The sequence below is a fragment of the Cololabis saira genome, chromosome 4 (assembly GCF_033807715.1).
Source record: "Cololabis saira isolate AMF1-May2022 chromosome 4, fColSai1.1, whole genome shotgun sequence".
Taxonomy (NCBI): domain Eukaryota; kingdom Metazoa; phylum Chordata; class Actinopteri; order Beloniformes; family Belonidae; genus Cololabis; species Cololabis saira.
In genome coordinates this window covers 3,144,893-3,257,500 of record NC_084590.1, presented here as the reverse complement: position 1 = coordinate 3,257,500, position 112,608 = coordinate 3,144,893, and the positions used below count along the sequence as shown (strand labels likewise).

The 112,608-nt window shown below is 41.9% G+C and overlaps 2 protein-coding genes across 4 annotated transcripts; one reads left to right on the top strand and one right to left on the bottom strand.

The window, feature by feature from the left end:
- Window positions 1-19,704: 19,704 nt before the first annotated feature.
- Window positions 19,705-50,457, top strand: wsb1 (WD repeat and SOCS box containing 1). The gene is made up of 9 exons (XM_061718680.1): window positions 19,705-20,068; window positions 25,821-25,989; window positions 28,283-28,566; window positions 35,336-35,467; window positions 37,328-37,428; window positions 43,331-43,503; window positions 45,143-45,256; window positions 46,976-47,083; window positions 47,493-50,457. The coding sequence occupies exons 1-9, from the start codon at window positions 20,029-20,031 to the stop codon at window positions 47,653-47,655; spliced, it is 1,284 nt and encodes a 427-aa protein (XP_061574664.1). The 5' UTR covers window positions 19,705-20,028; the 3' UTR covers window positions 47,656-50,457.
- A 5,543-nt stretch (window positions 50,458-56,000) lies between these two features.
- Window positions 56,001-111,838, bottom strand: LOC133441410 (ubiquitin carboxyl-terminal hydrolase 2-like). 3 transcript variants are annotated; one of them, XM_061718677.1, is made up of 13 exons: window positions 111,767-111,838; window positions 102,118-102,880; window positions 81,949-81,999; window positions 77,249-77,366; window positions 76,310-76,421; window positions 75,406-75,516; window positions 73,450-73,514; window positions 69,897-70,000; window positions 68,879-68,959; window positions 64,504-64,582; window positions 62,209-62,310; window positions 59,825-59,945; window positions 56,001-56,157 (listed from the first exon to the last, which is right to left on the bottom strand). In XM_061718677.1, exons 2-13 carry the CDS (start codon window positions 102,823-102,825, stop codon window positions 56,073-56,075), a joined length of 1,737 nt encoding a protein of 578 aa, XP_061574661.1. In that variant the 5' UTR covers window positions 102,826-102,880; window positions 111,767-111,838; the 3' UTR covers window positions 56,001-56,072. The 3 variants fall into 3 exon arrangements, with proteins under 3 accessions (XP_061574661.1, XP_061574662.1, XP_061574663.1); XM_061718678.1 differs by having other exon boundaries at window positions 68,879-68,956; XM_061718679.1 differs by lacking the exons at window positions 102,118-102,880; window positions 111,767-111,838 and adding an exon at window positions 92,147-92,550.
- Window positions 111,839-112,608: the final 770 nt, after the last annotated feature.

The window sequence follows — 112,608 nt, the reverse complement described above, 5'->3', positions numbered from 1 at the left end:
TTTGCGTGGCTTTCATGCTGTCGCACAATAAAACTGAATAAGATTGAAAACACAGCAGATGAACAAAAGATTTCAACAAACTTCAACATTACATCTCTGACTTTTGTCAACACACTTTCTTACCTTGCCAGTCACGTCACAGCAGCTCCGGCTCCTAAACTCAGGTTTGCAGGTAAGAATCCCGCTGACATTCCTGTTTCTAGACTAACTTGAAATGGGTTAAAAGCTAGGGTCGCCACCCGTCCCTTGAAATACGGAATCTTTACGTAATTTGGAATTAAAAGTCGCGTTCCGTATTGAACCAATACGGACATATATTATGCTCTTATTTATTGATGTCATAATCTACAGGTGCCTTTAAATATGTTTAAAGCATGGTTTTACCTGGTTTTACCTGGATTTACCTGGATTTACCTGGATTTACCTGGATTTACCAGGATGACCTGGTTTTACCTGGATTTACCTGGATTTACCTGGTTTTACCTGGTTTTACCAGGATGACCTGGTTTTACCTGGTTGTACCTGGTTTTACCTGGTTTTACCTGGATGAGCTGGTTTTACCTGGTTTTACCTGGTTTTACCAGGATGAGCTGGTTTTACCTGGTTTGACCCGGTTTTACCTGGTTTTACCAGGATGAGCTGCTCTGAGCAGCAGGGCCTTTAGACCTTTATATTCAGACTAATGTAGGTGTAGGGACCGCAATGTTTCATCCTCTCCTCCTTTAATTTGCATCACTTTCACTTACTTTTAGAAATATGACGTCATATAGTCTTGTTTGACTTTGTTTCGATGATAGTGATTGATTTCATGTGGCCACATTTAAGCAACACTAGGTGACGTTTCTCAGCTCTGGAAGAGAAAGGCTCGGCGGCGCTGACGCGTGTCGCACTGAGCGGACAGTTGGAGCTGCATCAGCGAGGAGAAAACATCCCCTCCTCCCTTTACTAAACCGTCCCAGTGAGGAGAAAACATCCTCTCCTGTCTTTACTAAACCGTCCCAGTGAGGAGAAAACATCCCCTCCCTTTACTAAACCGTCCCAGTGAGGAGAAAACATCCCCTCCTGTCTTTACTAAACTGTCCCAGTGAGGAGAAAACATCCCTCCCTTTACTAAACCGTCCCAGTGAGGTTTGAAAAGAGTCCGTCGTCCGTAGCAACCGCGCGGATGAACTCGCGGCGCAAACAGGTTTGGGAAAGTTAGGTGAAAGTGACCGGCCGACCGGCCAGCAGCGCCGACACCAGCAGCTGGTCGTATGACGATGCACGCACGTGACTGACGTATCTAACTGGGTGCGCTCGTTTTATGTCTATGAGAAGGAGAGACGAGAGAGTGAGAAAAGCCTGTAATTTAATACCCGCGCCTAAAAGCAAATGCGTGACAATGTATACTCGAATATTCACGATATAGTAATTTTGGACATTGCACAGAGTAGAAGCCGAGATAGGGCTGGGCGATTATACGATCTCGATTTGTGATCGCGATCAAATTAAGTTCGATCACGGTGATCAGCTGTGGGTATACTTTCTCGATCACGTGCAAAACATGCTGCAGCAAAGTGCACGACAACCAATCACAACCCGCTTTCCTGGCACCGCGCTGTCTGCATTAATTGATCATGCGCATGAGATGCCGCGGCACTCGGTAAGGATCCAGACGGGAGACGTACGTAGCTCTGTGTTTTACGTTTATTCATCATTCCATGCATAATTCTAGTCCGTTCCTTAAAGCAGGGCTTTCCACAAGCGCCGGCCATATAGCCGACTACTCGATTAGGTCCAGCCGGCTACTTTAATGACGTTTATTTTTTTAGCCTATAAATATTATTTTTAGATTTTAATAAAATTAAATGTTTTTCTCATAGACTGACAATAATGTCAAACTGAACCGCACTCATTAAAGTTGTGATTCGCTCTGCTTGTACACAAATTACTGATCACCGGGAGAAACTCTGCTGTGTGCTCAGCAGATAATTTTTTTGTCACCATAAAAACGGTACGTCCTTATTACTCAGGCTACCCACTACAGAATTTAATCAGTTTAATCAGTTCGTATTAAAAAGAAAGCCTAACCGCGTTGCGACGCGCGCAGTACGGTGCGTACGGCCGCGTACGGCCGCGTACCCTACGCCGTAGGCTCTGCGTTGGTGTAACGCGGGACCATAAATCAGCCTTAGTCCCTTTAGGCTAATACTGTGAGAAATAACCTCTCATAATAGCGGTGTACAGTTAATAAATGTAATAAATGCTCCTACTGCCGTTTCTGCTGGCTACTGAGTCCCCTAAGTGGCGAGTGAGTTTTAACTCCTTAATTACCAACCAGCGTCAGAGTCACGCACAGTACACAAACTGTGATGTTAGAGAGGCACCTTTTGGTCAATTTAAGGAACAGCATCGCCAGCTGCTTGACAGTGGCTCAACTCATATTAGTTTACTGGTTTTGTTGTTAAAAATGTCATTGCAATTTTATCTATGCAATTGTGAAAAAAAAGGCAAAATAAATGAAAAACTGTGAACAACCGCATGTTTTGGTTGGTTTACATTTTAAATGATCATGAAAATTTTTTTTGTCTGCTAAAACTACTTGAAACTTTTTTAAACTGCTTAAAACTACCTGTTTGTTGTGCCATTTTCTATATGGCTCTTGTTAAAACATGCTATTTGCTTTATTTGTTAATAGAAAAAAAAACTAATCTCTGGTTTCTTTCTATTTTATTCCAGAAGGGAGGGGGGATCTTCTGATTTTAAAAATCGTGATTAAAAATCGAGATCGTTCAATATGGGGAAAAAAAATCGTGATCACTTTTTTTGCCATATCGCCCAGCCCTAAGCCGAGATACATTGACTATACTCGATATATCGCCCAGCCCTAAATATTAGCTAATAAAAGTTGTGCTAACTGTGTTCCGACTATCGCCGAAGTGAATTGCTGAGTTTTACCTTGTCTTTCTGCAGCTTTGCACCTACGGAGGAGTAGGGCCGTGCAGGTAGGGCTGGGCGATTAGGGGTGGGCAAAAATATCGATATGGCAATATATCGCGGTACTTTTCCAGCTGATTCAATATCGATATTCAAAATTTGAATATCGATTTTTTTTTTTTTTTTTTTTTTTTATTCCCGATTTTTTTCCAATTATATCACCCAGTGCTCCTACCTAAGTGACAGTCCTGGGCATTGCCACTCTCTACCAACCCTGGGAGGGCCCTGCACTAAGCTCAGGTTTTATTTCACGTTTTATTTCATTTTATAATTTATTTTTTATATAACACAATTGCCTGTCCTTAAAAAATGAAAAATAATGGACAGAGGTTTATTTATTTATGGATTTATATCTATACTGACTGATCAATGTGCCTGTCCTTGGTTTTAGTACCCATCTTTCTTGTGTTTATTATCATTTGCCACATAAATCTCATGCAGAGAAGGGAAAAAAGGTGGAGGCACAGCCTCAATATACAGAGAGGCACTGAAGGGCAGGGATGTGGATTTGGGCACTTTTAACACATTTGAATACAATGCAACTATTTTAAACTCTCAGCCTCGCTTCCTGGCAGTTACCATATACAGAGCTCCTAAGTTATCCATCCCTTCTTTTTTAACAGAATTTTCAGAACTATTGTCTGTCATTCACACGAGTTACAACTCTTGTATTTTAATTGGAGATTATAACATACATATTGATAATCTGGCAATACCAGAGCCAAAGATTTCTTAGAATTATTGGAATGCATGGATTTTAAACAGCATGTAAACGTACCTACTCACAAATATGGACATACATTAGATTTAGTCATATCATATGGTTTGAGCATCAACATATCATCTGTTACAGATCTGGCTCTTTCTGACTACAGCTGTGTATTTTTTAATAGTCTTTATCATGCTGTACAAAACACCACAGAACGCATTGTTAGAAAACGATACATTACCTGTGATGAGAAAGCCACAACTTTCTCATCACATGTTATAGCTTGCAAAAATACAGTCCTACCATCATCCTGTGAAATTTTAGTCCATGATTTTAATCTTAAAATGAAAACAGTACTTGATGCAGTCGCTCCTATTAAAATCAAGAAACTAACTACAAAAAGTGTTGTTCCATGGAAAAATAATCTTACTATGAAGTTAAAAAGAGAATGTAGAGCTGCAGAGCCCAGATGGCGAAAAACAAAACTAGAAATTCATCAAAACATACTTACTGAAAAACTTAAAAACTACAACAAAGAAATTCGAAAGTCTCGCCAGGATTATTTTTCAAATTTGATTAATACCAATATCCATAACCCCAGACTGCTTTTTAGTACAATAGATTATATTTTAAATCCAAAAACAAATAATAGCTGTAAGCTTCCAGCATCTAAATGTGAAGAGTTTGCTGGCTACTTCAGGGAGAAAATAATAAACATCAGGTCTGGTATCTGCCAGCAAAACAAGCACGCTGCACTTTTACCAATATCCTGTATGGAATGTGACGTGAGGTATGAATGTTTTGACCTGGTTGATGCTGACACCCTGAGGAAAGTAGTAACAGAACGGAAATCATCCACGTGTTCCCTTGATCCAATCCCAACCTCCCTTTTTAAAACAATTTTTAACTCACTATCTGAAGACATACTGGCCATTGTAAACCATTCCCTACAGCTAGGCGTCTTCCCCACTGATTTTAAAACTGCTTTAGTTAAACCTATTTTAAAGAAAGGGAACCTGGACATTTTATCACCCAGCAATTATAGACCAATTTCTAATCTACCATTTTTAAGTAAAATTTTAGAGAAATTAGTTTTTATTCAGTTAAGTGCCTATTTAAATTCAAACGCTACATTAGAAATGTTTCAATCTGGTTTTAGGACAAATCACAGTACAGAGACAGCCCTGCTAAAAGTAGTAAATGACATCAGAACAAACCTCGACAAGAATAAACCCTCGGTTCTGGTACTACTTGACCTGAGTGCTGCCTTTGATACTATTGATCATCAAATTCTTTTAGATAGATTAAGCAAGCGTGTTGGCCTAGCTGAAACTGTTTTAAAGTGGTTCACTTCATATCTTTGTGGAAGAAAATTCTTCATCTCAATAGATAATAATGTCTCCAAACACTATGAGGCTACCTATGGAGTACCACAAGGGTCGATTTTAGGACCATTACTTTTTAATTTATACATGTTACCCCTGGGCAGTGTCATCAGGAGACACGGCATCTCTTTCCACAGTTATGCTGATGACACACAGCTCTATGTGGCCGTGTTTCCTGATGACACTGGGCCGATTGACTCACTTTTTAACTGTATTTTAGATATTAAGGCCTGGATGTCGCAGAATTTTTTACAGCTAAACCAGGAAAAGACTGAAGTACTGATCGTCGGTTCAAAAGCCCAGAGAGAGAAACTGGCCTCTAAACTAAATACATATGGAGTAAACCCGAGCAAAGAGGCAAGAAACCTAGGAGTCATATTTGACTCAGATTTTAATTTCAAATCACACGTACGCTGTGTCACAAAAACAGCATTTTATCATTTAAAAAATATTTCTAAGGTGAGGCCGTTTCTCTCTCTGGGCAACACGGAGAGACTAATGCACGCCTTCATAACTAGCAGGATAGACTACTGTAATGCTCTTCTTACTGGTCTGCCCAAGAATACCATCAACAAGCTGCAACTGGTTCAAAACGCTGCAGCACGACTTCTGACTCAGACCAGAAGGAGAGCACACATTAGGCCCATTTTAAAAACCTTACACTGGCTACCTGTTAGTTTTCGTGTTGATTTTAAAGTTCTTTTATTAGTTTATAAAGCGCTACATTGGCTTGCGCCAGAGTATATTTCAGAAATGTTTTTATTCTATGAACCAGGAAGGCCCCTCAGATCCTCTGGCTCTTCTTTTCTAGCTGTTCCACAGAGTAGAACTAAAAGATTTGGATGCTGGTTTTAGCCACTATGCTCCAAAACTGTGGAACAGCCTGCCGGAGGATCTGAGAGGAGCTGGAAATGTGGACATTATTAAACGTAGATTAAAAACTCATCTCTTTGGTCTGGCTTTTATGTAGCATCACATTTTATAGTTTTAGTTTTATTCCGTTTAACATTTTTTAAAGGTATCTGTTTTATTTATTTATCTATCTCTTATAATGTTTTTACTATTTTTATTGTTGTGGACTGATTTTTTTTTTTTTTTTAGCCTAAATCCTTGAACCTTTATCTTTTTATAAATGTTATATATTTTATATTGTATGTCAGGGTGCATTGGTCTCCCAGTTTTTATCTTTTTGGTCTCCCAGTTTTTATTTGTTTATTATGCTTATTTTTCAATCAAAATGTCCAAGCACCTTGTATTTCATGTACTTGGACGAAAGGTGCTATATAAATAAAATTTGATTGATTGATTGATAATTAAATTAACCTCATACTAAATTTAATGTTAATTTCATATGATGTAAATAATATGAAAAATATATACAAATATGTTGTAACTTTAGCTTGTATAGTTATAATAAAAGATTGTTTTGACTCAGTTTGTCCCATGAATTGTCACTATAATCTGATGAACGTGCAACTCGGATTTTAAGATCCATCACTATCATCTGATGTACATATATACAACTTGGATTTTAAGATGTGTAATGCATTTTTAAATTTTTCGGTGAACTATGTAGAATATAATAATCGGGATATCGCATAATCGGGATATTGCAATGCGTATCGTATCGTGGCTCAAGTATCGTGATGCGTATCGTATCGTGAGGTCCTTCCAAATACCCACCCCTACAGGCGATGTATCTCGGCTTCTACTCTGTGCGATGTACAAAATGACTCTATCGTGAATATTCGAATATACATTTACTTTTAGCCGCGGGCGTTAAATTACAGGCTTTTCTCACTCTCTTGTCTCGTCTCTCCTTCTCTGAGACATAAAACAAGCGCACCCTGTTACACACGTCAGTCACGTGCTGTCGTGTGTGCATTATCATTGGCCCCCGACCAGCTGCTGGTGTCGGCGCTGCTGTCCGGGACCGCCGCTCACTTCCACCCCGCTTTAACTTTCCCAAACTCGCCTGTTTGCGCTGAGTTCATCTGCGCAGTTGCTACGCGCGACAGACTCTTTTCAAAACTAACTGGTTCAGTAAAGACGGGAGGGGATGTTTTCTCTTCGCAGGACGCGCACGGCTCTCCGGAGAGCCGCTCAGCGCGACACGCGCAGCCGAGCCTTTAGGCTGATTTATGGTTCCGCGTTATACCAACGCAGAGCCTACGGCATAAGTGCGCGTCGCCGCGTACCCTACGCCGTACCCTGCGGCGTAGGTTCTGCGTCGATTTAACGCGGAACCATAATTCCAGAATTGAGAAACATCACCTAGTGTTGCTTAAATGTGGCCACATGAAATCAATCACTATCATCGAAACAAAGTCAAACAAGACTATATGACGTCATATTTTTAAAAGTAAGTGAAAGTGATGCAAATTAAAGGAGGACAGGATTAAACATTGCAGTCCCTACACCTACAATTAGTCTTAATATAAAGCTGCTGTAAAGGCCCTCCTGCTCAGAGCAGCTCATCCTGGTAAAACCAGGTAGAACCGGGTCAAACCAGGTAAAACCAGGTAAAACCAGGTAGAACCGGGTCAAACCAGGTAAAACCACGTCATCCTGGTAAAACCAGGTAAATCCAGGTAAAACCAGGTAAAACCACGTCATCCTGGTAAAACCAGGTAAAACCAGGACCAGAACATGTTCTTAACTGTTTAATAAATACAGTTTTGGTAAATTTGACTTATTTGAAAGTTTAAAATGAGCATATATTAATGCAGTATGAACAAGAATGTTTTAATGTAGACATATAGAATCATCATACTGGTGTGATTGTAGCATCAAAGTGTTAATTCAAGGCTAAGGCAAAATATCGAGATATATATCGTGTATCGTGACATGGCCTAAAAATATCGAGATATTAAGAAAAGGCAATATCGCCCAGCCCTACGTGCAGGAGAAAAACATTTTGAGAGGTGAACATTTTTTTTTTTATTGTGCACTTCGAGAAAAAAGTCGAAATGTCGAGAAAAAAGTCGAAATGTCGAGATTTTAGTCTAGTGGTTACAGAGGTGTTACAGAGGTGGGACTGAAAATTCTATTCTACTGAAAATTCCATTCCATTCCAACATTAATCTCGACATTTCAACATTAATCTCGACATTTCAACTTTTTTCTCGACATTTTGACTTTTTTTTCTCGACCTTTTGGACTTTTTTTCGACCTTTTTGACTTTTTTTCGACCCTTTTGACTTTTTTGTCGACATTTCGACTATTTTCTCGACATTTTGACTTTTTTCTCGACCTTTCGACTTTTTTCTCGAAGTGCACAATAAAAAAAATCTTCCCTCTCAAATATTTTTTCTCCTGCATGGCCCCACTCTCCCGTACTGCGGCAGATATTGCTCTCGTCAAAAACCTCTGAAGTCAAAGATACTCACAGGTCCAGCTCCACGTCGTTTCCGCGGGTCCTCTCGGTTCTCCGGGTTTCCCTGGTCGTTCCTCCGGGTTTCCCTGGTCGTTTCTCCGGGTTTCCCTGGTCGTTTCTCCGGGTTTCCCTGGTCGTTTCTCCGGTTTTCCCTGGTCGTTCCTCCGGTTTCAACCTTGTTGTCCCGCGGCATCCGCTCGTCCACCTGCTGCGTTCTGACTGGCGCTCCAGGCGTTCACGTCGATATATAGACTCTGGATGTGACGTCACGGCATGTTCCTTACGACGTCAAAACCCACATTAGTCCAGTCAATCTGTGGTTCGACCCAGGGAAAATTGCAATAGTAATCATTCAAGGTTTTATGTGATCCTTAGGGACATCCAAATATTATATTAAAAGTATACCATTATATACTTAGTGGATCCAGGTAAATTCAGGGGTTGAAATTTGGGCCCTTCATGCCATAGCGTCATACAAAAAAGTGATGCATCTCTACTTCTGAATATGCTATTTTCAAATAATTTATGTCTACACATTGGTTTTTCTATGGTGTTTTTTCACATACAACCATCAAAAATGACCTGTTCTGAATGTATATGTGCACTTTGGGGGTACCCTTAAGCTAAAATTACCTTTTTTGAATCCAAATAAAGTCAATCAAATTAGGTCATAAACGATTTATTTTCATTGAATCTTCTGCACCATCCAAATTTGTCTCAGTAATATATTTTTCCATAAAAACTATGATACATATCAGCACAGACTGAAACCAAATGAGACCAAGCTTGACTGTAGGCCTACATGTAATATTTACTCCATGTCCTCATCCAAATGTTGTGCTGACATATTCGCGCACACACCTCTGCACTCTGAACAGGCTAGGGAGCAATCAAGTCCTTGACGACGGCATTTGCAATGCATAGTGCCACAACCTGACTTGCAATTACAGCGCACAAGCTCCAACAACGATTGAGGAGCAGGGTTCTGGTCTGAATGGACAGGAATGAGGAATGAATCTTGGATCTTCCAGCCCCATTCCTCCGGTGGTAGTGAGTTTCCCATCCATTCCTGGACTTGATGGTACACTCTGAAGCTGTGAAACCTGGCAGAGGAAGATGTTGGTGCCAAGTTGCGAGGGTGGACAGCTGTTTTGCTGTCAGTCACCTTAGCGTAGAAATGTTTCAGCCTGAGGTCATTAAGAGAATCTGTCTCTCACCTTTGTATATTAGCATCATTGTCCTTTCCCCTGCATCAGCAATTTCATCTATGGTAGCAAATTGTTTTTGAAAAATGCTGGCCTGTACTCTAAATGAGTCGTTTTCTTGACTCAGACGCAAAGATACCCCTTTCCCAACTCCAAACACTCTGGATGTTGTATCACAGCCAAGCATGGCATGTGCAAATAAGATGTTGTTGCTAACATCCTCACCCAACACAACTCTTGCATGCCCAATTGTTCAAAATCCTGCATCTTGGCGAAGGCAACTTCCTGGGTTCAGACATGAAGTACAGCTCTCCTTGCTGGGGATGAGTGTATTCTAGTTGGCGCATTTTCTTGAGATATATGCTCAGGGATTTGACATACAAGTTATGTCCGGAGGCAGCCATGAATGGCATCATGTCTGTCAGGGTATCAAGATGCTGATCCCAATTTCCAGTTCTCTCTGATCTGATGAATGCACGGACAATATTGATCATTTCCATGTACTGTAGCCAGAGTGCTGCTGTTCGGTCATCTACCATTGTTGCCTTCTCTGCCTCCAAACGCCGGGCTATGTTTTTAAGTAGTTCACTTGCATTTGTCATAGTTGTGGTGGCAGCCTTAACACTGTCATAGAGATCTGAGGCTTCTGCTAGTTCCCCTTCTAAATCTTTAGAATGGCCTGTGGATCCTACATCAGACTGATCAGAAACTGGTTCATCTGGAGTTGTCACATTTTGTGATTCTTCACTTTCATCAGCAATAGTACCATCTTCAGTCAACTCTGACACATCCTTCAAGCCAACAGCGTAGCTTGCCAGGGCGGGCAGGTTTACTTGAAAGGTTTGTAAAAAAAAATTAGGTGTTGGGCTAGTAATACCCAAAAGGGTATATGAGGTATATGATATTAGAACAGGGTCTGAAAATTATTATATTGGTATTAGTATTATTGGAGAGATACACCCCAAAAACTTAGGAAAATACACTACACATGTCAAATAGGTGTACAAAGACCCTTCTATGTTAACAGAATTTTACCCAGACCAGGTCACTTTAACATGTTGAAATGTTGCTTTTGACATTGAAAAAAAAGTATGTTCCACTAAATCTGTGAAGGTATACTTTTAATATATGACGCAGGAGGGTATTTGGACCAATAAAAACTATGAAACATTACTATTGCAATTTCTCCTGGGTTGGGCCCTTTTTTGAGTTAGATTGACTGGACTACATCGGGTGACGGACATGTAGAAGTTTCTAGAATCTAGACGGGGGCGGGGGCGGGTAGAGTACTAGAGAGAGACTCTCTCTAGTACTCTCTACTCTCTCTCTAGTACTCTAGGGGCGGGTTGTAACTCGCCAGGAGAGTAATGAAGCAATACATCTATTTTTATTATATTATATTATATTATATTATATTATATTATATTATATTATATTATATTATATTATATTATATTATATTATATTATATTATATTATTATATTATAAATCTATTTCTAACATGGTTGACAGCCGGTGTTCTGCCAATTTCTCTTTGCCAGAAAAGGCTACCTAATGGTTGTCTACCTTTGTAGAACTATAATTTTACTGTGTTTTACTGCCTAAACCACGTCCTTTTCCCCCAAGTGGTCCTTGTTTCTTGCCAGGCCGTCATTGTAAATAAGAATGTGTTATTAATGACCTGCCTGGCTAAATAAAGGCCAATGACTGAATGAATATCAAATAAAGCCGTAGAATTTTTTTTTTTTTTTTCCTCTTTATCGTATAATGTTCACAAAGTGTAAAGCAATTCATGTCATGGGTAGTCAGTACTGGAGTTGAGGGGGTATGAGGGGGGATGAGGGGGGATGAGGGGGGATGGCACCCCCCCCCCCCCCCCCCCCCTGAAATAAAAACGGTCCAAATCATCCCCCCTGAAATAAAAACGGTCCAAATCATCCCCCCTGAAATAAAAACGGTCCAAATCATCCCCCCTGTAAAACTGCCATCCCTCCTTCCCATATCTTATGTCATTTCATCAATGAATGTGGTTTTACTGCTATTTCAACATTTAGAGTCATCACCAGAAAAATAACACCAGAAAAATAACTTATTTGACAATTTTCACCTGTTTCAAGTAAATTTTCACTTGAAATAAGTAGAAAAATCTGCCAGTGGGACAAGATTTATCTTCTTATTACAAGCAAAAAAATCTTATTCCACTGGCAGATTTTTCTACTTATTTTAAGTGAAAATCTACTTGAAACTGGTGAAAATTGTTGTTTTTCCAGTGATGAGTCTTGTTTTAAGTGTAATGAGATTTTTTTTACTAAAATGAGACATTTTAACTAGAAATAAGACAAATATTCTTGTTAAGATTTAGAGTTTTTGCAGTGATCCATGTTACTTATCCTGTGAAGGACAGAGTCATATTGATAAGTTCAGAAAAGTGTTTTTTATTGTTGTGTTTTGATGTATTTGATGTAAGCCCAGTGGATATTTAAAGCTTACAGAAGGCTGCATTTAACTGCTGCTATGTCATTCCTGCAGTATTTCTGCAGGTGTTTTGGTCACTGCTATTATTTGTAATATATTATATTATTTGTAATCAGCACAAATTATCTGTCCCCATATGATCAAATCCACCATCCCCCCTGATATATCTTTTACAACTCCAGTACTGTGGGGTAGTGTATTTTGAAGGATCAAATACTCAACATCCCATATTATCAATTTTACATGGTGCAAGAAATGATGGACGTGCCAATCAAACTTTGAAAATCGACTGTGCGCGTGCGCAGAACCACAAAGTAGCATTTCTCGGCAGGTAGCAAGGATTGGCAGAACACCGGCTCAGCCAGTGGATTGACGTTATCACTTCCTGTGGTAACGTATATATATAATATATATATATATATATATATATATATATATATATATATATATATATATATATATATATATATATATATTTCATCATCTATATTTATTATCAATAGTGGGACTCAAATACCAACATGACACACAACCCTTAATTTGCACTTAATCCTTTTAACTTCCTCACATTTAATCCCCTTCATAAACCACTTCAACAACTTCAGCATTCAAATCAACATTTAATCATTTTCAGAAATGTAACCCCTTCAGTTTCAGTTTATTTGCATTATTCAGGGTTCATTACCAAAAGACAGACAGAAACAAACACACAATGTGAATTATGCCTAATTGATGTCAGTTATATTAATGAGCAGAGAAAGTGAAAGACCTGGGCATGTTTTGCAGTTTTTGCCAGCAACTAAGGCGTCCAGAGGGAATATCTGGTACAACATAAAAGATACTAATGCGATCAAATCAGTTTTCTTGCTAATCTTTGACATATCTAAGACTCTAACCACCACCAGAGAATCATCTTCCTACCATTTACCATTCATACATTTCCTTTTGTAAAAAAATAATGCAAATCCGCTTCACAATAGCTTGTACATCAAGTCTGGGATAAAAAATGTTATAAAAGATGTTAACATTTTATTCATCTTTCTAGATATACACACACAGAACAAGTGATATTTTCACTCAGCGGTTGAAGACGTTCAACTCGCTCATGCACAATGATCCCGTGTGCATGTAAGACAGACATATTTATGTTTTTTTTTTAAGGGGTTCTGCAAGTGAATAAACTGTGAAGGAAGAAAGCATCAGACGGGTAACAAACTTAAATCTGAAACTAATACAAAGTTACAGTTCAGCCACGGACCAGTGAGCCTCATTAGTGCTCTATTCACCCACATGTAAAACACCCAATAGATGTCAACGCAGGCCAAAGGCATATATTAGCATTTTTATAAGAAATGTTTCTACCAAATCTACAGACTAGATGGTTTCATAAATAAAAATATTTAAAATGAAAGAAAATAGAAAGCTGAGATGCTCAGGAATATTGGTGTGAGCTTTGTGTATGGCTGTTTATGACCAATTTATACGTGCTTTTGTTAAACAAATTGACAGGAGGAAACCCTGCCCAGTGCATATAATCTGATTTCTCTCCATGTCCTCATTTGTGACAACTCAAGAAAGGATTCAGGAGAGGGATATGTTTTTAGCCTACTTTTTACAGTGAAAAATGAAAACGTTGTACTCACCAAAATGAGTAATCCACAGCCCTTTTACAGTTACGGGTTGGTTTGTGACAAGGAACGTCTTTAAAGTGTTAAAACTTAGTGGCGATGTGACTTAGTCCTTGCAAGGCGCTAAGGGTTAGGGGAGGCCTCCGAGTAGCTGAGGGCCATTGCTCTGGCTTGGGTCATTTTGTCCTGAGCCCTAGTGCCTGTGACTTAAGCTCTGCCTTTAACACCATCATCCCATCTCTGCTCCAGGACAAGCTCTCCCAGCTGAACGTGCCTGACTCCACCTGCAGGTGGATCACTGACTTCCTGTCTGACAGGAAGCAGCAGGTGAAGCTGGGGAAACATGTCTCTGACCCTCGGACCATCAGCACCGGATCCCCTCAAGGCTGCGTCCTCTCTCCTCTACTCTTCTCCCTGTACACAAACAGCTGCACCTCCAGTCATCAGTCCGTCAAGCTCCTGAAGTTTGCGGACGACACCACCCTCATTGGACTCATCTCTGATGGTGATGAGTCCTCCTACAGGTGGGAGGTGGACCGGCTGGTGACCTGGTGCCTACAGGTGGGAGGTGGACCAGCTGGTGACCTGGTGCAGTCAGAACAATCTAGAGCTCAACGCTCTAAAGACAGTGGAGATGATAGTGGACTACAGGAGGAACGCAGCCCCACCTGCCCCCCTCGCCCTGTGTGACTCTCCAGCAGACACTGTGGAGTCCTACCGCTTCCTGGGGACCATCATCACCCAGGACCTCAAGTGGGAGCTGAACATCACCTCCCTCACCAAAAAAGCACAGCAGAGGATGTACTTCCTGCGGCAGCTGAAGAAATTCAACCTGCCAAAGACAATGATGGTGCAGTTTTACACGGCCATCATTGAGTCCATCCTCACCTCCTCCATCACCTCCTCCATCCTCACCTCCTCCATCACCGCCTGGTACGCTGCTGCCACTGTGAAGGACAGGAGCAGGCTGCAGCGTATCATCCGCTCTGCAGAGAAGGTGATTGGCTGCAATCTTCCATCTCTCCAGGTCCTGCACGCCTCCAGGACCCTGAAGGTGCAGGAAAGATTGCAGCAGACCCCTCCCACCCCGGACACAAACTGTTCCAGACTCTTCCCTCTGGCAGGAGCTGCGGTCCATCAGGACCAAAACCTCACGCCACAAGAACAGTTTTTTCCCCTCTGCAGTTGTCCTTGTCAACAAGCCCCGATCCCCCCTCTCCCCCGTCTACCAAGGACTGCCCCCCCATCCCACTCTACGTTACATTAACATAAATATTCCAACCCCGTAACATTTGTACAGACTCACATCCGGCACTTTAAAAACCCCATATTGTACATTTCTGTTTATATTGTACATTTCTGTTTATACATTTTATCTGTCATCTGTCATCCTACGTCACTTTTTGTAAAGACTCATATCCGGCACTTTAAAACCTCATATTGTACATTTCTGTTTATTTCTGTTTATACATTTATTTTATTCTATCTCTTATTTTATCTCTATATATTTGTTTGTTTTTATATTTTTATTTTTATTGTATTGCACCAATCACCACTACAAATTCCTTGTGTGTGTTAACAAACTTGGCAATAAACGGCCTTTCTGATTCTGATTCTGATTCTGATACTCACAAAAGTGTTTTGGTAGAGTTATTATTATTATTGTTATTATTATTGTTTTATCTCCGCTGAAGTCACTTTTTGGTTTATTGCTATCTTTGGTATTAGTATCTTTCTATTTTATTATTTTATCCTGCTAAAATGAGAACAAGAAAGAGAAACACACAAGGACTTGTAGTACCAGAAACGGACACAGGGTGGCAGCACCGACCCGCGCCACTGGGACTCTTCACAGCGACGAGGAAGGGAAGCTCATGGAGAATGAGCATTGGTGGTCCGGTGTCACTAATTGTATTTGTGTGTTTCCAGGTTGGCTATTAATGTTTTGCTGTGACCTCAGATGTGAGTTCGAGAACGACCTTTTCCCACCCTTGGACGGCTGTCAGGGGTCGGTCACTCACGAACGTCCCCATATCACCCTCAATGTAACCCCGCTGAGCGGTTCAACCGCACATTGTTACAAATGTTACGGACACTTACAGACAGGGAAAAGGAGAGATGGAAGGAGCATTTACCACATGATACATGCATATAATTGCACTCGTCACAGGTCCACCGGGTACTCACCTCATTACCTGGCTGCTGTATGGACAACATCCCCGTCTCCCTGTGGATCTCCTGTTTGGACTGCTGGAGAACAATGGATCAGTGACACACAGAGGTTATGTGGAGAAATGGTCAAAGAGGATGAAAGAAGCGTACAAGATCGCAAACAAAGCCAGCTTGTCGTCAAGTGCAAAGAACAAATCCTACTAAAAGGCAAAGGGAGTGGTCCTCAAACCAGGGGATCGAGTACTGGTTCGGAACATGGGTGAGCGCGGTGGACCCGGTAAACTTCGCTTGTACTGGGAGAAGAGGATTTACCTGGTGAAGGAGCAAATCTCCGACAACCCAGTATATGTCATCCATCCTGAGGGAGACCCAAGTGCGAGACACAGAACCATGCACAGAAATCTGCTACTGTTAGTCAATGACTGACCTGTCGAGAGCACTGTCAGCTGTTCCAGCTGTAACACCCCCTCAGAGACGAAAACAACCAGAACAGAGGGCAGGCCCTACTGAAAAGGACGTGATGTCAGACACAGATGATGAGGATGAGGAGACGGGAGGTTACTGGTTGAGAACACCTGCTGTCAGGATGGAAAGTGATCAATCTGGACGTGACAGACCAACAGCCGCAGGAGGGCAATGGTCAGTGTCAAAACATTCCCCCCTGCAGTTCCTGTTCAGACCCTGTGGAAATCAATGGATACATATGAAATATGTAACGGAGTGGAGAGATAGTCTCGATACGATAGAGAACGTTTGGTTACTTTGTAACCTTGGTTCTCTGAGTGAGAGACTATCTCTCCAGCTCTTCAGGCCGCTCGGAGACATGTTTCGATCAAACTATCACTGATTACACGCCAGCACAGGTGCTTTATAGGTAAACCTAGGGGCGTGGCCGGGCAAGCCGGTGTGTCTTAAAGAAATATCCACGTACCTTGACAGCAGGGGGATCAATCCCCGTACATATGAAATATGTAACGGAGTGGAGAGATAGTCTCTCACTCAGAGAACCAAGGTTACAAAGTAACCAAACCCACAATTTCACACCGCACAGCTCCACCTTGTGGAATAATAGAACCATCACTATTAACAGGAAGACCTTATTTAAACAAGAATGGGATGATAAAAAAGTCCTATATGTTACTGACTTGTTGGATGTTTAGTTTTAATTGCTCTTACAGAGAATTCAATCAAATCTGTAGAGCTATTCCACTTCCCTTGAATTACATGATAAAAAATATTCTTACATACTCAAATGTGCTCGTCAAACTGCCTGATTTAAAAGTCAGTGAATTGAAATTTGGTGAAAGAAAATGTAATAACAAAATACTTGGAAATGTGTTTAAAGAAAAGCTATTCAATGATATGAAAATATCAACAAAAATAAAGATAACAGATAATGAAGTAACGTTAATAAAGACATACAGCAGCTACCTTAAATGGCCAATTTCACCCAAAGCAGAAGAAATTCAGTTTAAAATAATAAACTATATTTATCCTGCTGCTGAAACCCTAAGGAGAAGGTTCAATTAGGAAGTAGATCCTTGTGTATTTTGTAAGACAGAACACGAAACAATTGAACACTTATTCTTTTCTTGTTCGGTCACAATGCTTTTTTGGCAAGATGTTTATCGGTGGTTAAAGATTGGGATCAACAACTGTATGTTTAGCAAGCGTCAGGTCATGATTTATATGGATGGTTTGCCAAAGAAGGAATCCAAGATGGTGAACATAATTCTCATTTTGGGAAAATATCATATACATAAAAATAAATGGAAAAACAGCAAACCCTCCATAGTCATTCATTAAAAATGAAATAAAACATGATATAACATCCATAAAGGTACTATCAAAAGAAAATCAGTCTATACATGATTTATGTGAAACCATGTCAAAGTCTCTTGCTCTATAAAGTACAATCTTGCTACACTTTTGTTGAAATGTCAACCCCTGTGATTATTTTCACTCACTCACTCATCTTCTTCCGCTTATCCGTTCCCGGGTCGCGGGGCAGCAGTCTCAGCAGAGATGCCCAGACTTCCTTCACCCCAGACACTTCCTCCAGCACTTCCTCCAGCTCTTCCTCCAGCTCTTCCGAGGGGAGTCCGAGGCGTTCCCAGGCCATCCGTGCGACATAGTCTCTCCAGCGTGTCCTGGGTCTTCCCCGGGGTCTCCTCCCTGTGGGACATGCCTGGAACACCTCCCTAGGGAGGAGGGACATGCCTGGAACACCTCCCTAGGGAGGAGGGACATGCCTGGAACACCTCCCTAGGGAGGAGGGACATGCCTGGAACACCTCCCTAGGGAGGAGGGACATGCCTGGAACACCTCCCTAGGGAGGCATCCAGGAGGCATCCGGTACAGATGCCCAAGCCACCTCAGCTGACTCCTCTCAATGTGAAGGAGCAGCGGCTCGACTCCGAGCTCCTCCCGGGTGACCGAACTCCTCACCCTATCTCTAAGGGAGCGTCCAGCCACCCTGCGGAGGAAACTCATCTCTAAGGGAGCGTCCAGCCACCCTGCAGAGGAAACTCATCTCTAAGGGAGCGTCCAGCCACCCTGCGGAGGAAACTCATCTCTAAGGGAGCGTCCAGCCACCCTGCGGAGGAAACTCATCTCGGCCGCTTGTATCCGCGATCTTGTCCTTTCGGTCACTACCCAAAGTTCATGACCATAGGTGAGGGTAGGGGCGTAGATTGACCGGTAAATCGAGAGCTTCGCCTTTCGACTCAGCTCCCTCTTCACCACGACGGTCCAGTACATCGACCGCATAACTGCGGACGCTGCACCGATCCGTCTGTCAATCTCACGCTCCATCGTTCCCTCACTCGTGAACAAGATCCCGAGATACTTGAACTCCTCCACCTGAGGCAGGACTTCTCCACCCACCCGGAGAAGGCACGTCACCCTTTCCCGGTGGAGAACCATGGCCTCGGATTGTCTCAAACTTCTTTTTCTTTTTAATTTGAATGAAGTACAAAAATGAGCAGTCTTGAAAAAGCAAATTAAAATGCAAATCGGATTATATATTATTAATTTGATTTTTGACTCAAATAATGCAGCCACATTCTTAAAATGAAAAAGCATTTCCGCGAATGCATTTTAATTTGAATATAGGCCCTCATATGCTTCCATACTTTTTTTTTCACAATTCTTTATTTCAAATTGTCAACAATACATTATAAAACAAACAAAACATATATAGAAACAGTTGGTGCCAGGGGATTAGTCACAGACAGAAATTATAGATCAGTTCAAAAAAATGTTATACATAGTAGTACATAACTTAGTGGTTTGGATGGCTTTTCTATTTTTAGAATATTGGATTGTTGCAATGTATTATTTGAATTCATTTTTAAAGGCCGGGAAAGATGGTATGTGATTAGAGAATTTAGATTTGTGAATATGAAATTTTGCAAGTAACAAAATTAAATTGATGATGTAAAATGGATTTGCTTTGCTAGAGGTGTAAGAAAACAAATCCAAACAATACATTTTCATATGAGAGGGAGAAATCAGATTCAATATGTTGTGAAATTACTGAACAGATACCTTGCCAAAAAATACATGGGATGGGACAAGACCAAAATAAATGACATAAGTCTTCTGCAGATAAGTTTACCGAATGAGCAGTTTGGTTTGTTGTCGCCGTGTCGAGTCTAAATGCCCCGCCCACCAGAAGTAAGGGCGGGAGCTGGTGGGCGGGGCTAACGGCGTCTCCATGGCAACGGTGTGACGTGCAGCCCTGCGTGCCGCGCCCCCCTCCCTCCCTCCGCCAGGCCTCCGCCCGACAGCAGTCTAGTCCCCGCACACGAAGGAAGGGAAGGAAACAACAAACTGTTGCATAACCCTTAAGTCAATTATTGGACAAAAACCGCCTTCTGAAAGCGGAGGGACGTCGGGAGAGCATTAAATTGTCTTTTTTTTCTGTAAATAGAACAACAGTTTCTTCTAGTTCGCGGAGGGATTCCACTAACTTTTTCCCCGGACGTGATACAGGACGCTGCTCAGTCCTGTATCACCATCTCTTTTTTCATTAAGATATCTACTTTTTTTTTACCATTCGTACTCTACTTTTTTTCTACAGTCCGTGGTCTCATTTAGATGGCAAGCTTCCCAGATTCTGTAAATAAAAATGATTTAGGTAAGTACAATTTTATGAGAACGCCGAACCCGCTCTTAACAGTGAAGCCTGTAATATTAAGCGCACCAGGCTGATTTATGGTTCCGCGTTACACCGACGCAGAGCCTACGGCGTCCGGTACGCGGCGACGCGCACGTACGTAGCGCGTCGCCGCGTAACCCACGCCGTAGGCTACGCAGCGATTTAACGCAGAACCGTAAATCAGGCTTTACATGGTTGTAAGCACTCACACGTGTTAACAAATACACCAGCAACGCGTTATTTGTCAGTTATTTGTCAGTTATTAGCTGCGTTTGACTAATATTCTCGATTGAAGAGACCGTGAAGGATCTTGCAGCCTTCCCTCCCCCACATGGCTCAGTGTTGATCTACGTGCGAGACTGCACGGATCTAGTTTTTAATGCATAAATTATACTTCACATTAAAATAGATGCAGCCCACTGTTTTTGGTCAGTTCAAGTTAAATGATAATATTTGCAACTCGGGAAAAAATGTAAGTAATGCACAGCCTTCCAGTTTGTTTCCTCGTAGGCCCTAAAGCCTCGTTTCAAAATACTTGTTATTTCCTGTCCTGCGTGAAAACGTTGATGTAACGGGAGGAAAAGGCTGAATTTGTCTGGTTTTGATCGGCCTGTTTTATGGAACAATATATAACACGCCTCTCCATTTCCGAGACCTTTCCAGATGTTATCACAAATGTGTTCAAAATCAATTGATCAATACTACAACCCTTTTCATATGGCTTGTGGCTCTGAAATATGGAGGACCAAAACTGCCATAAATAAATTCAGAAATGTGTGTGTGTATATATATATATATATATATATATATATATATATATATATATATATATATATATATATATATACGTGTGTGTTTTGTTTTTCGTATATGTGCATTCCTTGTTTTTACATTCCTCATCTCTGTGTACTTTACCGTAGGCAGTTCTGCCTTAATATGCAAACGAGGGGGCGGGGCTTCCTGGTCCACCTCCTCCCCTATTGGTCAATAAACAGGAAGTAGCTGTATCGGTCTAAAATTAAAACTATTGCGAAACATAACGTCTAAACAGAGGTGTCAAAAGTATTCACATTCATTACTCAGGTAGAAGTATAGATACTAGAGTTTAAAAATACTCCTGTAGAAGTTGAAGTATCAACTCAAGTTTTTTACTCAAGTAAAAGTATAAAAGTACTGGTTTCAAAACTACTTAATGTATAAAAGTAAAAGTAATGTAAGGGGGGAAAAAGCCATTAAGGACAAAAGCCATTGAAAATGAATGTATCTTAGTATAATGCAAATATATTAAAGAAGCATATATGTGTACTATTGAGCATTAACATGTGTTTCAGAGAGCAGCAGATATGATGACTAGTTGCCTATAAGTATTGTAATGGTGCAAAAAGTCAAACTTCAGAGGCATGTTATCATTTATCCTAACCTTTATTGGAATGTACATCCAAGTTTAGTTGCAGGAATCTGAGGGAACGGATGTAAGAACAAAACTGGACAAGAACATCTAATACAACCACAACCAAATTCACTCTATCCGGATGGAGCAATTTAACTGGATAGTTTTTATTTAAAGGCCGAAATGAAATAGAGTAACGAGGCTGTTTTTAAAATGTAAGGAGTAAAAAGTACAGATAATTGCGTGAAAATGTAAGGAGTAAAAGTAAAAAGTCGTCTGAAAAATAATTACTCCAGTGAAGTATAGATAACCAAAATTTCTACTAAAGTAAGGTAACAAAGTATTTGTACTTCGTTACTTGACACCTCTGCGTCTAAAACTAATAATAATCATGTCCAGACTTATAGGTAATGTAAACTAGCTTCTTTGTGTGTTTTATTATGCCCCTCTGACTGCTCCTACACCACATAACATTTCAATTCAATTTTATTTTATTTATATAGTGTCTAATACAATATAAGTTGTCTCTATGATCTTTCCAGAGACCCAGAACATGAACATAAACCCCTGAGCAGTTATAACATAAACAATGGCAGGTAAAAACTCCCCTAGTGGGAGAAAAACCGTAAACCAAACAGTGGCAAGAAAAACTCCCCTTTTATTTATTTTTAATTTTTTTATTCATATGCACAATGACAAAACAGTAATTATATTAACAATACAAGGACAAATAATTGTGCAGGAGAGGAAAAGAAGCCCGAAGGGCTTATAAAAAATCATCCCCCTCAATACAAAATCACAAAAACAAATCAATCAATAGAAAAAGAAAAAGAAAGGAAAAAAGAAAAGGTAAAAGAAACAAAGAAAAACACAATAAACACAAAAAAAAAAAATACCCATAAAATGGCAATTTCATTTCAATTAGAATAGCCTATTAATTTAGCCTAGATAAGAAATTCCCCACCAAGCTGGTCCTAAACATTTTTAAGGATGATGGAAACTTAAGAGACCTATCTAAAGAGTTCCAGAGTTGAGGGCCATGGAATTGGATAAAGGATTTGTGACTGGAGGTAAAAGACAAAGAGGTAAATGAAAGTTCTTCCCACCTCTAACTGAATAAGAGTGAATATCTGATGATAACAGAAACAAATGATGAAAAGTGCCTGGAATGTCTTGTTTGGGATGAATGAACTTAAACATAAACAGGCATGTTTGAAACATATTAATAGAAAAAAATTGATAATAATTTAAATTGGCTAAATAAGGGTGCAGAAGGTGCTTGATGAGTAGAATATGAAATAGTTTTCAAAAATCTTTTCTGAATTAATTGATTAAGGTACGAAGAATAAGAAGTGCCCCAAACAAGGAGGGAAGAAACCTGGACCAGGATCTGGATCATAAGGGGGACTCATTTATAGCTCATTTCAGAAATGAGATTAGACATTAGACAACATTCAGTGTTCAGCGAGCCTGATGGTGTAAACAAAGACGTGGTGAGAGCAGCATCACACACACACTTCAACCAATGTGAGGGCTGTGAAGGTTCATCCCTGTGTGTCACTGCCGGTTGCGCAATAGCTTTCATTTTGGCTCCTTCCTGTTTATTGACCAATAATAGAGGAGGTGGACCAAGAAGCTCCGCCCTCTCATTTGCATAATGGGGCAGAACTCCATAAGGTAAAGTAAACAGAGGAGACGAGGGAATGGAAAAACAACAAATGCATGTGTAAGGAAAAGGAGAAACAAAGTGTATATATTTCTGCTTTCTTTTTTAATAATGTCAGTTTTGGTCTTCTACAGTGAAACCCCTTTGTTTGAAAATGTTATCCGACTCCACATTTACCCTGAGTTGGCTCAGTAAGCCTGCAAACATATTTCCATCCCAAGTGTGTCCTTTCTTCAAGCATTATGGTGTTCTGAACATGTCCTTTCCTTTACTTGGTGGTCACAGACGGTAACAGGCCCCTCGTGTTGCCGCTCACAGACTGCTTTATTCACTGGGTGCTAACTTAAACATGGAGCTTTATATGGCAAGAAAAAACTAAACATTACAAAAATAAATGTGCTGATTGCTCCTGTGGGAAGTGTGTCTTTTCTAGGCCTGTGTTGAAAAAAATGATTTTCCGATTCTAAATTGATTCTCATATTAATTCCTAAAAATCGATTATTTTTTTTTTTCATCATTAAATGGCAGCACGGTGGCTTAGTGGTTAGCACTGTTGCCTCACAGCAAGAAGGTTCCCGGTTCCACTCCCAGGCCCAGCAGGACCTTTCTGTGTGGAGTTTACTGCTAAACCCGGTGTATTCATACTGCTTAATGTAGTGTGCATTAATATGCATTGTCGCGTCTAAATAAACTTTGAAACTTTAAATTACAACTTTTGGTATTTTTTTGTTTATGCCCAAAAAAGGAACGTTTTGTTGGACATAAGAATAACTGGTGCCATGTTTTTGCCTTTTAAATATGTTTAAAGGTATGAAAACATTAAAGTTTTCAGTTATAATTGCATAAATTGTTTATATTTCATTACTTTATTACTTTATTTGCATAAAATGCTAAAAACCAAATTCAATTCACTCAATGCCAAACATGTTGCAGCGAGCACAGACGAGCAGGGGCGGAGCAGGGGTCCCAGCCCAGGGGGGCCAAGCATTCTAGAGGGGCCCTTCTGGCTTAAACATCCCCGTTAAAACATAATCGGTAAAAAGAATGCCACAGATCAGCCCCTCTGACACACAACCACAGCAGCAGCACACGGTCAGAACCTTCACATGAGGTTCAAGCACCAGGGATTTACCAGTCATTATGTCAAACCTAATTATAACTCTAATGCAGACTTTAAGATACAAGTATCAAACTGGAGATAAAAATCAAATGACATCCAGTGATGTCTATGGAAGCCCATTTCCGCCAGTAAAAGAGAAATATCCCCACGGTTAGTCATAATTATGACATAAAAAGACATAATTTCAATTTTTTATCTCATAATTAAGACTTTCTATCTCATAATTAAGACTTTCTATCTCATAATTTCAATTTTTTATCTCATAATTAAGACTTTCTATCTCATAATTAAGACTTTCTATCTCATAATTTCGACTTTTTATCTCATAATTATGACTTTCTATCTCATAATTTTGACTTTTCGTGGGGATGTTTTTATTTTTAAGGCTAAGTTTTCATCTTAGCCATAGATGTCGGATTCGCTGAGTAGCACAATTCAGACACACGTGTTCAACCTACACAGTTTACAATGTGCGGCGACATGTATTTAACACAATGACTGTGGACAATGCAATCATATTCCTATTATTCATATTGTTCTTTATGTTAACACTCAGTTATCAAAATAAACACAATTTTGTTGTTTAATCTCATTCATGTGTCAATTCAATGGTTCAGTCATGTACCAAAATCCATTTAAATTGAAAAATGTTGCTTCTCGTGTCAAATATTGATATGCGATTAATTGCGATGAATTAATTACAAAGCCTGTAATTAGATTATTTATTTTAATCAAGTCCCACCACTAATATATATTCATCATTGTTGTTATTATTAGTCTCCCAGGTGGCTTTCCAAAAGCCAGACATTTTTATCCGATCAGAAAGTGCTTCTTTAAACTAACAATTCCAGTCAGAACCAGTGATAAGACCGTGCTTGGCAAATCAGCTCGGATCATATTCTTTTTTCAAATGTTGGATTAGATGTGGTTGCCCAATTTGTTATTTAATTTATGTTTATTTTTATTTTACGGGTATTACAAATTGTCATCTTTAGGTATTCTGTACTCAAAAGGAAAATACAGGACTGTCTCAGAAAATTAGAATATTGTGATTTTCTGTAATGCAATTTAAAAAAAAAACAAAAATGTCATACATTCTGGATTCATTACAAATCAACTGAAATATTGCAAGCCTTTTATTATTTTAATATTGCTGATCATGGTTTACAGCTTAAGAAAACTCAAATATCCTATCTCGAAAAATTAATTCCTATTTCCCTATTCTGGGAATCTTAATCTTAAACTGTAAGCCATAATCAACAATATTAAAATAATAAAAGGCTTGCAATATTTCAGTTGATTTGTAATGAATCCAGAATGTATGACATTTTTGTTTTTTTTAATTGCATTACAGAAAATAAAGAACTTTATCACAATATTCACATTTTCTGAGACAGTCCTGTATACCCCCAAACATACATTTACACGACTGTTGTACCATCCCAGTTAGTTTCCAGGCTCTTCTCTTTTTCTCCTTCTCTATCTGAACAGTTACCACAGTGAATCCCCATCTAAATGTAAGTGAAGTATGAACAGCTTTCGTGTGTTTCTGCAGGTCAGGCTAAGGTCGTTGGTGAACTCCTTGCACCTATAGCCCCCTTCGACCAGAAATCCGGCCGGGAGACTTGGACTTTAGCGTTTGCACCCAATGGTTCCTACTTCGCTTGGTCTCAGGGGCATCGCATCGTCAGGCTCATTCCGTGGACTAAATGTCTGAACAGTTTGTAAGTATTCTCTGAAAGGAATGTTAATAACTATCTCTTTTACTCCAAACATGAGTGTACATACACCAAAGAAAAGAAAAGTGCGTGTTTAGCGTGAACATCCTTTCTTCAAATTGCAGGCTTTACCGAACAATTTAGATGTCTTGGCTTTAAGTAACACTGCAGAATTAAAAAAAAATGTAACCATAACGTTTCTGAAATAATTTTAGCTGTGGATCAACTTATAACAGGACGAACAACAGGTCTGTCTCCCGCTATAGGGTTATCTAATAATGTCATGAAGAAAAAGTACTACATTTGCATGATTTTATATATACATGTCTAAATCATTTCATTTCATTTCACTCCTCTGGCCCCCAATATCAGAACAATGATATATAACCATTGATATGGGGAGAAAAATAAAATGATACAGCATGACAGTATACCAGTTATACTGTGCATGCATAAGATTGAACTTCATATCTTTTCACTCTTATCTACATTAAACTCAATGTGAACTGTCTCACTGTTTCACATAATAAACCTGTAAATGGAGCGTTATTTCTGTAATCTGGCGCTCATTACTAAGATGTATTCTTCCCTGTGTAAACTATGGAAGAGTATTAGGGCCGGGCAGGAGAAAAAATATTTGAGAGGGGAAGATTTTTTTTATTGTGCGCTTTGAGAAAAAAGTCGAAATGTTGAGATTAATGTTGAAGTACAATTCCAAGAATAAAGTTGAAATTTCACCTTTTTTCTCAACATTTCAACTTTATTCTCAAAATTTTGACTTTTCTCGACATTTGGACTTTTTTCTCAAAGTGCACAATATAAAAAAATCTTCCCCTCTCAAATATTTTTTCTCCTGCCCGGCCCTAATACTCTTCCGGAGTAAACGTTGTGTTCAGGCTGTATAAATATTTGAATGTTGTAGTACACAGTACGCTGGTCAATGTTTGAAATCTCTGTTCAAATAAAGTTAGCATCTTTGGAAAACTAAATCACATGTAACAACCTGAGCTGTTCAATAACCACCAGCTTCCATAATCAACATTTTATTGCATAACAATGAAGTTTAGCTCGGTTGCTTAAAGCACAAAGAGAAGTTAATCATCCAAACATTTAGTGTTTGCTCTCTTGGTCAGCTGCGTGTGGAGGTTATACAAATATTGCTCTATCTTGTCAGTCGACATATTCCTTTCTTCTGTATTATTCCATCTTCAGTTGGTAAACAAATTGACAGACTGCGGTGTCAGTTTTCCTAAACAGTAAATTGCAGTGGTTTAACTAAGAAAACAAAACAACCTTTCTTTATCTATAGTGCTCACATTCTTGCAACTCAGTTTCTCTCAGTTAGTGAAGATGCTTGGACTGAAATAATGTTTGTCACTATAAAGTTTTGTTCTTAAATATCTGCATTTTTGGGCCAATCCCAATACACTCCCTACTTTCTACCACTAGCCCTCACTCATTATCACTAGCCCTAAAAATTAGTAGGGCCAATGGTAATGTTCCCTAGGGATTGGGACACAACTCGGTACGTCACTGCGTGGTTTACGTTCGGGTACGTAAGCGACTGCGTAGTTACGTTTGCACATACGTCACACCATATCAGGAAGCCCAAAGATAAAAGCTGTTTTAATTTCAGCTGTAGTTCTGTTAATATGCCACTTTATTAAAGGAGCAGTCTGTAAGAAATGGCCAAAACTGGTACTGCAGTCACTTTCAAAATATTGTTGAGCGGCGTGTACCCTCCCCCTCCTCCCCCCGACCAGAGGTTGCCAGGTAGGCTGCAGAATGCAGCAGGAACGTAGGCTGCCATGGCTGCCATAATTAGAGCCGAGCTGGCAACCCGGATGCCGAAACAATACTGACTTGGTGATTGGGAGATAGGTGGAGGGTGGAGCTTCAGAAACAATACTGACTTGGTGATTGGGAGATAGGTGGAGGGTGGAGCTTCAGAAACAATACTGACTTGGTGATTGGGAGATAGGTGGAGGGTGGAGCTTCAGAAACAATACTGACTTGGTGATTGGGAGATAGGTGGAGGGGGGAGCTTCAGAAACAATACTGACTTGGTGGCATCTGAAAACCCTCACTCTGAAGGGCCAGATTCATACACACTAGCCCTCGATATGTCCACTAGCCCTACATGCAAAGAGGAATTGGGACACCACTACCCTCACAGGAACGTGAAAAATGTAGGTGTAGGACTGAAAAGTAGGACTAGGGGGGGATTGGGACTGGGGCTTTTGAATTGCTCTGTGTCTCACTGGCCTCCTCCCGTGTCTCTGTTGTCCTCCTGCTTCAGTTCAGGGGGCCCTGGTGCAGAAGCTACGGATGGGTCCAGCCCCCGGCAGCCGAGCTCTCCGAGCAGCGATGAGAGCCAGGCCGTCATCGTGGCCGGCGAGCCCCAGGAACGCACCATTGACTGTGGTGGCACCGTCTGGGGCTTGGCCTTCGGCTCTTCTGTGCCGGAGAAACAAAGCCGCTGCGTCAACATCGAGTGGCATCGCTTCAAGTTTGGCCAAGACCAGCTGTTACTGGCCACGGGCCTCAACAACGGTCGCATCAAGATCTGGGACGTTTACACCGGTGAGTCCATGTGGTCTGTAGAAGGTCTTCATCGACGTCACTTACTCACACTGAGTGGTAAAAACAGCTGCAACTAGTGGAGAAGACGGGATAACAGCCGATTATCAGCTTAAATTAAAGTCAGTTGGACTTGACAGTGACCCGTACGGTTTCATTTCATTTCATTTTATTCTTTATTTCATTCAAAAAATAAAACAAACAATTCAATACAAATACAAACAAAAATGTTCATAAATTGTGAATGAAAAGGGAGCAGAAAGAAGAAGAATCTTATCTAATCTGCCCCTTTTTTCAAGAAATAAATTCACAAATAACATAAATTAAAAATTTTAAAAACAACAACTAAGTAAATAAAAAAATAAAATAACCGCCGTCTATGGGTATGTCAATCAAATGTAACTAACTTTTTCATTATATTTACTTAACATACAGGCTTTAATTGTTCATTTGAATGTAATGTTTGATTTGGATTCCTCGTTTTCTTTATTCAGATTGTTCCATTAACTGATTCTTTTCACAGAAACACAACGTTCCATCAATTTAGTCCTGAATCTTGTTTTTTTTTTAAAATCTCTGTTCCTTTTAAGTTATACTTGCTTTCTCTTTTTTCAAATCTTTTCTGAATGTTGATTGGTAAAGTTTTTTTATGAGCTTTAAACATAATTTGCAGAATACTAGTCTACTAATTCATGAAATTTCAACAATTTTAACTGAAGGAACAGTTTTAACAGGAAGGAACAGTTACCCCAAGAACCAGTGGTCCATGGACATTAATATTTGGTACAGTTACCAAGAACCAGTGGTCCATGGACATTAATATTTGGTACAGTTACCAAGAACCAGTGGTCCATGGACATTAATATTTGGTACAGTTACCAAGAACCAGTGGTCCATGGACATTAATATTTGGTACAGTTACCAAGAACCAGTGGTCCATGGACATTAATATTTGGCCACCAATCCAGTTTCCTGATATTTGTATGTACTTAATTTCTACGCCGGGGAAATACAGGAAGCAAAGCTTGAAGGCTTACAAAAGTCTTGACGCTTGATCCGACTTCAAGGATCTGACACTCAGTCTTTCTGACACTCAGTCTTTCTGACACTCAGTCTTTCTGCCACTCAGTCTTTCTGTCACTCAGTCTTTCTACCACTCAGTCTTTCTGTCACTCAGTCTTTCTGCCACTCAGTCTTTCTGTCACTCAGTCTTTCTGCCACTCAGTCTTTCTGTCACTCAGTCTTTCTACCACTCAGTCTTTCTGACACTCAGTCTTTCTGACACTCAGTCTTTCTTTTTTTTTTTTTTTTTTTTTTTTTTTTTTTTTTTTTTTTTTTTTTTTTTTTTTTTTTTTTTTTTTTTTTACCTTGTCTGCACACATATTATTGATTGATACCATGACGGTAGAAACCAAAAGTGTATATATGTGCATTATTACTATATGTAATATATACATATATATACGCACACATATGCGTACACATACATAAACATACACATACAAACCCAGTGTTTTTTTTTTTTTTTTTTTTTTTTTTTTTTTGAGGGGGGGAGGGGGTGGGGGGGGGTGGTGACGACATCCACTGCCAATCCAGGAAGCAGGAACACACAGAGACACACGTCAAGCACTGGAAATCTGCAACAAATAAACCACAAACAAAGCACGAAACCGGCACGGAGCCATCCAAAACACGAACAGCAATCGACCTAAATCTTGAGATCTGATCGCAGTCTGAGCTAAGCTATCGCTACCGCTACCTAAACCCAAAAACTAGAGAGCCAGCATGCAGGTGAACAAGCCAGTGTGTATGTCTATGCGTGTGTGTGTGTATGTATATGATCATGCATGTGTGTGTGTGTGTGTGTGTGTGTGTATGCGTGTGACTAAATTACTGTGTGTGTGTGTGTGTGTGTGTGTGTGTGTGTGTGTGTGTGTGTGTGTGTGTGTGTGTGTGTGTGTGTGTGTGTGTGTGTGTGTGTGTATGTGTGTAATAAACCAAACAAAGCTCCACCTGAAGTGTATCTATAGTGGGGGAGGGGGGGGAGCAACCCCGCCACCCGTGAGACCAGAGGCCGACAAGGAAGAGCCCGGAACCCAGGCCACCGGCAACCCCACAGAGGGGAGAAGTAGGAGGGAGGCAACCCACCGCCTGCGAGGCCCCCCCCCCCACCCGGCGGCGGCCGAGGGGGCCCGCGGGCGGGGCCCCCACGGCGCGGAAAGAAGCAGCCAGGGATCCCGCGGCGGCGGACCGCGACCCAGGCAATCCCCGGCCACCCGGTCCGGGCCGGACACGCGGCCAGGAGGCCCTCACCCTTCAGGCCAGCGACCCCCACCCGGCAGGGGGCCAGCCCGCCCGGAGAGACAGAGCCGCCCCGGCCGCCGACGCGGGCAGGCGCACCCGTCCCCCACGAAAGTGGCCCTCCAAGACCAGAGGGGCGCCCCGCCGTAGAGGCAGCGGGGGGGACCGGAGACGGGCCCGGAGAGAGGGAACCCCCCAACAAGGCGACACACGCGCAGGCCCGACAACGGAGGGCCCCAGACCCAGGCATCCCATTCATTCATCCATTCACCTATCCGATACCTATACTAATAATAATATAATATACTATACATAATAATAATAATACTAATAATAATACTAATAATAATACTAATAATAATAACCATCTTTGTATAATATAATATTGATAAATTATTAAGTTTTTGATGTCCTGCCAATGGAGGCTCAAATCCTCCATGGCAGGACCCTTCCATACCGCATTCTCACCGACACAGACATACAATCACGCACCGTTTCCCCCTCCCCGGGGGGATCCAGCACCGCCAGAAGGCACCCCAGGCTGCACGGCGGGCCCCGCCAGGCCCGGGTAACCCGACCCACCCGTCCCAGGCCCAGGCCGGTGAGGGAACGCGGGTGATGTGGGACCCCCTCCCGCCCCTTGTGTTGAGTGCATGTGATTAATGCCATAAAAACAGGGAGGAGGGAGGGCCAAGTATGACACAGACCCCCCCCCCTCCCGAACTACGTGTCCTTGTCAAATGTATTTATTAAGTGTTGAATGGGCAGTGTCTATTTTGCTGTTAAAACCGTGAGGCGGGGAGTGCCGGGCCACGCGGGACAGTGCCCCCCACGACCCGGACCCCCCGCCTTTCGCCTATGTGCGTATGAATCGTGTAGGGGGGGCAAGAGGGGGAGCGGAGGCCGAAGCCAGGAGGCAGGACCAGCAAAGCCGGCCCTGATAAGACACCCGCGTCCCCCCACCGGCCGTCCAGCAGACGGGGGCCGGCCCCCCGAGCCGGGCAAGGGCCCCACCGTACCTCCAAGGGCGCCCCCGGCGCCGCCGGAGCCCCCAGACGGAGGTGGAAACGGTCCAACATCCTCCCATTCATACTGACAACATAAGACATAGATACCTGGGAATGGTGCCACCCCGCCGTCGCGCCCGCCCGTGCACCCCCCGGTCAGGGGAAGCCCGCTCCCCGGACCCGGCCCCACCCCCCCCCGAGGCCACCCCGGCGGACACCCCAAGGGTCCCGGAGTCCCCACATCCGCAGGGGCACTTGGCCCCCGCCCAGCGACGGAGGACCAAGGCAGCAATGCCCCCCCAGCGCAGACAGCCACCCCCCACCCAGGCAGGGCCGGGCCCTCCGGGTGGGACCCCCACGTCCACGGCCCCGCCCCCCCCGGGAGGCCCGGAGACGCCCCAGCCACAGCCCCCCGCCCGAGCCCTCCCCAGCCACCCCCCCCCACCGCCATGAGGTAACCCCCCCCACAGGCCCCCAAGGCCCCCACCGGCTAGGGACAGGGCCCCGCGGCCCCCCCCACCGCCCCCCAGGGGCCACCAGAGGCCCGCGCCCCAGACCCCCCAAGCCGACCCCCAACCCCAAGGGCTACGAGATCACCACCCCCCCGCCCCCACTAGGTAACGAAGCCAATAAACGGGGACCACAGAGAGTGCAATTCAGCCGAATGTTGTTCAGTGGAGGCAGACATTATCTCACTACTAATATGATCTGATAAAAGATTCCTAAAATGGTTGATACATAAACTGGATTTTTGTTTCCAATTTACTAAAATGGTTTTCTTTGCGATACATAAGGCAGTGAGAACCCGGTGTGTCCAATTAGGATCTATTTGAGTGTCTCCCAGGTGACCTAATATACATACCGTGGGGCATACTGGGATTCTGTGGTTGATCCATGTGGATAAATCCTCACAAATCTCCTTCCAGAACCTCTGTACCGGTGTACAGAACCATAAAGCATGCATATAATTATCTGGGGTGTTCTCTGTGCACTGTGAACAGATATTAGAGGTGACAAAGCCCATCTGGAACATCCTTTGTCCAGTATAATGTATTCTATGAAGAACTTTGTACTGTATAAGTTGTAGGTTTGGGTTTTTAGTCATAGTAAACGTATTTAAGCATATTTGTGACCAAGAAAACTGGTCGGTATTAAGAGAGAGATCCGCCTCCCACTTAGAGATCGGGAGAGAGACTGAATCGTCCAGTTTAGACACTAACCTGTAGAGTTTTGATAACAACTTTAAAGTGCTTAGATTCAATAAATCTATTATCTTAGCGGGAAGTTGTAAATCTAATTGGCTAATTTTGTATGTTTTATTTATTATTGCCTTAAGTTGTTGATACTCTAAAAATTTATTCCTGCTAACTCCGTATTGAACAATAAGTGTATTGAAAGGTACAAACTGTCCTCCTACAATTACGTGCTGTAAGTACCGTATTCCTTGATCTCTCCATTGAACGAAGTTAACCATCTTTTTATCATTTTTCACGATGTCTGGGTTGTTCCATATGGGTGTACGGTCACATGGAAAAAGTGAAATTTTAGCTATTTTAAGAAATTCCCACCAAGCTGATAAAGTTGTGCTAATATTAATGCTTTTGAAACATTGATGACGTTTGATACTTTGACTAATAAATGGTAACTCTGAGATTTCTAGTTCATTACAAAACACTTGCTCTGAGTCCAGCCATTGACTATCTAAAGGATGATCTTTTGACCATTTTACAATATACTGTAACTTACTGGCTATGAAGTAATACTGAAAATTAGGTAATTCTAAACCTCCATATTCTTTGGATTTTTGCAATGTCTTTAAACTAATACGTGGAGTTTTATTTTTCCACAGAAATTTTGATACATATGAGTCCAACGATTTAAACCAGGAAAGAGGGGGTTTGCATGGTATCATTGAGAAAAAATAATTTACTTTTGGTAAAACCATCATTTTAATGGTGGCTATTCTACCCATGAGCGAAATGGGGAGAGAGCTCCATCTGGAAAGATCATCTTCTATTTTCTTTATAAGCTGAACATGATTTAATTTTATTAACTCTGACAGCCTAGGGGAGATGTTTATGCCTAAATATCTAATGTTCCCTGATTGTAATTGAGTATTGGTTATATTCCTAAAATTGCAGTTAACACACAGAACAGTGGATTTAGACCAATTAATAGAATAATCAGACAGAGATGAAAATCCCTCTATAAGTGCAATTGTCTGTGATAGTGAAGATCGTGAGTTCTGGAGGAAGAGGAGTACGTCATCCGCATAAAGACACTCAGTCTTTCTGACACTCAGTCTTTCTGACACTCAGTGGGCGTAACCTGCCGTGAAGTCGCATCTGTGACGTCATGCACATTCCTCTCTAGTTACCAGAGACGGGGAGATGAGCTCAGTGTGTAAAACCTCAAATTGACATTGGGGACCACACAGCTCTTTTCTTTTTCTTTTTTTTTTTTTACTTTATTTTTATTGAAGAAAAACAGACATTTCTTGACAACATCACAGAATCTAGATGAATGCATTAAAGACAGTAACAAAATGGAGCCAGTGGGGTCTAGAAAGTTGAATAAAACTGATCAATGAAAAATAATAAATAAATAAATGGACAATTGAGACATTGCACGTACCAAGGATTCTCCTCAGTTGGAAAGGAACCTTACAATAGGTAGCATCAACTCACAAAAACATCAGACCTTAATTGTAATCAAGCAGTTAAAGCCTCTGATCTGCTATGAGATACTTATAATAAATGGAAATGGAGAAGAGAGGAAGGGAAGAGGAGAGGAGAAGAAGGGTGAGAGGCACCGCCCAGAGGATCATGTCGGTGCCCCCCTGCAGCATAAGCCTATAGCAGCATATCTACCACCAAGCTATGTTTGAGACTAGCTATTATAGTCTTGTTCTATAGCTGCAGCTATGACTACTGACTCTAACACACTAGAGTTTACACTAACTAGAGATTTACCAACACCAGCTAGAGGTTTACTAAACACTAACTATAGGCTTTACTAAACAGAAAGGTTTTAAATTTAGTTTTAAAGGTGGAGGTGGTGTCAGCCTCCTTAACCCAGATTGGAAGTTGGTTCCATAGTAGTGGTGCCTGATAGCAGAACGCCCGCCCTCCAAATCTACATTTAGATACTCTAGGAACTACGAGTAAACCTGCACTCTGAGAACGGAGAGCTCTGCCAGGAACATAAGGCACTATCAGGTCTTGCAAATAATGCGGAGCTAAGCCATTTTGGGCTTTATTTGCAAGTAATACAATTTTAAATTGGATTCTGAATTTTACAGGTAGCCAATGGAGCGACGCTAACATGACCTTCATATTCTTCTGTTGATGGCTGTTATATTGAACTTTGATCGCAGCCTTACAGATCGTCACTGTACCACTGTCTCAAAATGACTGACATGTGTTTTTTATTTGTCCTTTGTTTGTTTTGATGGTTTGTCCCAGGAAAACTCCTGCTGAATCTGATGGATCACACAGACGTAGTGCGAGACTTGACCTTTGCTCCTGACGGCAGTCTCATGTTGGTGTCGGCATCCAGAGATAAGACCCTTCGCGTGTGGGACCTCAAAGATGATGGTAGGACTAGAGCTGCCTTTCATAGAAGGATATTTTGACCCAGAGGTTTTTGTATTTCTGTATTTCCATAACAATTCAGCTGGAGCAGAAGTAGGAGGTTGGAGTGAAGCTGCTGTGATGTATTTGATTGTGTGATCTAAAGGAAGAAGACAACAGCAGTAAAGATGTAGATTAGAACCTGGAGGAGATGATACATGTGCTGCTGGGTCTGTGGCTTGTGTTCGATATCAAGTTAAAAAATGAGAGTGACTGCGTTTCCATGCATCAATAACCCTTTTAAAACCAGAATATTGGCAATAACCAGAATTTGCTCATATTCAGGTTTTTAAAAACCCAAATATGAGCCCTGGGTTACTCCTTTTAAAACCAGAAAATGGGTCATGTAAACGCCAAACGGAATATCCCCATCAAACGGAACAGGAATTTGTTTTCTGCTCATGCTCTGTTCACAAGGAATCCTGGTCAAGACCAGGAGGAGACTAATCACTTCATAAATGTAATGAAGGATATGAACATTTCTGCATTTGTAGACGGTAGATAGTACCGGGATAGAAGATTTACAAGAAGGTGAGAGAAAAGTTGTGCGGAGCAGCATTTGTTTTGAATTTGGATACAGAAAGAAGAAGCAGAAATGACGGGAATTTCGTCATCACGTTCTCCGTGCGTCGCTAGTTTGATCCAGATATCCCAAATGATTAATTACCATGTAAATGGAATATTCTGAATGTTTCAGTAACCGGAATATTAGCAATAACCCCAATTTTGACTGCATGGAAACGTAGTCAGTGAGAGAAGCTTCAAGTGGCGATGCTTTTTAATTTTTGTTAGTTTGTCTCTGCGCTGCTGAAAGTCAGCTGGAGCCGTGAGCAGCTATGAAGAGACAGAGCTCCTGGTAGATCTGGTCGTTCCTTATCTCCGTCTAGATCCCTTTTTAATTCTCTCCTCAGCACCAGGTTTATGAACATCTGCACCTCAGAGTTGGATCAGAAACAGACTTTTGCTGCCATTTCCTGTTGAATAAAATGAACAAGAATCCGTCAGAGTCTCTTTCTCTGATTTCCTCCTCCTGACTCAGACGTCTGACTCCAACCCCCCGACCAATCGGTGGTCTGTAGTGTGATGATGTCAGATACAGCCGACTCAGCAGCTTAGAACCTCGGCAGAGTAGATACAGAGAAGTATCTACTCAGCACGTTTTCAAGTTTCAAGTTTATTTGAGATACATCATTGCATAACAATATGAATAATGATGTTTCTTACACAAGAGGACCGCTCTTATTGAGAAAAAAATAAAAAATAAATATCAACTGTAAGACTGCTAAAAAAGTTCATTTTACTTCTGATAAAGCTTGTACGCTCTCGGGAGGAACCACATCTGGTGCCTTTTTGTGTGACTCATAGGTTGTGTGAGTCTCCTTCCATTGCGTAGTGTGTAGCGACTTGTATTTGCAGACAGGCTCTGGATCATTGGGCTGGTCCCTTCTTTCAGTAGCTGATGGAATACGTTAGACCCCTGGTGGAAAAGAACCAAACCGAGTGAAGTGGAGCTGAGTAGGTACTAGTGGAAAAGCGTCATTAGTGATAATCTAGCTGGGAGGATTCAGGCCTGTGCAACAGCAGTGGGGAACAAGACCGTCTGGGGAAAAATGCAAATAATTAGAGTCTAATAGCCATTTCTGTCCAATCAGGCTGTGTGATGGTGATGTGTGTGTATATACACAGACAAATTAGAGATATAATAATATGTGTGTATATTCAGTATTTACTGTTACAATGACTCTTTAACCAGAATTGTTGACTGATGGTTTTAAGGCCAAATGAAAATGTACTTATGTTGTTTTTGAATCCTGTCATTGCTAGGTAACATGGTGAAGGTTCTGCGTGGGCATCAGAACTGGGTGTACTGCAGTGCCTTTTCCCCCGACTCCACCATCCTGTGCTCAGTCGGCGCAGGCAAAGCAGTAAGTTTTCAAGTTTATTTCACTCTTTTATACATGCTTTTTTTTCTTGTGTAAAAAGTTTGCTCATAAATATGCTCGATCAGCGATCAAAATGCAATGGTGTCGCCTTTTCTGCCCACTTTCTACTTCCACTTTAGAACAAACTACTCAGTGTCAGTTGTGTGTATAGTTTCTATTTGGATCCTAAAAGGATTTTAGTGTTCTGAAATGATATGTAGAGCAGACAAATGGATAAGTGTGGAAATGTGGGGCTTCTTGAAAAAGCCACTTCGAAAACCTTTTATACGTGTTACTGATAAATATTTACGATCTTGAAAGATCGTGTGTGTGTGTGTGTGTGTGTGTGTGTGTGTGTGTGTGTGTGTGTGTGTGTGTGTGTGTGTGTGTGTGTGTGTGTGTGTGTGTGTGTGTGTGTGTGTGTGTGTGTGTGTGTGTGTGTGTGTGTGTGTGTGTGTGTGTGTGTGTGTGTGTGTGTGTGTGTGTGTGTGTGTGTGTGTGTGTGCCAACAAGTTCATTGTGAAAACAAACAGATGGCAAGGGTTAAAAATTAATAAAATTTTGTATACTATGCAAGAACTTTAAACAATATTAGTTTTTGTCTTCAGCGGGGTATACACAAGGACTTTTCATCTAAACAGATTTTTTTCTATCGGGGCCAGGCAGGAGAAAAATAAAAATAATATTTTAGAGGAAGATTTTTTATTCATTATGGACTTTAAGAAAAAAGTCGTAATGTCGAGAAAAAAGTTGAAATGTCGAGATTAATGTTGAAATACAATTTCGAGAAAAAAGTCTAAATGTTCGTGAATACAGTTGAAATTTCGATTTTATTCTTAAAAATTGTATTTCAACATTATTCTCGAAGTGCAGTCCAAGTCCACGTTCAGTTGTGTCATATTAACAGATAACTGACTGTTAACTGGCTCTAGTCTGTTCCACGTGGCAGTCGTTGTTTGATACTTACGATTGTCCTCACCGACCTGCATTGGAGCCAACTATCGGGACAAATTGAACCTTAACACACCAAGATCATCCTGTAGGACTTCAGATAACAGGGAGGGGGGGACTGGGACAAAAACAGCCCGCTAATCTTTCTGTGTGTACCCCGCTTTAGGAAAACTTAGGTGAAATGTTTTGATCATCTAGACTACTCTGTGTGTATGCATGCATGTCTTCCTGTGTGTGTGTGTGTGTATGTATATATGTATGTGTATATATATATATATATATATGTGTGTGTGTGTGTGTGTGTATATATGTTAGGGCTGTCAAAGTTAACGCGTTAATAACGCGTTAACTTAACGTTTTCTTAACGCCAACAATTTTTTTAACGCACGATTAACGCGCAGGATTAAAAAAAAAAACGTGCATTATATCATTTCTGGCGGCCGACAGCTTGAGGAAAAGTATGCTGGGATACTGCATGAACTTTTTTGAAAAGCGAGGAAAGATGGAGAATGAAAAGGGACTTTTCATTCTTTCTCAAAATATCACTTGCAAGCCAAACACACGAGCGATACAGAGAGCACACCCCGTCCCCTCCCCTGTCAAAAGCAGACAACGCTGGATAGCAGCTGCAAAAAAGGCGTCTGGACAGTTTATTTTTTGTATCATCCTGTTTTGGTCCCACTTAGGAGAAGGGGATATTTTATTTTCCTCCATATGAGGTTAGACATAATCACATGGAGAATTTAACTGACCAATGCACTTCTTGTACGATGTTTGTGATGCATATGGTTCATTGTTTTACATTGAGCTGCTTAAAAAAACAAGGAATCTTAAGTTAGTCTTTACAAGTGTAAAGTTGGGACTACATTGTGTTTGTACTTATGAAGGAATGTTACATTCAGGTCAAAAGCTTTTTTTTTTGTGGAAAGTTGAATAAACATTGGCATAAAGCAGCATATTTGCCCTTTCTCATGTTAAAGGAGATTGAGGCAGGATTTATGAAAAAAATTCGTATATGTTTTAAGTTTTCTAGTAATAATGTCAGATGAAGCGTTCCAAACCAAAAAGAATGTTTCCTCTAGTGTATCTCTCCGTTGCCTTGAACAGGCTGTTGCTGCAAAATGTGCTGCAATTCGGAGGCCTAGTTTCCCGCGCTGTCCTGCGGATGTGACGTCACATGACGCTGCATGCACGTTCTCCCCGTTCTCCCGTGCCGGCTTCACTGTTGGCTGCAGTACCCCCAACGGCCGTCGTGGTGAAGGGTGGCGCTAGAGAGTCTCATTTCTTAAGGAGCCTCATGCTCCTTTAACAGTATTAAAAATATATAAAAAAAATACCTTAAGGTCATTTAGAACAGCAAAAAATGTGTGAATAAATGTGTGATTAATTTGCAATTAATTACGAGTTAACTATGGACAACATGTGATTAATCGCGATTAAAAAAATGTAACGTTTGACAGCCCGTGTGTGTGTGTGTGTGTGTGTGTGTGTGTGTGTGTGTGTGTGTGTGTGTGTGTGTGTGTGTGTGTGTGTGTGTGTGTGTGTGTGTGTGTGTGTGTGTGTGTGTGTGTGTGTGTGTGTGTGTGTGTGTGTGTGTGTGTGTGTGTGTGTGTGTGTGTGTGTGTGTGTGTGTGTGTGTGTGTGTGTGTGTGTATAAGTAAATCTGGCCACCATGAATGTGACTTGTACAGGTTATTAAAGGGTCTGAATGTGTGGGGGAGGGTTGGTTTGTTTTCTCTAGGCTCTGTGTGTCCCTACCGTTTCTGTCTTGCTCTCCCTGTCACAGGTGGTGGCAGAGCTCAGTGTGTGATTGGTTTTGAAAGGAGCGCCGCGCTGACATTTTGAGCAGCCGGTGTAAACGTTGGACGCACAGTGCACATGCCCCCAGGCCTGGCCCGGCCCGGGGCAGCCTGGTGCTGACCCACAAGGTCATTCTGTACGTAGGTGCTGCTCTGTGTCTGTCTCCTTCTGCTGTCTGCTGCAGTTCCTCTATCACTACCTGTCAGCCTCATCATGCTGTTAACCTTTAGACAACTGTTCTCACCCCCCACCCTATAGGTCCAAATGGAACCATCCGCACACGCCCCAACCATTGAATTGAAATTTTATTTTGAACATGAAACAGTAGTGAATACATAACAAAACAATAATAATCAATAATAAAGATCATAATTAATATGCTTGAAAAGGAGTAGGAAGAAGTGAAAACTTATTAAATCCTACCCCCTAAACTCTAATTCATTATAATCAAAATTTACTTAATTTCTATACAAAAAACTAAATATCTATATATACATATATAACACATACACACACACATATACATGCATACACACACATACATACATACATATGTACACATGCACTTTTTGGATATGACATACATATACTGTACATATACAGGACTGTCTCGGAAAATTAGAATATTGTGATAAAGTTCTGTATTTTCTGTAATGCAATTATAAAAAAACTAAAATGTCCTACATTCTGGATTCATTACAAATCAACTGAAATATTGCAAGCCTTTTATTATTTTAATATTGCTGATTAGGGTTTACAGTTTAAGATTAAGATTCCCAGAATATTCTAATTTTTTTAGATAGGATATTTGAGTTTTCTTCACAATATTCAAATTTTCTGACAGTCCTGTACACATGTGTGTGTATATATATATATATATATATATATATATATATATATATATATATATATATATATACATACATACATACATACACACACACACACACACACACACACACACACACACACACACACACACACACACACACACACACACACACACACACACACACACACACACACACACACACACACACACACAAATGTGTATGAATATCAATAACAACACAGAAGTGTGTAACTTGCAGCAAGGAAGCGGTTGCATCCAGAGAGTGGTGTGAATGCTTGGCTGACATCCATCAGAGTTGTTTACGTATCACGTTGCAGACTAGGAAGCGGTGCAGCTCCTCCAGCCATCACGAGTTCAACATATGTCTCACTAAAGGCCGCTGCATAAATATGGACAACAATGGACCAGTTATTCACACGAAGCACTTGTGCAATAATTAGACGCATGTGAATTGGGTTACAAAATATCCTTGGGAAAAACATAACAGCAAATAGTAGTATTGAGCCAACTACTCTGTTTTGGTTGGTTTTCTTTTATCTTCTAAGATACACTGTAAATTAGGCTCCCAAGGGCGAGAGGACAACAGCGCAGCAGCGAGCCTCTCTCCTCCTCCACTCACTATTTGACAGCTAGTGCTAGTATTTTACACTCTGATTGAATAGTTTTTGCTGGTTTAGGGTGCTTTCACACCTGTCCCGTTTGGAGCAGTTGTTCCGGAACAGGGAGCGTTTCCCCCTAAAGATCGGTTGGTTTGGTACATGTGAACACAGCAATCGCGCTCTGAAACGGTACAAAACAAGCGAGCCGAGATCACCTAGGAGGGGTGGTCTCGGCCCGATTCCATTCCAGACCTGGAGCGGTTCATTTCTTTTATTTGTAGTGAGAACATAATCCACACAGCAACCGATACAACTCCATTCATTGTGTATGTGCGAGCGCGGTTCAAGGAGAGTCGGTGCAGCCTCCACCACCTTCTCTCCCATTGGACGAGCCGAGATGTCGTTCCAGCGCGGCACGGTGAAATTAAACAATGTTCAATTTGGGCAGGGTTTGCGGTAGGCGGCCTCTGGCCCGCCGCTGAGCTCCGCTCTGCGCCGAGCGTACATATATGAATGGGTAAAGCCTGATTTATGGTTCCGCGTTAAATCGACGTAACGTCGTGTAACGCGGAACCATAAATCAGCCTAAAGCCACGGCTGCGGTCTGCGCTGAAAGGGGCGTGTAGTTTATCCCGGGGTGCGGAAGAGGAAACTCCTCCCACGTTCATTTGACCAATCAGAGAGGAGCTGGTTCGTGCATGGCATTTGTTAACAGCTTTGAAACGGTATAGACGGTTGTGAACACAAACCCCAAGAAGGAGAAAAGAAACAACTGTATCGATTTAGCCCTTGAATCGGAACAAAACAAACGGACCACAGGTGTGAAAACAAATCACTGTTCTTATTATGGATACATACAGAGTTCATGGAATAAGATTCTTCTTGCCTTGGATTCTACTAATGCTATATGCTGATGATTTCTAATTGTATTATGAAGCATTGATTATGTCTTTTTGACACCAAATTCTGAACAGCAATGGATTCTGCTGCATTTCATCTGCAGACGGACCACAGAATCCTCCAAGCTTGAACATTTTCACTTTAATGGGTTTAAAGGTCCACTAGCCCGCCGTCCAAACACAAATAAGACAAAGTTCAGGCCGGGGCTCAAACGCTTCCACAAATGATCAATTTTGTGTGTGTGTGTGTGTGTGTGTGTGTGTGGGCGGGCGGGGGGGTGGTATGTGGATGTGTGTGTGAGCGTGTGTGTGCACGTGTGTGTGCACCCAGGCTTATCCTGCATGCACACACACACACACACACACACGTGTACACACATGCACGTGTACACGTGCCTCAGGTATCTTCCACCATGAACCCTCTCTTCACTTCTGTCTCCGTCTGTAGCTCTGGCAGGAAGTGAGGGCCCGTTGTGTTGACAGTGATCACAAACTGAACCAGGAACCAGTGGAGTAATACTGTCACCTTAAGTTACTACTTGTTTATGTGTCTACTCTGTTTCACTCGTATCAAGTGCTAGTTCTATAACGCTGGTAATTGCATTGAACATATAATGAATATATTACATATGAGCGCTTTTGTAGCTTGTACTCTCGATCGTTTGACCTGGTTTAAGGTTACAAAGCATTTAAATGACACTCAGCCAGCCTTAACCATAATTGTTTAATTTCATTGTCATTATTTTGATTCCATTTCTCAGTGTCATTTCATGCACTCTAACCACCGTCTGTTCAACGTACAGGTGTTTCTATGGAACATGGATAACTACTCAGTGCTCCGGAGGCTGGAGGGGCACCACAACGACGTGGTGTCTTGTGAGTTTTCCCCGGACGGGGCTCTGCTGGCCACGGCCTCCTACGACACCCGGGTCATCGTCTGGGACCCTCACAAGGGCACCGTCCTCCTGGAGCTCGGGTAACACCACACTACCTGGAAACATGCTAATGCAGTCTTCAGAAGAACTGCACTGGTTGTTGAGTTAAATATTAGTATTATACTGGGGGTCGGCAGCCCGCGGCTCTTTAGCGCCGCCCTAGTGGCTCCTGGAGCTTTTTCAAAAATGTTTGACCTTTTGTTCCCTTTTTTTTCTTTTTTTTTCTCCCTTTTTTTTCTTTTTCTTTTCTTTTTTTCTTCTTTTTTCTCTTTTTTTCCTTTCTTTTCTTTTTTTCTTCTTTTTTCTTTTTTTTCCTTTTTTTCTTTTTTCTCCTTTTTTCTTTTTTTTCCCTTTTTTCCTTTTTTTCTCTTTTTTCCTCTTTTTTTCCTTTTTTTTTCTTTTTTCCCCTTTTTTTTCTTCTTTTTTTCCTTCCTTTTTTTCTTTTTTTCTCTTTTTTCTTTTCTTTTTTTTCTTTTTTTTTCCTTCTTTTTTTTCGTGTTTTCTATTTTTTCGACTTTTCTCGAGATTGTACGTCAACATTAATCTTGACATTTCGACTTTTTTCTTGACATTTCAACTTTTTTCTCAACATTTCGACTTTTTTCTCGAAGTGCATAATGAAAAAAAAAATCTCCCCCCAGTTTTAACTAATATAGAAACATGCAGCATGTGTTGTCTTCATTCTAAGGCTGATACAAGACTCATTTTTTGCGGCTCCAGACATATTTGTTTTTTGTGTTTTTGGTCCAATATGGCTCTTTCTACATTTTGGGTTGCCGACCCCTGTATTATACAATATTAGCATTATACACAACACCACGGAACCAAAGTTCATGACCTGTAAAACCTTCCGGTTGAATTTAGCACACAGGACAGAATATGGATGCAGATTGTCAAAACAGAATTAAAAAAAATTACATTTACTTTTAGTTCAGTTTGTGGAAAATGGTTGGCCTGGCTTTCTCTTTAAAACTTAAACACTTATAAAGCATTACAAACTGTAACAATAGGGCAAACACACAGCATTGTTTTGTATTCTGTGTCTTTCAAATAAAATACATTTTTTCCAGTCATATGTTCCTCATTCAAGATTGTTAAAATAATACTGCTATAATATCGTATCATTATTGTGACCTCAGTATCGTGTATCGTACCGTATCGTGAGATTAGTGTATCGTTACACCCCTATTGGCCAATATTGTTGACTTAAATTGACCAATACTAGCTCGTGTTTTTCTTTGAGATCATGTATCATTTGCAAAACCTCAAACCTTTTGAGACGGAAAACTTGATACTAAATTGAAAATGGCTGCCGAGCATATTTGTGAAATTGAAGTATACAATGGATTATAGTTGAAAAAAGAAAAACAGATAAAATTGCATTTGTTGAAACTCTTCTAAAGAGTAAAATTAATTAGTCTTTAAACTTTGTAATAAATGGCGATTTAGCAGATCTTTTTAGTGCTTGATAAGGCATTGGTTTAAATATAGTCTATGTTCTATTCACTGATAAACAATTAAACTAGTATCTAGCTCCTCCATAGTAGATTGAATAAGGCTGTAGATGCAAACCTTATGTTTACAGAAATGGACAAAACAATGAAATGGTGATTTTTCTTTATTTTTCTTCATCAAAACTCCTACTAATGCTGTGTCTGAACTGCTGCCGTCTCTCTCCAGCCATCTCTTCCCTCCTCCTTCTCCCATTTTTGCCGGCGGGGCCAACGATCGCTGGGTCCGCTCCGTGAGCTTCAGCTCTGACGGGCTCCACATCGCCAGCATCGCAGACGACAGGTAAACGCTCAATGACGTCAAAGTAGGAGGAAAGAATGAGAAATGAGAAATAAATATATTGACTTGTATATCAAATATATAGAAAAATGTGGCAGTAGCAGAATGCCCATTTACTCATATATGGAGCAGCTGTTGGTCATTGGCCAATCAGAAGCTTACAGGACTGTCTCAGAAAATTAGAATATTGTGATAAAGTTCTTTATTTTCTGTAATGCAATTACAAAAACAAAAATGTCATACATTCTGGATTCATTACAAATCAACTGAAATATTGCAAGCCTTTTATTATTTTAATATTGCTGATTATGGCTTACAGTTTAAGATTAAGATTCCCAGAATATTCTAATTTTTTGAGATAGGATATTTGGGTTTTCTTAAGCTGTAAGCCATGATCAGCAATATTAAAATAATAAAAGGCTTGCAATATTTCAGTTGATTTGTAATGAATCCAGAATGTATGACATTTTTGTTTTTGTAATTGCATTACTGTATGTCTGATATGTGTTTCAAATCAATATCGTCATGAAATTTTGAGTTTTTTCTCGACATTTCGACTTTTTTCTCGAAGTGCGTAATGAAAAAAAATCCTCTAAATATTATTTTTACTTTTCTCCTGCCTGGCCCTAATATTCTTCCGTAAATCAGTGTGTGTGATGGTGTACGATTTATATAAAAAAATAAAAAAAAACCCTGCTGTTCAGGCTGAGGTGCTTACAGGACCCAAACGCAGGAGATCTTGGGGCGTCGGGAATTCCGAACTAACAGGGACTTGAAAAGGGGCGGAGAAAGTGAGGGCGCTGGAACTGCAGGCCTTGTCAACAACAGATGGTGTAATCCAGGACATGCTATTGTGAAACCTGGTTTCCACAGCCCGGGTATTGAACTGTTGGCTGCGAGCTCCATCCTTATGTACTGAGAGAGTTCACCAGGGTTGTTGCAGTGGCAGTTTACATCCTGTCAACAGCTGGCACATCATCAGCCTTGAATAACCCAGCCTGTTTGGAGCTGTCACTGGTTGTTCCACCAGAGAAACCAAACGTTAGCTTTGTTTTATGCAAACTTCAGAGATGCAGAAAGCTCCTCTGCACAACCTGCTACTGGCAAGGCTTTTTCTCCTCCATCTACTAACCCATCACCCAGAGGCAACTTGTGAGCAATAGGACTGTGAGGAGGTGGTGACAGGAATGAAAAGATGATGGAAAGTATCTACTCTTTACCCCTAGTGGGAAAGAACCAAACCGAGTGGAGTGGAGTGGAGTGGAGCTGAGTAGGTTCTAGTGGAAAAGCGCCATAAGTTTTAGAGGCGTGTCCACCAAGGTGCAGAGCCTTGAGGAGCTTAAGGACGGATGTCATCCAAGTTCCTAGGCGACCTCAGCTTCGGTAACACGCCCAAGTCCCAGTTCAGACTCAACCTGCTCTAGGGACGCTCGGGAACATCCTCTCTTTTATTATCCATGTTCCAATGTTGTTGCGCTTCGATTTCTCAGTTTCAACATCTGACATGTTGTTGCAAATAAAGAATGTTCCTGTATTTTGGGTTAAAGGACCTGGGGCCTTGGTTAAATGTTGTGATGTTATTTCTATTCTGAATGTAGAAATAACACAACACAGACTGGGCAAATGTCTTATAACATTTCACAAATGTAATTCTATTTGAAGGCTAGTCTTCACTTGTCATTTGTACTTTGGCTGAAGTGATTTGTCCCCCCGTCTCCTCAGGCTGGTCCGGTTCTGGAGTATCGAAGAACGGGCTCCTCAGGCCATCGCCCCTCTGTCTGCCGGCCTCTGCTGCACCTTCTCTCCGGAGGGACGTGTCCTTGCTGCCGGGTAAAACAATTCAATTCCATTAAATTTTATTTGTATAGCGTCTAATACAACAAAAGGGCGGAACCGCAGGCCAGCACGCAGGCACGCAGCACACAGCTCCCAAGGCTCCAGCCTGCAAACATGCACAAAAGAGAAAAAAGGGGGGCCAGCACAAGAAACTACAGGAACGATGGACAAAAATGATCGCTATGAGATACTTATAATAAATACAAATGGTAATGGAGAAGAGAGGCAGGGAAAAGGAGAGGAGAAGAAGGGTGAGAGGCAACGCCCAGTGGATCATGTCGGTGCCCCCTGCAGCATAAGCCTATAGCAGCATATCTACCGCGAAGCTATATTTGAGACTAACTATTATAGTCTTGTTCTATAGGAATGGTGTTTTACACGCCGTTGGTGCTTGTGTTTGCAGGTCTGGAGACGGCAGCGTGCAGTTCTGGGAGTGTCCCCGCAGCGTGGCCAGCCTGCAGCACCTGTGCAGGATGGCTGTGCGGCGCGTCAGCAGCTCCCAGCAGGTGGAGGCGCTGGCCATCCCCACCCCGCTCAGAGACTACCTGACCTACAGAGTGGTCTGATCAGACAGCCAACTCCACCTGCTGCAGCAGCACAAACCACATGGATCTGACTCTCTTTATCTTCTAAATATCCAAGACAATGTCCTGGTCTGTGTGTGTGTGTGTGTGTGTGTGTGTGTGTGTGTGTGTGTGTGTGTGTGTGTGTGTGTGTGTGTGTGTGTGTGTGTGTGTGTGTGTGTGTGTGTGTGTGTGTGTGTGTGTGTGTGTGTGTGTGTGTGTGTGTGTGTGTGTGTGTGTGTGTACATATATATATATACATATATATATATATGTGTATATAATATTATATATGTAAAATAATATACAGTTTTTTAAGTACTTTTTTACCTGCCTGTGCTTGGACCAGTGCACCATCCAAACCTGTAAGGTCAAATGTATTTTCTTCCTTTTCTTTTGTTTGTACTCGTAAGAGTTTGGCTTTTCCATCATCCTGTTTCTTAAACCCGTCACCGTTCCTCCGAAGTTCACAAGGAGCTTTTTGCAGTGATACTTTCTTTTTATTTCAGGTTTTTTCCTTTTCATTGTAATCAGGGAGCCACAATGTGGAGATATGGGTTTTATTTAGTAATATTTAGGTTATTAGTAGTGCTCTAGTATGGAGTTATTGAAAATCCATGCTAGAATTTGAGAACTATGTTCATGGGGGACGTTATTGGAAATACATTTATTGCTTTATACTTCTCCTGCCGTGGTACAAAAGAGTCGTCATGGGTGGACGTGAAAGGAGCGAGACCAAAAGCGTTTTTGAACCAGGCTGTAAATATAGTAGTTTTTGTATTAAAGTGGACATTTGACCGGGGGGATTGGTGGAGCTGGACCGGCTTTGGCTCAGGATCTATCAGCCAGTCAGGGAACTGGAACCAAACCTAGTTTAGATGGTTGGATGGTTGCCGTTGGTTACCGTTAGAGATCCAGCAGGATCCCCCTGCAGGCGTGGTGGTTAGGTTAGGGTGGGCTCACCTTCACCACACTGAGATTTACGCTGGTGCTTTCTGGCCCAGTTCCTCTTTGGTTTGCTGTTTGGGTCACCCCGGCCATCACTCAGTTCCCCTCAGCGTGGCTGCTAAAGTGTGATCAAGTGCTGCAGAGTGATACGCTGTTGCCAGAGACAAAGGCAAGACTGTGAAGCAGAGGTTTGTGGTTGTTTGGTCAGGACGGGAGAGAGCGTGGCAGCCTAACCACTTCCTAAAAGCAATCCAATCAATTCATCATCAATTCATTCAACTCAAGTAGCAAATACTTTCACTTGTGAATCCGTTTTTTTGAAGCTTTCTCTGGCACGAATACATTTGCCACTGACGTCCAAACCATTTTAAACAGGGGTTAAGGTTTGTAGATCTAATTACTAGTGCCGTTCTATCGACTGTGAAACAATGGATCTATTTCATTTTTGCAGTAAAATAAACATAAACACCAAATGTTTTGCTTACAAATAGTGTTAGGTCAGATTTCAATAAGTGGCAGATATTGGGCCCAGTTGGAAAAGCCCAGGTTGCCTGAGGAGCCCGTTTGCCTGTTTGTTGCTTCCCAGACGTTGGTGTTGCGCTTGTATTTCCTGGTGTGTGCGTTTACAGCGTACAGAGTACGTACCGTATGCGTGTCTGAAATATTTCCATAAGCTAAATGAAAACTTGCGTTTTTGTTTTTTTTTTCCACCAATTTCCACACAAATCTCCTTTGTTAATTGAATATTTGTATACTTGTGTAATTTTTTGTCTCCTTCCTCATAATGTGAAAGATATCAGTTATGTTTTATTGCTAGTGTTTTACTTGTACACCTCAGGTTCAAACATCAGCGGGGGGAACTGCAACCCTGAATGTAAATATCACAGTTAGCACTTCCCGCAAACCTTAAAGTTATCTCTAGCCACAGATGTACTCTATTCTTGATATTTCTCTATAGGCCTTGATATGCAAGAGAGTGACACCGTTGAAAGGCAGGATTATGTAGAATCTGGGTGTTTGTCCTTGTGTGTTTGTGAGCTGAATGAGGTGGAGAGAGCGTGAGCTCTCCACGTTCCTCAGATACGCCAGCAGAGCAGAGGTCAGTCTTTCTCCGTCATGTTTCTCTCACTGCTAGTGCCAAACGTTTTTATTATTATATTGTTGTTGAATGGTTTGTGTAGGTAGTGGGTAGGTTGTGCAGTAGTGAGATATGGAAGAAGTTGCATCACTGGGCGTCACTGTAAAGTACAGAAGAGTACCAGGGCCAGGCAGGAGAAACGTACAAATAATATTTTAGAGCAGGGAGATTTTTTTTTCATTATGCAATTTGAGGAAAAAAGTTGAAATGTCGAGAAAAAAGTTGAAATGTTGAGAAAAAAGTGGAAATATCGAGTTTAATGTTGAAGTACAATTTCAAGAATAAAGTCAAAATTTCATGAATAAAGTTGAAATGTTGAGAAAGAAGGCGAAATTTCGACCTTATTTGTGAAATTTCGACTTTATTCGCAAAATTGTATTTCAACATTAATCTTGACATTTTGACTTTTTTCTCAACATTTCATCTTTTTTCTCGAAATTGTATTTCAACATTAATCTCGGCATTTCGACTTTTTTCTTGAAGTGCACAATAAAAAAAACTCTTCCCGTCTCAGGTATTTCCTCTCCTGCCTGGCCCTGATCCTCTTCCGTAGTAAAGAGACCTCAGCAGGGTTGGGGGTTCTGCGTGTTCCAGAGACCAAGCCCCTCCCCTTCAGATCAGCAGTATAAACCAAGAAATATGTGAATGTAATGAAATCCTGCAACCTTCTTGTAATGTATTCTGATGTTTCTATTTTCAATAAAGACCTTTTGACATAATTATTTTCAAGTTTTACTTCACAACTGCTTCACTTTAAAACTATGAATGTATTTCTTTCTTTATTTCATTTATTTCATTCATTTAAAGAAAAACTAAACAGTTTAATATAATTACGACAAATCTTTTCCTTGAATGAAAGGGAACAGAAAGAAGACTAAGCTTATTTTATCTTTCCCTTTTTCCTAAGAAATCCAATTTCAATTAATGTAATAATAAAAAAAGAAATTACAAATGCAATTTAAAAAAAAAAAAAAAAAAAAAAAAAAACCCACTTTCCGATAAATGTAATTAAAAACAAAACCAAAACTACAACAAGGTTATAAAATAACACAAAATAGCTGTCGTCAAACACAGATAGTCGTATTCTTTTTGATTCAAAGAACAAAAATATGACAATGGTGCTAAAGAGAGAGAAAAAAGAAAACCCACTTAAGTTAACAATTATCATATTTCTTCATCAAACTGGTTTTGTTCAGGTGAAGGTGTTTTCTCACGGCTGTCTGGATAACCGTTTACAGATATGTGCAAAAGTCTTAGCCCTGGTTTTCAATTATATATATATATATATATATATATATATATATATATATATATATTATAGGATATCATTTATTGATCCCAGATGGGGAAATTGTGTTGGAGGATTGGGAGTTTTTCAGGAATGGAAAAAAAAACTAAATGTAGAATCTATAATTAGGTGAAAGTACACTGAACAAACATATATCAAATATTAATGCCATGCCAAGATATCAACTAATGCCATTTTAGTTGATATCTGCCAGTGAGCATCAACTAAGCATTTTTACCACTAACTATTATTGATTCACAGCTGATGAAGACACTATGTTTGAACTGGTCAGTATGATCAGTTTAAAGATAACCCTTAACTGATTATTACCTAATGATTCATAAATATAGCGTCTTCCATTCTTTTCTCTGGTAGCTGATAAATGTTTTTTGAGGGATTACATAATTAGGGGTTACATAATCAGCTACCCAGTCATTGGGGTTAGTTTATCTTTTTGGTTTAATCTTTAACTATTACTTTCCTTAAAACCTACTGGAATTTAAGATGGAGTAATGATAAAGCACAAGTTAGTTATTCATTTTTTTCTCAGTAAATAAACAACACATTAACCATAAACTAGTACACTAAAAACCATTAGTACACTGCTACAGCAGACTTTTTTATCCCTGTTTGTAAGTGGTCTGATGTGGATCAGCAGCCACGTCCCAGCATGCACCTGGATGAGCAGCCACGTCCCAGCATGCACCTGGATGAGCAGCCACGTCCCAGCATGCACCTGGATGAGCAGCCACGTCCCAGCATGCACCAGCCCCCCAGTCTCGCGCTCAGAAGGCGTGCCAATTTTTTTCCAGTGGCCAACCGCGGTACTGCAACAAAAAATCCCATGGGGCCCAGAAAGCTTTTTTCCCATAGACCGCAATAGTAAAAGAGAAGCCTCTAAAACTGTTCACAGGAACCTCCAGCTGTAATCACCGGCAATTACTAATCTTTGTATTCTATATTTTTAAGTCATGGACTTTATATCCGTCAAAAATGTTTTATAACGGCCAGAAAAGTCAAAGAAAAGTCTCTTTCTGGGCGTGACGTCACGGCCGTGTCGGTGCCATTGATGTTGCCCCGGGGCATGATGGGAGGCCCCAGAGCATCATGGGAGGTGACTCAACTGAGCATGCTCTATGGGCCCGTGTACACGGAAGTAAACCTGGAAGTCCGAGATTTTTTCGGCACATGCGCTGGCTGAGCAGAATGCATTGAAATGAATGGGCGGCCATTTTGGGCACTGTATCCAGTTAATATTATAGATCCATGGGATGCACCTGCCTTTACCAGACTAGAGAATACACTTCCCCATTGTGGGACTACTCAGGGAAAAATGTATTTATTTAAGGCGGTGTACAATAGTTGTTGTACAATGTTCGCTAGGGAAATAAGTCGTCTTCCAGGGTGAGTGAAGTGTTCAAAAATATGTTTTGTTTCTTTCACGTCCAAAAAGATGCAAAAGTGTAGAGAGGAATAAGGGTAGTCTTTGCTGTTGCTCTTTCCTGTTGATGGAATGATTCTTGGTGTTTGATCATTACAGGACTGTCTCCGAAAATTACAATATTGTGATAAAGTTCTTTATTTTCTGTAATGCAATTACAAAAACAAAAATGTCATACATTCTGGATTCATTACAAATCAACTGAAATATTGCAAGCCTTTTATTATTTTAATATTGCTGAATTTGAGTTTCCCAGTTTTAACTTAAATCCTTGCTTCTGTGAGGGTCTCTGAAAAAAGAATTGAGAATGTAGATAATACTGGGGTCCTTGACATGCCAGTTTGAGATCTAAATATGTTGTTATATCGTTATTGAATGCACTGTATTTTTTATTTGTTGCATTGATTGACTGAATGTTCCTATATTTTCAACACTGTGTCTAGTTTTATGTTTTACACTATGCAATACGTTTTACACCATACAATATGTTTCTATACAGAACTTTGTATTTTTTTCTTTATACCTTTGAAGGATAAAAAAAGTCTTTGACAGATCACTGTCTGTTTTGGCGTATTTGTTACAAGGTGGTGGTGGTTGTGAGGGGGTATATGTGAGTGTGGGCCAACTTTCTAATTGCAGGGTTCAAATCTTTATAATTATAATATACAATTACCAGGTAATATTATGGAAACAACACACACTTTCTTTTACAGTCCAGTTTAACTTTAATTACTGAGTAAAAGCCAGGTAAACATTTCTGTACTTATTGGGTAAATACTTAGGAAAAAGAATTACTGGGCAAGTAACTACAAGGTAAGTACCTGCCAATTACCAGGTAAAACATGGTAACTATCAGGTTAATTACAAGGTCAATAGAGTCATTTACACCCTCGGGGGTACCTGCACCAATCCATTGATAATACATAAATCACTAAGGAATGGGTAAATACCCGGTAGTTATCCATGAAATGTATAGTAAATTCAAGGTAACTACATGGTCATTGAAGTGTAATTAGCTGGTAACTACCTCAAATATAGGTTATAATTTCCTGGTAGTTTGCAGAAAAATACTTAGTAATTACCTGGTACTTACTCAGAAATAATTCATGTAATTTCAGAGTAATTACATGGTAAATTGGCTGGTAGTTACCAATATTAACCTAGTAAATACCTGTAATTTCCCTCATAGTTCCCATCTAATGTCTTTGTAATTACCTAGTAATGTTTAGTTTAAACAACCAGGTATTTACCATGTTATTACATGGTAAATACACATAATTACATGGTACAAGAAAATACGTAATAATTACCTAGTACCTACTGGGTAAATTGCCCGGTAGTTACCATGTAATTACCTTGTAAATAGAAGGTACTACTAGGTAATTACAGTGTAATTACCATGATATTACCTGGTTATTACCGTACTGTAAAAGAAAGGGTTAGGGTGAAGGTCCGAGCCGGTGGAGCGGCTGCTTTTCATCTCACCTGCCCTCAAACCAACAACCACAGAACAATAACAACAATACAACAATAACAACACATGGACTGCTGACTTTTTTAAAGCATTTATTCATTATACATACACACATATATATGTGTACACACACACACACACACACACACACACCATATATATATATATATATATATATATATATATATATATATATATATATATGTATATATATATATATATATATATATATATGTATATATATATATATATATATATGTATATATATATATATATATATATATATATATATATATATATATATATATATATATATGTGTATGTATATACATACACACACATGTACATACATATATACATACCCACACACACACTCATATATATTTACATATGGTGTGAGTGTTAAAAAGTGCATAAGCATAAATAACGTTTCTCTCCTGAAAGCTGGTGAATCCACCTGAGAACAGTTTCTTCAGCACCACTGAATCATGCATTCTCTATATTGCATAACAATATAAAAATAGAGCAATATCGTGTTTAGTTTCCAAAATATGTTTCTGTTGTTAAATGGCAAGAATCAAGAGAAGAAGAAAAGAGCCCTACAGACGGCAGGGATCGTTGCTCATATTTATCCTTAGCCCAGTCATGGTTTTTCACAGTACTTAGAAAGATTTGGTGACAGCTACACAGGCAGAAACAGATGCAATAAAACTCAAGTCTTTTGAAACTCTTAAAGTTCACAGTGCCACCGTCCCTACTGATGTCTGGGGAAGAGAGAAAGAGTGAAGTAAATACTGGAAAACAGAAAACTTGGAGAAGTGCAGTGCAAAACTTTGAGAATCAGGCCGATGGGCCGTCTATGGCGCTTTTCCACTAGCACCTACTCAGCCCGACCCCACTCACCTCTAGGGGTCTAACGTGCTGAGTACATACTTTTCTGTATCTATTCTGTCGAGGTTCTAAGCTGCTGAGTCGGCTGTATCTGACATCATCACACTACAGGCCACCGATTGGTCGGGGGGTTGGAGTCAGACGTCTGAGTCAGGAGGAGGAAATCAGAGAAAGAGACTCTGACGGATTCTGGTTCATTTTATTCAACCAGCAACGGCAGCAAAAGTCTGTTTCTGATCCAACTCTGAGGGTCAGATGTTCATAAACCTGGTGCTGAGGAGAGAATTAAAAAGGGATCTAGAGGAGATAAGGAACGACCAGATCTACCAGGAGATCTGTCTCTTCATAGCTGCTCACGGCTCCAGCTGACTTTTCAGCAGCATAGAGACAAACTAAATAAAATTAAAAATCCTCACCGCTTGAAGTTTCTCTCACTAATTTTTTAACTTGGTATCAAACAAAAGCCACAGACCAGCAGCACATCTATCATCTCCTCCAGGTTCTACATCTTTAGTGTTGTCTTCTTCCTTTAGATACACAATCAAATACATCACAGCAGCTTCTCCAACCTCCTACTTCTGATCTGGGTGTTGAATTGTTGTTGAAAAGAAACCAGGCTGAGTTGAGTTGAGCCGAGTAGGTTCTAGTGGAAAAGCATCACTAGAAACCATAACCAATCCTATTCAAATCACACTGTCAAACCACATTAACATAAATAAATGCAAGGTAGAAAAAAGTAACACTTCCATTTTTTATGTTTTCAGGCAAACAAATGTGGAGATGGGTGTAGGTGAAGGCAGAGACAGCGTTGCATAGAGAAGGACTTCTGAGCTGGAGATCCATTCACTTTATGGATTGGTTGATGGGGATTTATAGCCCTGTGTTTGCCTCACACACACACACACACACACACACACACACACACACACACACGACACACTCCTCCAGCAGGACCAGCATGGCACCGGTGCAGAGACGGAAACCAGAGCTGCTGGATCCGGTTCCTGTGACATCCATGGTGTTCTCTACAGCCACATGCAGATCTCGTTACGTGTTTTCGTGAGCAAATACATCAAAGTTAAAGTCAAAACAAGGGCCGGGCTGGAGCGACAGTCCCATCCTCCCCCTCCTCCTCCTCCTCCTCCTCCTCCTCCTCCTCATCCTCCTCCTCCTCCTCCTCCTCCTCCGGTCCGATCCCTGGTTGTTGGCCGGTGCTGACCCCCCCGTTACTCCCAGGGCTTCACATCCGCGAGGAGGAAACCAGCTCGTAGAACAAGACGTAGGCGTCGCTGCCGCGGACCTGGCTGGACGGCATTGGCGTCACTCTGGCAAAGACAGGATGTGGAGAGGTAGAATTAAAGCTGAAATACTGGAAATATGGCCTTATTCTACAGAAGAGTATTAGGGGCAGGCAGGAGAAAAATAAAAATAATATTTTAGAGGAGGAAGTTTTTTTTTTCATTATGCACTTGGAGAAAAAAGTCGAAAAAAGAAGTCGAAATGACGAAAAAAAGTCGAAATATCGAGAAAAAGGTCAAAATGTTGAGAAAAAAGTCACAATTTTTTTTTTTTTTTTTTTTTTTTTTTTTTATCTTTTTTTTTTTATACACATGTGTTTATTGATTTTCTTTTAAATCAAAACAAAACAGTATTGCACATAGACAGTTGCACATAAAATTAAGCGAAAACCCCACCCTCCCCCCTCCCAAAGGCAAATCAGAAAAAAAAAAAACAAAAAAAAAAACAAACAAACAAACAGGGAACGACATTACTTGTTTGAAATATCAGATAGATGATGCAGAGGTTACATCAATATTTCCAAATGAATATATCTCCTTCAAGTTTCTAAAAATTCTCCAAGATCACAGTTCTCCAAGAACGAAAGAAAGGGATTCCAGATCTCATGGAATTTGGCTGATTTCTTTTTCATCGTGTACGTCAGTTTTTCAAGGACAAGGCATGTTGATAACTCCTTCAGCCAGCGACCAATCGTAGGGCTCTTAACATCCTTCCAACATAGAGAGATCAAGCGTCTAGCTTGTACAAGACATAAGTCAGTCATTTTCCTCTCTTTGTTGTTCAGCAGACAGTCTTCCGGATACAAATTGAGAATGCATAGTTCAGGGCAATCAGGGACTGGATTTAAGGTCATTTGAGAAATGCATTTTACAACTTCATTCCAGAACTTATGTATCTCAGGGCAACCCCAAAAGCAGTGAAATAAAGTACCTTTTTCCACATTGCATTTGACACAGACATCAAGAATATTAGGATTCATCCTATTCAGTCTCTCCGGAGTGATATAGGTCCTCATAATCCAATTGTACTGAATCAGATTCAGGCGAGTATTTATTGTAAGACGATGAACTCCTGAGCAAATCTTTTTCCAGGCCTCATCTGAGATATCTTTCTGCATGTCATTCACCCATTGAGTTCTCTTATGCTCAGTAGAATCTTTATGGTTTTCTGCTAGTATAGTATAGAAAAGGGATATTTGACCTTTGCCATTGCAGTTATTCACAGCTACATTTTCTAATATGGATAGAGGAGGTTGTGTAACAGAATGTGTTTTAGCATAAATGAAGCTCCTTAACTGTAAATATTTAAAGAAGTGGGTCCGGGAGATACCATATTCATTTACAAGTTCCTCAAATGACATTAATTTGTTCTCCTTGTATAGGTCCAGGATTTTATAAATGCCCTTTGTTGTCCATATTTTAAAGCCTTGGTCTTTTTTACCAGGGGAGAAGCTATCATTCCCCCATATTGGTGAAAAACCAGAAAGTGAAGAAGATTCACCCAAAAATGATTGTACACTATGCCAGACATTAATTGTGTTTCTCACAAAGGGGTTATCGGTGAGTCTTTTTAGTTTTTGACAGGTGCAGAATATAAGTAAGTGTCAAGTCGCAGGCCTTTGGTACAGAAACTTTCAATTTGTACCCATGGTAAGTAAGGCTCAGCTGAGAACCAGTACATTGCAGCCCTAAGTTGAGCAGCCCAAAAGTACCACTGTAAATTGGGTAATTGTAATCCTCCTCTCTCATATGGCAAATAAAGAAGTGAAAGTCGCAACCTTGACCTTCTGTTATTCCAAATAAATGTTGTAAATATTTGCTTCACTTTCGAAAAGAAATGTGGCGGTGGAGGTAAAGGGATAGTTTGAAATAAATATAAAAACTTTGGCAGTATACTCATCTTGATTACATTTATACGTCCTATAAGGGAGATTGGCATAGATGACCAATTGTTTATGGATTCGGTTACTGTAGAGATCATGGGTTCATAATTACAGGGTACTAAGTCTTTGATGTCTGGGGTAATGGTGATACCAAGATATTTGAATCCGTTCACTGCATTGTTGAAGGGGTGATTTATCACTGGATTTAATCGTTCCTGCTTATTCAGAAACATGATAGAGGATTTTGTTTCATTTATTTTAAAGCCTGAAAATGTTCCAAATGTGTCAATTAAGTTGCACAGATTAAAAATTGAATTTTTTAGGTCAGTTAACAGCAAAAGAGTGTCATCAGCATACATTATGATACGATGCTCTGTTTCTGACACTTTAATGCCTGAAATTGAGGGGTGTGATCTTACCGCTATTGCAAACGGTTCCATTGCTAAAACAAATAACATTGGCGAGAGAGGGCATCCCTGACGGGTACCTCTTGAAAGTCTGAAAGGGGATGATATTAAATGGGTGGTGGAAACCTCTGCCAAGGGGTCAGTATAAAGTATCTTGATCCATTTTCGGAAGTAATCACCAAAACCAAAGCGCAACAGCACATCAAATAAATAGCTCCACTCCACTCTGTCAAATGCTTTTTCAGCATCCAAAGACAGGATAGCAGTGTCAAGGGCCCCCTCACTTGCATGTATTACATTCAACACCCTTCTGGTATTATGGAAAGCCTGACGGTTTTTAACAAAACCATTCTGATCTAGACTGATCACTGATGGGAGCACTGGTTCTAATCTTCTAGCTATCACCTTAGCAATAATCTTGGCATCGGTGTTGAGTAACGAAATGGGTCTATATGATGTGCAGTTGGTAGGTGACTTATTAGGTTTCAGTATAAGTGTTATTAGTGCATTTCTCAGGGAGTCTGGGAGACAGCCTTGTTGAAACGCCTCTTCATACATTGCTAAGAGAGGTTTGATTAATTTGTCTTTAAATATCTTATAGATATCAACTGGCAGTCCATCGGGACCTGCAGTTTTACCTCCCCTCATATTGGTAATAGCATCATTAATTTCTGAGGCAACTAGTTTAAAAAAAAAAGTCACAATTTGATGACGATATTGATTTGAAACACATATCACACATATGCAGTTATAACTTCAGAAACGTACCGTTAATGTTCCACTCCAAGGATGTAAGTTAGTTAGTTAGTTAGTTACGGCTGCTGCTGCAGAGCTGTCAGTCGCTCTGCTAACTGGATTTGATGGACCAGAGGAGACATTTACACTTTATTCACCAAATTGTATTTCAACTTTATTCTCAAAATTTCGACTTCACTCACGAAATTTGAATTTATTCTCAAAATTGTATTTCAACCTTTTTCTCGACATTTCGACTTTTTTCTCAACATTTCAACCTTTTTCTCGACATTTCGACTTTTTCTCGAAATTTTGACTTTTTTCTCGACATTTCGTCTTTTGCCATTTGCCTTCATTCTAAGGCTTATACAAGACTTTTCATTTGTACTAGAGGGTGGGAGTACATGCTCCTCCAGGAAAGGGGAATTGTGTGTCACCATGTATTCAGATGTTGCCAGGTAACCACCAGCAGACACTCATATGGTATAATGTGAAAGTGATGCTGCAAAAGGGCCTGAAAATGTAACATACTGGTAGATAGATAACATACAAACATAAATAGTAAGGAACTTACTGCCATGGTTATCCACGCCTTTGCTGGATGTGTGCACATGAAGTAGGCTACATGAGCAATGTCCAATGTCTGACGGTTTCTGTTTTTGAACCCACCTGGAGTCGTTAAACGTGTACCATTCCCCAGAGTTTGGATTGCGACAGTAAGCTGTGTAATGACCGCCCATGGTGGTGCCTGAGTGGTTGGACACGGCATACAGGCTGTACGTGGCATTGGCTGTGAGGGAACAGAGACAAAAACAGAATCTAGTCAAAGGTCCATTTTTTTCAATTCAGTTTTATTTATATAGCCTTTATTTCATCTATACAAGTTGTCTCTAGGTGCTTTCCAAACCTCCAAAACTGATCATGGCTGCAACTACCTTTTCTAGAATTTCAATATATAAATAGGAGGTTGAATATTCATCATTCATTCATTATCTTACCCGCTTTATCCCTTGCGGGGTCACGGGGGTCTGCTGGAGCCTATCCCAGCTCATTTTAGGTGAGAGGCAGGGGTTACACCCTGGACAGGTCACCAGTCCATCACAGGGCCACATATAGACACACAAACCATGCTCACAATCACACTCACACCTACGGGCAATTTAGAATCACCAATTAACCTAATATGCATGTTTTTGGACTGTGGGAGGAAGCCGGAGCACCCGGAGAAAACCCATGCAGCCACGAGGTTGAATATAATTCGCTAAAATGTCTGGGTCAAGAGAAGGTTTTTGAGTTAAGGTTTAATTACAGCGACTTCAAAAACCTAATTAGCTTTTGCCTTTACTCTGCACTAGTGCATAATTTTTGTCCATCGTTCTTGTAGTTTGTTGTGCTGGTCTGCCCCCCCCCCCCTTTTCTGTTTTGTGCATGTTTGCAGGCCGGAGCTTTAGGAGCTGCGTGCTGACCTGCAGTCCCCCCCTCTGATCATCCCACTGCTACTTCCACGTGCCTGCAGTCCCCCCTCTGATAATCCCACTGCTGCTTCCACGTGTCTGCAGTCCCCCCTCTGATAATCCCACTGCTGTTTCCACCTGTCTGCAGTCCCCCCCTCTGATCATCCCACTGCTGCTTCCACCTGTCTGCAGTCCCCCCTCTGATAATCCCACTGCTGTTTCTACCTGTCTGCAGTCCCCCCCTCTGATCATCCCACTGCTGCTTCCACCTGTCTGCAGTCCCCCCTCTGATCATCCCACTGCTGCTTCCACGTGTCTGCAGCCCCCCCTCTGATCATCCCACTGCTGCTTCCACATGTCTGCAGCCCCCCCTCTGATCATCCCACTGCTGCTTCCACCTGTCTGCAGCCCCCCCTCTGATCATCCCACTGCTGCTTCCACGTGTCTGCAGTCCCCCCTCTGATCATCCCACTGCTGCTTCCACTTGTCTGCAGCCCCCCCTCTGATCATCCCACTGCTGCTTCCACCTGCCTGTGTAGAAGTCTGCTTGCTGACATCCTGGCCTAGAAAGTGAGGTTCAGTAAGTAAAATGGTAATTTTCCAATACATTTTCTGTCCACTCACAAAGTGAATGACCTTAGTTCATCTTTAGGGACCATATCCACACTATCACTCACATGGCTTTTTTTAGTCCTGTCTAATGCTTAACCCTTGTGCTGTCTTCGGGTCAAGGAAGGAGGAAGAGAAGAAGGGAGGAAAGACGGAAGGAAGGAAGAATGAAAAGAAGGAAAGAAAGAAGGAAGGAAGGGAGAAAAGAAGGATGGAAGGATGGAAGGAAGGAAAGAAGGAAGGAAGGAAGGAAGGAAGGAAGGAAGGAAGGAAGGAAGGAAGGAAGGAAGGAAGGAAGGAAGGAAGGAAGGAAGGAAGGAAGGGAGAAAAGAAGGAAGGGAGAAAAGAAGGAAGGAAGGAAGGAAGGGAGAAAAGAGGAAGGGGAGAAGGAAGGAGAAGCAGGAGGAAAGAAAGAAGGAAGGAAGGAAGGAGGAAGGAAGGGAGAAAAGAAGGAAGGAAGGAAGGAATGAAGGAAGGAAGGAAGGAAGGAAGGAAGGAAGAGAGGAAAGAGGAAGGGAGAAAAGAAGGATGGAAGGAAGGAAGGAAGTTAGGAAAGAAGGAAGGGAGAAAATAAGGAAGGGAGGAAAGAAGGATGGATGGAAGGAAGGAAAGAAGGAAGGAAGGAAGGGAGAAAAGAAGGAAGGGAGGAAAGAAGGATGGAAGGAAGGGAGAAAAGAGGAAGGGAAGAAGGAAGGAGAGAGCAGGAGGAAAGAAGGAAGGAAGGGAGAAAAGAGGAATGGAAGAAGGAAGGAGAGAGCAGGAGGAAAGAAGGAAGGAGAATGAGGTCATTTTGACCCGAAGACAGTACAAGGGTTAAGACAGAAACCTCTTGTGACAATGTAACTGTCTATTATGCTGTAAACATGTATTCAGTTCCAAGTCAAACCTTCTCTAAACTCGTGACAGATTAGACTCATGACCATCTAGTAAGTGATTTAGCTCCAGAACATCTCTTTAAGCTGCTATCTTGTATGAAAGGATGATATTTACTGTTTTCAGAGGCACACTCCCGGAGCTCCAGATCCTTCAGGGGAAAGTTAACAAAGGTGGATAGTTTGCTACTTCTTCTTTCCTCGGAAAAGCGTTTCAGATCTGGATAGGGAGGGGAGTCAAGGACCAGGGGCTCCATGTACAGTACAGCACAAACACTGCATGCAAAGTTCTCTCTTCAAATGAATCAGGGTCTAAATCCTTCAAATGAAACTGCTTTCTTTGGGGAATTAGTTCCAGGGAGTTCCCAGCTCTCACCAACATTCTTGACTAGCAGTGCTCACTTCAGCTCATTAACCCCTGCTGGGCTCTGAGTAGGGATGCTGCTCCATACTGCTCTCAGATACTCGTACTCGCAAACATTCTCCCATACCACGCACCGATACTTCATTGTTGTTGTAGTTCCTGGTGAGTGGCTCTAGGGGGAGATGTTGAGCTGCAGTCAGCGTGGTGATGAGTAGAGAGTGATACAAGGTAGTGACAATTAATGCCAGCTGGACGTCAGCAGTTTGGACATATTTCAAAATAAGGGACGACGACAGAAGCTAGGCAGACTGAAGCTACTGCTGCTAAGGTGTCAAGAGGAGGGAAGGAGAATATGTCGTTTAATACCAGCAACTTGATAAAACATCTCAATGTCAGGGTTTGACATTTCCCCCAGTTTGTGTTTTCTGTTCTGTCCCGCCTGTTTCAAATTTGCCCTGATTGTTCACACCTGTGTCTCATTATCCCCTGTGTATATCTGCTCTTGTCTTTCCCTGCTCCCTGTCGGTCCGTACTGTTTCCTTCCTCCATGTGTCCTGTCAGGTTTTCGGATTTTTCTCTAGTATTTTTGTTAATCCTGCTCTGCAGCGTTTTTGGTTCTTGTTTTTTGTGAAATAAACTCAGTTTTTGGAACTCCTGCCTCTCGCTCTCCTGCTTTTGGGTCCTCAACAAACCACACTCCTGACACTCAAGACGCATCATAAAGCTGAGTATACGGAGTTTGCTAATAATACTGCAAGACCACAACAGCAACATTAGCTCAGGTTCTGCAAAAGCCACAGACAATCGGGCAAGAGACAAGTTAAATAGCGGAGGCTCTGACCCGTTATCTAGCGCTGGATGAGCAGCCACTGTCAGCTGGAGAAGACGAAGGATTTCACCGTCTTCTCCACACACTCATGACACGATATGATGTTTCATTGATATGTTATGTTTGATATTTCTTAAATGTGAAGACAGTGCCAGTGTGGAGACTTTTTATTTACACAGAAAGATTATTTTTTGTTTAAAATAGTTATTCTACTCATTTTATTTATTATTATTTATTGAATTTATCTGTTGCAAATAAAACCTGTCTTCCAATTCATTGCATTTTTAGCCTAGTTATTTTTGTGGTAGAAGTATCGTATCGGTACGACGGAGTATTAGGGCCAAACTAAGACAAAAAAGAATAATTGGAAATTATGAGAATAAAGTCATATTATGATAATAAAGTCGTAAAATTACAAAAATAAAGTCATAATGTTGCGAGAATAAAGTCGTAACATTACGAGAATAAAGTCATAACATTACGAGAATAAAGTCGTAATTTATGAGAATAAAGTCGTAACATTACGAGAATAAAGTCATAATGTTGCGAGAATAAAGTCGTAACATTACGAGAATAAAGTCGTAACATTACGAGAATAAAGTCGTAATTTATGAGAATAGTTTATGAGAACAGGAAGAGCATCTTCTCCCTGTGTTAAAATGAGGAATATTGAGCATTTTATGAAGTTATATTTATATATTTATAATATATTTAATATTACGACTTTATTCTCAAAATATTACGACTTTATTCTCGTAATGTTACGACTTTATTCTCATATTATTATGACTTTATTCTCGTAATGTTACGACTTTATTCTCATATTATTATGACTTTATTCTCGTAATGTTACGACTTTATTCTCATATTATTATGACTTTATTCTCGTAATTTTACGACTTTATTCTCATATTATGACTTTATTCTCGTAATTTCAATTTTTTTTTGTCTTAGTTTGACCCTAATTCTCCGTCGTATATCGGTACTCGGTATCGGCAAGTACACAAATTAAAATACTCGTACTCGGTGCGAAAAAAAATGGTATGGGGGCCTCCCTAGCTGTGAGCACATGACGGTCTCTCCTGACTGCAGTTCGGACCCGTCTGTAACCCAACTCAGAGAGTTTACACCGTCAAAGCAGCTATGACGTGGAACAACATCACCACGTCGCCTGCCAGAGTCACGTCTGACAGCGTGCTGGAGTCTGGAGGAAAGGATACGCAGCACTAGGATCTTGGGGAACTTCTGTATCGTGAACTTCTTCGTGCACCTTCTCCTGGCTTTACACCTGCAGCAAGTCTGTGGAGGAAACAGCAGAAAGTGGAAGGTTACACCAGTATTCCAGTTGAGGTGGGATGAGATCCCCCCCTGAAATAAAAACGGTCAGAATCATCCCCCCTGAAATAAAAACGGTCCAAATCATCCCCCCTGAAATAAAACGGTCCAAATCATCCCCCCTGAAATAAAAACGGTCCAAATCATCCCCCCCTGTAAAACTGCCATCCCTCCTTTCCATCACTTATGTCATTTCATCAATGAATGTGGTTTTACTGCTATTTCAACATTTAGAGTCATCACCAGAAAAATAACACCAGACAAATAACTTATTTGACAATTTTCACCTGTTTCAAGTAAATTTTCACTTGAAATAAGTAGAAAAATCTGCCAGTGGGACAAGATTTATCTTCTCAACTCACTCATCTTCTCCCGCTTTATCCGTTACCGGGTCATCGGGGGCAGCAGTCTCAGCAGGGATGCCCAGACTTCCCTCACCCCAGACACTTCCTCCAGCTCTTCCTCCAGCTCTTCCTCCATCTCTTCCTCCAGCTCTTCCGGGGGGAGTCCGAGGCGTTCCCAGGCCAGCCGAGAGACATAGTCTCTCCAGCTTGTCCTGGGTCTTCCCCGGGGTCTCCTCCCGGTGGGACATGCCTGGAACACCTCCCTAGGGAGGAGGGACATGCCTGGAACACCTCCCTAGGGAGGCGTCCAGGAGGCATCCGGTACAGATGCCCAAGCCACCTCAGCTGACTCCTCTCAATGTGAAGGAGCAGCGGCTCGACTCCGAGCTCCTCCCGGGTTACCGAACTCCTCACCCTATCTCTAAGGGAGCGTCCAGTCACCCTGCGGAGGAAACTCATCTCTAAGGGAGCGTCCAGCCACCCTGCGGAGGAAACTCATCTCTAAGGGAGCGTCCAGCCGCCCTGCGGAGGAAACTCATCTCTAAGGGAGCGTCCAGCCACCCTGCGGAGGAAACTCATCTCTAAGGGAGCGTCCAGCCGCCCTGCGGAGGAAACTCATCTCTAAGGGAGCGTCCAGCCACCCTGCGGAGGAAACTCATCTCTAAGGGAGCGTCCAGCCGCCCTGCGGAGGAAACTCATCTCTAAGGGAGCGTCCAGCCACCCTGCGGAGGAAACTCATCTCGGCCGCTTGTATCCGCGATCTTGTCCTTTCGGTCACTACCCAAAGTTCATGACCATAGGTGAGGGTAGGTGCGTAGATTGACCGGTAAATCGAGAGCTTCGCCTTTCGACTCAGCTCCCTCTTCACCACGACGGTCCAGTACATCGACCGCATAACTGCGGATGCTGCACCGATCCGTCTGTCAATCTCACGCTCCATTGTTCCCTCACTCGTGAACAAGATCCCGAGATACTTGAACTCCTCCACATGAAGCAGGACTTCTCCACCCACCCGGAGAAGGCATGCCACCCTTTCCCGCTGGAGAACCATGGCCTCGGTCTTGGAGGTGCTGATTCTCATCCCTGCCGCGTCTCACTCGGCCTCAAACCGCCCCAGCACATGCTGAAGGTCCCGGTCCGATGAAGCCAACAGGACAACATCATCTGCAAAAAGCAGAGATTCAATCCTGAGGTCCCCAAACCGGATCCCCTCTGGCCCCTGGCTGCGCCTAGAAATCCTGTCCATGAAAATTATGAACAGGACCGGTGACAAAGGGCAGGCCTGCCGGAGTCCAACATGCACCGGGAACAAGTCTGACTTACTGCCGGCAATGCGAACCAGACTCCTGCTCCGATCATACAGAGACCGGACAGCCCTTAGTAGAGGGCCCCGGACTCCATACTCACTCAGCACCCCCCACAGAATGGCACGAGGGACACGGTCGAATGCCTTCTCCAGATCCACAAAGCACATGTAGACTGGTTGGGCAAATTCCCATGAACCCTCGAGCACCCTGCGGAGGGTGTAAAGCTGGTCCAGTGTTCCACGACCGGGACGAAAACCGCATTGTTCCTCCTGAATCCGAGGTTCGACTATCGGCCGTATTCTCCTCTCCAGTACCCTGGCGTAGACTTTCCCCGGGAGGCTGAGAAGTGTGATCCCCCTATAGTTGGAACACCCTCTCCGGTACTCAGGGCGAATCTCATCCACCCCCGGTGCCACTGAGGAGCTTACGAACCACCTCGGTGACCTCGGCTTGGGTGATGGATGAGCACGCCTCCGAGCCCCAACCCTCTGCTTCCTCAGTGGAAGGCATGTCAGTCGGGTTAAGGAGATCCTAGAAGTATTCCTTCCACCGTCCGACGATGTCCCCAGTCGAGGTCAACAGCTCCCCACCAGCACCGTAAACGGTGCCGGCAGAGTACTGCTTCCCCCTTCTGAGGCGCCGAATGGTCCTCCAGAATTTCCTCGAGTCCGACCGAAAGTCTTCCTCCATGGCCTCCCCGAATCCTCCCAGACCCGGGTTTTTGTCTCCAGGACCGCCCGAGCCGTGGCTCGCCTGGCCTGCCGGTACCTATCTACTGCGTCAGGAGTCCCACCGGCCAACATAGCCCGGTAGGACTCCTTCTTCAGTCTGACGGCATCCTGTACTTCCGGTGTCCACCACCGGGTTCTAGGATTGCGGCCACGACAGGCACCGGAGACCTTGCGTCCACAGCTTCGAGCCGCCGCGTTGACAATGGAGGCAGAGAACATGGTCCACTCGGACTCGATGTCCCCCGCCTCCCCCGGGATCTGAGAGAAGTTCTCTCGGAGGTGGGAGTTGAAGATGTCCCTGACAGAGGGCTCGGCCAGACGTTCCCAACAGACCCTCACAATCCGTTTGGGTCTGCCCGGTCTGTCCAACCTCCTCCTCCGCCAGCGCATCCAACTCACCACCAGGTGGTGATCAGTTGACAGCTCAGCCCCTCTCTTCACCCGAGTGTCCAAGACATGCAATTTATCTTCTCATTACAAGCAAAAAAATGTTGTTCCACTGGCAGATTTTTCTACTTATTTCAAGTGAAAATCTACTTGAAACAGGTGAAAATTGTTGTTTTTTCCAGTGATGAGTCTTGTTTTAAGTGTAATGAGATTTTTTTACTAAAATGAGACATTTTAACTAGAAATAAGACAAATATTCTTGTTAAGATTGTGAGTTTTTGCAGTGATCCATTTTACTTATCCTGTGAAGGACAGAGTCATATTGATAAGTTCAGAAAAGTGTTTTTTATTGTTGTGTTTTGATGTATTTGATGTAAGCCCAGTGGATATTTAAAGCTTACAGAAGGCTGCATTTAACTGCTGCTATGTCATTCCTGCAGTATTTCTGCAGGTGTTTTGGTCACTGCTATTATTTGTAATATATTATATTATTTGTAATCAGCACAAATTATCTGTCCCCATATGATAAAATCCACCATCCCCCCTGATTTCTTTTTTACAACTCGAGGGAAAACATGTACAGTTTTTATTTTAAATAAAACGCTTAATTAAAGAAGAACACTAAATTTAAATAGAACATCAGTCCAAAACATTAAAATATACATACAGGACTGTCTCAGAAAATTTGAATATTGTGATTTTCTGTAATGCAATTACAAAAACAATTAAAGCTGCAAGCAGCGATGAACGGGCCCTCGCACTCACGGCCACCGCCCCCCATAAGCATATCAGAAATGACACCACCCACGACTTCCTATGTTAAACCATTCAAAAGATATAGCAGAAAAAAGGTACAACCAATCAGAAGAAGGGGCGGGGCTAGGTTTCACCAATTATGGTCAAGGAATCAATACAGAGTCCGATGACACCACCCACGAGTCTTTATGTCAAACCATTCAAACGTTATGGCAGAGAAAAGTTTTCTAGGGGGCGCTGTTGAGCCATTTTGCCACACCCATTAATGCAAACCATGAAATATCACATTTATCGCCAGGCCTGGCTTGCATGCAAAATTTGGTGACTTTTGAGGCACGTTTAGGGAAAAAGGCCTTCCTTTAAGTGCTCGGGCCCTAAAAATGTCATACATTCTGGATTCATTACAAATCAACTGAAATATTGCAAGCCTTTTATTATTTTAATATTGCTGATCATGGCTTACAGCTTAAGAAAACTCAAATATCCTATCTAAAAAAATTAGAATATTCTGGTAATCTTAATCTTAAACTGTAAACCATAATCAGCAATATTAAAATAATAAAAGGCTTGCAATATTTCAGTTGATTTGTAATGAATCCAGAATTTATGACATTTTTGTTTTTTTAATTGCATTACAGAAAATAAAGAACTTTATCACAATATTCTAATTTTCTGAGACAGTCCTGTATACCTAAGTGATGATTATTACAAGAATGAGTTCTGAAGAAAACCTACTGGTTTCTCGTCCCCATCAAGGACGTCCTCTTTGGTGAAGAGCCGCATGCAGTCCATCAGCGTCACCTCCCCGTAGCTCTTCTGGGACAAACACACGTCCATCACAACAGCACACACCCCAACAACAACATAGTCCACAAAAACACATGAAACAGAGTCAAACAGAGACAGGAAATACAGCAGAACACTTGTTTCATGCTGCTTGGAGACAGATTCACCCCCACACAAACACACTGGAGTCAGGACGGCCCAAACCTCCATGGGGCCCTAGGGGGCCCTCTATTACTGCCAATAATACTGATTATTGATCATTCACACAGCCACTATGACCTTATTTCATGTTCTTTCCTTTTCATTACAAATACACTTGTAAAACTAGATGTAAGAACTTTTTGTTGTAGTTAGATTGTAATCCACAGTGATTAAGACCATGGAAACAGCAACAGATTAACAAATTTGCAGAAAAATCTTTCAGTTAATATTGATCAAAGTCAGCAACTGCCTCTACTGGCCACACAGAGAAGCAACAGGTCAAAGGTCAGAGAGCTGCACAGTTGCAGCAGTGTTGTTTCCATCATCCTACTGTCAGCCTGGCAGGTTTTTACCATCTATGGTTTTTAATCTGAAATGGAGCAAATTCAGCTACAAGAGCGGCCTGGGGTTGATTTACACTTAATATTTAAAGTGATATAGTACTAAGTGTGATGCTGGGTGTCATCTACAGTTAAGGCCTATTGGGCGCGCGGCACATTTTGAAAAAAAATAAGACGTTTATATGCGCCTAATGGTCGCGAAAATACTGTATTTATTTACTCATTTGACCCTTAGGGGCCTCCTAGTGGTCGCGGGGCCTTAAGCAGCCACTCAGTTGGCTGATGCCATGGGCTCTGACTGGAGTCACCAGTGATGCTGCTGATGTTACTGCATGCTCATGAAAAGGGGACACGTCTATGATTGTCTACGTTGCATCTGACTGTGTGTTTATTCAGCGATGTGGGAATATATTTGTGAATCTGACCTTGGCGATGGGCAGAGAGAGATCCCAGAAGGGGTCGAAGACGGTGGAGCAGAATCCACAGTGACAGCAGGTCAGAGAGCTCCTCAGCTGTCCAACGAACAGATCTGGAGGAGACCACAGCCATGAAACATCAACACACACAACAGGCAAACTGTTATTCTAGTTATTAGTCTTTCTTCCTTGTAGTGCTCTCTTAAACTGGGCAGACACTGTGCGATATTTTAAATGGTTTGATTCAGCCCCATCTCAAACTGTACGACTAGATCGCTGAGTTCAAAAATTCATAGCCCACGAGTAATGGTCTCAGACTGTACGACCCGATGCTCTGATGCTCCGTCTGCTCACACTATACGTTCATAATCCTCACGTCAGACTTCTGTTACTGGAACTGCAACGTCAAAAAGAAGTGGATGAGGAGGAACCCCGAAGTGGGAGACACTGAAGATGCTCAGCAAAAACAAACGCACTGCCTTAAAGGTGACCTATTATGGCATTTAATGTATATTTTAAACAGGCCTTGAATGTCTTAAAAACAATCTAAAGCTTGTTTTTTCTACATAAATCATAAATCCAGCCTGTGGGCCCTGTCACTAGTTTTACCGCTTCTAACCTCTTTTTCTGCGCCTCATTTTTAGGGAAGGGGGGGGTATGATAATGAGGCTCTGTGCTGATTGGCTCCCTGAATGACGTGTAGCAGGGGAGGAGAATAAACCTCGCTCTGCCAGAGCAGCCCGAGCCTGTAAATTATCACAACACTGAATTTTCACAAATGACAACTTTATTGTTAAAAAAATAAAATATGACTTGTATATAAATAACATTTATGCACTATTTAAGCCGGATCTACCCGGCGGATGCTGAACGCTGGCCCCGGAGCCACGCCGGGCGCCCGGGAGCAGCGCTGCTGGATCAGCGCGCATCACCGCGGCTTTAACCGGGAAATATGACCAGTTCCCACCGGCCGGGACCGCAGGAACCGGCCTGGACTGGTAGCAGGGACTCCCGGGGACCGACCAGCGGAATTTCAGCCGGATCTGCCCGGCGGGTGCTGCGCGACGGGCGCCGCAACTCCACGGCGGGCGCACAGATCCGCTCCGGAGCGCATCCGCGGCGCATCGCCCGTTACCGGGGATCAAACCGACAGATTTAGCTGAAAATCTCGGAGGGTGAAGCTGGTCCAGCCTGGGACGGACCCCCGAGGACCCAGCTCCCAAACCACCCGGGAACCTGGATGATTTAACCCGGATCCGCGGCGCTGCGGCGCCGCGTCCGACTGGCTGAAGGAAGCACCGCTCCAGCCAGAGCCAGAGAGCTGGTTGTGGGCGTGGTTTCAGCAGCGGAGGCTGAACCTATGGAAATGAGCGCCTATGGTGACGTCACCATAGGCGCAGATTCAGAATGGCTCAAAAAAAGTTCACGTGACACTGGGGGACTCTGTCCGGCGGGGGTCAGAGAGCTTGCAGAAATTCATGGTATTTTGTCTCCCCTGTGCTGGCAGGGTGAGGGGAGACCACTTTATATATGTTAAAACAAGAAAAAACGTGTTTTTCATAATAGGTCCCCTTTAAGCCTGAATTATGGTTCCGCGTTAAATCGCTGCCGTACCCTACGCCGAAGGCTCTGCGTTGGTGTAACGCGGAAGCATAAATCAGACTTTAGCAATTTGTGCCATTCTGTGTGGTGATAAATGAAAAAAAGATTAGACAACGTCGTGATTGGACAAGGAATTGTCTGGGCAGACGTGGGAAATGCGGTCTTTTTTGTCTGCTATTAAAACATGATTTGTAATGTGAATTTTCAACACTTTAAACTACAAATAATAGTTTTTGACGTGACATCAGAGATTGCGCATGCTCTCTGTTAAAGGATGAGGCAAATCGGGTCGTAGCTGCTTCAACTGTGTGATTCCTTCACGAGGAGCGACCAGGATTTCAAACACGTTTGATTTTCTTGCGAGCACACGATTGGTGATCAGGAGCTCGTCGTGAGGTGTTAATCTCTCGTCGTGAGGTGTTACTCTCTCGTCGTGAGGTGTTACTCTCTCGTCGTGAGGTGTTACTCTCTCGTCGTGAGGTGTTACTCTCTCGTCGTGAGGTGTTAATCTCTCGTCGTGAGGTGTTACTCTCTCGTCGTGAGGTGTTAATCTCTCGTTGTGAGTTGTTACTCTCTCGTCGTGAGGTGTTAATCTCTCGTCGTGAGGTGTTAATCTCTCGTTGTGAGTTGTTACTCTCTCGTCGTGAGGTGTTAATCTCTCGTCGTGAGGTGTTACTCTCTCGTCGTGAGGTGTTAATCTCTCGTCGTGAGGTGTTAATCTCCTGTCGTGAGGTGTTACTCTCTCGTCGTGAGGTGTTACTCTCTCGTCGTGAGGTGTTAATCTCTCGTCGTGAGGTGTTACTCTCTCGTCGTGAGGTGTTAATCTCTCGTTGTGAGTTGTTACTCTCTCGTCGTGAGGTGTTAATCTCTCGTCGTGAGGTGTTAATCTCTCGTTGTGAGTTGTTACTCTCTCGTCGTGAGGTGTTAATCTCTCGTCGTGAGGTGTTACTCTCTCGTCGTGAGGTGTTAATCTCTCGTCGTGAGGTGTTAATCTCTCGTCGTGAGGTGTTACTCTCTCGTCGTGAGGCGTTACTCTCTCGTCGTGAGGCGTTACTCTCTCGTCGTGAGGTGTTAATCTCTCGTCGTGAGGTGTTACTCTCTCGTCGTGAGGCGTTAATCTCTCGTCGTGAGGTGTTAATCTCTCGTCGTGAGGTGTTACTCTCTCGTCGTGAGGCGTTAATCTCTCGTCGTGAGGTGTTAATCTCTCGTCGTGAGGTGTTAATCTCTCGTCGTGAGGTGTTACTCTCTCGTCGTGAGGTGTTAATCTCTCGTCGTGAGGTGTTACTCTCTCGTCGTGAGGCGTTAATCTCTCGTCGTGAGGTGTTAATCTCTCGTCGTGAGGTGTTACTCTCTCGTCGTGAGGCGTTAATCTCTCGTCGTGAGGTGTTAATCTCTCGTCGTGAGGTGTTAATCTCTCGTCGTGAGGTGTTACTCTCTCGTCGTGAGGCGTTAATCTCTCGTCGTGAGGTGTTAATCTCTCGTCGTGAGGTGTTACTCTCTCGTCGTGAGGCGTTAATCTCTCGTCGTGAGGTGTTAATCTCTCGTCGTGAGGCGTTAATCTCTCGTCGTGAGGTGTTAATCTCTCGTCGTGAGGTGTTAATCTCTCGTCGTGAGGTGTTACTCTCTCGTCGTGAGGTGTTACTCTCTCGTCGTGAGGTGTTACTCTCTCGTCGTGAGGTGTTAATCTCTCGTCGTGAGGTGTTACTCTCTCGTCGTGAGGTGTTAATCTCTCGTCGTTACCCCACGTTTACTGCACGAGGCAAGACCAACGATTGGGTAAAAATCTCGCCCGATCCAAAAAATAGTCACACGACTGGAAAATCGGCTCAAAACGAGCCGATAATCTCACAGTGTCCGCCCGGCTTTAAGACAAGACAACGCCAGCAGCCCAGACTGCCAAAGATCAACTAGAATGTTGTCAAGGAATCAATAAAACAATGTTTTGATTCCTTCTACTCACCAACAATCTTACTGTCTTCTCTCTCCAGGTATTTACTCCACATCTTCTTCCCTTTCTCACCATCTCTGAGAACAGAACAAGAGAAGAGAAAAGAGACGGGTGTTGAGGAGGTTCCTCCCTTGTTAGGAGGCAGGAAAGGCAGCGCTGCTCGGTAGTGACTGACCAAGCAGTGGCCATGACTAGTTATAAAGCTGCTGTTGTGAAGGTAACCAACACCAGGAAAGGCAAATGCATGAGCATTCAGGGGATTAAAATGATTCAAAATTGAAATACAGGACTGTCTCAGAAAATTAGAATATTGTGATAAAGTTCTTTATTTTCCGTAATGCAATTAAAAAAACTAAAATGTCATACATTCTGGATTCATTACAAATCAACTGAAATATTGCAAGCCTTTTATTATTTTAATATTACTGATTATGGCTTACAGTCTAAGATTAAGATTCCCAGAATATTCTAATTTTTTGAGATAGGATATTTGAGTTTCCTTAAGCTGTAAGCCATGATTTATCTTTCCTTCACTGTCTTAGCGGAGAGAGTCTGTATCATCTCGGTTTGGAGTTTGGAGATGCAATCCACTTCTTAAATCTATTTTTGCGCTCCTCTAATTTCTCCAGAAGTAATGCCATCACACTTTTTCTCTCCCTCCCAACTGGGTACTGGGCTGCAAATGTAGCATTTCCTTCCCTGGAAATGTCTTTCCACATGACTCTTTTTGTTATTGGACAACTTCTCGCTGCAGAGCAAACATTCAGGCAATGAATGCAAATGATTCGGCCCAGGAAACTTTGAATCCTCTTTTCTCCTCAGTTATTTCTCTTTTTCCATTTGAGATCCATGGCCATCCCACAGGCGTCTGTTTGTTTACAACAGCTCCTGCCTGGCGCCCCCTGCTGGTAGAAACATGTGTTGCAGGCTCCGACGCAAATCTTCCTTAAAGCAGCACAATGTAACTTTCAGCTTTTGTTGAGTTTGGCGGCTCCTTTGGACAAAAGCGGTAGTGCTTTACCAGAAAGAACACTACATTTCCCATGAGCACCAGCGCGTACTGCCGGAAAACTCCTGTCCCCGTCGCTGCATTTGTTTTGATAGTGAATGAAATAAGACGGGACGGACTTTCAAAACTACTTTTCTGTTTTCAGCGGTCGTTTGCAGGATGGATAGTGAAGAGGTAATGTATCTATTTTTGGCTAAACAATATAATATGACGAGGTTGAAAATCACTAAGTTCAACTTGGTTTTATTAGTGAAGTCACCCCCGCCCCCCCGTCCTGTTTCAGCAGATAATGCGCCCCAAATTACATACGGGCCAATGTTTATTCTTGTCCGGGCATTTAGCTCGTTACTCTCCCGCTTTCTTTTTTCACCTCCGATAAAACTTGTATTTTCTTGGGTTTTTCTGCTGCTTCGTCATGACACCAGCTTCTGCTGAGCTCTGCGCTCCACGCCCCGCCCAGCTTTGGTCTGGACTACAAATGGGGAAGGAGGGGGAAGTGACGTATGCCGTAAAGCAGTCAAAGCCGTAAAAATGTGTAGTTTTTTAGTGTGTCAGGGTTCCTACCATGCTCCTCAAAGTTACATAGTACCAGTGAAGGAGATACAGACCCCTCAGACCATGACAGAGGTTCATTAAACCTGTTGGAAGTTGATGTTCCATCACAATGATGATGATGAAATATTAGATTAAGGTGGAAAAGTTACATAGTGCTGCTTTAACAGAAATGTTGAAATATTTATCCTACACATTTTTTATATTTTAATATTTGTGTCATGTTTTTCCTCCTACAGAAACCACATGAAAACAAAAAATATATTTCCCTCCCCCACCTATTTCCATTTTCAAACATTTTTGAAAAAGCTCCATGGAGCCACTAGGGCGGCGCTAAAGAGCAGCATGCGGGTTGCCGACCCCCGGCCTGGAGTGTGCGGGCAGGTTCACAGCGACGGAGGACTTACGGGAGGTGGTCAAAGTCGTCCACGCTGCCTCTGGGCCTGTACGTCACCCTGTTCACTTCGTTGTGCAGCCCGTCCAGGAGGAAGCGCAGGAACTCCTGAGCATCCTGTTGGCTGGAACACACGAGCAACAATCAAGCTGGATCTGTTTCTGATCCTTACAAATGCAGGCGTTGGGAATGTGATCTTTTAATACGTTTCTGGAAATCCATCCATTCCTTCACACAATCAGTTTTAGAAATGAATATTGAGTTAAGCTCCAGTTTGTATTTATTAAATGATACACTGGATCTTCAGTTAGACCGGAAAAAAAGCAGGATATTAATTATGATCACATACTTCGCTGAGAAATGTATGCTTTTACTTTGGAAAGATGATTCCCCTCCAACTTTCAAGTTTTTTTTTAATCAAATTTCAGTTTTTTTACCATTGGAAAAATTTACTTTGGAAAAATACAACCATGGTCAAATCTTTCAAGAATTTTGGTCTCCATTATTTTCAAAACTGGAGAACATTTTTCTAAGGGGGACCAATGAGTATCTCTATTTTCGAACTTGTGCCTTATATGTATGTATGTTTGTATGTATGTATGGATATATATCGTTTGATATCGCTGTTGCTGCCATTATTTTTTTATTTTTTTATATATATTTATTTAATTTTGTTTCCCTTAATGTATGATTTATTTATTTATTTTTTCTTTCCCCAGGGCAATTATGGGGAGGGTAGGAATGTGGTTAAAATAGAAATCGTGAATGTGAAAATGTGAATTGTGAAAATTATTGTGAAATAAAAAGATATATATAAAAAAAAAAAAAAAAATGCAGGCCGTTGTATTGTCCTGGCAACAATAGCACAAAGCCCTCCAAAAACCATACAAGTATGAAGAGAAAGTGCCCATTCTCACTTGTATCCCATAAATCTGGGAGCAAATCTCTGGATCTGACTCTTGAACTCCGATGGGCTGACCGCGTCACTGCCGGATGTTTTCCACAAGCTCTGCAGAAGCTTGGCAAACTCTACCAACAAGACAAGATTAAAAAGAACGATGAAAATGTGATTTTTACAAATGCAACAAGTGTTGAAGTTGATGTATATGACATGAAGTTACAAATAATATTCCTTCTTTTAGTAACATTTTGTACATCTTAATTAAAAAAACATAAAAAACTCAAAACACTCACTTCCAAAGACAACCCGAGATCTGACAGTATCGGGTAAGGACTGTAAATCTCATTACGGACCAAAACTTTGGAACTATAAGCAGTTTTGAGTTAGAATTATATACCATAATACTTACAGGACTGTCTCAGAAAATTAGAGTATTGTGATTTTCTGTAATGCAATTACAAAAACAAAAATGTCACACATTCTGGATTCATTACAAATCAACTGAAATATTGCAAGCCTTTTATTATTTTAATATTGCTGATCATGGCTTACAGCTTAAGAAAACTCAAATATCCTATCTAAAAAAATTTGAATATTCTGGGAATCTTAATCTTAAACTGTAAGCCATAATCAGCAATATTAAAATAATTTTTGCATTACAGAAAATAAAGAACTTTATTACAATATTCTAATTTTCTGAGACAGTCCTGTAAACCATTCCAACTCAATACTACTTTGATTCATATAATTTTGGTCCCTAATGAAAGTTTATACTTCTTACCATCTAATAATAGACTTACGGTTGTTTTAACTGCACATAGTTACTTTAAAAGATAACAACATTCTGTAACCATCCAAACATCATAAAGGTATTTTACTCTTTACTAGACTTGCTCATATAGCCGTCATTTAGAGACCAGGAAGTAATGGGTCTTAGTGGAGTGTGGGCTGTCACCTTCCATGAGCGCGGTGTTGGTGCGGCTGTTCAGGTCTCGGTGGTGGGAGTTGTGCAGGCAGTAGTCCCGGAGACTCTGCGTGTTGCTCAGACACTGCAGGATACTGTTCATGAAACACTGTTGGGAAGAACAACACAAGCCCAGTAAAGAAAACCGGCCGCCTCTTCAGCCATCAAGAAATAATCCCTTTACATTTACTTGTCCATTTTGCATTTTGCTAATAAACACCAGGAAACTGGACCATATTACACCAGGAAATTGGACCATATTACACCAGGAAACTGGACCACATTACACCAGGAAACTGGACCACATTACACCAGGAAACTGGACCATATTACACCAGGAAACTGGACCATATTACACCAGGAAACTGGACCATATTACACCAGGAAACTGGACCACATTACACCAGGAAACTGGACCACATTACACCAGGAAACTGGACCATATTACACCAGGAAACTGGAGCACATTACACCAGGAAACTGGACCATATTACAGCAGGAAACTGAACCATATTACACCAGGAAACTGGACCATATTACACCAGGAAACTGGACCATATTACACCAGGAAACTGGACCATATTACACCAGGAAACTGGACCATATTACACCAGGAAACTGGACCATATTACACCAGGAAACTGGACTATATTACACCAGGAAACTGGACCACATTACACCAGGAAACTGGACCATATTACACCAGGAAACTGGACCATATTACACCAGGAAACTGGACCATATTACACCAGGAAACTGGACTACATTACACCAGGAAACTGGACCATATTACACCAGGAAACTGGACTACATTACACCAGGAAACTGGACCATATTACACCAGGAAACTGGGCCATATTACACCAGGAAACTGGACCATATTACACCAGGAAACTGGACCACATTACACCAGGAAACTGGACCATATTACACCAGGAAACTGGACCATATTACACCAGGAAACTGGACCATATTACACCAGGAAACTGGACCATATTACACCAGGAAACCGGACCACATTACACCAGGAAACTGGACCATATTACACCAGGAAACTGGACCACATTACACCAGGAAACTGGACCATATTACACCAGGAAACTGGACCATATTACACCAGGAAACTGGACCATATTACACCAGGAAACTGGACCATATTACACCAGGAAACTGGACCACATTACACCAGGAAACTGGACCATATTACACCAGGAAACTGGACCACATTACACCAGGAAACTGGACCATATTACACCAGGAAACTGGACCATATTACACCAGGAAACTGGGCCATATTACACCAGGAAACTGGACCACATCACACCAGGAAACTGGACCATATTACACCAGGAAACTGGACCATATTACACCAGGAAACTGGACCATATTACACCAGGAAACTGGACCATATTACACCAGGAAACTGGACCACATTACACCAGGAAACTGGACCACATTACACCAGGAAACTGGACCACATTACACCAGGAAACTGGACCACATTACACCAGGAAACTGGACCATATTACACCAGGAAACTGGACCACATTACACCAGGAAACTGGACCACATTACACCAGGAAACTGGACCACATTACACCAGGAAACTGGACCACATTACACCAGGAAACTGGACCATATTACACCAGGAAACTGGACCACATTACACCAGGAAACTGGACCGTATTACACCAGGAAACTGGACCATATTACACCAGGAAACTGGACCATATTACACCAGGAAACTGGACCACATTACACCAGGAAACTGGACTATATTACACCAGGAAACTGGACCATATTACACCAGGAAACTGGACCACATTACACCAGGAAACTGGACCACATTACACCAGGAAACTGGACCACATTACACCAGGAAACTGGACCATATTACACCAGGAAACTGGACCACATTACACCAGGAAACTGGACCATATTACACCAGGAAATGGACCATATTACACCAGGAAACTGGACCACATTACACCAGGAAACTGGACCATATTACACCAGGAAACTGGACCACATTACACCAGGAAACTGGACCATATTACACCAGGAAACTGGACCACATTACACCAGGAAACTGGACTATATTACACCAGGAAACTGGACCATATTACACCAGGAAACTGGACCATATTACACCAGGAAACTGGACCATATTACACCAGGAAACTGGACCACATTACACCAGGAAACTGGACTATATTACACCAGGAAACTGGACCACATTACACCAGGAAACTGGACCATATTACACCAGGAAACTGGACCATATTACACCAGGAAACTGGACCATATTACACCAGGAAACTGGACTACATTACACCAGGAAACTGGACCACATTACACCAGGAAACTGGACCACATTACACCAGGAAACTGGACCACATTACACCAGGAAACTGGACCATATTACACCAGGAAACTGGACTATATTACACCAGGAAACTGGACCATATTACACCAGGAAACTGGACCACATTACACCAGGAAACTGGACTATATTACACCAGGAAACTGGACCATATTACACCAGGAAACTGGACCATATTACACCAGGAAACTGGACCATATTACACCAGGAAACTGGACCACATTACACCAGGAAACTGGACTATATTACACCAGGAAACTGGACCACATTACACCAGGAAACTGGACTATATTACACCAGGAAACTGGACCACATTACACCAGGAAACTGGACCATATTACACCAGGAAACTGGACCACATTACACCAGGAAACTGGACCATATTACACCAGGAAACTGGACCACATTACACCAGGAAACTGGACCATATTACACCAGGAAACTGGACCATATTACACCAGGAAACTGGACCATATTACACCAGGAAACTGGACTACATTACACCAGGAAACTGGACCACATTACACCAGGAAACTGGACCACATTACACCAGGAAACTGGACCACATTACACCAGGAAACTGGACCACATTACACCAGGAAACTGGACCATATTACACCAGGAAACTGGACCATATTACACCAGGAAACTGGACCATATTACACCAGGAAACTGGACCACATTACACCAGGAAAGTTTTTAACAACTTGTGCTATTTAATAATATACCTCTTTTCTTATCATTTTATTTCATTTTATTTGTTATTTACTGTTTAATTGTGTCTTGCTACTTTTAATGTTGATGTAAAGCATTTTGAATTAACTTGTGTTGAATTGTGCTACAAAAATAAACTTGCCTTTTTTTGCCTTGCCATTAAAGCTGATTGTGTGAAGTATTTACATAGATTAGCTTAGTTTTGATTAAAGTATGACAAACGCTTCCTAAGTAACAGTAACCAGCTGAAATCTCTCCTTGTTGCCGTGACAACCTCGCTGCAAGGACAGGAGTCCCAGAAATCGTCTGGCAGCTCTTAATGGCTCTCTACACTTACTTCTATTATTTAAAATGACTATTTACAAGGCCTCCTGAGAGTAGACATATATATGTATCCTTCCATGGAGCTGCTGCGATACGTCAACGACGCCGCCATATTGGATGTTCAAGACTGTAAACTAATACAAGTAAATGGACTTATTTTCATAAAGCGCCTTTCTACAAAGAAATGTACGTTTTACGTCTCATTTATTCATTCACACACGCACTAATAAACTTGGGAAACAGTTAAGCACCAAATATAATATATTTAATTTTCTCAGATGGCAAAAATAAGAACTTTATTGATCCCACATAGGAGTAATTCATGTTATATCAGCTATAGAGAACAAGGTAGTGCCGAAAAACTATATATATCCCCCCACACAAAAATAAGAAAAATAGAGAAACATATTTTCTCATCAACAAAGCATATTTTACATAAACATATTTTAAAATTTTCAAGTAACAAAATAACATATTTGAACAATTTTTCAGATTTTTTTCAGTTATTTTATCGTCTGAAAAATGGTTCAATAAAGTTCTTATTTTTGCCATCTGAGAAAAATTTTATGTATTATATTTGGTGCTTAACTGTTTCCCAAGTATATTAGTGCGTGTGTGAATGAATAAATGAGACATAAAACGTACATTTCTTTGTAGAAAGGCGCTTTATGAAAATAAGTCAATTTACTTGTATTAGTTTACAGCGCAGTCTTGAACATCCAATATGGCGGAGACGTTGACGTATGGCAGCAGCTCCATGGAAGGAGGAGGAGACATGGATATGCTCCTGAGAATGAGAGACAAGCTATGAAGTATCATAGACACACACACACGACCACACCACGTTTACTGAGTGTATACACACATCACTAGTGTCCACATGGAACACGAACACTGTGGACTGATCAAACCAAGGATAGGGACAAGTCCTCCCTGGGACATAGTTCACATGGTTCTGATTAAGTTACTGCACGCACACACACACACACACACACACACACACACACACACACACACACACACACACACACACACAGTAGACCTGTTTATTTTGGGAGCTGACCCTTCTGCCTGTCCTCTGGGGGACAGGACCGGACCACAGCCCTTTCTGGGCCAGATATAAACAAACTGTTTTATATCTGCCCATGAATCCAACTGCATAACATCAGCAGAAAGTTGAGCAAACCACCACAAACAGCTCAGAATAAAAAGAAATGATGGCAAGAACTTCGTCCCAAGGTGGATGTTATTATGTGTGTCATTTCCTTACAGTGTTTCCTAAGTTCTTCAGTCCGACCAGGCCTGGGGCACTTTTTGAGTTCTGAAAGACAAAACACAGACGCTACATTTAAAATTATTAGCATTATTATTAGCATTATTAGCATTATGTATTTAACCCCCTGCCCCAGCTGCACATAGTTGGGCTGCGGGGAAAACATGAAACAATATCAGCCAGTTGGACTTATGCACTAATATGGCTAATATATTCGCTGCTGCTTCCACCTGCCTGCGGTCCCCCACCCCCCTCTGGTCATCCCGCTGCTGCTTCCACCTGCCTGCGGTCCCCCACCCCCCTCTGGTCATCCCGCTGCTGCTTCCACCTGCCTGCGGTCCCCCACCCCCCTCTGGTCATCCCGCTGCTGCTTCCACATGCCTGCGGTCCCCCACACCCCTCTGGTCATCCCGCTGCTGCTTCCACCTGCCTGCTATACAAATAAAATTGAATTGAATTGAATTGAAAAATTGAATATGCATCACAGCTGTCCAATAACACAGGAAAAAGAAAAAAAACCACTTATTCTATCAGGGTCTACACTGTATAAAACATATTTTTCAATTATTAACTTGTTACACACTATTGATATTATACTTTCAAGGCAGAAAGCAACTGTGTAGGTCTGGCCACCTTCACTTGACCTCAGGGGCTGCAGATATGGTTCTTCAATTCAATTCAATTCAATTCAATTCAATTCAATTCAATTCAATTCAATTCATTAATTTGTTGACAGGGACTGTACATGTTGATGAACACAGGTGTAAACAAGTATGGTTATAGCCATAGGCTAATTTCCACCATTCGTCCCTGCAGCAAATCAATGCCAAGCATAAAACATAAAATCGGACACCAGCAAACAAGGAAGACAAGATATAGCAACGAAAGACAACATTTAAAGACACGACTAAGCTAGATAAAATCAATAAAAAATAAAAACATGTTACAATTGATACCAGTAATTAAGTGACCGTCATGTTAAAAGTGCTAAGTGCTTAAGTGCAAGAGATTTAAAGTGATTTACCTGTGCTTAAGTTCGACCCCCAGTGGGACTAACATGTACTGACAGCACCATAAAAATGGGTCGACTTCAAGGTGAAGCCACAGAGAAGGTACGATACTGTTAAACATGGAATAAGATATTCTCTGGACGATCTCATCAGAACATCCCCCTCTCCCTCTAGTGCTCCACAAGAAAACGCCCCCCATCATGAACTCTCCCAACCCCCTCTCCTCTGTCCTCACGTGCACGAGCGTGGACATAAATGTCCCCCTGTAGGGGACTGGGTGGAACAATGACTGCGTATCCTCATGTAAACACCAATAACCCCAATTTGCTCATATTTGGGTTTTTAAAAACCATGAATTTGTTTTCTGCGCATGTTCTGTTCACAAGGAATCCTGGTCTTTTGAGTCCAGGAAGTTCTTATAAACACGGAGAAACCAAGACCAGGAGGAGACTAATCACTTCATAAATGGAATGAAGGATATGAACATTTCTGCATTTGTAGACGGTAGAAAGTACCGGGATAGAAGATTTACAAGAAGGTGAGAGAAAAGTTGCGCAAAGCAGCAGTTGTTTTGAATTTGGATACAGGAAGAAGAAGCAGAAATTACGGGAATTGCGTCATGATGTTCTCGTCGCTGGTTTGATCCAGATATCCCGAATGATTAATTACCATGTAAACGGAATATTCCGAATGTTTCAGTAACCGGAATATTAGCAATAACCTGAATTTTGACTGCATGTAAACGTAGTCAATGTTAGTTCCGGTCTGGGACAGGGTTCCCCTCTCTGTGTGGCTACAGAGCCAGAGCTGGTAAGAACAGCTTCTTTTCTGTGCAGTGTAATCATTAGATTGCTGCAGATGGGGAAGAAAAACTCAGTGAATGTGACAAGAATCAATTTGATTCCAATTCTTAACATTCAGAATCGATTATCACGCTTTGATTAGATCTGATTCAATTTGATTCCGATATTGATTTGGGTTAGTGTTATTAAAAATGTTTTTTGAGCTGTTGCATGACACATGACTGTGTAGTTATGCAGAATATTAATACTAGTATTATATTGAGATTCAACAGCAAGTATTGCAGCTAATGATGCTGTAAGGACCAATCAGCTCCCAGAATGCTGATAGAACTGCTTTCAGAAACATCATGTGGGGCAGAATTACCAAACAGATCCAGGGAGGAAACAGAGACGGAGGAAATCGGTTTTAGTTTTTCCCCAATTTGGTTTTTAGCATTTTATGGAAATGTAACCCCAAAACAATATATAAAGCAAAGAAATATAGACAATGTATGCAATTATAAACGAAAACTTTAATGCTTTCATACCTTTAAACATAATTAAAGGCAAAAACATGGCACCAGTTATTCTGGTGTCCAACAAAACATTCCATTTTTGGGCATAAACAAAAAAATACCAAAAGTTGTAATTTAATGATGAAAAAAAAATCGATCTTTAGACATACAAGTCGATTTTTAGGAATTAATATGAGAATCGATTTAGAATCAGAAAATCAATTTTTTCAACATGGGCCTAGACAAGAAGTGTTCTGGGTTAGAAATACGTAGTGGCTTACCCTGCCTGGTAAGTGAGATCAGAGAGAAGAACGAGGAGATCAGTTTCAACAAGTTGTAAGCCTTAACTTGGGAGAAACGTTGCGTGCAGACTGGTATCTTGACATGAAAACTAAAAATAGCCCAAAGTCAACACAGTATGGTTAAGAATATTAGGGGGAAAAACATATAACCAGAGCTGGTAGAGGAGCCAAAACTTGTACTCAAGTAAAAGTACTGTTACTTCAGAATAATATGACTCAAGTACAAGTAAAAAGTAGTCATCCAAATAATGACTTGAGTAAAAGTAAAAAAGTACTTGGTGAAAAAACTACTCAAGTACTGAGTAACTGTTGAGTAACGTGTGATTTATTTTTTTAACACAACCATTCAAACAGACAAAAGTACAAAATAATCATCTTCAGGCAAATTAAATCAATAAAATAATAAAATTAATTTAAATTAATAAAAAATAAAAAATAGCTTAAATTAAAATAAGCTTAAAGTCAATTCAAGCACTTTAATAATAATAAAATAAATAAAATAATAACAGAATAAAAAAAATAAGTAAATAAATTAAGCACAAGTAGCACAAAATATCAGTCTTTGTACTTTTCTTTTTTAACCAGGCAGAACTAGAACAAACATGAACTCATAGAAACTCTGTGTGTGTTTGAGTCTGTGTAAATGTGACAAAACATGCAAAAACAAACATTTTTACCAAAGAATCACTCAGTGATGTCATGAGATTGACGCGTACGTGGATAAAAGGGATAAAAGAAAAGTAACAGCTCAACGTAGCCTAATGTAGCGGAGTAAGAGTAACAGTTTCTTCTTCACAAATCTACTCAAGTAAAAGTAAAAAGTATAGTGATTCAAAACTACTCCTAAAAGTACAACATTTCCCAAAACCTACTCAAATAAATGTAACGGAGTAAATGTAACCCGTTACTACCCAACTCTGGTGACTATACAGGGAAAGAGAGGAATGCAACAGCAAAGAGAAAAAAAAAACAAAAAAAACCCCATTTAATTTCATTCACTGACGGATATGCATCCGACCACTTGTTGAACCTATTTACTCTGACGAAGGATTCAGTTCTCAAGAATGCATCCTTATTTAACACCTCACAAGCTTTACCATCTGAAGATCCTGGTTATCTCTTTGTGAACATTCTGCTCTCAGAATAAACCAGGAACCTTCATGCAGACGCTCTGGGAATGAAAACCCGCTGCAAACTTCCGGCAACAGGTTGCAACTGCATTATCCTCCATAACAGTACAGAATATTCCAGTAAACCCTCAAACACTTACAGCACTGTCTCAGAAAATTTGAATATTGTGATAAAGTTCTTTATTTTCTGTAATGCAATTAAAAAAACAAAAATGTCATACATTCTGGATTCATTACAAATCAACTGAAATATTGCAAGCCTTTTATTATTTTAATATTGCTGATTATGTCTTACAGTTTAAGATTAAGATTCCCAGAATATTCTAATTTTTTGAGATAGGATATTTGAGTTTTCTTAAGCTGTAAGCCATGATCAGCAATATTAAAATAATAAAAGGCTTGCAATATTTCAGTTGATTTGTAATGAATCCAGAATGTATGACATTTTTGCATTACAGAAAATGAAGGACTTTATCACAATATTCTAATTTTCTGAGACAGTCCTGTATCTTAAATAATTTATCCACAATCAATGCTTCACTATGTCAAAAACGAATTTTGCTTGCTTTGGTGTTGGACTTTTCTTGATATTATCTATCTGGAAATATCTACAGTCCAAATCCATAATGCAAAACAACAGAATATTTTATTTTGGTATATGGCAGCAGATCAAATTAAAGTTAAACTTGAAAGATGTATTTAACATTGATATAGATATAGACGAGCTTGTTGCAGCTATCCTTGTCCAGTTTTTGATATTATTATGTTTTGCCTTGGTTTTATTTTGTCCTTTCTTTTTGTTTGTTTTTTATTGTATTACATTTTTTTCTGTTTTCCTTATTATTAATTATTAATTGTTTTCATGGAAAATATGTGTATAATGTTTGTTTGACATCATTGTGGATGCCACCGTTTATAATAATAAAAATGAAATATAAATAAAAACATTTGATCACAAAAAAATAATGCCTCCGATGTTTACCGCAAGTGTAATCTGAGGAGTCTACACTAAGAAACGCCTCTTGTACTTTCATTTAGAAAATATCAGCTAGTAATTACAGAAATGTGATGACAAACAAGGAATGGGAAGAGTTTAAAGGCTGCATTCTCCCCTGCTGGGAATATTGTGTGTATGAATTTACTGCGTGAGCTCTAGAGGAGCAGGTTTCCAAAGCAATGTTAACCCTAAAGCAGTGAACATCAACCAGCGGCCCGCGGGCCCAATCCGGCCCGCCGAAGCGTCCAATCCGACCCGCGACTGGATTCCATAATTATGAGGATCAAAGAGAAATTAAAGCTGCAAGCAGCGATGAACGGGCCCTCGCGCGTGCAATTTTCACCAATAAAGGTCAAGGACTCAAAACTAAGTCCGATGACACCACCCACGAGTCTTTATGTCAAACCATTTAAAAGTTATGGCAGAAAATAGTAATAAAAATAGTAACAAAAAATAATAACTATCAAATATCGACCAATCAGCTACTAGTATCACTTACAGTTTAACGTCGAAGTTTGACAAGGCGCCACGGCCACGCCATTTCACGAAAACTCACGATTTTGATAACTTTTCATCGTTAACGTCTTTTGTGTCTCCTGAGCGAGTTTTATGTCGAACGGACGATCCTGCTAGGAGCAGTTCGTTAAAGTACGACATGTGAAAATGGCATAAATTTCGCCAAAATGACACTATTAATACAAAATGGCCGACTTCCTGTTTGGTTTTGGCCATGGCGCCAAGAGACTTTTCTTTAAGTTGCGACATGATACAGGTGTGTACCTAGGGGGTGCTGTTGAGCCATTAGGCCACGCCCATTAATGCAAACCATTAAATATCACATCTATCGCCAGGCTTGGCTTGCGTGCAAAATTTGGTGACTTTTGGGGCACGTTTAGGGGGGCAAAAAGGCCCTCATTTCGTCGGAAGAAAAATAAAAACAACAAAAATTCCTACAAATACAATAGGGCCTTCGCACTGTCAGTGCTCGGGCCCTAAATATGTGGTCCACACTATTAAAGCAACTGAAACAGCAACAACTGAGACTCTTAACTATCAGCAATCCCCACCATTTATGACTCTATACATTAGGAAATGTGGACAGACTCGCTGCACTGTTTAGCCTAACATTCATTCTTTCACACAGTTCTTTTTTTTAAACATAACTGTACCCTCATGCCCTGTCATTTCGGAAGGTTGGCATGATAAATGCCTACTCTTCAGTCCAGTAATCGTTAAAGGATCTGTTTTCCACGTCAACTTTCCGTTTCATGGCCTTTGAGAGCCATTTTACCTGTGTTAAGAAGTCTCTTCCTATCACTTCCGTGGTGTTTTTTTTTTCCAGTGCTCTATAAATAAAGTTGACTTAATTAAGTTGAGGCAAAATATCTCTATCACTCCTGGTGGATGACTGTGGTAAAGGTGATAGGAGACTGACTCATAAAGGGTAAAAATTACTTCAGTTTTGTAATGAAATGGAAAAAAAAATATATACAATAAACATCAAATAATAATGTTATGCCAACATTTTTATTTAATTTTTATTTGAGGGTCCGGCCCCCAAGGTGACTGTCCGGTAAAATTCTGGCCCTCTGACAAATATAGTTTTAGATACCTAGAGTATCTAAATGTAGATTTGGAGGGCGGGCGTTCTGCTATTAGGCACCATTACTTTGGAACCAACTTCCAATCTGGGTTAAGGAGGCTGACACCACCTCCACCTTTAAAACTAAACTTAAAACATTTCTGTTTAGTAAAGCCTATAGTTAGTGTTTAGTAAACCTCTAGCTGGTGGTGGTAAATCTCTAGTTAGTGTAAACTTTAGTGTGTTAGAGTCAGTAGTCATAGTTGCAGATATAGAACAAAACTATAATAGTTAGTCTCAAATATAGCTTTGCGGTAGATATGCTGCTATAGGCTTATGCTGCAGGGGGGCACCGACATGATCCGCTGGGCGGTGCCTCTCACCCTTCTTCTCTTCTCCTTTTCCCTGCCTCTCTTCTCCATTACAGGAGGGTCCCCCCTGATGAGCCTGGTCCTGCTCAAGGTTTCTTCCCTCCTAAAGGGGAGTTTTTCTTGCCACTGTTTGGCTTAAGGTTTTTCTCCCACTAGGGGAGTTTTTACCTGCCATTGTTTATGTAATAACTGCTCGGGGGTCATGTTCTGGGTATGGGTCTCTGTAAAGCGTCTAGAGACAACTCTGTTGTATTAGACGCTATATAAATAAAATTGAATTGAATTGAATTGAATTACCATTTTTATTTATTATAAATATCTCATAGCTATCATTTTTGTCCATCGTTCCTGTAGTTTCTTGTGCCGGCCCCCCTTTTTTCTCTTTTGTGCATGTTTGCAGGCTGGAGCCTCGGGAGCTGCGTTCTGGCCTGTGTTCCCAGCCCCCCCCCCCCCCATCCCCGGTCATCCCGTTGCTGCTTCCACCTGCCTACGTGGATGTCTGCTGTTGCTGCTTCCGCCTGCCTGCACCCCCCCCCTCCCCCCCCTCTGGTCGTCCCGCTGCTGCTTCCACATGACTGCTGTGTGCTGCTGACATCCCTGACTCCCCCAGTCTGGCCTTCGGCAGGAGGGTCCCTGCTCAAGGTTTCTTCCCTCCTAAAGGGGAGTTTTTCCTTGCCACTGTTTGGCTTAAGGCTTTTCTCCCACTATGGGAGTTTTTACCTGCCATTGTTTATATAATAATTGCTCGGGGGTAAATGTTTATGTTTATGTTCATGTTCTGGATCTCTGGAAAGCGTCTAGAGACAACATCTGTTGTATATTAGACGCTATATAAATAAAATTGAATTGAATTGAATTGAATTATATTGAATTGATATAGTTGGTGACCCCTGCCCTGCTGTACAGTTTATCCAGTTTGTATCATGATTTCAAGTTTGGCTCCTAACAGTCACAAAATCAGGAGAAAAAACAAGAGCAATTAAAGCTGCAAGCAGCGATGAACGGGCCCTCGCACTCACGGCCACCGCCCCCCGTAAGCATATCAGAAATGACACCACCCACGACTTTCTATGTCAAACCATTCAAAAGTTATGCCAGAAAATAGGAACTATGAAATATCGACCAATCAGAAGAAGGGGCGGGGCTAATTCAGGCCAATGAAGGTCAAGGACTCAATACCGAGTCCGATGACACCACCCACATGTCTTTATCACAACCCGTTCAAAAGTTATGGCAGAGAAAGGTTTTCTAGGGGGCGCTGTTGAGCCGTTAGGCCACACCCATTAATGCAAACCATGAAATATCAAATTTATCGCCAGGCCTGACTTGGTGCAAAATTTGGGGAACTATCAATTATGGACCAATCAGATGAAGGGTCGGCGCGCTTTTTGGCATCTGGCGTCGCCACGGTAACACTTTTGAAAGAGAAAAGTAATGCGTGGTGTCGCAGGATGGAGACGCACATTTTGATGTATAACACACCTGGGTGCACGTTATGGTTCAGGCCGTATTAACTGCCGAAGGAATGGCATAAATTGCGCCAAAATTACAAGATTCATTCAAAATGGGTGACTTCCTGTTCGGTTTCGGCAATGGCGCCAAGAGACTTTTCTTTAAGTTGCGACATGATACAGGTGTGTACCGATTTTCGTTCATGTACGTCAAACCGTATTGTGGGGCTTGAGGCACAAAGTTTTTTCTGTGTGAACCAACCAGATGAAGGGTGGGCGCGCTTTTTGGCGTCTAGCGTCGCCACGGTAACGCTTTTGAAAGAGAAAAGTAATCTGCGTTGTCGCAGGATGGAGATGCACATTTTGATGTATAACACACCTGGGTGCACGTTACGGTTCGGGCCTATTAACTAAATATCAAATTTTTCGCCAGGCCTGGCTTGCGTGCAAAATTTGGTGACTTTTTGGGCACGTTTAGGGGGGCAAAAAGGCCCTCCTTTCATCGGAAAAATTAAAATAAAGAAAGAAAAAATTCCTACAGATACAATAGGGCCTTCGCACTGTCAGTGCTCGTGCCCTAATTATTGTGCCACAAATTGTCTTCTGAATGACACACATTGGGGCTCAGACACCACCTGGCCATGGGCGTGATTCTTTTATCTCCCACGGACATCTGACTAAAGGTGCTTTCAGACTTGTGGCCCGTTTGTTTTGTTCCGATTAAGGGGCTAAATCGATACAGTTGTTTGGTTTTTTGGTTTGTGGCGTTTGTGTTCACAAGGCAACCGTCTGTAGCGGTTCAAAGCTGTTAACTAATACCATGAACCAACTGTTCTCTCATTGGTCAGAAATGAACGCGGAAGGAGATTCCTCTTCCGTACCCCGGGAAAAACAACTATGTTTACTTATGAGTGAGTATTCATATGAGTGAGTATACATATACATATACCAAAGGAACCAATCTTTAGGGGGAAACGCTCCCTGTTTCAACTGCTCCAAACGGGACAGGTGTGAAAGCTCCCTAAGGGACCCAAGAATATGAGAAGAGAAAAGCGGAGCGACTGATGAAGAGCTCAAACAAAAGCAACACTTGGATATTGTCATAAAAGACTCAAGACTCTTTTGGTTACCAATTAGCAAACTACATGAGGTCAACATACACGTTCCTGAGAGTAAATGATAATACTTGATAGTACATGGCCTACATAAAGCCCCATCAGAGTGAGGTACGACTGTGTTCATTTCCATCCTAGTGAGAGAGTTTGGTACAGAATGGTAGTATTGTCAGCAGCTGTAGTGAGAAGGATTATGCAAAGATTATATAAGCAGTGACCTGCCAGGGTGGGCCTGCAGATCCTGGCACAGCGAGGACACCGGCTTAAGAGAGCAGCTTACCTCTGGAAATGACGCACAAGTGAGTCCAGAACAGGGAGGTGAAACCTCCAAAATGCTTAATACACACACAAATCACTATATTATACACACGTATATATATATATATATATATATATATATATATATATATATATATATATATATATATATATATATATATATATTTATAGGCTATCGATACACACACAAAGGCTTTATATGCATAGACAACATGACACACAGCACTTAGTTTAGTTTTGTTGCTGTTTAACAAAGCTGTATAATTCTGAGTGAGTTTCTGCGCTTCATTAATTCCTGACCTTGTGTGAGACTCCGGTGAAACCTCCAAAATGTTTACTACACACACAAATCAGTATATTATACACATTTTCCTTTTTTTTTTCAGTCGAACCATATGTATATATGTATATATACATACATACACACATATATATATATATATATATATATATATATATATATATATATATATATATATATATATATATATATATATATATATATATATATATATATATATATATATGCCCGTACTAACACACAGCACTTAGTTTAGTTTTGTTGCTGTGTAACAGAGCTGTATAATTCCAGGTGAGTTTCTCCGCTTCACTAGTTCCCCTGACCTTGTGAGACTCCGGTTAAAGCCCAGACAGGACGTACCTTCACCTGGTTTATCAGAAGCCCCAGGAAAGTTGACAGGAGCGCGGATCCCTTCCTCCCCATGTCCCTGTTCAGGGAGGGGAAGGCGGCCGGTGGACCGGCCGGCTGCTCCTGCCCGGTACCCCCGGGGCCGGTCCCCGCGCAGGAGCGCAGCCGGCTGGGCTGCCCGGGGCCGGTTCCTCCGGGGCCGGTTCCCCCGGGGCCGGTCCCCCCGGGGCCGGTCCCCCCGGGGCCGGTCCCCGCGCAGGAGCGCAGCCGGCTGGGCATGCTGGCGGACGGGCCGGCGGACGGGCCGGGGACGGAGCCGTCCACCCGGGCGCTCCGGCTCAACCACCGCTTTTCTCAGCGGAACCAGATTGAACGAGAATCACTAGAAACTGATATCATTCAGCAATCTTGCAAACCACCAAATGACAGCATCCGCATATGAACGTAGAAAAACGGGTGTAAACGGGAGAAGAAATATGTCTAAATAATAAAAAAAAAGAAACCGATAGCGCTCTTATTCTCTGGACGCGTGATCAATCCACGGCTTCATTCACAAAAAGTCGACGTGTTAAGCTTGATTTATGGTTCCGCGTTAAATCGACGGCGTAGCCTACGGCGTGGAGGTCGCGGCGACGCACCCTTACGGTGCGCGTCGTCGCGTACCCTACGCCGTAGGTTCTGCGTTGGTGTAACGCGGAATCATAAATCAGCCTTCAGTATTCGCTTAAGATCCTGAGTTCCTATTCCCGGTTAAAGGAGCTTCAAACGCCGACTAGACACGCTGGATACACAGTACCTGCCTTCCCACAAGTCATGAAAACTCATGCATGCCGTTAATTATTAGGCCTATTTAGTTATTTATTTGTATTTTTTCTTAAACCATCTCTTGTAATGACTTAGCCTACTTGTATTTAAAGCAGCACAATGTAACTTTTCCACCTTAATCTAATATTTCATCATCATCATTGTGATGGTACATCAACTTCCAACAGGTTTAATGACACCTCTGTCATGGTTTGAGGGGTCTGGTACTATGTAACTGTTACCCCTTTTACACCAAGCTGGTGCTAGTGCTGGTGCTAGTGCTGGTGCTAGTGCTGGTGCTAGTGCTGGTTCCAGAGCTGGTTCCAGGGCTGGTGCTAGTGCTGGTGCTAGAGCTGGTTCGTGGTTGGTTCTAAGTAAGAACCGTTTGCTTTTACACAAGCTGGTGCTGCCCTGAGAGCTACGTCATCACGTTACTGTATACGTCACCACCACTCCCCCTCGTTTCCATCCCCACCCTGATCAGGAAGCTGAGAGCCAAAAGCTGTTTTAATTTCAGCTGTAGCGCTGTTAATATGGCACTTTATTAAGTTTTAATATTTTTTCAGGCTTAAAAGTAACCTTTAAGATCCCCAACCTGGGCTCAGTTTATCCAAATAACGCCTGTTAAGAAATTTGACTCGAGAGCCGGCAGCCCCGGGGCACAGCAGCTCCTCAGCCGGCTCAACCTGCGGCGTCTTCCCGGGGGAGAAACCTGCAGCTTTGTTGAGAATTACGCTGGATGAAATAAATCATTTAGGAAGATGTTGGTTTAATAGATGAAATCTATCAGTTGTAGCTACGCCTGTTAAAAAATGACGGCGCGCGTCGCTGCGTACATCGACGCAGAGCCTACGGCGTAGGTTACGTAACCTACGCCGTAGGCTCTGCGTTGGTGTAACGCGGAACCAGAACCGCGGGCTGGGAGCGGGCTGGGAGCGGGCTGGGAGTGGGCTGGGAGCGGGCTGGGAGCGGGCTGGGAGGCGTCCCCGCGGGCCGGGATCGAGCCGATGCAGCGGCAGCTTCGCGTCCAACCGTCCCAGGCCTGGAACGCTCCCCCGCGGGCTGGGACGCGAGGCTGCCGCTCCATTACTGTTGGTGGATTGTACCGGCGTAGACCACTGCTGCTTCTGTTTTCCATCCATTATTAAATACATTGATATAATAATAAAAGAGTCTGCTAACTTAACCGCCGTCTTCAACGCTCTGTTGTTTAAAAACGGCACTCTTCCGTGTTTATTCTGCTTTGGTTGTTCAGTAACACCGCCCCCAGCCCCCGACGTTAAGCGGTTCTTACGCCTGGCCCAGCAGCTCAAAGGGGCTGGCGTAGCACCCGTTTTGAGAGCCAGGAGCCGGTGCTTAGGCTGTGTAAAACCAAAGAACTGGTGCTAAGTCTGGCTGTAGCCCAGAACCAGCCCTGGAACCAGCTTGGTGTAAAAGGGGTATGTGAGGAGCATGGTAGGAACCCTTCCACACTGCTGGTAAAGCACTACCGCTTTTGTCCAACAAAAGCTGAAAGTTACATTGTGCTGCTTTAACTACCCCTGATGTAATTGATATACTTTTATGTACTGTCAACAATGTGCTGTTTGTTACTGTATACCTGTTGTTTTGTATATTTCAATAATAAATAAAATAAATAAAAAAATGAAAGCTCATGCCGAGGTAAGGTAGGACCACTTAACTCAGAAGAAACTAGAAAGCCTGATGTCCATTTGAAAAGTACGGGAGAGTATTAGGGCCAGGCAGGAGGAAAATAAAAATAATATTTTAGAGGAGGAAGATTTTTTTTTCTTTATGCACTTCGAGAAAAAAGGCGAAATGTCGAGAAAAAAGTCGAAATGTCGAGAAACAAGTCGAAATTTCGAGATACATTTTGAAGTACAATTTCGAGAAAAAAGTCAAAATGTTGAGAAAAAGTCGAAATGTCAAGAATAATGTTGAAGTATAATTTCGAGAAAAAAGTCGAAATGTTAAGAAAAAAATCTAAATTTCGTGAATATATCATGTTCTGGATCTCTGGAAATCGCCTAGAGACAACTTTTGTTGTATTAGACGCTATACAAATAAAATTGAATTGAATTGAATTATTTTAGCAGATGTTCGTCTGATGAAGCTATTGCTAAATTTAGGGAGGCCATTGCTCATCTTACGACAGTGGAAAATAGTGACGTAGTAGAGGCCAGTGACCTGGGGCCTCATTTATCAACTGTTCGTACGCACAGATCTGTGGGTAAAGCGTGCGTATGAACATTCACACGCAAAGTATGGAATTTATCAACATGTACCTGTGCACAGGAACGCGTGTAAATGTAAGCACAACTCCGACCATGCGTACACACAAAACCTAGTGGTAGAACAGTGAAACTACAAACAGAACCCAGTAAAAGAGTCAGTGTTCAGCGATCTCAAACTTCACACATGTTCCCCGTTTCCTCCAATTAATACAAATTCTCCATTAGTAATTTAGCAGACATTTTGAATAATTGGTGTGACAGCTAGAAAAGACAGCTGTGTTAGGACGACCTGAAAAGAAAATACAAGTACCATGGCTTACTTAGAACCGTGTGCTCCACAAAAAACGTGCTCCGCAGGGAGCGCGTTTTCAAAGAGCTGATCTGTTCAGTGAGAGCACGGTGTGGCTGCTCAGCAGGTACCGCTTCCCCAAAAACATTCTGAGGGATCTATGCCGTGATTTACAACCTATGTTGGAGCGAGAGACAAAACGCACCACCGCCATCCCAGTTAAACGAGGATTTCATGCCATCGCCGGATTCCCAAACATAATTGGAGCTAGATTGCACCCACATCGCCATAAAAGCACCATCAAACAATGAAGTCAGTTACGTGAACAGGAAAGGATTTAATTCAATCAATGCAAAAATAATCTGCGATGCAACTATGTCTCTCTCAAACGTCGTTGCCCGGTGGCCTGGAGGAACGCAACACTCATTTATTCTGCAGAACAGCTCTGTTGGTGTTTGCACCTCCAAGCAGGAGCTGTTGACTCCAACCAAATCTTAATTTATATGGATAATCTTCCAAGAAATATATCAAACATGGTCAACATAATTATTTTACTAGGTAAATATCACATACATAAATGCAAATGGAATAACAGAAAACCCTCCATTGTACATCTGAAAAATGAATGTAAACTGTACTTAGCGTCTCTTAAACTGATGTGTGAAAAAAACGATATTGCCAGAAACTTATATGAAACGATGTCTTTGTTTCTTCATTTTTATTAATACACTTCCCATAGCTTGTCAGTAAATGTATCTTTTTTTTTGCTCTCAACCCCCCCAAATGTTTAATGTCTGTAGATAATTGATTGTTTCGTTTCATTTAGCCTTTTGTTGTAAACCCTACAGAATTTTGTTCGATAAAGTTTGAAGGGGGCAGCACGGTGGCTTAGTGGTTAGCACTGTTGCCTCACAGCAAGAAGGTCCCCGGTTCGACTCCCAGGCCCGGCAGGGGCCTTTCTGTGTGGAGTTTGCATGTTCTCCCCGTGCTTGCGTGGGTTTTCTCCGGGTACTCAGGCTTCCTCCCACAGTCCAAAAACATGCATATTAGGTTAATTGGTGATTCTAAATTGCGAGCGTGATAGAATTTAGAACTTTTTCTACGAACGGTTGATAAATGAGGCCCTTGGGTTCTACCTCTGCAGATGTTGATTTCCTTGTTAGTAACACTGCTGATTTGTTGCATTCAGCTTTAGATGAAGTTGGTTCTTTGAGAAGGACCAACCATAGGAGCTTAACTCCCTGGTATAATTCAGATATCTGCATGTTGAAACAAAACGTGCATAAAATGGAAGTGATGCTCCTGTAAGTCTGTAGATACCTATAGTGAATGAAAAGATAATAGTATATCAAAAAGCCATTTGCAAAGCCAGAACAGCTTATTATTCAACGTTGATAGAGGATAACAAAAGTAACCCACGTTTTCTGTTCAGCACTGTAGCCAGGCTGACAAAGAGTCACAACTCTGTGGAGCCGTGTATTCCTGCAGCTCTCAGTAGTGAGGACTTTATGAGCTTCTTTAACAGTAAAATCACGAGAATTAGAGAAGAAATCAACCAGCCGGTTGTGGGCGTTTCTTCAGCTTTAGCGACTTCCCTAGGCTCTGACTTGTCTCTAGACTGTTTTGATCCTATAGACCTCCCTGAGCTGACCTCACTCGTCAATAGAGCTAAGTCTACCACATGTATGTTAGACCCCATCCCGACTCCACTATTCAAAAATGTTTTTTCTCTTATTGGTACGACAATACTGGACCAAATCAACCTATCCCTAAACTTAGGATATGTACCACAGGTTTTCAAAGTGGCAGTAATTAAACCTTTACTTAAAAAACCTTCTCTTGACCCTGACATCTTAGCTAATTATAGGCCAATTTCCAACCTTCCATTTGTGTCTAAAATTCTGGAAAAGGCAGTTTCAAGCCAGTTATGTGACTATTTGTATAGAAATGATCTGTTTGAAGTCTTTCAGTCAGGGTTCAGAATGCATCATAGCACAGAGACAGCACTGGTTCGAGTCACGAATGACCTTCTTATGGCCTCAGATAAGGGGTTAGTGTCCATACTGGTTCTACTGCACCTCAGATAAGGGATTAGTGTCCATACTGGTTCTACTGCACCTCAGATAAGGGATTAGTGTCCATACTGGTTCTACTGGACCTCAGATAAGGGATTAGTGTCCATACTGGTTCTACTGGACCTCAGATAAGGGATTAGTGTCCATACTGGTTCTACTGCACCTCAGATAAGGGATTAGTGTCCATACTGGTTCTACTGCACCTCAGATAAGGGATTAGTGTCCATACTGGTTCTACTGGACCTCAGATAAGGGATTAGTGTCCATACTGGTTCTACTGGACCTCAGATAAGGGATTAGTGTCCATACTGGTTCTACTGGACCTCAGATAAGGGATTAGGGTCCATACTGGTTCTACTGGACCTCAGATAAGGGATTAGGGTCCATACTGGTTCTACTGGACCTCAGATAAGGGATTAGTGTCCATACTGGTTCTACTGGACCTCAGTGCTGGTTTTGACACTGTAGATCATGGCATTTTACTGCACAGGTTAGAGCATGTTGTTGGGATTAAAGGGACAGCTCTACGTTGGTTTAAATCATATCTATCTGACAGATTCCAGTTTGTTCATGTACATAAGGTTTCTTCAGAACAGTCAAGGGTCTGTTATGGTGTTCCGCAGGGTTCAGTGCTAGGGCCAATCTTGTTTAGTTTATACATGCAGCCCTTGGGAAGTATAATCCAGAATCACGGCATACACTTTAATTGTTATGCTGATGATACGCAGCTCTACTTGTCTATGAAGCCGGATGAAACAGAACCGTTAGTTAAACTTCAGGCATGTCTGAGGGACATCAAGGACTGGATGTCTGGAATTTTTTTGCTTCTAAATTCCGAATAAACCAAGATTATTATTTCTGGTCCTGAACACCTTAGGAAGGATTTGATAAAGTTCATTTTGTTCATGGCTTTACAATTTAATTTTCAAATTTTCTTGTCAGACAAGAATTTTTGTTTTTTTTAAACACCTGACATGTTACGGCGATGAAGGTGAAAGGAATCACTGAAACATGTGAGGTATTTAAAAAAACCTAAAAATTCTTGTCTGACAAAAAGAATGAGCAATTCATTCATTCTTGGTGATGGTAAACTACATGTGTAGCCACAGCTGCCCTGGGACAGGCTGACAGGAACGTGGAAATCTGCGCCAACGGCCTCCGACCATCACCAGAACATTCATACACATTTACACGCCTTGCACCCTTACTGGAGGCAAGGAGAATAAAGTGTGTTGCCCAAGGACACAACAGATGACTGGGGGGGGGGGGGGGGGGGGGGGGGGGGTCGAACCGCCAATCCTTGGATCATTGGATGATTGGAGGACCCGCCCTAGAAAGGAACAACAACCGGAAAGCAAGACACCCCTCCCAACCTGAGGACTGAGGTGAGGGGCAGATGCCACCAGATAGTTTGGCCTTGAGTCAGACTACTTGGAATGACTATCATGAGCCTTCGACTAGATGACCGATAAGTGCAGAGGTAGGGAGGAACCCCCTTTGTACTTTCGACCTTAATGAACTGTACCTGGAAGAATTTGGGACCCCATTTGGGACACAGACCGCAAATAATGGTAGCAGCTCCCCCATTGTCGGTTTCCCTGACCTTCTCCAGAAAGCACAACATCTTTCCATCCTTACGTTTTAAAAAGACTACAACCCATCTCAGCATGTCTAGCCATTAGTCAAGGGGCCATCCATCCAGCTGCGTCTGCGAAAAGTGGTTACTGGTTACCACACGTGTTAGAATAGACCTAGGAACATTCTGACACCCTGACAGGCAGAACGGAGGACCAACCAGACAATGTGAAAAGCTTCAGGTGACCAGGGAAGGAGGACAACTCGGCTACCAGCGACCCTGCATTCCTCCGTTCAGAAACAAACAGACAGACAGACAGATAGATACTCACACACAGCTGGACCGCCGGCAAAGCGTACAGACCAACAAGCTGTTAGCTTGTGGCCAGAATCTGTGGGTTTCCCCAAAACACCAGGACACCCCCGATCATCCCTAAAGTCACAAAGGGTGCTTTCAGACCTGTGGCCCGTTTGTTTTGTTCCGATTGAGGGGCTAAATCGATACAGTTGTTTTGTTTTTTGTTTGTGGCGTTTGTGTTCACAAGGCAACCGTCTGTAGCGGTTCAAAGTTAACAAATGCCATGAATCAACTGTTCTCTCATTGGTCAGAAATGAACGTGGAAGGAGTTTCCTCTTCCGTACCCCGGGAAAAACAACAACTATGGAGCATCGTACCACAGTTATGAGTGAGTTGTGTGGGTTACTGTGTGGATTATGTTCTCACTGCAAAAGAACCGCTCCAGGTCTGGAATGGAAGCGAGCCGAGACCTACTCTCCTAGGAGATCTCGGCTCACTTGTTTTGTGCCGCATCCGAGCGCGATTGCTGTGTTCACATATACCAAACGAACCGATCTTTAGGGGGAAACGCTCCCTGTTCCGGAACAACTGCTCCAAACGGGACAGGTGTGAAAGCACCCTTAAAGAGATTTATAATGACCAACGACTACTTTCTTTTCCTGATCTGCCAGGTTCCTCCTTTTTCTTTTATCTACAGTTGAGAGCAGCACTCAGGGCTCATGGTGTCCCCTGGCAAAGCTCTTTACCTGCTCACCCTAAAAGCACCCTAAGAGTAAAAGGCTGGTGTCTGGGTAGAGATAGCGTAGATCAGTTAGTGCTGGGTGTGCTGTTTCCATAAGCAGATCAGGGGCCCGCCGAGGTGTGCACATGTTCAATCCTTACAAGTGTCTTGGTGAACTATTGCAGGGTCATGCAGCTGGGCCTTTTGAACGTGGTTTTGCACGAGTCTGGTGAAACTTGCTTTACACCCAAACTCCTGTGTGGGGAAACAGTGGAGCACTAAAGGTGCCAGTGGTGTGAAATCAAACCAGCTTTCCCTTTCTTTCTTTTTTTTTCCTTACTAACCCTTGCAAGTGTATTCTTATCTTGCCCCTTTGTTCTTGCTGGGTGCGACGTAACTTCATCCGCCATTTTAAATCCCAAGAGACTCCGTTTACCACATGATTTTGTCCCCCATCTTGTCCGTTTACAATACCTGGATTCATAGCCATCTTCACACACACACACACACACACACACACACACACACACATGCATGCACGCACACACGCACACACCCACACATACATGCATGCACATAGATATTTCTATTATTTATGCTTCATGCTTAGTTAATCGTTTGCTTATGTGTAGTTTAGACATCAGGGGCCTCATTTATAAAAGAGTGCGTAGGATTCATACTAAAAGTGCATGTAAACCCAAAAGCCGAAAAATCTACCAACCACCCAAAAAAATCTGGATTTATAAAACCGTGTGCACGCACACTTGCACGCAATGTTTCGCTTTATAAATCACAGTCCAGCTGGAAGGTTGCGCAGGTGAATTCGCCTCATATCCCGCCCTCTGCACGCCCACATTATACTATAAATGGGCAATGCAAAGTAGTATTTGCATATGATTGAGCCTGCTGAGCATGCGCAGCGGCTTCCTGCAGCCTGTTTCGGCGTCAGGATGAATGAGACGTGTCGAGCCACCGTGCCACTAAATTTCACGGAGACTGAGATGGAGATGTTGTGAATGAGGTGGAGGCAGGAAAGCCACAATATTTGGTGGTTACAGTAAAAGTATAAAAAGTATATAAATAGTATAAAATAAAGCGAGTGAGTGGCAGCACGTCGTTGCTGCGCTAAACGACGTGAGTGCCACGGACCAAGGGCGCAATTTCCACTGGGGACAGGGGGGACATGTCCCCCTCACTTTTCAAAATCATGTACTTGTCCCCCCCACTTTTTACAGTTTAAAAACTAACGGTAGGCTCAGCCTGTAATTGCAAATCATTAAGACACCCTGTGCGAAGACGATGCGAAGACGGCCCGGCCGCCCCGCTCCCCCTCCCCCTCCTCCCCTCAGTGCTGCTCAGGGCTGATTTACATGTATGGTTCCGCGTCACCAACGCAGACCCTACGGCGTAGACGCTCGTCGCCGCGTACCCTACGGCGTAGGATCTGCGTCGTTTTAACGCGGACCCATAATTTAGGCTTACGCCTGCACTGAGCTTGAAACACAGAGGGACACGATCAGCGCTATTTAATTATAAGTCTGATATCTGATGACATTATTAAGAGTATGACATGAATCTGGCTTCATTTCACCACCTCACCGCCTGCGTCGCCAGTTCCCCATATCTTAAGTAAGTTCCTACGGGAGGGTCAGGGTTGGCGTAGGGATACGCACATTTTTCGGTTAGTTTTTTCTTTTTAAATCCCAACCTTTGCGTAGAAGGTGCTTGCGCATCTTTCAGCCCTGTTTTGTGCGCAAGCAAGCTTTATAAATGAGGCCCCAGAACTTTATTCCAAATGTTGACCATTTCACCATCTTTGATACTTGTTTTAATAAATTCTGATTTATTTGAATAAGAGAAGTTAATAACTGTCCAATGACAGTTATTAATAACCTAAATGAATAACTAAACAAGTACTCCCTTTTGTTGCAAAACAGATGCGCTCTGCAACAAAAAAACAGAGCAACAACAGAGGACTTTGGCTCACCGTAGGATTCCCGGTTGAGAGGTCGGACGGATCACGGCTTCTTGGCTCCCATTTAGAAGATTTATATGATCTACTGCTGCTGTCCCTCAAGGCTTCCTGGTTGGAGCTCTGGGAGAAGGGCTCCCGAGTGGAGCTCCGTAGAAGACTCGAGTAACCCAGGTGGGATCTCGTGCCATATGAATCAGACACATCTGTCGTTTGACTGCGGTAGCTGGAAGATCGAGGGGTGTACGAAGAGGAAGCGGCATCGTTGAGCCTCAGAGTAGCTAAGTCCCTGCTCAAGTCATTCTGTGACGCAGATTTTCGTCGTGAAGAAGAGAGGTAGCTAGACTGGGCTGGAGATGATGAGTAGGAACTGTAGCCGGAATAAGTAGACCCCCCACTCAGACCTGATCCCAAGATGCTCCTGACAGGAGTTCTACTCAAGCTTTCAGTCCGGTGGCTGGTACTGCTGCTTCTGAGGATGTCGGTATGTGGGAGGGTTCTACCTCGACTGCCGGTGGGTTCTGAGGAGGTGCTGTAGTTGTGGCTACGGCCAACAGAGCTCGTCAGATAGCTGGATGGAGAGTAACCTGAGGAGGAGATGGGCAGTCTGTCCCGCTCACTGAAATAGCGAAGGCCCGGCGTCAGGGAAGAGCTGTAGGAGCTGTAGTGGCTCGTGTAGGAGGTGCCAGCATAGTGCTTGGCAGTGGAGGAGACGCGAGACATGCTCTTGCTGGTTTCTCAGCCCCTGGGACGGAGAGCTTCTGGAAGACTGCATTGACTGCAGAGACAGTAAGAAAAGACATGATCTGTATTAATTCCTCAGCAACAATCAAATCAATAATTATATTGCAGCTACAATATAGGTAGCAGATAGGCCATCATTTATCCTATTCAAGAATTTGCAACACTGACTTTACATCGTTTAACATACCGTAATAACCTTTCTATGTAACACATTATCAGAGACCAAAAACTCTTTCACAATGGTATTCATTATATTGACTTTTTGTCAAGGTTTTGAGTTCATGTCATGGTTTTGGGGTTTTTTCAGTTGTGTAGTTAAAGGGGACCTATTATGAAAACCAGGTTTTCTCTTGCTTTAACATATATAAAGTGGTCTCCCCTCAGCCTGCCAACTCAGAGAAGGAGGAAATAACCAGATTCTGCAGTGTCTGTACAGCCGCCTGGATGAGCCGTCCAGTGTGATGTGGATCTACGAGCCAATAAGATTCTGCTCCCATCGTTACGTAACGACAGGAGCGATGTGTGAAACCATGCCCACAACTAACTCCGCCGGCCGGAGCTTCCATCATTTTCTTGTAGCGTTGTGTCGCATCATTCAGGCAGCCAATCAGCACAGCGCCTCATTATCATAGCCCCGCCCACTCAGAATCCTGCATAGATAATGAGGTTAGAGAATGGGAAGATAAAGACATGGCTCAGAGGCTGAATTTCTAATTTATTTAGCAAAAACAATCAAAAGCTTGTTTTTAAGATATAAGCCTGTTTAAAATAGGTATTATATGGTCCCTTTTAAGTTCCTGTTTTATTTTGAAACCCCATGTCCTTCAGTTAAGCTATGTCTTGAGTTCCCTTGTTCCCAATTGCCCTGATCGTGTGCACCTGTGTCTCGTGTTGGGCCACGTTCCTATGTGAACCCTCGATTTCAAGACCACATTGTCTTAACGTTGACCGCATGGTCTTAAAACAAAGGAAATTAAGGAATGACTCCGAAGCTCAGCGGGCTTTGCAGTCGAGCGCCACAAAGCCGCGGCCCTCACTTGGATGAACTGTGCCGGGATCCGGAGCGCACCCCCCCCCCTCCCTCGTGAAACGCAGACAACGCTGGATAGCAGCTGCAAAAAAGGCGATCACCCTGTATCACCATGTTTTGTTAGAGGTTAGACATAATTACATGGAACATTTAACTGACCAATGCACTTGTAGTACAATGTTTATGATGCATATGGTTCATTGTTTTACATTGAGCTGCTTAAAAACACAAGGAATCTTAAGTTAGTCTTTACAAGTGTAAAGTTGCGACTACATTGTGTTTTTATTTATGAAGGAATGTTACATTCAGGTCAAAAGCTTTTTTTTGTGGAAAGTTGAATAAACATTTGCATAAAGCAGCATATTTTCCCTTTCTGTTGTTAACAGTATTAAAAACAAATAAAAAAAATACCTTAAGGTCATTTAGAACAGAAAAAAATGTGTGAATAAATGTGCGATTAATATGCGATTAATCGCGAGTTAACTATGGACAACATGCAAATAATTGTTAATTTTATATATATATACATATATATATATATATATATATATATATATATATGTGTGTAATTATGATATAATTGATTGACAGTCATTATCACTTCACTTCTTTCCATTATCATGGCATTGCACTTAGCGTAGCAACCATCCATTTGTATTAACCCAGGTTCGGCTAAATGTGATAAATATGTCATTTTTGATTCAAGTCGCCATATTAAATAGTATATTCTGCTGTAAATGTCTGACGGCAGCTCTGGAGCTCTTTCAGCCTGTTTCCTATTAAAGAGGATGTGGATGTGTTCCCATTGGCTACACGAGCAACATGAAGAAAAGCTGGCTTCCAAACAACTCTTCAGAAACCAATGGGTCAAAAGAATGAACGCTTCTTCCATCGTGTTATACGTGTATGATTCTGGTGAGACGAAGGCTGACCCCAGCCGCACAACACCAACTACGGCCTGCACTTAACATGCTGTCACACATGAACAAACAGTTCTGCTGTGAAATATACGTATACCTGGCATATATTAGCTCACTTCAAGGATAAGCCTGAGGGTTCAGAATGAACAATGTGTGAGCACCACTTGTAACACCTTTTTAGGCATTATGGTTGCAGGAATCTCAATGCCATTTTTATTACTCTTTTCCACCTTTATAATGAGAAATGAACGCACTGTTTACAAGCAGGAGCAGCTGATCCAGATATCAAGAAGCCAAATTGTATCCAGACTGAGACTCCAAAACCGCCAAGAGTTGAAGAGAAGACGTTGTGGATGTAGAGCAGGAGCACAGCAGAGAAAGAGAGGAAGAGGAAGTTTAAACCAGTGCTTCCAAATGTGATCATTGATAACGCCAGGTCTCTCGCAAATAAGATGGATAAGCTTGAAGCGCTAACGAGGACAAATGTGGAGTTACAGCAATGCACTATCCAGTGTTTTACCGAGAAATGGCTGCAGGAACATTTCTCCAGCTTCAGCATCTTTCTGCCCAGCTTTTAGACGATATGGGCAGACAGGGACTTGAAAAGAAGTGGAAAACGCAAGGGTGGTGAAATCGCAGTGCTTGTCAACCACAGATGGTGGGATCCAGGACACGTTACTGTAAAGCAGAGCTCCTGCAGCTGGATATTGAACTGTTAGCTGTCAGTTTCCATCTTTATCATTTACCAAGAGTAGTTTGCCAGTGTTATTGTAGTGGCAGTTTACATCCCGCCATCAGCTTAGACAGAACCTGCATGTGACGTTGACAGCTGTGCTGTTGCTCAGCTACAGACCCAACAGCCCAGCATGTTTGTAGCCGTCATAGGTGATTTCAACCAGGTCTCTCACTCTGCCACATCTCAAACCTTTCAACAGTTTGTCAAGAGCAAACAAAACGTTGTATTTGTTTTATGCAAATGTCAAAGATGCCTACAACTCTGCGCATGACCTGCTCTCAGCAAGACGGATCATAATCTGCGGCCTCATTTATAAAAGAGTGTGTAGGACTCATACTAAAAGTGTACGTTCGCCCAAAAGCTGAAAATGGCGGGCGCAAAAAAAATCTGGATTTATAAAACCGTGCGCACTTGCACGCAATGTTCGCTTTATAAATCACATTCCAGCTGGAAGGTTGCGCACGTGAATTCGCCTCATATCCCGCCCTCTACACGCCCAATTCTTACCATAAATGGTCAATGCAAAGCACCTGGTGACTGTATTTGCATATAAATGAACCTGCCGATCAACGGTGTTTTACATGGCAGGGAAGACCAGAAAGTGAAATTTCGCGGAGACTGAGATGGAGATGTTGTGGATGAGGTGGAGGCAGGAAAACCACATTATTTGGTGGTCACAGTAGTGGCATCACTAACAAAAATAAAGCGAGTGAGTTGCCTGCCAGAATCTGATTTCTGGCCGCGGGAGCGCGCAGAGCAGCCTGTTGAGCGATAGCGCTGAAACGTCAGATTTTCAGATTCTGAAGCTCAAGAATGAGATCAAGTCATATTTAGGTAGAAACAACCTTTCATTATTGGCTGTAGTTGCCTCTTCATCTGACTGCTTGGGACAGACAGGCAGTAGGGTGAGTTGGAAGGCCGCCCAGCATCTGATGATGTAGTAAAAGACAGTGATGGAGCAGCAGCAAGATCCACTGCTGAGGTGGAAGATGATGGCCTTCAATCAATTTTTGGCAAGTGAAAAGACCCATTTTCAGGGGAGAAATCAGATTCTGGCAGGCAATCACTTTTTGGCATGACACCGGCGTGACCTGTACCGCTGACATGCCGTGCAGGTAGGATGATTTGACAGATGAAAATACCCCGTCAGATCACGCTTCCACATAGACATCAACATTTATCTATGTGGAAGCGTGATCTGACAAGTTATTTTCATCTGTCAAATCATCCTACCTTCCAATATCTATGTGGAAGCGTGATTTGACAGGTTTTTTTCTTCCGCCAAAGCGTCTATACATAGATCTATGTGGAAGCACATTCTGACTTCCTGCTGTTAAATCATCTATTTGCATGAAAAAGCCTTTGGAAAAAAAAGAAACTGAGATAAAAGAAATCGTACCGTAGTATTTTCTGCAGAGGTAGGACACCTTGGCAGAACACCGGGTGTACGTGGATCTATAGGTCTGATATGTGATGACATTAAGAGTATTACATGAATCTGGCTTCATTTCACCACCTCACGGCCTGCGTCACCAGTTCCCCATATCTTCAAAATGTTCGTTCGGGAGGGTCAGGGTTGGCTTAAAGATACACACATTTTTCTGTTGTTTTTTTCTTTTTAAATACCAACCTTTGCGTAGAAGGTGGCTTGCGCATCTTTCAAGCCCTGTTTTGTGCGCAAGCAAGCTTTATAGATGAGGCCCCAGGTATTTTTTTCTTCCACCTACAAACCCATTATCCAGAGGCAACCTGTGACCTAAATGATTGTGAGGAGGGGGTTTTAGGAAGCTGAAGAAACTCTGCAGGGTTGTTTTGAGGCCACAGACTGGGGTCCACTCTGTGAGCCTCATGGAGATACGTCTGACTGGACTGAGTATGTCACAGGTACAACATCATCCCCACCAGAACAGTGAGGTGCTTCTCCAATAATAAACCCTGGGCCACCAGTGACCTGAAAGAGATCCTCCACAAGAAAAAAAAGAGTTCTCAGGGAGAAAGGAAGAGAATTATTGAGGTCAGTGCAAAAACAACTGAAGTTACACCTCAGCTCTCATCTTCCACCTCAGCAGTGGATCTTGCTGCTACTCCATCACTGTCTTTTACTACATCATCAGATGCTGGGCGGCATTCCAACTCACCCTACTGCCTGTCTGTCCCAAGCAGTCAGATGAAGAGGCAACTACAGAGACCGAAATGGAACATGACTGCAGCAGCATGATGGCAGCAGGTCCAGATGGCATCAGCCCCGGTGTTTTGAAAGCCTGTTCTGACCAGCTATGTGAGATACTGCAGGAGCTTTTTAACTTCAGTCTGAGCCAGGAGAAGGTTTCAGTGGTGTGGAAGACATCCTGCGTACAGGAACGTCTCCACCGAGTATGGGTTGGAAGTTCCAGAGTCAAGGCGTGAGATACCTCCCTGGGTGGTGGAGAATGAAAGAGTGAAGATCCCGTGGGACTTCGTGATCCAGGCCCATTAACTGGTGGTGGCTAAGAAATCGCGGTGGTGGTAAACAGAAGAGAACAGTGGTGATTGACGTAGCAATCCCAAGCGACAGCAATATCAAAAGGAAGTAACCCAAGGAACTGGATAAGTACCAAGGATTGAAGGACGAGATGTGGTGCTCATAATAGTTGGAGAACTTGCAGCTGTGTCCTCTTCTCTGGGAGAGTGGCTCCAGCAGATCCCAGGAACAACAACTAGTAATTGGAACAGCAAAAACATTGCACAGAAACTGCTCAACAACTATGGAGCATCTTAAGCACAGTTATGAGTGAGTTGTGTCGGTTGCTGTGTCGATTTTGTTGTCACTGCAAACGAACCGCTCCAGGTCTGGAATGGAAGCGAGCCGAGACAACCTCTCATAGGAGATCTCGGCTCGCTTGTTTTGTCCCACATCCGAGCGCGATTGCTGTGTTCACATATACCAACCCTAACCCTAACGAACCGATCTTTAGGGGGAAACGCTCCCTCTTTTGGAACAACTGCTCCAAACGGGACAGGTGTGAAAGCTCCCTTAGATAGAACTGTTAAATTCACAAACTGAAGTTGGGGTTTTTACAATGCATAAGTGATAAATGACAGATAAATGATCAACTTCACAGTAAATGAGGAGGCCGTGTGACAGACAGCCACTCATCACCTGTAAAACTTCCTTTTCAGCAGCTGCTCTGCTCAGTACACTCAGGACTTAAGAATCATATAGGACACTCACTCTTATACACACCCATGCACCTTAAGAAAACAAACATCTGTTTCAAGATCAAATCCATATGTATATCACTGGAAATGGTTTTACCAAATGATCGTACTAACCATTAATATGTACACTCACCGGCCACTATAGGTACACCTGTCCAACTGTTCCTTAACACAAATTTCTAATCAGCCAATCACATGGCAGCAACTCAACACATTAAAGTATGTGGACATGGTCAAAATGATCTACTGCAGTTCAAACTGAACATCAGAACGGGGAAGAAAGCTGATTTAAGTGACTTTGAACGTTGCATGGTTGTTGGTGCCAGATGGGCTGGTCTGAGTATTTCATAAACTGCTGATCTACTGGGATTTTCACGCACAACCATCTCTAGGGTTTACAGAGAACGGTCCTTAACAAAGAAAATATCCAGTGAGCAGTTCTGTGGGCGCGAATGCCTTGTTGATGCCAGAGGAGAACGGCCAGACTGGTTAGAGCTGATATTAAGGAAACAGTAACTCAAATAACCTCTCGTTACGACTGAGGTCTGCAGAAGAGCATCTCTGAACGTACAACACATAGAACCTTGAGGTGGATGGGCTACAGCAGCAGAAGACCACATCGGAAGTAGCCATCTTCTGATGGCTACTTCCAGCAGGATAACGTACCATGTCATGAAGTGAGAATCATCTCAAACTGATTTCTTAAACATGACAATGACGTCACTACTCAAATGACCTCAATCTAATAGAGCACTGATGAGGCATTGTGACACCATGGCTGACGTGAGACTCCAGCTTCCTACCCCCTGCAGGGCTCACAAGCTTTGAACTGGCCTCAAACACAGACTTGAAACCACGGGAATGCCATATGATGATGTTCCTGACTGACTGATATGTTAATACCAACTCATTTGGCCACAGACTTGAATCACGAGAACAACCTATGGGGTAATTTACAACTCAGTGACAGTCATGCCAAATGCCCGATAACGGCATTTGGCCACAGATCACATCTGACTGTAAATTGCTTTTTGTCTCTCACTTGGTTTGTTTATTCCTGCCTTTTGTGCTTTGAACTTACTGTATAAAAGTCATGATTTCAAATAATTCTTGGTCAGCACACCAAACCAGACATGCGCTGCGTCAGTCTGCTCACCGCCGGCTTACTGAATAAAACTCACTACACCACAGCGGACTTCTGAACTGGTTTTGATAATATTCTTCAACAGTACTTTTGGGATGTGGTGGAACGGGAGATTTGCATCATTGAAGTGCAATCGACAAATGGGCAGCAACTGCCTGATGCTATCATGTCAATATGGACTAAACTCTGAGGAATGTTTCCAGTACCTTGTTGAATCTATGCTACGAAGAATTAAGGCAGTTCTGAAATCAAAATGGGGTCCAACCCAGTACAAGCAAGTTGTACCTAATAAAGTGGCAGGTGAGTGTATGCAGAAAAAACTCGTCCAGAACTAAACTTCGAGATCTGATTGAGATACATTTTGTCATTATTTCTCAAGTCAGTGTCTAAGCATTTTTTTTCTCCTTTAAAAACAATTTAAACACTATGTCGTTTTATTTTATTGATTAGAATCCAAATGCAGGGTTACAGGTTGCAGGTGAAGGGTTTGGCTGCAACTGCACAGGCTCCCAACAGTTTTGGTCTTTCCAGCAAAATTACAGACCACAACTTCAGTCACTACTGTCAGGAAAGTAGTTTATGATCGCCAGAAGCTTTTGGAACTGCGATCATTTCGCGACTTTGGCTCCATAGACAGATCAACCAGTGTATGTTTACGTTGCCTCGGCCTGCTATGCTGGCAATACCCAGCAGACTCGGTCCGTAGCATAGGCAAAATAAGGACGGAGAAATAGCTCATAGATTTAGAATGGTAAAATCTCTCACGCATTCATGAGATCTGCAAGTCACTGTTACTTTCCTTATACATTCATTTATTCATTCATTTTACACAGTATCTCAGTTTGTGGGGTGCAGAATGGAGCTCAAGGTTAGGTTAAAGTGGAACTACTGTATATAAGTGCAAACCATTTACCATGAATCATTGGTAATTATTGTTATTGACCTGAAATACAAAAAAAAAAGAAAACGAAAGGAAAAAATAATGTATTTTAACAAATGAAATAGAGTTGATGTGTAATGAAAAAAGATGTTTAGATTTAGATTTTAAGAGATTGCAGAGATCAGTGTTGGACGTGTGTGCACTGTTGTTACCTGCTGTATTTGTAATGTATTCGCCGTGCTTGTTAGTCCCCACAGATTCTGGAGCAACACATCCTACTGTTCTTTCTCTACATGAGCTCTGAGACACTGAACTCTTCTGTAGAAACAAACATGTCACATCAATCATGCTACTGATGTTTTCAGGTTTTTACTATCACAACCAGCTACAAGTACAGGACTGTCTCAGAAAATTAGAATATTGTGATAAAGTCCTTTCATTTCTGTAATGCAAAAATGTCATACATTCTGGATTCATTACAAATCAACTGAAATATTGCAAGCCTTTTATTATTTTAATATTGCTGATCATGGTTTACAGCTTAAGAAAAATCAAATATCCTATCTAAAAAAATTGAAATATTCTGTGAATCTTAATATTAAGCTGTAAGCCATAATCAGCAATATTAAAATAATAAAAGGCTTGCAATATTTCAGTTGATTTGTAGTGAATCCAGAATGTAGGACATTTTTGTTTTTTTAATTGCATTACAGAAAATAAAGAACTTTATCACAATATTATAATTTTCTGAGAGAGTCCTGTAAATTGTAAATACTGTATTTTGTGCTATGTAATAAAAACATTTATTGTAGTATAACTACAAGTTCTTTGTGTATCAAAAACTGAACCACAAAACGTTCCAAAATGTTTTCTGTACCCTCTATTATGTTCATCAAAGTGTGTCCTTAAGCCGAGCAAACAACCAACTCCTTCAGGAATTCAAGCATTAAGCAAGCACCTTTAAAGAAGGGAAGGAAAAACGGTTAGTTATGTTGGGTTGTGAAGAGCTCACCGTCGGTGTTATCAACAGCCAGGCCAGACAGAAAGCAGTGGAGTGCTACTTAGAGAGTAGTATGAGCACAGTCATCCAGAATACCACAGATCAAGTTTCAGGGCCGGTAAATATAGCCGGCGCCTGTGACCGACAGGTCTCTTGATGTTCCCTGGCATTCCAGTTTGCTCTTAAAGGACTAGGACATTTAAAGCTTTTTATAGGCCGAGCTGGGTGAGCATCAAATTCAATGCACTGCTACACAAAGCAGGTCAACTGCTTGCACAGATAGTAAATGAAATGGCGAACAAACTTGGCGAACAAACAAAAGCTGCTCACTGATACAGGGCTACCACTGCAGTGGACTGCATGTTGTAAAAGGATATCATGCTGGAACTCAGCTGCTAATATTTTTCATATCACCATGAAGCTTTAGCATTTTTTTATGCTGAAGTTAAGTTTAGCTATGTCCTGTTTATTTTGGCCACTGCTTATACAGGACTATCTCAGAAAATTAGAATATTGTGATAAAGTTCTTTATTTTATGTAATGCAATTTAAAAAAAACTAAAATGTCATACATTCTGGATTCATTACAAATCAACTGAAATATTGCAAGCCTTTTATATTTTAATATTGCTGATTATGGTTTACAGTTTAAGATTAAGATTCCCAGAATATTCAAATTTTTTGAGATAGGATATTTGAGTTTTCTTAAGCTGTAAGCCATGATCAGCAATATTAAAATAATAAAAGGCTTGCAATATTTCAGTTGATTTGTAATGAATCCAGAATGTATGACATTTTTGCATTACAGAAAATAAAGGACTTTATCACAATATTCTAATTTTCGGAGACAGTCCT

Coding starts and splice junctions, on each gene's coding strand:
- wsb1 (XM_061718680.1), top strand. CDS start 20,029: ATGGCAAGCTTCCCAGATTCTGTAAATAAAAATGATTTAG. Junction 20,069..25,820: donor TGTAAATAAAAATGATTTAG/GTAAGTACAATT, acceptor GTGTTTCTGCAG/GTCAGGCTAAGGTCGTTGGT. Junction 47,084..47,492: donor GGACGTGTCCTTGCTGCCGG/GTAAAACAATTC, acceptor TTGTGTTTGCAG/GTCTGGAGACGGCAGCGTGC.
- LOC133441410 (XM_061718677.1), bottom strand. CDS start 102,825: ATGTCTCGCGTCTCCTCCACTGCCAAGCACTATGCTGGCACCTCCTAC. Junction 77,367..81,948: donor TGAAGAACTTAGGAAACACT/GTAAGGAAATGA, acceptor TCTTCCCAACAG/TGTTTCATGAACAGTATCCT. Junction 59,946..62,208: donor GGAGTGTGCCTCTGAAAACA/GTAAATATCATC, acceptor GTTCCCTCACAG/CCAATGCCACGTACAGCCTG.